We start from the raw sequence: 144,179 nt of genomic DNA on the forward strand, positions 1-144,179 counted from the left end.
AGTTACTATCATACTTTCAGAGTTATTCCAGGTGGCAATAGTTATTGACTCATCCTGTATATACGTGTACTGCGCTCGAGAACTGGGTTAGAACAAGCCACTCAGTAAGCAAAGAACTGCAAGAAAGTGCCTGTAGTTGTGAATAACAGGTAACTAAAATAATTTCTGAGGACGTCCGGCGAGAAAAATTCAGTGATCGTGACTGCATTCTTCACCCGTTTTAGCTACTTTCTCAATACTGCGCGTTATTTTAAATGTTTCATGTATGTGAACTTCGTCTTGTTCTACAGCACAGATGGAAGCCGTGAAACAACAAGACAGACGGAGGGCCCATTATAACCGTATCTCCATCGAAAGATATTGATTCGGATGAGCGCACTTCGTACACATACAAACACGACTCACGGCCCGCCTTCACAGCGTCGCTAACGCAGTAGCTTTCCTCTCAAAAATATGGTTCAAATGGCTCTGAGCACTATGGGACTTAACATCTGTGGTCATCAGTCCCCTAGAACTTAGAACTACTTAAACCTAACGAACCTAAGGACATCACACTCATCCATGCCCGAGGCAGGATACGAATCTGCGACCGTAGCGGTCACGCGGATCCAGACTGAAGTGCCTAGCACCGCACGGCCACACCGGCCGGCAGCTTTCCTGTTACCAAACCGCTGTGTTCCCCCACGTTCCTTGTGGGCGAGCGTTATCCTGTTTGAAAACACCCACTAGAATGCTATTCGTGAATGGCAACGCGACAGATCGAATCACCAAATTGGCGTACAAATTTGCACTCAGGTTGGGCGGTGTAGCCGCGAGACTGTTCATGTTATCATAAAAAATCACACCGGAGACCATAAACCCACGTGTAGGTCCAGTGTGCCTATCACACACAGAGGTTGGCTGCAAGACCTCTACTGGCCTCCTGCTGACCACAGGCACTGATGCAGAACAAACTTTCGTCAGAAAACACAAGAGTCCTCCATCCTGCCCTTCAGCGAGCTTTCGCTTGACAACAGTGCAGTCGCGATGGTTTGGGGTCAGTGAATACATGTTACAGGTATTTTACTATAAAAATACAGCGACCAGCCACTTTTTTTTAATGCGTTTTATTTATGCCAATATGCATTTCGGGTTTGCACCCATCTTCAGTTGGCAAATTACATGTATCTTCAGTTTCTACAGTGGTAAAATATCGGCAGCAGTTTGGATGCTGCAGCTGGCCTGTGCAAAAGCGATTCCAATCATTTACTTCAATTTCGTGAGTTTAGAGTTACGCACTATCAGTTGTTCATTTTACTTACATTCTCCTCTCCTTGCTTTTTCTTGGCCTTTCGTCTGTTTGGTAACAGCACAAACACTTTTGGTCACGTATTTTACACAGGCGCACTGCGTTATCCGCCATGATGTCGACTGACAGTTTTGTTTACATACAAGCAGTTTTTCTATTGACAGAGTTATATTTTACGAAAGTTTTGAGGTTCCAGCTAAGCTATTGTTTACTAAACGTTAACTTGGGTGATGGAAGTATTCTAAGTACGATGTATACAATTTTTTTTTTTTTGGTTACTTGGGCAGTATTGAAGATAATAAACTAACGGAACACATTTATACAAAGCAGTAATTCATACATTTACATACTATCTTTGTTATTTGGCCAAGTTCAGAGTTGATACAATCTTCAGACCCACCAAGAAAATTAGTGAATGCTTAAGATCGGCGAAAGATGCACGACACCCTTTAGCTACTCCTGGTGTCTATAAGATTCCCTGTAGTTGTGGGAAGGTTTACATTGGAACCACGAAAAGAAGTACCAATACTCGCCTAACTGAACACAAAAGGAACTGTCGACTGGGACACACGGACAAATCGGCTGTAGCGGAACATGTTTTTGAAACGGGTGACCATGAAATTAAATTTAGTGAGACGAGCGTGCTAGCTAAGACACCGCATTATTATGCACGTATGTATAGAGAGGCTGTAGAGATTTTTAAACACCACAATAATTTTAACAGGAAAGAAGAAGGCTTGAAGCTAGATAAGATATGGCGATCGACTCTGTACCAAAGATGTGACAATCGATTACCTTCGATCGAGAGTAATGACGCCAGCCAGAGATAGTTTTACTGTTGACAACAAGTGACGAGTGGTGGCGCCCTCTACGCGCTCTATATAAACAGGACCTCCACGGCCTAGCAGCCAGTCGTAGACTCACCTCAGATGATGTTGCCCGCAGCTGGCAACGAAACGTCAGGGAGAAGTAATTCTACAGTACGTATCACACGCTCGCCAGCCGACCTATCTTGGAATGCTGACAATTTGCTTGGTCAGTAGACGTGCATCCGGCTGCAGTGCTGCGCAGGGGAGTAAGCCACTGGCCGCCGTCCGCAGCGCGCCATATAACTAGTGTGGCCTCGGGCGCGAATATCTCTCTTTTCTTAGCTCACCACGGAGTCTTTCGATACGACAGTAATTATGCGGTATTAGGATGTCAGGCACAGTGATGATGGGACGCGTAGCGTGCGTGTTTTATGATCAGTTGTTTGTTTATGAACTGTTTAAACTTACTTCTCGGTGTTCGCGTATTCTGTACATCATGGACCACTGCTTACGAATCCTGGCAAATATTTCGTCTAATTTTCATCAGGGGGTAACAACACAAACAACCTCCTTATAGAAATGGTGTCAGCATTGGAATAATTATAGAAAACCTACAGTCCTGAAGGAATGCAGCACAACGTCAACTTCGAGCAGCAGCAGCATGAACATTTTCTGACTACACGCGGACATTCTACGCTGGAATTAGGGTTGGTCGACTCCAGTTTGACTAGAATACGAAAGGCAGTGATGGATTTTTAAATTACACTTGAGTGACTCATTGTCGATAAATTAGACGAAATGCCGCAATCCAGTCAGATTAACATAGTCGATTTACAAACTGTTATTAATGAACTGCAAGAAGAGATTTGGCAGTTAAAAGCAGAAAGAAGGGAGCGTAAAATTCCGAAAGAATTGTCAAATGATAGTTCATGCAGTACAACTACAATAAAGAATTTTTCATTATTGCCATCAGTACCAGTGTTTAGCGGGTAACCCGAAGATGATGTAAAAGTTTTTTTTTTTTTCGTAAACTTGAAAGTGCCGCCCTGTTAGGATCATGGACAGATTGCGATAAGCTAGTGGTTGCCAAACTAAGAATGCAGGGAGCAGCAGAAGATTTCATGAGCATGGAGCCTACTTGCGTGAAAAGAGAAGATTACAATGAGTTTAGAACGGTTCTTGTTCAGAGATTTAAACGTAAAAACGCGATCAGATTTTACAGAGGGAAGCTTTACAGTTTGCGAATGCGACGAGACGAATCGATCGAGCAGTTTGCTGACAGAATCCGAAACATCAACGCACAAACGTACGAGTTAGTAGAAGATGAAAATGAAAATCGCATTCAGTTGTTCAAAGCCGACCAGAGAGCCTTGGACACATTTATTAATGGGTTGTATAGAGAGTGTCCGCAGGTCGTGGTCTCGCGGTAGCGTTCTCGCTTCCTGAGCACAGGGTCCCGGGTTCGATTCCCGACGGGGTCAAGGAATTTTCCCTGGCTGGAGATGACTGGGTGTTGTTGTGGCGTCTTCATCATCATCATTCATCCCCATTACGGTTGGAGGTAGGCAATGGTAAACCACTTCCACTAGGACCTTGCCTAGTACGGCGGCATGGGCCTCCTGCGTCGCTCCCCTACGCTCTGTGAAGAAGTGTGGGACTCATCATCATCATCATCATGGAGAGGAAGTAAACAAAGCTGTTAGATTTGCACGATATAAAACCTTTCAGGAAGCAACAGAATCAGCTATTCGTTCCGTTGAAACACTAAGACGACCGAATGAGATGCAAAAACAAGAAGACAGAGTTTTCAACAAAACAGTACAATGCTACAGATGCAATACGCTGGGTCACAAGCGTAAGGATTGTAAAGAGAATCGAATCTGCTATCATTACGGCATACAGGGTCATGTTTCGAGAGATTGTCGCAACAAGAAGAAAGGTAATGCTGTTGTTATAGTGGTCCTAAGTCTAGACACTGGTTTGATGCAGCTCTCCATGCTACTCTATCCTGTGCAAGCTGCTTCACCTCCCAGTACTTACTGCAACCTACATCCTTCTGAATCTGTTTAGTGTATTCATCTCTTGGTCTCCCTCTACGATTTTTACCCTCCACGCTGCCCTCCAATACTAAATTCGTGATCCCTTGATGCCTCAGAACATGTCCTACCAACCAATCCCTTCTTCTTGTCAAGTTGTGCCACAAACTCCTCTTCTCCTCAATTCTATTCAATACCTCCTCATTAGTTATGTGATCTACCCATCAGCATTCTTCTGTAGCACCACATTTCGAAAGCTTCTATTCTCTTCTTGTCCAAACTACTTATCGTCCATGTTTCACTTCCATACATGGCTACACTCCACACAAATACTTTCAAAAACGACTTCCTGACACTTAAATCTATACTCGATGTTAACAAATATCTCTTCTTCAGAAACGCTTTCCTTGCCATTGCCAGTCTACATTTTATATCCTCTCTACTTCGACCATCATCAGTTATTTTGCTCCCCAAATAGCAAAACTCCTCTACTACTTTAAGTGTCTCATTTCCTAATCTAATTCCCTCAGCATCACCTGACTTAATTCGACTACATTCCATTATCCTCGTTTTGCTTTTGTTGATGTTCATCTTATATCCTCCTTTCAAGACACTGTACATTCCGTTCAGCTGCTCTTCCAGGTCCTTTGCTGTCTCTGACAGAATTACAATGTCATTGGCGAACCTCAAACTTTTTATTTCTTCTCCATGGATTTTAATTCCTACTCCGAATTTATCTTTAGTTTCCTTTACTGCTTGCTTAGCATACAGATTGAATAACATCAGGGATATGCTACAACCCTGTCTCACTTCCTTCCCAACCACTGCTTCCCTTTCATGCCTCTTGACTCTTATAAGCGCCATCTGGTTTCTGTACAAATTGTAAATAGCTTTTCGCTCCCTGTATTTTACCCCTGCCACCTTCAGAATTTGAAAGAGAGTATTCCAGATTCCAGTCAATGTTGTCAGAAGCTTTCTCTAAGTCTACAAATGCAATAAACATAGGTTTGCCTTTCCATAACCTATCTTCTAAGATAAGTCGGAGGGTCATTATTGCCACGCGTAGTCCAACATTTCTATAGAATCCAAACTGATCTTCCCATAGATCGTCTTCTACCAGTTTTTCCATTCGTCTGTAAACAATTCGTATTAGTATTTTGCTGCCGCGGTTTATTAAACTGATAGTTCGGTAATTTTCACATATGTCAACAACTTCTTGCTCACCAGATGGTAGGGTTTTGTCAGGGCTGGCTCTCCCAAGGCTGTCAGTAGTTGTAATGGAATGTTGTCTACTCCCGGGGCCTTATTTCGGCTTATGACTTTCAGTGCTCTGTCAAACTCTTCACACTGTATCATATCTCCCATTTCATCTTCATCTACATCCTATTCCATTTCCATAATATTGTCCTCAAGTATATCACCCTTGTACAAACCCTCTATATACTCCTTCCACCTTTCTGCTTTCCCTTCTTTGCTTAGAACTGGGTTTCCATCTTAGCTCTTGATATTCATACAAATGGTTCTCTTTTCTACAAAGGTCTCTTTAATTTTCCTGTAGGCAGTATCTATCTTACCCCTAATAAGATATGCCTCTACATTCTTACATTTGCCCTCTAGCCATCCCTGCATAGCCATTTTGCATTTCCTGTCAGTCTCATTTTTGAGACTTTTTACTCCTTTTTGCCTGCTTCATTTACTGCATTTTTATATTTTCTCCTTTCATAAATTAAATTTAATGTATCTTCTGTTACCCAAGGATTTCTACTAGCCCTTGCATAGATAAACAGGACAAACTGAAATTGCCACTATTAAAAGTGCGAGGGTTAAACGGAGGAAAACTATGTAACTATGGAGAAGCTGATGTAGAATTAATTCTTGGCCAAGGCCAAGATGAAGGTGAAAATAAAGATAAAGATAAATACACAGCAAGGGTGTAAGTGGTTTCAAATTATAAAACGCGTAATGACCGTATACTTGGATTTGATCTCCTGTCCGCTAACAGGCAGAGATATTTGTCACAGAAAGAAAGACCAGACTAGGCCGTAGCAACTACAACCTAGGAAATCATTCTTCAGATCATACTCAAAGGAGCAGCAATACTGATATTGTGGGAGTGGACCGCCCAAACCATCAGTTCAAATTGTCTGAGTCGATGTTCAGAATGATCAGCATCAGCAAATTCCCAAGGGAGCAGGAAAGACAATCTATGTTGAAGTTCAGTCACCCCGATGCAAGGAAGGATCTTTTTTATTAATTGAGCGATCCAGGAAAAGTGAGTAACTGGATAAAATGCATTGTTATGTTGCTAGAAGTGTAGGTGTCGCTACAAAGGTGAGACAGAATGTCGCAAAAGTCCTGGTTACAATAACGAATATGAGCAATGAGGATGTTGGTTTGCCATGAGGAACGAAAGTTGCTGAAGTGTCGAGCATAAGTAAAAGTGACGTAGTACAGATTCCAGAAGAAGTAACATACGCTGTAGTTATAAACACAGATTTTGGTAACAGTACCGCAAAATTGCAACGAGGAGGCGAAGTAAATAATGATCTAGAGCGCAAGATTTGGTAGAAGACAGAACAGCTGATGAATCTGTTTTGTTTGAATATGCACATTTATTCCTAGAATGTTCAAATTTACCTGTCACTCATTTAGTTCGGCATCGTATTCATACAGGGATTGCAGCCTCAATCACACAGAAACCTTACCTAATAACATTTAGTCAGAGTTGGTAGAAGACACGGTTAAAGAACAATTAGAAGCCAGAATTATAAAACCAAGAGACCCTTCAGACCGACTGTAGTGCTCGCCTGTTGTAATTGTAAAGAAGAAATCAATTTATGGAGAACCACAGTTCCTTTTTTGTGTTGAATGCTGTGACCACACCCGACATTTACTCCTTACCAAATTTAGTGGAAACCTTGGATTACTTGGGCAGATATCGAATTTTTTCAGTATGTGATTTAACAAGTGGTTATCACCAGTTAACAGTGCATCCAGATGATCAAGCAAAAACCTAATTTGTAACTGCAACAGGAGTATACAATGTAACTGCAACAGCAGTATACAAGTATCTACGTGTGCCATTTGGACTTTGTAATGCTCCAGCTACATTTCAACGCCTCATGGATTCAGTTTTACGAGGGCTCACCCCAACACAAGCATTTGTTTACCTTGATGACATAATAATTTTTGGTGAAAACATGAAGCAGCATACTGAGAGACTACAAGCTGTTTTTGAGCTTATAAGAAATGAAAACCTGTCTTTGTCAATAGATAAATGTCATTCTGCACAAAGTAAGGTTAACTACTATAGTCATGTTATAACCAGTTAAGGTGTCTGACCTGATTCAAAATTAATTGAAGATGTAAAGAATTTTCCTGAATCACAGAAGTTGAAAGAACTACAACCATTCTGGGGATTGTAAAATTTCTACAGATGATTTATAGCTGGTTATGCGAATATAGCACGTCCAATTACACAGCTACTGAAGAAAGGAGCCACATTTAATTGGTCAACAGAATGCAAAGAGACAATGGAAGAACTTAAAACAGCTCTAACCATAGCCCCAGTGTTAGGGTCTCCAGATTTCTGTAAACCTATTATTCTTTCAACAGATGCATCCAGTTTTGCCATACCTGTAATCTTGTCTCAAGAAGTTGATGGTCATGAACATTCAATCTCATTTGCTTCCAGACAATTAAACAAAGCAGAATGTAATTATACTACTACTGAGAAGGAGCTTTGTGCTTTGGTTTTTGGTATAACACATAACAGATGTTGCTTAACTGGAAGAGAATTTACAGTTATCACAGATCATGCAGCACTTAAATGGTTATTGACCTTAAAGGATCAGATTAAGAAGATGGGCATTAAGACTGAGTGAATAGCAGTGTAAGGTTATTCACCGGCCTGGTAAACAACATGGGAATGCTGATGCAGAGAGTTCGAAAAGTCAATGTTTGTGTTACAGTAAGTCGAGAAGAAGAGTTAAATGAAGCTCAAGAAGAAGATCCACAATGCAAATTATGGAAAAATGATCAATGTTTTGTCGAAATAGATGGATTATTGTACAAAATCGCTTGTAAAGGAAACCGCCTAGTAATTCCAGAAGGCATGAATGACCAAATCATGAGAGAATAACACGATTCTTTATTATCAGGACCAAGCGGTAAAAAAGCAACAAACAACAAAATAGCTCAAATGTTTTGGTGGCCGAGCCGCAAAGCTGACGTTTTCGAGTTTATATCACAATGTGATTCCTGTAAGAGACGGAAGAATGTAGGAAAAAGTAGAGCACCACTGGAAGAACTGCCGGGACGAGTGAACCACTTGAAAGAGTACTACTAGATATTGTAGGACCGTTGCCTAAGACTAAAGATGGAAACAGATACATATTGACAATGTTAGATCATTTCTCTAGATACATTCTCATGATACCAATACCTGATCAGAGTTCTGAGACTAAAGCTTTTGCAGAAGAATGGATTAGTAAGTATGGATCACCATTAAGTATAATTAGTGATCAAGGAACGAATTTTATGAGTGGATTACTTAAACAGACTTGTAAGCTTATGCAAATGACTCAGTTAAGGACTATACCACCACACCCTGAAGGAAATGGAAGAGTCGAGCGAGTCCACAGAACAATTATTAAAATGGTTAGCCATTATGTGGGCAGCAAGCACGACAATTGGGATGTCTGTTTACCGTACTTGGTAAGTTCTTACAACGCCAAAATGCACAGTTCAACTGGCCTAAGTCCATATGAGATCGTCCATGGAAGAAGAATGCATTCATCCTTGGACTTTACACGATTTACTGCTAGAATCAGCAATGAACACATAAGGGATCTAGCACACATACTAAAGGAAGCATGGAGGGGAGTGAAACAGAGAAATTCTCAATCCTTTCTTCAGCAAGCAAGACAACACGACCGCCAAGCAGCAATGCCACAGTATCGAGTTGGAGATCTTGTGTATCGAAGCAACGTGGTGTCAAAGAAGAGTCAAGTCAAAAAGTTAAAGAAGTTTTGGAAAGGACCATATCCAATCTTGGAAGTGTTGTCACCAGTCACTCTTAAGCTCCAATGGCCTTTTCGTTCGATTGTCGTTCATGTTAGTCTTGTAAAGCCAATTCTGGGTGGATTTCCTGTAGCATGGCAAGACAATGAGGACCGACCGAGAGGCAGACCTGCTGTTCTCAAACCCAGGAAGCGAGAATGGCGAGTTCACAGTCCAAACTTCGAGGCCGAGGCATCGCCACGTTCCGCGCGATCCTGTTTCAGACACCCCCAAAATCTGTGTAAACATGTGTAGTGTGTGAGAGTACAATGCATGTGTATATTTCAGCCAAGTGCTTATGTGAATGTGTTGTGAAAATTTAGCACTGAAGGTATGACATGAGTGCACAAGTGAAGCTAAACCTTTTATTCCACAGGTTAACACAAGTAATTGATTTATTTTATGTTCCTACTTAGCTCTAGTATTTAGAACTTATTAACCATGTTCATTTTTATTCTAATGTTTGCTATAATAGCATATTCTACTACTTCTGTAGTAATAGTATTACAGAGTACAGGCGTTTTGTTTTGAACCACGATTAGTTTCAGCAGGTAATGCAAAACTTGTAAAGGAAAGAAGCAAATGGATCTAATTCGTTCTGTTAAGGGTAATGATACGATTTTCAAATTGGGTACATCTTGGTGTAATAACTGGATCACGGACAAAATGCAGGCAGAGTCTACACATGCTAATCATGAACAGGAGATTTACTGTTTTTTAAATCTTTTGCCACACAAAACTTCAATTAGGCATAAACGTGCCTTGTTTGATTTTGGAGGGAGTATCTTTTGTACTGTATCTGCTACTTTAACTAGTCAAGATCTACTGGAAGTTAATTCCAAGGATTAAAAGCTGTGAGTGCACATTTAGATTTAAACACTCTGTTTTTAAAGATTACTGATAGTTTATCAAATGCTAAAATTGATGCCCTTAACTTAAAAACAGTCTTAGAAAGTAGTTCAAATGATTGTTTGAGCAGTGTACTACTACATCCAGAACAATTTTTACAGATCCTACTATCAATTGAACGAAAGCTAGATGCAACATACACTATGATTTCCCCTGTTAACTCTTACAATTTATATGCTTACTACTAGTCAACCACCAGAAACTCTTTAATGATTGAAAATGAATTAACTGTTATTGTTTCTATACCAACTGCTAGATCAAAACATAATTTTGAAATGTATAAGATTTATACTTACCCTGTGAAATGGAGACACGCAGGTATTCATGTAAAGTATGCACTAAGTGATTATCTACTCATCAGCAAGGATCGAATATATTTGCATCCCTAACTGAAAACGATTTTCATATGTGTAAACGTAGTCATAAGTTAATTTACACTAAATTGGCAGTATTCTTAGATAGCAGAGTGTACAGCTGTGAGAAAGAATTGTTCATGAATCATCCCTCAAGAGATGATTGCCCTAGAATTTTAATGCATCTTAATCATCTATTTCTTAAACCGTGTTCTGAAGCTACAATTTTCTCATTTAACTCTACCCCTGATGTCACATTTACATGTAGAAATTATGATACACCTGAGCTACCATTTCCACTCAGATTGAATAGTAATGGATTCATCTTGAGTGCCACACATTGTGATTTACCATGTGAACAAATTGATATGACTAGTGCATTGCCAACTACGTTTGATGCAACTGGACATTTGCCATTACAGAGAATGTTATCTGTTTATTATAATGATCCATACATATCAACATAATGAAAGCATTCCTTAGCAAGTTTTTTGAACACAATGATTTAATGAAGAATATTCATGAAAATGTAATTTCTTCCAATAATGAGTTAAACTTCATTGAAGCAGCAAATAGAATTAAGTCCTTCGATTCATCCAGTAATGTTAATCCATATTTGACTGTCAGTGTTGTGTTTTTGTTGCTTTAAATAATTTGTCTTTTGTCAACACCATTTGTCATGTATGAAATTGTCATCTTGTAGGCACGCTTCTCTATACCGAATGTTACTGTGTCTGCAAATGAAATACATGTTGCAATGCCTTCTGATGCCATGAATGGCGAAATAAGTTCATAACGCCCAGGAGGTCGTTTTGAGCCACGTATGGTTGCTCTATTCTCTGAGGAGAGTGAAGTAAGAGTCTACAGGTTTGCACATAGCCGTACAGTACATAACCTGCGCTGTCCAGCTGACTTATCTTGGAATGCTAACAGTTTGCTTGGTCAGGAGATGTACGTCCGGCCGCAGCACGCCACAGGGGAGTAACCCACTGGCTGCCGTCTGCAGCCCACCGTGTAACTAGTGCGGCCTCGGGCGCGAATATGTCTCTTTTCTTAATTCACCATTGAGCCTTTCAATGCGACCGTAACTAGCCAGTGTTAGGATGTCAGACACAGTGATGATGGGTGCGTGTAGCATGGGTGTTTTATAATCAGTCTTTTGTTAATAAACTGTTTAAGCTTACTTCTCGGTGTTTGCGTATTCTGTACCTCAGGGACCAACTGCTTACAAATCCTGACAAATATTTCAAGTAATAATCATCCAGGGCAACAACACAAACAACCTCCTTATATAACATTATTTTCCTTCTTTGTGGTTATAAAATCAAATAGCTTTGCCATATAATTATCAATTAATTTTTTTTTACATTTTCCATCATGAGATGTATAATCAATACCATCAGCTCCAATAATACTGAAGCTTATGTACAACTGAGAACAATGAGGATGAAGCCATCTATTTCTTCTATATATGGTAATATCTGTATCCTTATTCGAAATATTTAGATTATTTTTTGATTTCTCATTCACAGGGAATGAGTAACAGATACCTCTATATTTTGTTCATTATTTGTTAAGGATAAAAATGTATTAATCCATTTCTAAGTTAACTGTTACAGTAACACAAATTATCATTACAGTTATTTCTAATTCCTGTATAATATCAAAAATGGCAATATTAACGGGATATGTGGTTCATGAATTATTGATCCACCAAATTCGGCATTAGGCTTGACTAAAGCAATAATCTTAGTTTCTCAATGAGAATGATCAGTATGCTTCACAAATATTCCATCAGCTAGATTTAGATTTATATTGATTAATGCACATGGAAAAATTAAGTAACATCATTGACTACAGTTTTTTGTCAGCTTCAATAACTTGGTTACTAAATCCAAGCACAATTCCTGTACTATCTTTTATATCCATATCTTATTTAACATCACTCAATAATTATATTGAAAATTCCATCTTCTCAACCCTTTAACTGCTTTGGACGTGTTAACATACATTTGTACCTGCGTGTTCTGAAAGTGTTTAATCATGCCACAAGTCCTTCTACCTGGTTCGTAGCACACAGGGATAGGTACAAAGGCCCGCTTGTTAACACAACCAGAGCAGTTAAAGGGTTAATGAATACCTGCGTTTTTTTGGATGAATAAATTTTTCAAAGTTTTTCAAACTATATTAGCCAACAGGAATTAATATCGTTTCTCCATCACAATATAAATATTATTTTTGTGTATTATTTGGAGTTACAAATGTATGCAAACCAACTAGTGCAGCATTATTAAAACATTCCCTTATAGGTAGAGTCAATCTTCTTTGAGAAGATATTACTTACCACTCAACAGAAACTGGTGACTCAGTTAATATTAACAAGATTTTATTTACTTAAATAAAAGTTATTTGGAAACCAAAAATTAGAATTCCAGGGGAAATATTAACATGATAAGTTTTATGTAACTCTGTTCAATGTGCTATTATACCACTGAGTGGTTGTGGCAAAACAACATTCATGATTAACCATTATATTCTAGCTTCAGGATGGTTAATTAGAATAAGATCAACCGAAATATCAAGAATTTATGCAGATGTGTAAAGAAGATGATGTGAAAAATTATAATTGAAAACAACATTGAAATTATACCATTAGATCAATGCCAAGATAATTCAACTGTAGTGTTCGATGATTTCCTTCCTGAAAATCAAGATGTAGCTACAGGATATTTTACTAGAGGAATACATAAAGGAATAGATGATTTTTATTTAGATCAAACATATTCATAAATACCAAACAATTAGTAAAGGATAGTCTAATGTTTTAAACACTTAACGATTTTTAACAATAGTTATGACTAGGAAACCTAATGGAATACAGATATTGTATAAAAGATTTCCTTATTAAATTAGTTCTTTAAAAGATGATATTGCATATCATTTAGACCATGATGATATTGTTTTATTTGAATATATTACTAAATTTAAAGAAGTTCTTGATTATGTGAAAAAGTATGAAAGTTACTTTAAACCAGATACTTGTGATGGCTATTTTTTGATATGTGCAAAAGCAGAATGCATTGTCTCATTAACTTCTATAAATCCATACAGAAAAAATAAGTTTCAATACTATTTTTTACCCTTATTAAATGCTTTCGATATATGACACACTGATTGCTAAAGAAGCTGAACGAAATAGAAAAGAAAATTGAAGAATTTGAAAAATTTCAAATTCTGGAAAGAACATCCAAGGACTTAATGTGAAAAAATCAACCTGTTATTGATGCAATCCAAAAAGTTAAAGAAAGAATTGAAGGGTTAGGCAATAATGTGCTGAAAGCTATAGAAGGAAGTAGAGAAATTGAAAAACACATTTTCCTTATGCTCATCATCATCATGATCATCATCAAGAAGAATTTTGAAATTTACGCTATATTAAACTATATGATTGCTCTTGATGTGACTATATGCTAAGTGAATAAAAAGTACAGGATTGATTAAAAAAATATGAAGAGGTTAAATCTAGGAAAAAGATAGCTCAAGTTGTGGGTGCTGTCAAAAAATTAAGGAGGGTGATGGTAGGAAAATAAATAACAGCAAAAGAATATTAAAGTACATTAACCACACTGAAGAGACAATTTATGGATTACGACTTGTCGGTAACTTTAAATATATTGGTTAATTAACAGTAAAATTTTATGGAGGTAAATTAGCAGTTAATGATAAGACACCAAAGAGTACAGCAGGACTAATGAATCTGTTAACTAAAAAATACATTTCTATATACAATATTTGTTAGAAAATTGATGGAGTTAATGTATCAAATTATTCAGATATTTTACACCATACTATATTCTGAAAAGAATCCAAAAAGAATAAAATAAAGTAAAGGTACTAAGTGTAATGAATTGGCAAAAGAAATTGTTGATGACCACTTCCCAAAAATAAGATGATCACAATAAAAAAGAGATCATTCAGAAAGAGATGAGAAACTAGGTGAAGGCTTAATAAAGAAAAACCAATCGATAGATTAGCAGTTATTAAAGGAGAAGAATTAACTTGAAATAATAATTATCATAATGCGAAAGTCAGAATAATACAAACTGTATCAAATAAGTTTGGTTATTTTATTATCAATAATCGAAAAGAAATTTCATATTCGATTAGATTTAAGAATTACTTGCCACACACGTTTTGGAAAAGTGAAAAGTATGGGAAAGGACTAGTAAACAGGGCTTTAAATTATTTACCAATGACAGAGATGCATCTACAAGGCTGTGCATAATGTAGAACTTCTGCTAAACTTCAAGAAAGATTACCTTGTAAATGGCATGATATAGCCTACAGGGAACATAAGCATTTAGAATCAAGACATCAAGCCAATAAAGAACTTTAGTAAGCTGCAAAAGAGAGAAAGAATACTTCTGATCCTTCAATTGGAGAAAAATTACCAGCGATGGCTGTTAGAGGGACAATTTATGCAAAGAGAAAATTAGGTATCAGTTTAGATGTTGATGATAATGGTTGACTACTCCTCAGGAAAAGTTTTATCTATGTAGATGAATAACTACAGCATTGATTATTTTTTCCTACCTAGTGCCAAAACTAAACCAAAATCAATTAAAATTAATCTCATTAATGGTCGGTTACATTGTACTGATAATTTTTTAGTCTATGCACAAAAAACAAAGAGAGATAAAAAAGAGCTGTAAATTTATTCATAATATTATTATAGCAGTTGTGAAAAAATTATCAAATGCACAAGAAAAAAGAAAATAGCTCTGGACTAGCAAAACACAAAGGAGGATTCCTTCCATTGCTTTTGGCAGCATTAGCATATTCAACTGCTGCCAGTGCAGCTGTCAGTACAGTAGCAAACACAGTACTAAACTGAAAAAACCAAAAAGACAAGGAATTAGAGACCAAAAAAGCCATAATTTAGCAATGGAGAAGAAAGCCGATGCTGCTATAAGGAATTGCAAAAAATAATTCATATGTATCCTAATGCATTAAGCAATTTTGATATAGAAAAATCTGCTTAACAAGTAAAAATCAAATACTTTTGTGGTGCTTTAGAGATTACTTAATCATCCTAGGAATATCAATCAGGAATAGATAATTTAGATACAGCTGATTGTGTTGGTTAACATTGGATTAGTTATTATAAGGGTAAAGATAAAAATTGTATTTAATTCATTTGGAGGAAACGGTCCTAAAGAAGTGGCTAAGTATCTTGCTTCAAGTGAAGTGTAACACAATAGACAATGAATACAAAATTAAAACATTTTAATTTGCGGCTGTGTAAATTTGTTTTAAATATATTTATAAATTTAATGAAATTATGAATATAGTAAATGGACATTTTTGGAAATAAGATAAAAGAAACAGAGAATTGACAATCTAAACCCAAAATTCGAAACAAAATCTTAAGAATAAGAACATTTTTGAACACAAATGGAAACTGAAAATAATGAATTAGGTAACATTGATCCAAAAATAGACAATTTAACTAAACAATTTCAAAAATATTTGAGTAAGATTTTTAAGGCAACTAAAGGTTACATTGCTTTTAAAGGTAGATTAGTAGACATAGGAGATGCAACTAATGGTTATGATGCAGTTATTAAACAATGCTTTGAAAAGGAGTATAGAAGTATTCTAATACAATTTAATAACTACACCACTACAACACATCTTAATGAAAAATTAATTAGTTTCATTGGCGTAACTATAAGACTGTAACAAATTACTTTACAGAAAAGGAAGTAGAAAAGGCTTTCACAGATAATTTCTGAAAGTCAGATTTAGCACCAAACTTAAACCAGTTAAGTAATCTTCAAGCTAAAATGTGTGACAAACATAAACTGTATTTTGATTTAGTTTCTGGTTATGATCTATTAAAATACATATTTATGTATGATACGAAAATCAAGAGAATCATTTGATTTGGAGCAAAGGTAAAAGATGACCAGGCACCTACTGATCTTAAAATAGGGAAACAAAGATATAATGTTGATGAACTGCAAATTTTACATCGAACAAAATTCAGTGAACCATTTACTGAAACACATAATCCTTACAAAGTCACAACAAAAAATAGAAGACAAAGAATTGAAGGAATTCGTACAGTATATAAAACTAAAAAGAGTAAATTTGTTAAAAAATTTTGTAGGTGATGATCTGAATATTTGTGGAAATTATTAACAAACTACATAAACTGATGAGAAAAATTGTAAAAGAAGGGATGTAACACTTTTTCAAGCTGATCTAGCAGAAATGGATTATTGTAAATTCAAAGGAATTCAGAAATAAATAATGGATGTAAATATTTATTACTGTAGGTGATGTTTTTTCGAAATTTGCTTAGGCTATTCCAACTGCAAATAAAACAGGTAAAAATGCAGCTGATATTTTGTAAAACATATTTAAAGAGAGAACTACAAAATATTTACAACATATAATGGTAAAGTATTCTATAGTAAAGATTTTCACAAGCTTATGAAAAAATATAATATTAATCATTTTTAAATTTTTACTAATTTTAAAGCATCTGCTTGTAACACCGAAAATGCAGATAAAACATCTTCTGCACCATCCGAAATTTTTCGTCACTTAATATCCTCTGATAACTTGTACTGTACTTCTGAGTCTGAATCTTTAATCTTTATTACAGTAAGTACATTTAATACATTATCGATACAATAGTGTATTAATTTCTTACTGTATATATTTTATTGTAATAATAATGAAAATGTTGTAAATTGCTGGGTAATAGCCAAGGGAACTTTATTTAAATGTATCGATAGCAGCAACTAAATGGCAGTAGCTGTGCCATTGTTTATCTTTGTGAATGGAGCGTCTCTATCACATTGTGAGCAAAGAGGAGGCAGAACAGCATGATTGGTGAAGGTGGTGTGGCGAAATAAATAAAAAACATTTAAATTTATTGGTTTTTTTTCTTAAATGAGGAAAAAAGTATGGATATGGAACTGTAACTTTAGAATTTTTGAAAGGCTTTTTTACGGATTGTATTGACCGGCTTGAATGCGGACAAATGCAGTGCTGCGTGAAATATGCCTGTAATATAATTTACCATTAAGATTAATTACATTTTGAATTCTACGTCATTGTTGATTTAATCAGAGTCCTCACCTTACACGTAGAATTAGTCCTTCTGCCACAATATTAATTCATTAGTCGCCATTGATGGTGGAAACCAAGGAATACAATGCTACGTTGCTTTAAATAATTTTCGTAACACTTCGATACTTCTCACTATTTTTTATGCACAAGACAATACGACTTGCTCTGCTCGTTGCACGAACCATAATTACTAACAATATGGCTACCTTTCCGCACACACCAAAAATTACGTCCATCCTCCACGAGGCAACAATCGAAAATGTCTCTTAGCTCCTTCTTGGAGTATGAGACAAAAGAGAATCCAATGTGAACATTACAAAGATTATAATCTACATGCCTCTCAATTTAATCTTTGGCACAGCCTTTAAGGTATTGTATATCTCTGCATCGGAATGTGTCATTACAACTGCCCCCCTAATGTATACTGTCACTAGAAAATTTTATTTGGTTGACAGGATACAGTAGTCGACCTTGCAATTGATAGGTTTGTGTGTCTTTTATTTACAAACTTCATTTTTATTGTCTCATTTTCATGGCACTGTGAATTATTTGGTATTACTGAGTGTGTGTCAGTTTTTTGGTATACTTATGCTAATATTTACAACCCTTAATCCTAATATACAAAGTTTTGGTCGATACTGAGAAAACGACATCATGTAGTAAAGTTTGTACAATAAAATTTACAATGAATACAACGTTATTTACAAATGTTTCCTTCCTCATCGGGGGTGAAAATTAAGAGCTTGTATTGCTTTCTGTATTTATTCTGGGGCGACGAGCTTTGTTCGCTAGCCCCAGTGTTGAATATGGCCGGGTGATACGCGCGCCTAATTGTTTGGTCGTCTGTTAGCGGGCGACGTTGGTTGAATGCGCGCGCCAGTGCACTGAATATACACCGACATGCGGGTACCGTCGAGACTTCCGAACCTCAGTATGCGTGTGCTTTTTGTAGTTCCTTCCAGTACTTAGACTGGATTCGACGAGGTACGTTGGAATATGTGCCCCGAAGAACACACCACACTATGTGCGAGGCGGAGAACGATCCCGTCGATGCAGCTCCAGGTAAGAAGCGTACCATGTCAAATTTGTTTGGCATTGTCCTTTCCTATTGTGACGCCATGGGTCGTTTGACGATGCAAGCTTCAATTTTCGATGTCACATGTTTAGGCTCGCTGGCACTTGCAACGTAGCACTACTTTGCACAATTTTAATTTTTACACACACCACTTTAACCGGGAGTATTGCGATCGAAACTTTCTTTTTCACTACACTTTTTTTTTCGCATTAACCCCTTTTACCTATTGTACCGAGATTCATTTGCCTCAATACTTCTGGTGAATGTACATAAGTATTCACGCATTTGTAAGTCACGGGACTTGGCATGAAATACAACGTACATCGCGTACGATGGAATAACATATAACACATACAATACATTGTTTACATTAACTACAGGAAAAAACTATCGACTAAAATTGAAAAAATTGTTGACCACTCATAGTGGCTTCTTCGTCTTGGATTTTACTGACACACACACCTTTTTCCAAAATCTGTTAGAAGGAACAAGTCTTTTGTTTTCCTTCTTGAACTCGAGTATAAGTTAAGGTTTACCTCCGTTACGTATTCTTCATACGCAACGACATGCATCAGCATGCAGAGAATACACCTGTAGCCGCTCCACTGAAGCTTGGGAAGGGAATTTTCTAACTTCTACTTAGGGTAGTGGCAACGACTACGTGTATGCTACAGTTTTAACGTATAAAATCTGAAAATGCACGAAATAATCATTTATATGCAGCATAATCCTAATATGTACAGTGTTTTGGGCGTAAGCACATTCTGGTGTGCTTGTAAATCATTAACCCTAATAAAACTTCCTACATTAACATGGACATATAAACATAAAATTTTGATGTTCAGGGTGTAACTACTATTACTATGTACAGTGTTTCATAATAGCCCTTGTGTGCGTGTATCATCTTCAATTAAAATGCGCTTATAGGCGTCTTGTGTTATCATGGGAGAAAAAATACAGACATTTTAATACATCGGTTGTCATGAAAATTCATGTACACGAATAATCCGACTTTCATAGCTTCAGTGCAGCATGAAATTCTGTATGACGTTTTTTTTTCATAGTTTATTTTATAGACGATTCCTTTGCTTACAGGTCATCCATCACACTACTTACCTGTTTCTCGTACAGCGGCGATATCATTTTCATTCTTTGTGACTGTAAATCGTTATATGTATGAAAGATATAATTTTGACATGATTTATTATTTCATATTTCAAGCGTGTAAAGTAATTCATACCTTCCTTCTTCATACATGAGTGAAGAATCGCTAATGTTGCACTGGGTATCAGGTTTTTCGTATTTTCTCGTAAACTCGTAGAGTCTTACGGTTTTAATTAAGTTATTCCTTGACGTTAGGTATACATGTTTATACGAGGTTGTCTTAGAGTTTAATTTTCCTTATACACATCTATGTTGTTTAGGTTCTGTACATGTACAGAGCTTCTGTCGCCTTTCACACATTCATACATACGTTTATACACACAAAAAATATCTACCACTATAATATACACTTTGCTGGTGGGGCCCTTTTTCGGTACCCTGCACTATTCCCTCAATATTCCAAAATAATTCAGGGTGTGCTGAGCATCGTCCACTCATACTAATAATACTTACAACTAAATATTTCTTCTTACATACATAACTGCCTTACGGTCCATTAATGCGCAATCATTCCATATTTTCCTCCTTTACACTTTAGCTTTCGTACATGTAACCTCGTGTATAGCTTATATATTCTACAAAGTTGTTCGCTGAGTGCTTTAGGTGTTTCCTAACGTTAATGTGTTTCTCTCTCTATAAATCCTAGGTATTTGTTTTGAGAGCGATTCAGTTCATTACTCACGCTGGATGGATATGTTTATTATTTTCCTATTTTAAGGCTTGTGTCATTCTTTTCCTTAGTCACAAAAATTCACACGTTTACCTTGTTGTTCATTCTGAAAATCGCTAGCTACTGTGTAACGTAAATGTATGCGTTATCTCTTTGCTTTCCTCTTTGCTGCTTTTTCCCTACATGTAATTGTGTGTTGTTCTCGTGTACATAGCCTTTCTTCCAGTTATATATCTGCATTATTTATTTATTTTTTTGTTCTATTTTCTTTCTCCTTCCGTACAAGCTAAGATTTTTACTCAGTATAATATAATATTACAATACCGTCCATGACCAGTATGTACTTGTATGTTCCCTTTTATTACGTTGTACCAGCTTATAATTAAATTTTCTAAACTACTATTTACGAGACTTGCGTACCATTTTCTTTCTTGTTTTTGAATGGCTTTCATCACTGTGTCTCATAGTAAGAGTGGTCTCAAAACGTTTAAACGTTCCACGCATGTGCGCTTATGTACCAGGACTGGACTGTAGGCGCAGGGAAAACTCTGCATTGTTGGTGAACATTATTCGTGATAGCCACCATCGTGTAATGGTCACGTGACTCCTGGACTCGTCCGCGCATGCGCCTTCGCGCCTTGTTCTTTCTGAGCTGATCGGACAGGGAAGGGGGGAAGATTTCTCCCCGGCTCGCTGCCTACAGCGCGGCCAATGACCTCGTCTTGACATGCAGCTATCGCGTGCTCATTGCAACTTCGACGCGTGGTTCGTTGCTCGTCTCAAGCGAACAAACTCTGACCTTCGCGCTAATTTGTCTTTGTTCCTCTCTCTTAAATAACTGAGTTAGACTATAAAAGTACCGTATGGTTTATTTTACAGTGTTAAGACTCACAGTAACACATGTTTCATTAGGTGTGGTTAAATATGCGTTTTTAAGCTGGCATATGCCCCCAGTTGGTTACTAGTTTCGCTGTTAATTGAAATTTCAGTTATGTTTTCTAGTTTAATGTATGTTTTTCACTAACTGACTGTCTTTTTCTATGTAGTTCTTAAACTACGAACACCGGACTTAGATTTTAGTGTTCGCCAGTTTTTTAGGTTACTGACAGCAATTTTACTATGTGATCCAAGGTTGTATAATTTCAATTTTGCTAAAATAACATATAACCTTTAATGAAAAAATTCCTTGATATCCTTGTGGGGGTATAACCCTTTCACCTTGCCCGTTCGTGTGTTACCTAACAGATAACATCCTGGATGAGGTTTTTGTTTAATGCCTTAATTTTAGAGGATTTTGGGTGGGTACGTAATAGTACTTCCTGTCCAATGTTAAACTCTGTAATATTTCTTCTCTTTTTGTTGAACTATTTTCTCCTTATTTCTGCTTGTTCTTCCATCTGTAGTAGTGCTTGATGTACCTTTTCGTCTAGTGTTATTTCCTTTGTGGCTAGTTTAGGTAAAGATTTAGCCCATTTGTCAAGTTCTGTGCCTTGAAACATTACCTCTGTAGGCGTAAATCCTGTTGAAGTATGAATTAAATTATTTACAATATGCTGAAATGGGGCTATGTCTTCTACCCACTTTGTCTGTTTATTTGGTATATAAGTTCTTATAAAGCCATTAAATTCTTTAAAATTTCTCTCAATCGGGCTCGATTTGGGGTGAAATTTGGATACCAATATACGTTTTATGTTTTGATTTTTTGTAGAAATGTTTTCAATTTATTACTAGTGAAGTTTGTTGCATTATCAGTTAATATAATTTTCGGTTTTCCCACTAGTGGTATGTAGTCTTCTATCATGTGTTTGATTATTGATCCCGACAGTACTGCTTTTATAGCATAGATTTTAAGTACCTAGTGAAGACATCATAAAATGCGATCACATATCTAACTCCTCCCCTAGCTCGTGGATATGGTCCTGCTGCGTCCACGGAAACTAGTTCTCTTGGTCTAGTTGGAATGATAGGGTGTAATACGTCCAAACAAGATCTATTAAGATGTTTAACCTTCTGACATATTGTACACTTTTTTATTATTTGCTCAAACCTGCGTCTGAGATTCGGGAAGTAACAATACATTGATATTTTCGCTGTACGTTTTGATACCCCATAGTGTCCCCATACTCTATGTGTGTGTCTTATCAAATTGTCCGTGTATTCTTCCGGGATGCAGACACACCAGGTGTTGGATTGTGGATTACGCCTGTAGAAGAAAACATCGTTTGACATTGTGTAATATTGTTTCAGTCTACTATTGTCATCTGCCTGCAGTTTTTGTATAACTTGCCTCCATCTATTGTCTTCCTTTTGTAGTTTGCTCATGTCTTTACACATCTTTCTGTAATATGGTTGAAATGTGCCATCATGCATCAGAAAAACTCTAAAATTGGAAGTCTGTTTGATCAATTCATTGAACTAGCTCAAGCCTTGTGGCAAACACGATAATGCGTCAGCAATTACATTCTGTTCACCCTTGATATAAACTATCTCGAAATCAAATTCCTGGAGGAATAAACACCAACGTGCAATCCGTTTGTGCAACAATTTACATGTGAGTAAAAACGATAATGCTTGATGGTCACAAAACACTCGTGTATGCCTTCCCCAGAGATAGTATTGGAACTTGCGGAAAGCCCACACTACAGCTAACGCTTCAAGTTCAGTTGCCGAATAGGCTCTTTCACATTCCGTTAACGTTCTACTGGCAAAACTAATTATGTTTACTTTCTGTTCTCCATTATCATTTACTAATTGGAACAGACAAGAGCCTAATCCCTGACATGATGCGTCCGTGCTCAAACAAAAGTTATAGTTCATGTTAGGATGCTTCAAAATGGGTGCATTTATGAGTGCCTGTTTGATTTTTACGAAATCTTCCTCACATTTTTCTGTCCACAACCATGTGTGGTTTTTCCTTAAAAGGTTGAGTAGGGAATCACTATTCAGTAACTGTTTGGGCACGAATTTTCGAAAAAATGACATAAGCCCCAGAAAAGCTTTCAATTGTTTACGGGTTTGTGGTGAGGGGAAATATTTTATGGCATCAAGCTTTTTTGGATCTGGTAAAATTCCACCTGGTGAAATAATGTGGCCTAAAAATTTTATTCGATCCCTTCCGAATTCGGACTTCTTAAAATTTGCTGTGACGTCATATTCTCGGAACTTTTGGAACACTTTGTGTACCAATTCTAAATGCTCTTGCCAGGTCTCCGTGGCTATCAAGAGATCGTCTACATACAACGTCACTTTGCTAATCAGTTCTGGACCCAATACTCTGTCTAAAGCTTCTATAAACACCCCAGCACTCACATTGAGTCCAAATGGCAGTACTTGGAATTGATAGCTTCTGCCAGCATGAATGAATGCAGTATATTTTCTGCTATCACTATGTAGGGCTCTTTGCCAATACGACGCCTTCATGTCAACGGATGTTAAATACTGCACTCCATGAAATTTAAGCAATTGCTCATCTAAGTTCTCCGACCTAGTGCGTATTGGTACGATGATCTTATTAATTTCCCGCGCATCAAGTACTAGTCTGACTGACCCATCAGGTTTGCTGACAGATAGGATGGGACTGCAGTACGGTAAATGCGAAGGTTCTATCACCTTCCACAGAACCATTCTATCTATTTCTTTGCGAACCGCTTCCTTCTTTGCCCATGGTATCGCATATGATTTATTGCAGTAATTTTTATGTGGTTAGACTTCCATTTTGTATTCATACTTTTTGATTATTGTCGGCTGTTTTCAAAAAATGTCTCGGTATTCATAAATAAAATCTGCTAGTTCATTTAGTTGAGTTTTTGAAAGACAAGTGGATTTTTCTACCTTCTCGTGGGCGGCCTGTTCGTTAATTATTTCCGTGTCTAATTGTTCGGGGTAAGGAATATCTATCAATAACATTTGTGGGTAAACTAATTTTACTTCAGCTTGTTTCTCTAATTGGCCATTACGCTCTATTGTTGACTTTAAAAGATTGACCTTCACACAACGACTGCCCACTCGGAAATAGCAAAGTCCACTGCCTATGTCGATGTTTACTTTATACTGCCGGAAAACTTCCATACCTAAAATACAACTGATGATTAACTTGTCAACGATTAAGAATGTACAGTTTATCGTGACATCGCTAATGGTAACAGGTATTTGCGTCTGCCACTTAATACTTTTTGACTTGTTACCTACAGCTGTCAAGATTTTACAATTTTCCGTTGACAACACTGGTACTTTTAATGCTTTCGAAACTTCTTTAAATAAACTGTTAGAAATATTATTCGTAGATGCGCCTGTATCTAAAATTACTTTGGTAATTATAGTTCCTATCTTTGCTGTTATTACAGCTTGCACGAGGTCACTTACCTTGTCCGCTGCTTTCATCTCTTCTTCACATACATCATCTTCTACGGTCGCATCCTGATCATATCTTAAAAATAGTTGTTTAAGATGTAATGTGTGTTTGTTTGTGCCCCCTGTTGTCAAATCGGTCGGCCGGTGGGGGCTCCTTGCGACCGATTGTTGTTTACCGGGGGAGACAACGGCGTTGCTTCAGTACTGTCCGTTACCTCTACAAAGTGTACTGAGTGGTTATTCTGTCGCCAATTAGTTTCCGGACCGCTGCGTGCAACATTTTCTTGCGACCGGCCGTCGCTATTTCTCCTTGGTCGGTCATACCTATTACAGTAACTATTGTAATTTTCATTTGTGTGCGGCCTTTCATAACACGGACCTGACCAATCGTTCACGTGATTTCTATCATTTCCATACTGGCGTGGACCGTAATCTGCATTATATCTTCGGTCTTCACGTCTCTGTGGCGCCGAATTCCTCCGATTTCCGTAATTCCAGTTTCCATTACTTGGCTTTGTCGCATACGGATGCCAGCTGTGTGAGTTTTGTCCACTGCCATTAAAATGATATCCGTTACCGTTGTTTTGATTGGTTCCGGAATGTTCATTCTGATTACTTGTGCTCGGCTCTTCTTCGTATATTAGATCAATTGAGTCAAGCACGGAAAGAAAGTATTCAAGGTCGTTCTCCGGTTGTTGTTGTTCTTGTGGTCTTCAGTTCTGAGACTGGTTTGATGCAGCTCTCCATGCTACTCTATCCTGTGCCAGCTTCTTCATCTCCAAGTACCTACTGCAACCTACATCCTTCTGAATCTGCTTAGTGTATTCATCTCTTGGTCTCCCTCTACGATTTTTACCCTCCACGCTGCCCTCCAATACTAAATTGGTGATCCCTTGATGCCTCAGAACATGTTTCTTGATAAGACATTTTTAAATGCTCTTACGAATACGTCTGGATGAGTTTTTCTGGATTATGTGGAGAAAACTGGAAACTGTCAATGTTTCAACAGGCTCTCATCGACTAGAATCGTCGAGATGCAAGGCGACACGCCTACTGCCTGTTGCAGCACTGCGTTTGGCGAATAGCCATTGTTTGCCTGCGCCGGTGCGTGCACATCGCCGGACTGGGCGCGTGATGTTCTGCGTTATTGACATCGTAATCTGGCACAGGCGAATAAGTGTCGCTCTGCCTGCTGCTTGACATAGGCAAGTCAATTAGTCATTTGAAACATTCAGTCTACCAACAATTTCCTTGCATATTCTGTCCTCGGCTACTTTGATTTCATTACCTAATTTTTCAAAAAGTTTTGTTTCCTGGTCAGTTATTGATTCATTTACATTACCGTGTTCTAAAGTTTCATTTATTTTGATAATGTCCGCATTGATACGTTGAGTCTCCTGTTTCAGAAAACCGACTTCTTCGTTAACTTTATTAACTTGGTCAGGTATTTCTTCACATGCGGACTGTACTCTTGTTAAATTTAATTGAATAGCCTGTACGTTTTCATGTATTTCCTTTTGTACGGTTTGTGTTTGATTGTGTGTTTCTACTATTTCTGACAGTTCCTGATCCTGTTTGTTTGTAAGATCTGACAATTTCTTTTCTAAGTCATTTGCCAATACATTGTATACACTATTGACTGTTTTGATGACTTTGTCTTCGATCTTTTGATCGATTTTATTGGTGAGTTTATTTAAGCGTTGATCGAAATGTCTGTGCATGTTTTCCAATTGCGTGTTTACACTTGAAAACTGCTGTTGGAACCCAAATTCCATGTTTGACAATTTTGTGTTTGTCATGTTGTGGCTGATTTCTAGATTCGACAGTTTTGTGTTGGTTGTGTTGTGGCTGATTTCTAGATTCGCCAGTTTTGTGTTCATTGTGTTGTGGCAGACTGCTAGATTCGCCACTTTTGTGGTCGTTGTGTTGTGACTGATCTTTAAATCAGATAATTGCTCGCTCACATTTGACATCAGACTATATAAAGCCTCAAGCGTAACTGACAAAGCGTGTGTGTTTGTATTTATACCATTATTTGCTGCCATTGTTTCTCTGCCACGATCTGATTGAATCGAAACCGGGCTAGGTTCACTGATTTCACGCGAAATATTTTTATCTGATCTGGTAATCGATGCTTCATCGACTGTGCACAATGTTTCATTTGCAAGTGGTTCGTTATTGTTAATCCCTGTGGAGTGCAATTGAATTGTATTTACTTCTACATTATGTTGTGCTGAAAAACTAATTGCGTCATCATTTACGTCACTATTGTCAGAATCGGTGACGTGTCCATGAACATTTGTCAAATTAAAATTCTCCTATTCCATCGTGGAGATATTATTTTTATCTGTACTTCACTGAATCTAATTCTTTAAATTCTCTCGCAGTTGAGTTAATAAAAAGATCTCGCGACTGTTATGGGTGCGCGTCGGAAATTTACAAGATGGCGCACTACGTCTTCTAATTCTGCGATTGTTGAACATAAAATGTAATTATCAAAGTGTAATTGTGTGTTGCCACAAACACTACCAGGATTTTAATATGGAAAGGAAAAGGTTCTGCTTTAAGTGGAGCTAAGCCAAGGTGATTTGATTGTTGATTTAATCAGAGTTCTCACCTTAGACGTAGAATTAGTCCTTCTGCCACAATATTAATTCATTAGTCGCCATCGATGTTCTTCTCTTTGTTGACCGTGTGTATCTTCCTAAGTCGGCATCGGTTCACTTCATGAAGAGGGTGGAAACCAAGGAATACAATGCTACGTTGCTTTAAATAATTTTCGTAACACTTCAATACTTCTCACTACTTTTTATTCACAAGACAATAAGACTTGCTCTGCTCGTCGCACAAACCATAATTACTAACAATATGGCTACCTTTCCGCACACACCAAAAATTACGTCCATCCTCCACGAGGTAACAATCGAAAGTGTATCTTAGCTCCTTCTTGGAGTATGAAACAAAAGAGAATCCAATGTGAACATTACAAAGATTGTAATCTACATGCCTCTCAATTTAATCTTTGGCACAGCCTTTAAGGTATTGTATGTCTCTGCAGCAGAATGTGCCATTACAGTGGGCCACTGTTTGTCGGGCACTCCCACAGATGCAGTGTGCCGCTATGCTCGCTCCAGTGTAGGCGTGTCTAATTTGTTAACCCATAAATATTGAGAGCATGGTAAGAGTGGCAGATGGAGGCAACTGCAATTCTGACTGTTGCGAGTCCCATAATTCTCCATTCCTCTGGAGATGACTCTGGGTCCTTAACCATCGACAGCAACAGTGGCAGCTCAGCATTATCATCGGCTACATTCTTCATCATCTGCACAGCTACAACATCTTAAGGCCATAAAGTGGAATATATAGTATGGTAGATGCATTAAATTTCTTTTACAAATTATGACTAACTTGATTAGTAACCTCCAAGAGTTAAAACTTGTAGGGCTCCTGCATTTTCATTGTCCTCAGACATTATTACAAAGCAGGATCCCCTTTCTTTCCATGCAATCTTTGAGTGTTGGTAAGAACATGACAACTCATTAACTATTTACTACCAGTTTTGTTCGTTTACTAATGACCAGTTTCAGTCTAAATTTTCTGTCTCATTAATTGCTCATTCTTGTATTGCATAACAGATGCTTAACGAATTTTCAGTTTTAAGTTTTAACTTCATTCACTTAAAGTAATGTAAAATTCCTCTGGCAAAACTAATAACTAAAGATAAAGCACAAATGAAGAGTCCACAATTATACTTATTATATTTTTAGCTTAGCAAGTTAGTTCTACTGGCTGGGAATGTATTTTACTTCTGCTATATTAAAAGTATTTGCTAAAAGGGAATTCAATTCAGTCTTTCAATATTCAAAAGTAAATTGCTTGCCCATTTCTAAATTTATCATTATGTTACACTGTGGATATTAAAAGTACATTTTTTTAGATAACAAAGTTTTAGATACATTTATTTAACTATTAATCCATTTAACTTTAATTTAAAAATTTATTATTTCAGAATAAGTAACTACAAACTCAGTGCTTTCTGTTTCATTTATTTTCTTGTGAACTGTTGTGCTGTGGAAAAGTGTGACAACCTTCTGTCGCAACGACAGTGATTTTTTGCTTAAATTTCTTTTCCACCACTTTTCTTATGATTCTGGATGTTCATTACCCTAGCAGGCGACTTTTTAGCTAATCAGCGTTTTCTTTTTAGTCTCAGTAATTTTTGTAATAAATATTATGTTGTACCTTTTCCCTCCTGTGTTGTACATGAACAATTGCAATATATTCTACCCATTTCAAAATAATCATCAGTACTTATATTAGGTTTAGAGCAGATTCTTCCCGCAGAAGGGTATGTAGTACACTTTCCTCCAACTAACCGATCTTATTTTCCTTCCATAACGATAGCCTTAAACACTGTAAAATTTCATTAGATATATGCGATCATTGTCAGGTATATTCAATCTAGTAGGCCGATTAGGAAGGGGAAGGTTACATAGTATAGAATGATTAATAGAACAATTCAAGAAAAGAAGTGAAAAAATTTAATTTGCAAGGAAGTTATAAATGGATGGAACTAGATGAAAAATTGTTTGATGAATACAATAACACAAAGCATTCAACAACAAAATGAAAGCAACAGAACTTACAAACAAAAATTATATTCAAAGCTAAATCTAAATGTAAAGTTGATGTTGAAGTTATAATTAGAAAACTCAAAGGAATTTTTGGAAGAGGTCAGCTAACAGGTGAACATAAATTTTGAAATTGAAAATCTAATTCACACTAATCCAGTCACATATAAATTACAAGCATTGGATGGAAAAAAATGAAAGGAAATTTTTATGATTCTGAACTATAGAAGACCAAATATCCAGATGTACATGTTGTTGAAAAAGTTTTAAGAGAGAAAGGAGATAAAGTATCTACTAAATGATAGGGATTTGATCATTGACGCAATAGTTGGGTAAGTAAGGACAATATTGTTTTATAAATGATTTATTACATCTTGATCAGTCTATTCCTTAACTAATGTAAAGTCATTCCTTCAAACAGTAGTATTCTGATTCTACACTCCTTTCATTTCATTATACCAACTAACTGAATTATGATTATATTCGATTCTTAATATTGCTGCACAGTTTGGATGTATATCTGGAAGTATATTTAATCGTGTTTAATCTTCTTTGAGATCTAATCAAATAGATATCATACTCAAATTCATTATCAAATAGTTATATAGAATAACAAGCATATAACTCAAACGAGTATTATCAGTTGGTACAAAAATGTGTGGTTGTATTACAATAATTTTTTCTACAACTAATTCTTCTAGTCTTTTTAAGTTTCAAATTTCCTCTTTTCCTCGGCAAACACATAGAAATTTCTTTAACAATTTCTAAGTCTTCAATTTGCTATTGTAAATTTTCAGTTGTTGCTTATAGTTTATATTGGCTATGTTTTCTAATGGATGGTGAAATTTCTTCCTAAACCCAACCATGAAACTGTTCAGCTAATCTCATTTTTGCCTTCATAATTAATGAATATAAGGCTAGTTCATTAATAATTGTAGTGTGTGGCAACATGCTTGAAGTGGTTAGCAAATCGCTACTCCCCATATCTTTAAATTTTTTCTATATTTTTCTCTCACATGATATAAATTTTTTTCCCTTTTGCTCTTGAATTTTAAAATTTCAGTCTTAGCTTTAAACCAAGGTCTATTATCTTTATCAGTTATCACAAGCCCTTCTTTACAGTTATAAACAGTACTGTTAAATATAGTACTTCACTCTGTGACAGCTGAAGAAGATGGACTTGGAATTGCCTCCATTTAATAAAAAACTATTTTTATAATGTTTTTTAATTAGTGTATATTGCCTGTATTCAAATGCATCAAGCAGTAGGAATAAGAAAATTAACAGTTACCTGTTTTCTGTCTGTCTGTCATTCAGACAATGATGTATCTACATTCATAGATCAATTAACTGATTAGAATCTGAATTTTTTATGCAGTCTAAATAGAGAAGTAATACATATTGTTTATGAATATTTAAAAATAGAACTAAAATTTGTTTTCTACTTTATTCTGGAATATTCTTTTAGTATAATTAAATGTCTTTTTATTTCAGTATAGTCAAGATTGTTATTATTTAAAGAATTTTGTAAATGTCTTTATTTTCTACAGTTTTACAATCTCTAGGTCGCTGAAGGTTGAAATAACATACTGGATAAAACAAAAAATATCATTAGTGATAAATACTTTTTTTCACAAATAAGAATTTGTCGGTTTTGTGTTTTTCTAAAAAAATATTTCTTATAAATGAACCGCCTAAAAGTAAGTGAATTAAATCTAGAGAAAAACAGTTGGTGATAAGAGGTTATTCTAAACTTAGAAAACAAAAGTTTATTAATGATATTAACAATGGTCTGGGGACTGCATACAGAATGAAGACTGCTTCTAATATAAATGAACTAAAAGCTAAAGCACAAGAACTAGAAATTAAAGGATATTCTAAATCAGAAAGGAAAAATGTTATTGCATTGAGCACTTATAATTTTGAAAATTTTTGTTTTGAGGAACTATGAAAATTTCACTCAACAACAACTGAGACATCTAGAAATAAAATTGTTAATTGTATTAAAAGGAATAACCTACTCCTGCATTACCCCTACTTGATTTTGTATTTATAACCCTGTATTCACCAGACCAGAATTCTTGTTCCTCCTGCCACCGAATTTCACTAATTCCCACTATATCTAACTTCAACCTATCCATTTCCCTTTTCAAATTTTCTAACCTACCTGCCCGATTAAGGGATCTGTCATTCGACCCTCCGATCCGTAGAACGCCAGTTTTCTTTCTAATGATAACGACGTCCTCTTGAGCAGTCCCCACTCGGAGATCTGAATGGGGGACTATTTTACCTCCGGAATATTTTACCCAGGACGACGCCATCATCATTTAACCATACAGTAAAGCTGCATGACCTCGGGAAAAATTACGGCTGTAGTTTCCCCTTGCTTTCAGCCATTCGCAGTACCAGCACAGCAAGGCCGTTTTGATTAGTGTTGCAAGGCCAAATCAGTCAATCATCCAGACTGTTGCCCCTGCAACTACTGAAAAGGCTGCTGCCCCTCTTCAGGAACCACACGTTTGTCTGGCCTCTCAACAGATACCCCTCTGTTGTGGTTGCAGCTACGGTACGGCCATCTGTATCGCTGAGGCACGCAAGCCTCCCCACCAACGGCATGGTCCATGGTTCATGGGGGCAGGCATATTGAGATACAGAGTCCTAAAGTTAATGAGTGCTGAAAAATCAGAAGTTGAGATACCAGAAATACTCAAGCATATGGCTTCTTGCTAGAGATCAACCTTTCTTTCTGTTTGTTTGGCTCATTAATTTCAGTAGTAATATAGACAGAAATGTGGAGTTAATGGACTTGTACCACTATTGAAATAAGCCCTTCAATTGTTCTTGTGTATTAGAGTTGGGTCAAATGGTTGTTTTGGAGTAACCATTATCACAATCACAGTTCTTTTTTATAACCATTATTTTTAACAGTTATAAATAACTGTCAGCCGGCTGGAGTGGCCGTGCGGTTCTAGGCGCTACAGTCTGGAACCGCGTGACCGCTACGGTCGCAGGTTCGAATCCTGACTCGGGCATGGATGTGTGTGATGTCCTTAGGTTAGTTAGGTATAAGTAGTTCTAAGTTCTAGGGGACTGATGACCACATCAGTTGACTCCCATAGTGCTCAGAGCCATTTCAACCATTTGAACTGTCAGTTTTTTATCACGACAGAATCCTCCAGATAGGGCTACAGTTAAATAACAAAGTATGTGGAATCCATTAGTTTACATACCAATATAATTATAACTGCGGGCAGCCCAAAGTGGCAGCAATGTCATATGAATCGTGCCATAACCTTAGCTAATCAACATTTCAGTTGATGTTTGGGTGGTTATTGATGTTTCATATTATTTGTATGTAGGTTATCGGTTGCTATTAGAAATATTATCCTCACAGCTGAATCAGAAAATACGTGGAACTTCGCCATAGCATTGATTAAGTGATATGTTAAAATTGTGCTTTTTTTGTGTGAACTGAGACGTAAACTGAATGCTGTACGTAACATTCAAAGCTTAATTTCTTGTGCTATTGACTTTAATAGAATAAGTGTAGAGCCTTGTAACACAACACAAAAATCTATGTAACATGATAGATGGGTTTACTTTTGCATGAGAAATTGTGTGTACACCTATGCAAGTTTTATGTGAGATATGGAAAATTGGTTGATTTCTTCAACTACCTTGAGGGTTTTAATTTTTGGTGGGAGAATGACTAAACTGCATTTCTCCAAGCCTTAAGTTTGTTGTGTATCTCTTACAGTCATCATTATTGTATGCAGAATTCCAATGGGTGATTGGTTGTGTTGCCTTGTAAGGGTAACAGATTTAAGCAGATATCATTATGATACCTTTTTTACTATGATGATCTAATTATTCCTTGGGTATCCAGACTGTGAGAGTCTGGATTAATAGTATTGATGCTGGGAGTACAAATTTGCATTAATTTTTCAGAAATTTCCCAATAATGAAATTTCCTCTTCTGAGGAATACTTTATCTGTTGATTGCATGTGTCGCTTTTTTCCCCTTCTGTCATAGATATGAGGCAATAATAAACACTTCATCTGTCAGTGGCACCTGCTTGCTTTCACTTTTTTCCTTTTTACAATTTAACACCATGACGCTTATCTGTCTGAACATGCAAAAACTAATTCAAGAACGAGACACGTGATCAATCAAAATGAAGGGCCAAGTCTTGCATATAACAGAACCTCAACTTAGCAATGAGTGAACCTGAAAAAGCTTTTTAGTGTCGCTTAAAATAATAGAAAACACCCTGACTTGAGCTCTTTGAAAACAAAGAAGCACATATTATTCAAAAACGTTCATGTAGTATGCACAAGTACTAGTAGACCCTAACATAAGTAAATATATACTTTTATTTAGTTACCACTGACATAGTATCTGACGAGATTATTGTTATAAGCATACCTGTACTCATTGCATATATGCCACCATCAAATGGTTAATTTGTCATACATGTATCTGAAGTGCAAATATTCCATTGTTCAATTTTCCAGTATAAACCTCATGTGCCCAATACTACGTAGAAAATGTTTCAAAGTCAATGACCAAAAAAATTTAAGAGGAAAAGCTCATTTGCGATTGATGTGTAAAAATTGAGAAAACTTATTTTTTTTAGTAAAGCCACAAAGCTATGTTTCAACAATCTGCAGAAGTTTTTTTTTTGTATTCAGGTTAATAGATACACTCTAATGAGATTGATCTAATGCAGCACCAGCAGTTTTTCATCATAATGATGCCACTAGGCATTAAGGATGTGGTATACTTTGAGAAGAAGTTCATCTGTTTTCCAGCTTTAGATCCCCACAATGCTCAAATGTTTCAGTAAGTGTAAAACGCCTGAAAAATATTAGCACATTGCATGGTCTTTACGATATTTCAGAGTTTTCCATGTATATGGCTATTGCTAGTATTACTAGCCTTGTGTCAACACCACAGAGAAAAACCAGAACATGAAACGAAAGTCAATACTCTGTAATGCAACCAAAGGTAAGAAATTTTGTCAACTCTCTGAAACCCACGATTGCCAGCGGCTATTTCTGTAGCATTACGAAAATATTTTGTTGACTCCAGTAACTATCCTCTCTGGAATTATCACGATTCAGGAGCACAGTTAACAACTTGCAGGTTACCTGTAGTGGTAGCAGGTTAACTGTCGGAGAATAAAAACTGTGAGTGAATATGATAACTACCAGGGAAAGATACCGGCTTTTGACAGTTATTTCCATAGTCGCTCGAATTCCTTACGATAACTTTTTGTATTACACGCCCAAACTAAATTGACAAACAGAGCAATGATTCAAGGGAACGACCATACATGTGCAATGGCTTTACAGCTGCGTCCATCAACGACCACTCTGACATTAACTTTATTTAATTGTTTGTGCTGAAAGTAGTGAGAAAGTAAGAAATAATGCACAGTTCTATCAACAGATGGTGAGCAGTCTTATGGTTATTTCCAAGCAAAACACCTACCAGATGTCTATCCCTCTCCACTGTAGCCAGATCTCCAATGAATTGTTACGAAAGTGTAGTACAATCTTTGGGAAACATATGGCATGAGGCACTCTTGGCACTTACTGAAATAACTGCTACTCTAAGATGAGCGGTTATCACAGCAGCCACTACTTCTCAATAACCGGTTATTTCTGTCAGTTACGCTTTTTGGCCACCTATATTGCGTACAGTTACCAAAATATTAAAATAATTGTGTCAACAAATAGTACTTAAAGTTTTCCACTCTTGTTATGAATTTAGTGAACTAGGTTTAAAATTAAATCTTAATGTTTCTTTACAATTTGGATGTCTGTCTTCGATTCTATGCAATCGCCTTAGTAAATTCCACCGTTGTGCTCTAATGATATGATAATTATATTTGAATTTTTCATCAAATAATTTTAAAAGGACAAAAGTTGGTCTTAAATTCTTGAGGAACAACATGAGTTAATAAAGTTTCTATTTCTCTGTATATTTCTTCTACTATTTGTAAAGCATTAACAATTATCCCATTTAAAGTTTCTATATGTTCATCCTTAATTTTGTTCACAATTTAGAAAAGAGTTATTTGATCTGTAATTTTATATTCTCCATGTTTACGATTTGATGATTAAACTTCTTCATAAAACCAGTCTTGGAAATTTTCTGTAAAAGTAACTTTGGATCTTATAACTAAAGAACATAGACCTGGCACAATCATGAATTATGTTGGTAAATCCTAATGAGGTTCTTAAGCGCCCTTTATATGCTTGTAAAGTGACAGTATGGTGTAGTGTTTCATCACATGGGATTATCACACCGTATTTTTTCGCAAAGGACCAGGGAAACACAACGTCAATGCTGATCATTACATGGAGATGTTACAAACTTTCGTTATACCTGCATTGAACAAATTTCAAAACGTTCAAGAAGCCTGGTTTCAACAGGACACAGCGACATTAAACACTGCACAGCAAAGAATGGCATATGTGCGGGAATTGTTTGGCAACTGTGGGATCTCAAGATTCGGTAATATTCCCTGGCCTCTTAGATCGCCATATGTATCCGTTTGTGATTTTTTTTCTTGTGGGGCTACTTCAAAAGCAAAGTCTACAAGACTAGACCAAGAACCCTGGATGAGTTAAAACAGAGAATTCAGGATGCAATTCACAGTATTCCATGTGAAATGTTGCAATGGTCAATGAGAAATCTCAACAGCAGATTTCACAAATGTATTCGTACAGGAGGACGTCATCTAAAGGATGTAATTTTTTAAAATGATTAATGCCATTAATGTTTTGTAAATGGCAAAATTATAAGGTTTCAATTACTATGAATGCAATTTCTTTCCTTCACCACTTCTAGTTTTATTGGATTGTGGAAATGTTCCCATTTTTCTGTGTCATCCTATATAAAGAAGTGTACAGAAAATAGAGCACTCAAAGAGCTATGATGATGGCTGGACCATTAGCTTCGATGGAATATAAGCCGCAATATCACTTATGTATTTATGAGACGTATATGGAGCAAAAAACTTTATGTTGAAATGTTATGGTCGACTACATGGGGACCAGCAAATTTTTCGGAACACAATGAGCTGAAATAAGTTCACTGAAATTTAGCGGTTTATGCGATTTGACGAAATGAGCACACATCCACATAGACTAAAGAAAGATCGTTTTGGACCTTCTACCCCTGTGTGGAATCCTTTCATTGCCAATTCCTTACTGTGTTATATTGCAGGTGAAAATATCACTATGTATGAGCAACAGTTTCCATGCAAGGCTAGATGTTCTTTCATTCAATGCACGAGCAATAAACCAGACAATTTGGAATAAAGTTTTGGCTTGCAATTGATACGAATTCTAAACATCTGGTGAATGGGTTTCCTTAGCTAGGCAAAGATGAGCAGCGTCCCACAGGTGTTCCCCTCGCAGGGCATGTTGTAACGTGTCTTATGCAGCCCTTTGTTTCTGCAGGAAAAAAAACATAATCTGTGAAATTTTTTTCACAAAGAAATGCTTCACAAAAAATTTGAAACAAGAGAATACAAGAACTGTAGGCACAGTGAAGAAATCTAGAAGGGAAATACATCAATCAGCCAAAACTGTAGTAGCACCTTAGCACAAAACTATTCTTTATAAGTCAGGTGACATGACTAACATCGTATCAGGGGAGAAAGGACCAAAATGTGCATATTTTGAGTTCAATGCATGACACAGCGACTAACAGTGAAAGATGTCCTAAAAAGCTACCAGAGTCAGTGAACTACTACACAACACCGAGTATGGCACTGTTGTAATTAACACATGGCTCTACACTGTGAAGTATTAATACTGCAGATGGCCCATGCACGATTTTTCCATGTCTTGGACTTAGCAGCTATAAATGCTTGGGTACTCTATAAGGGAGTAATAGAAGAAAAATTAAGCAGATGTCAGTTTAAATACAAATTCGCAGAAGAGTTGGATTCAGCATATAAGGCCACAAGGGTACAAAATACTCTTCCTAATACAGTACCACAACATTGCAACATTCAGAAGACTTGTCAAATTGGAAGATATAGAGGCAAGAATTGAAGCAGCCACTAATGTATACTGTGTGCAAGAATGTTTGTGGACCATGTTTAGGCAATGCTGAATACACCTGTCTGAGGTATCATGGCGCAGCACGTGGTTTTGAATTAGTAAAAGCAGAATTATAAATTTTCAGATATTTGTGTAAAAACACATGGTTTTCTTTTCCACAGAAATTTATCCATTCTACATTTCATTAAAAAATGTTTTATTAATTTTTAGGTATAAAATGTTCATTTTATCATGTAATTCTGCAGAAACAAGTAAAAATGTATCCTGATACACTATGTAACTTGTCTGAAATAAATTGATGTATGTTAATATGTGTTTATGACAAATGAATCTTTACCCATCAAAATGGGTTGGTCCTTCTAGGTAGATCGAAATCCCCAATCCTTCTAGTGCTAATAAGAATTTCACATGTAGCTCAGGTTCGTTAATAAATACAGTCTATTTTTCATTTCCTGTCAATACTTCCAATCTTGAGCGATTTAAATTAATCTCATAATACTTTAAGTCTATATAAATGGAGATACTTCCACTGTTGTTGTTTGTGAAATAGCAGTTGCAGAGTAAAAGTGTAAAGCACTGAAATATTTAGATGATTATGGTTACTTAGATATTCAAGATGAAACAAAACTTACTCAAGTGATTGATGTATTTAATGAAGCTTTAATGATAGTTCAGGACACCCTCAGTCTTGAAATAAACGATGAGTTAAGTGAAGGTACTTCAAAAGTTTATGCATAAGCCTCAATGTAGTTTAGAAGATATAAACACTGATTCCAGAACCACTATGTATAAAAAGAATAAAATATATATAAAATGGTTTTATATACATGCAACTAAAATGTATTACAAGAGTCAAAGGCTTCATTTTATTTGTGGTAAAAATATATTAGCATTCAGTTTCATCAAGATGACAATAATCCTGATAATTTAATTACAAATAAAAGATATATACATAATTGTGAAATATATGGCCACTGTTGTCCAAAGAGTCTAGAGTGAAATGGTAATGTGTTAGGACATGTTTTTCTTACAGCTGTGAATAATTATGCTGTGAAAATACATATGGATGATGAAGAGTTTTAGTTCTTTGAGACTGATGGGAATTCACCAATAGATAAACAAATCTGTTTGAAGTTTCTGTTTGAAGTTCTCCTTCTTAAAACGGGTCGATCATTACGTTTAGAACAGACAGATGTTGATGAAACAATAATGTATCCATACTATAATGGTTCACATTTAGAATTATCTTAAGATGATATATATGCTAGTCAAAGCTTGTGTCTAAGAAAGTATCGACATAAACACAGCTATCCATACCGAAAAGAGTTTATCTCAATCAGTTGAATCTTTATGCCAAATTAAGAAGTTCGATCACTTGTTATATGTGAATTTAATTTTGTATATAATTTTATATATTTTTATCAAATGTGGGTTTAAATCTGTAGTGATGTGAAATCAGAGCTAATAACTAATTGACTAATACTTTTATCACAGGATTTAACAAAAAAATAGACAGCATAAATCAAAGACCAACTGGAGAATTTGTAATATTTGTTAAGAGTTTGATAATATGACAAATTTGAATACATTACAGTTAATGACAGGGTATCCAAAACCACTATCTTATACAAGATTATGTCAAGATTTTAAATTAAATAGTATAATAAACAGATATTCAGGTAAAACATATGTATTCCTTAATGATTGTTTCTAGGCCAAAATGGTTGAATATGGTCTTAGAAATAAAATGTGTGGCACTTTAAAAGACGTTTTGCTGGATTGATTCTGCTTTTAGGTACATTAATGGATTTTTAAATTTTTTCAAAGATAATATTTTCTATGAATACTTGGTATTGATTGCTGTAAACCATCAGGAGTCGTTCAAGAGGTAATAAATTTGGTAAAAGATAACTAGAAAATTTGATTTGTCCTAATGAAATTTTTTCTGTAGAAATGGCTGCCATCCAATCTAAGCTGTGTCAATATTGCAAAACTGAGATATCAGTTGATACTTTTACTTTACTGAAATATACAAAAGGTGGTTGTAGGACAATGTGTAGCCAATGTATACATGAATATCATATAAGAATATACATTACCAAACGAATTCCTGGTATGTGTGGAAAAAAATGGTTCTGCATATTATTTGAAAAACCACTTACAACAAATTCCAACTGAAGGATTTTCGAAGATATTGTTGTCGATGAACAACAGACTGCAACAGATAACACACAAAATAATGTGTTGATCGTCAAGAGATTAAAGAAATAGAATAATTTTTCTCAGATCGATTTGTAAAGGCTAACATTCAAGTAGATGTGAGAAATGTACTCCAGAATATATGAAAAATAAGAAATCTGACTGCACCTTTTTAAAAATCCCTAATTTTTTAAATATTTAATAAGAGATTGAAATTGAGCGATTCACTATTACTCCAACTTGGTGATCTTTGTAGAAGAAACAATATCACTAATTGCAACACATTAGGAAAAGATAAATTAAGTATGTTAATTATATCACATAATTTCGCTATACCCACATGGACTCTCAATAATATGAGAGTATCTGAAGTCAAAATTAGAGCTAAAAATTTTGGCATTAAAGGCTACAGTTAATCAAAGAAATCAAAATTAATTAATTCAATTACTTCAGAAGATTTAATTTCATCAATAATTATTACAAAATACTAAAACAAGGCAAAAATGTGTACCTAATGTCAATTATTTTTACAGATTTGACAATGATGTTTTTGAAAAAACTCAACCACAAAGAAAAGAAAAAATTGTGAGACTACATCAAATTTATACATTCAGTACTAAATTATTTGATCAAGAAAAAGAAAACAAACGCTTGAACAACGATTTATTTGAGATTAAAGAGAGAAAATCTATATTTAATGAAAAATTTATAGCTTGGCCAGTTGACTGTAACATTTTCTAATGATGCTAATATTAGTGAATTCAGTAGCGTTAGTGAGAAAACAGATTATATAAGGAAAGGACTCTATGACAGAAGCAGCTAAAAAGAGAACTAATTTTAGAAAAGGAGATAAATTGAGTATCACAGCAGCAATGCCAAAAATGTTTATCTAATTTCTACACGATAAAAGTCATCAAAAAATACTGAAGAATCTGGTCAAGTTTTCTGCAATAAACTCAGAGGTATATTAACATCTGATGAGTCTGTTGATGTAACAAATACTACATTTGATAACAAATGTTAGCAGTTTCAAGGGGAAGCAAAATTAATCAAATAATAAATTGGGGTGAAGATAAAAAGACTTCAAGATTCATTACTAGAATTAATAACAGTGATAATCTATGTTGTCCTAGAGCAATAATAGTTGCATCAACATAGCACACAGACTTTATCTTAGGCAGAGAAGTAACTACTGGTGGAATTAAGAAAATTAGAGAGGGTAAATTCAGACTACAAAAGGAGTTAACCACGGTATTATGCAACCAATTAGATGTATATTTTGAAGAAGGATATGCTCTAGGCGATATTAAAAAAGTTGAGCGACCACTCGATTTCCAAATAAATGTTGGACGTGCTGAAAAATGTAATTCGGTTGTCTATGGTGGTCCTGAAAAGGCAATAAAAATATATCAGTCTAAAAATCGCAACCAGTTTTGTGTAAATAACAGTATGGCAGCCTTCTTAGGATCATCATATTTATGTGATAAATGTAACAAAATATTTAACAACAGGAACGAATATAAATTCAAGATAGACAAAAATATGTCTTATACAATGGTACAGAACACAATACTGTGGAAAATAAAATATATTGTGAAAAATGTAATTGATAGTTTTATAATGAAGAATGCTTAAACAATCATCAAGAAGTTTGTAATATTATATTTTTTACTATATTCATTACACTGATATGATTCTATTATGTTAATTATATTATATTTCATTATATGTATAAAGATTCTTGAAATGAAGATATTAGTAAGATAAAAAAATCTTCGGTTCTTTTTATCTTACAAAAGCCTTCAAGCTGAAAATTTTAATAAAAATAATGCTGTAAGATGGCGGCCACTGAGTGACGCGCGTTTCTTTGGCTCGCGAGTTTTTCCGCTCATTGAAGGTGTTACAGAGAAGTGCGGCAGTCCACAACGTGTGCATCCGACTAAACAAGTGTTACTTGTCGTGGTGTGTTGTTCTCCGTTGATTACCACAAGTGATAAGTGATAAGTGAGTGAAAAATGGGAAGAGCACGAGTAAGCGGCAGCAGGCGAGGCTACAGGGGCGCAGGCAGCGCGGGCGCCCGGTCTCCGGCGGCAGGTGAGGCCTCGCTTCCCGACATCGGGGAGCTCGTCCGGTCCCAGGTGAGGGAAGATCTGACGCGCGAAAGACTAAAAGTTTTGAACACTGTGATCACACAGTTCGGCCTTCAAAATGTATGGACCCAGGATGGCAGGATCGTAGTCAAGTCGGAAGGAGGGAGGAAAACGGTGATGAACATGTCCGAACTGAAAGACTGAGCGAAATCTCGTGAGACACAAAGTCTCTTATTGTACTCTGTCTAATATAAGTTAATTTTTATTCTTTCTTTTCATTTTTTTACGTAAATATTGCTTCGTTATTTCTATAAATACCGTAAGTACTCTATTTAAAATCAGTCAATTGTTTCACATAAATATTGCTTCTTTATTTGTCTATCATAAGTGCTCAAGTATATTCATATTGTCAGTCAAACGGGAATTAACATTCTCCATTAACAGGAATCTCCTCAAAACCGCCGTTCTATATCTGTTATTTTCATCCTCGTCACTACCACTACCACTACTATTATCTTTTTCGTAACCACTACTGCCACTTTCCATCTTTCTTTTCGCTCCCTTCTCCGATACCTACAGCTTGTCTTTCACCTTTAGCCCACAGACGCTTGAGTCAGTCACGACCTTGGACACACCTGTAAATATGTCTTCCCCCGCGAAATCCAGCTTTTGTCCCTCTTCCGGCCAGCAGGTAGACGGAGCGCGCTCGGTCCTACAGGCGGCCACAATGGGTCGGACTGGTTCCGGCGGCGGGCTCTTTGTGGCCCACGCGAACGCTCAGTCGCTAACGGCTCACTTCGACGAGTTCTGTGACCTGTTCTGCCAATCGCTGTTCCATATTATCCTCGTCTCTGAAACTTGGTTGAAACCAAACATTTCTTCCGACGCTATCCGAATCACTGGTTACTCTCTCCTAAGGGCAGATCGTGAAAACGACGCGGGGGTGGTGTGGGTGCCTATGTTCGCTCTGATCTGAGACCTACTATACTATGCACATCGGATGCAAAGGGCGAAGGAGAAGCAGAGTTCTTGTTTTTCGAAATAAAGACATCAAATCAGAAACTGCTAATTGGAGTAATCTATAAACCTCCAAACGTCGGTGCTATGTCCTCCTTTCAGTCTGCCCTGTCCTCGCTCGTGACACTGTATAAACACATAATCATTATGGGCGACACAAACATCGACTTACAGTTAAAATCTCCCTCTGCAGAAAAACTAAGGAGACTGTTCCACTCCAATGATATGAGTTTAACACCGCTGGACCCAACTCGTCACACGCCACACAGCCATACACTTATAGATATAATAGCAACAAAGCGACCAGATAAAATAATTCGCGCCAATCAGACGTCTGCTCCAGGACTCTCTGCTCATGACGTGATATTCTTAAATTACTCAGTACATACTACCAAAGAAAAATCTCACCTGGTAACCTACAGAAAGCTAAAAAATGTTAACCATGACGCTCTTCAAAAGGATTGCTCAGACATCCCTTGGCATGATATAAGTAATGAACCTACTTTAGCCGGAAAAATTCGGGAATTATGTCGCAAAATTATTGCACTGTATGATAAACATGCTCCTCAACGCACTGTCAAGGTAAAGAGAGCTCCTGCTCCGTGGCTCACCACTGCATTACGCCAGTTAATGAATAAACGTGATGCTGCACATAGGGCCTTCAAGCGTAACCCAACCCCCGAGGCGTACGAAGCTTATAGGAAACTCCGCAATATAACCAAGCAAAGCGTGAGGAATGCCAAAATCAGACATGCCCGCTCTGTCGTATGCGGCATATCAAAACCTGCTGCACTGTGGAAAAAGCTGCACAGTCTCGGTATAGGGAAGCGAAGATCTGGCGCTGTTTATCAAGCGTCTGCAGAAGAATTAAACGATTTCTTCTCAACAGCTGTAAACTGCCATGCAGCGACAAATTACCAGTCCCAAGATATCAATCTCTCGAGAGACAAGTTTTTCCTAAAACATGTCACTACCGGCACAGTACACAAGGCAATTATGAGAATCTCTTCCGAGGCAGTAGGAAATGATGGAGTGAGCATTGGCATGATTAAGAACGTCGTAAACACTATTTCTCCAGTTATCACAGACATCTTCAACCAGTCTCTTGTCAGTAGTACATATCCTACTGAGTGGAAGCAAAGTTTAATTCAACCTATACCCAAGACTGACAACCCTAACTCGCCAGGTGACTACAGGCCGATCAGCATACTACCTGCAATATCTAAAGCCCTAGAATACATCGTCCATAAACAGCTGACGGATTACCTCAAAACTCATAACATCCACGACAACTATTAGTCAGGCTTTCGAAAGCACCATAGTACAGTAACTGCATTAATCAAAGTAACTGATGACATTAAACATGCTATGGACAGACGTGAAGCTACCATCCTAACACTGCTTGACTTTAGCAAGGCTTTTGATACAGTTGACTTTGATATATTACTAATTAAAATGAGCAGCTGAATTTCTCAGACAGCACAATACACTGGTTCGACAGCTACCTCAAAAACAGAAATCAACAAGTCATTTGTGGGTCGGAAAAGTCATCATGGAAAAACGTGCGCTCTGGGGTTCCCCAAGGCTCCGTTCTTGGTCCATTACTCTTCTCACTGTACATTAATGATATTTCTTCAGTGATTCACTCCTGCAACTACCATCTATATGCCGACGACATCCAACTGAACATAAGTGCAAGCCCCAAGAACATTGCTGACGCAGTAGCGAGTATGAACGCAGATCTTTTCTCTGTTTCTCGATGGGCACAGAACCTAGGTCTGAAACTAAACCCCAAGAAATCCCAGGTCATACTTATATCTCATCCAAAGTCAATCAGTAGGTACTTTCGCGAAACAGTCCCTGAAATACTCCTCAATGGTACCCAACTACCATACCAAAAAAACAGTAAAAGACCTTGGAATAATCATGGATGAACATCTGAACTGGGAAGAACAAACAGTCACAGCTTGCCGGAAATCGCTCTCCTCCCTACATGCAATTCAAAAATTTAGAAAAATATTTCCAACCCATGTTAAACAAAAATTAGTCCAAACACTAGTCTTGCCTATTCTTTACTACTGTGATGTAGTTCAACACGGCACAAATAGTGAAAATTCGAGATGTCTCGAGCTAGTGATGAATGCTTGCGTTAGATACGTATGCAATATACGGTTGTATGATCATATCAGTCCTTCATACTCCCAGCTAGGTTGGATACGCCCACATAAGGGACGCGATCTCCACACGATGTGCTTACTTCATCGATTTCTTAGCCACTGGTGCCCCCAATATCTATCTTCTCACATTAAACACCTATCATCATTCCACAACCACAATAGCAGATCGGATACGTCTAGCATCTTGGCTGTACCTTTACATAACACAAAATCTTTCTCCGTGTCATTCTCCATCTCAGCCATACGACTATGGAACGCGCTCCCCTGTGATCTGCGTCTTATCCAGAACCACTCAACATTCAAGAGGGAACTCAAGACTTACATATTAGGGACGGTATAGCCACCATTGTTGTACCCCTCTTATCTTTTTCTTTCTCCTCTCCATCATAGCTTCGAATTTTACCATTCTATTTCTCTTCCTCTAACCTATCTACCTCTTCTATATCTCTTTCACCCCATTCTATCGTCTTATGTCTCTGCTTGATGAGAATAACTCACAAGCTGCAAGAATATAACGAGAAAATTCCCAACTAGCAATAGGACTGACATTCATAAAAGAAAAATATGTTTACTTTCATATGCATAGTCATTATTATTATTATTATTATTCTTGATTGTTATAATTATTTTTTGATTGTTTTAATTATCATTGTACTACTTTTATCATCTCTATTTTTTTCTTTAACATTAATACTGTATAACATGTTATATGTCCTTAATGTTCTGTAGAAACTGAAATTTGTTGAATCTGAGTATGCATGCTTAGGTGTAAGAGAGGGCCTGAAGGCCCTAATCTTGCCAGGTAAAATAAATGCATAAATAAATAAAATATAACAAAAAAATAATGTCATATAAGCAATTTAATTTGTTTGTAAAAATGTTATGTATTACAATCATGTCAAGTGAGCTCAATGTACTCAGTTACTACTGGAATTCTGTAAATTTAAGGGTAAACAACATTAATTAAGAAATAAGTCAAGCCAGAGAATTCTTGAAAAAAATCTTATGAGCGAAAAATGTGTTTCATCGAAGGCAGATATGTACAATTCTGCTAAATAAATTTGCCAATATATTTGAAACAAAATATTTTATTTAATATTACTGACCAAATTCGCCTATTTATTAGTCATCTTCAAAGTGAACATTTACATACTCATACGATCATACATATATAGCATTAAGAGATCTTACTTTGTTTGTGTCTTAAAAGAAACAGGACATCAGAGAATGCTGTAAGGGCATCGAAATTTTGAAAGCCATACATAAGTCAGCTTAAAGTGGACATTCGTATGCCCAGATTTACAATGAAGTATCTGTACCTGGTATTAAGCTTTTCAGTGTGGTTTTCGCTATGTCAATTTTCTTGGGGTACCAGAACTGTAGTACCTCATGTTTGAGTCTTTGTGCCAGAAAATGAAAATGCACATGAGAAATTGAATGAACAGTTGACAGTAGCCAATGGTGTGAAACTAAACACTTTGTTACTAATAAATTAACTGCCTCTGTGGAAAAAATAATTAAAGCCAAATTTCTTTAGCAAAGTGACCAAAATAACTGCTCTACAAAACGATTAATGCTTGGTTTTTAATAATACGGAAACAAAATAAAATCAGAAATCTGAATGAAATAACGTATTTTTGTCTTTTGTGGTTATGTGAATGTATTTTTCCAATAATTCACTTCATAGCTCCCAGCCACAGATATATGTTTTGTTTTCGTATGACATGTGAGCTGTAAAGGCAGAGAAAATTCAGCAAACTAGGGAAACATAAACACAGGACACAGGTCATGTGGGGACAACTACCTCCACAACAATTTCGTAGAGTATGCGCATATGCAAATCTGGGAGTTTGGGCGCGCCAGGAAATTTTTCCGTGCAGTTTCTGGCAGCTTGCTGTTGCTGCTCATACAGCTAACATCCACACTACCTGTATTCAAGAGCACCAGAAGGCGCTGCTCATATGCGACTTGAGGTATTTGCGTGTGCATCAGCCTGCTGGCAACTGTTCAAACGTACATATTCATGACAACTTACAATTACTTATGTTGATAAGCGTCCTACTTTCTTGGACGATGTTGCTTCCCATACCATACCATACGAGCTCCAGCAATTGCTAATTGGTGGTTGTGCTTTGACTCTGCTGTGGTTCGATCGCCAGAACAGATCTAGAATAGTTTGTTTATTATGTGGAAAATTAGCTTCATGCCAGATCAATGGGCTTAGGTTGCAACGAAGTTAATAAATACTGGTACCATCTTAAGTTACAAAATGTTCTTAAACAGTGCGGTTGGAATATCACTCTAGCATTCAGCAACTACTTATAATCACTTATTTGTAACAGAGTAACACGACATTGTTTGATGTGAGGATTCGGATTAACAAGTATTGAATCCTTAAATGTGTACTTGCTGAGATTCACATTACTGTAGAACAGTCAAATCTGTAAAGGTGTGTTTTTATTTCTGTATAAAGATAGTAATTGTTTTCTTTAGTGTTCGAGTGTAAATATTACCATGAAACTGAAACTATTTGTGGCTTTAGATATTTAAAACCAATCTGGACCATTAGCAAATCATAAGCAAACATAAGTATTTGTATTGGCGCTGTCATTGACTAATGATTATTCTACACAGTAGTGCAGTGTTTGATTCAAAATTAAGTACCATACCGGTCAAACAAATGTACACGCACAGAACTTGTGCCCTATCAGAACCCTGACTAATACTGAAAATAGGAGCAATGCTGAACTGCTGAGACAAAAACCTTTGTGAAGGGACAGAAACGAATGCAAAATCAATTTTATTCATTTGAAAATGATTTTCAAATGAAACGGCGTTATCGTCAGGTAACTGCCTTATTAGCATTTCTGATACTTCTAAACGATTCCTATGAGATACCCATTTCCATATCCCACATCTGTGGGACGTTTTTCCTTTGTAAACGTTCTTCGTCTAAAAGCTGCACAAACCCATACAAATAATTTCACTTGCCGCCATCCTGAAACCATTGTAAGTTGCGTTTTCTACTTACTCGTGTGGAAAGAGGTGGGTAGCGATCGTACAGTAATAACCTGTACTTCTGTGCATACCTATTTATATGTCTTTGCTATATTTACTATCTTTTGGTCTGCTTCGCCAGAGAGTGAGGACAGTCTAGTGTTTACTCTTGCACTGTGATGTTAACCTGTGAACGTTATGCGAATAAATCGTTATTGTGCTGTAAGAAGTTGGTTTATGGGACTCAATACCTACCAAAACTCTACATTGGTGACCCCAGACAAGTTAATTCCGCGTAACGCGAGTTATTGCAGCTCAGTTACGGAATTTTCGAACAAACTATGTTACCGACAATGCATCCGAACAACTATACCATGCCAGCCACCAGATTATCGGTTCCGCCTTCTACGGACATTTTAATTGACTTAGAATCAGGTTTTCTTTCCACAGTGCTTCCGCATAATAGTGCTCCGAATGTGTGTTTACCCACATGGAATTCTTCGACACCTCGTGTGACCGTTAACCGTTACAGTGTTAACAGTGCTACAGACAGTGCTTTCGACTCAGGCATGTCACAATTGCCATTTCGCGGTTTTCCTGACTCCACGGGACATCATTTTTCGCCGTTTGTACCGAATTGTGATATATCGCTAAATGTGCTCAACGGACCAATTTGTGTGTACCGCCGATCGTGGACAGTGCACTACCTTCACTGGACTCAACGCCAAACCAGTTCTGTATGGCTCAGAAGGCCATTCAAAACCAAACTTTCCCGCCGCAACCGCCAACCACGGTTTCTGCCGTGCCTGCCGCTTTGCGTGTTTGGGGAACGATTCCACCCGCTAACATGACAACCGCGACTGTTGCAACCGCGCCGCCCTTCGATGGCAACGTTTCAGTGTATTTTGTGCCTGACTCGGGTACTTTTCATGCATCCCCACCGCAGCCCGCAATTCCGGTGCAATCGGTCACCGCTGCCGTGTCGGACTCCAACCTGGCTATGTGGGACAACATCGCCTCAGAGGCTCTTCCTGCACCGCAGCAACGTCTCAAGTGGCTCTACAACCAACCTGCGTCGCACATCTCCACGCCGTTGAGTGCAGGTCAGTCATTGCCCACCGCTAACGCGGTTTCCTCAGTCCAGTTTATGGTACCCCCATCCTGTGGCCCACCCTCGTCTGCTGTCGCACTTTACTATCAACCAGCTCACAAGCCTGACTTACCGCTCTTTAATCAGGCTAACCCACGCATCTGGTTCGCCATTGTGGACAGTATTTTTCATTTTCTCCGAATTCACGAGGATGACACAAAATTTGCTCTCCTCGTCAGTCACCTCCATAATTTCACGGAGTTATTTTCTGATATTATACTTGACCCACCTGCACATGACAAATATGTTGCACTTAAACAAGCTATTACCGAGCCTGCTTCACGCTCCGAAACTGAATTGTTACGCCTAGCAATTTATCACGAACCACCTGGAGACCAGTCTCTGTCCCAGTACTGGCGATACTTACGAGCTATGGTTCCTAAGTAAGCCCTGCCAGACGACTCCCTTTGGACTATTTGGTTGGATAAATTCCCTTTAACCTTGCAGTTAACGCTCTTGCCACAGAGACACCTTCCCCTAGATGCTAAGCTGCGCCTAGCAGACGAAGCTTATACCCTATTGAAACTCACCAAACAGTTGCTGGTTCCAACAGAGTTTCATCGTACAATCATTACACCTTCCTATATCCCCCGGCGACCACGCAGGACGTGACGCACTCTTCGCCAACAGAGGTTGGCGACTCCGCACGCGCAGCCACACAACCGGCTACGCGCGCCAGCATTAAACCACACACCAAACCGACCGCGCCTGGTACCGGGTCATCTGCCCTGCGGACAGATGACTCCACTGCTTCTACCAACAGCAACAGGGCTCTGTCATCAGTCTGTGGTACTATGCAACATTCGGTGATAAAGCCGCGAAGTGCTGCGCGCCCTGCAATGCTTTAAACTCCGCGGAAGGAGCGGTTTAGGCGCGCTACTCTGTCCTAATGAACCTCTGCGCCTACAATCATGCTCTAATTTTGCGAGCCTTCCGACGCCATCTGCACGCCCGTACGTATATGATCATACATTACACTCTTCATTCTTAATCGATACGGGCGCAGCAATGAGTATATTACTTGCCTCTATAACCCCTGCCACTGGCTCTGCTCCACCTGTTGAGCTTCTTGCAGCTAACCGCACACGCATTCCTGTCACCGGCACAGCTCTCGTCCAGCTCGATTTCAATACTGGTACTACATTCCCATGGTCCTTCTGCGTAGCTTCAGTTGATGAACCCGTCATTGGTATAGACTTCCTCCGTCACTACAAGCTATCAGTGGACATCGACGATTCTTCTTTACTCTCAAAATCAGGCATTCGCATTCCATTCACGACATGCACCACCGACACCTCATCCTCTATCATCGTGGAACGTCGCCGTTGTGAGGCACTTTCCGTCGATTTGGCTACAACCACGTCTTCTCTCATCCACCTCCAATGTGAATCCTCAGCCCTCATGGTTGACAACAGCGCTCTTCGGCGCCGTCTTTGTGAATTACAGGCTGAAATCGACTCCTGCGACCGCACATCGCGTCTCTTACTCCACTCCACAACGTTGTTTTGCCACCGGACCACTCCTTTTCTGGTCACCGTGTTCAGCAAGACGCCGGGGCTACCGATGCCACGGATGCAGCTACTGTGGCTGACACCTCGCCGACCCAGCATGACGCCGCGGCGCCAAGGGTTACCGAGTGGCGCCCGGTTGCCACCCAGACCCCACCACACCGCCACAACACCGGGCATGCCTTGCGCGTGCCTTCGTCGCCTGTAGCTGTCACCATGATGCCTCCACCACTGACCTACGAGGCGCCGGTTTCAGTAACGACGCCCGTTCCGAGATCTGCCGCCACACATGCCGCAGCCGCCACCACATCTACACCGACGCCCTCGGGGCGCCACATACAGGTCAGTCCAGGGTCTCCCTGTGTTGCCCCGCTAGGACAGTCAGGTCGACGACTCCACACGTCAGTGTGTGCTGTAACAGTGGGTACTGTACATCATATTCTCACGACACCGGGACCGCCGATCAGACACAAAGCCCGCAGGCTTAATCCGGAAAAACTCCTGAGTGCACGTGCCATCATATCCGAACTCTTAGACGCCAACATCATCAGATGCTCTAGTAGCAGTTGGTCATCTCCTATTCGTTTAGTAGATAAACCCGATGGCACGTACAGACTATGCAGCGACTACCGCGCTTTGAATTCCAGAACAATTCAGGAATTCACACAGTGGTTACATGGCTCTCAGGTTTTCTCAGTGATAGACTGAGCAGACGATATCGAAAAGACGGCAATTATCACACCCATCGGGCTCTTTGAATACTTATATATGCCTTTTGGGTTAAAAAACGCCGCTCAAACCTGGCAGAGATTTATTGACGAGGTGTTACGTCCTTTCCCTTTTGCATATGCATATTTAGATGACATTTTAATCTTCTCACCCTCTAGCGAGGATCATCAAGCCCACCTACGTGCTGTCACAGACGCATTGTCAAGTGCAGGTGTTGAAATCAACCAGGACAAATCGCAACTTGCGCTTTCACAAGTAACTTCCCTCGGACACGTGGTTTCCGCTGCAGGTATCGCTCCACCACCCCCTCGCATGGAGGTAATTACTAACGTCCCACGACCGAATGACTTTCAAGGGTTACAACGGTTCCTTGGCATGGTTAATTTTTATAGAAGACACATTCCTCATGCCGCTGCATTACAACTTCCGCTTACCGATGCGCTTCGCGGGAAGAATATTTCAGGCACGCGCAAAGTTCAATGGACAGATGAAATGACGACGGCTTTCGACAAACTCAAAACGGCCGTTCAGACAGCAGTGACTCTTACACACCCTATGCCAGACGCACAGCTTTCACTTATGACAGATGCAAGTGACTCAGCAGTCGGCGCCGTACTCCACCAACATTTAGGTAGTTCTGTCGAACCTCTACACTTCTTTTCGCAAAAACTGTCACGTGCTCAGACTAAATGGTCATCTTTTGATAGAGAACTTTTCGCGGTTTACGCCGCCATTCGCCTCTTTCAAGATAACCTCGAGGGACGTGTCTTTGTCATTTACACCGACCACAAACCCCTTGCGGAGGCGATCCACAATCCGAGCGCCAACGCACCCCCTCGCAGACTTCGCCATTTGGAATACATTTCACAGTTTCCAACCAACGCATGTCGTGTTCGCGGTTCCGATAATGTGGTCGCTGATTTTTGGTCGCGGATCGCAGTGGTCTCAGCTGACATATCCCTCACCGAACTTGCACGCCGCCAGCGGACTGAACATGAAACTCGTGCTGAGTTTGATAGCTCAACCTCAACTCTTCGATTTGAAGACCGTCCGCTAACGGACTCAGACCTTACACTAAGGTGTGACATTTCAACTGGACGACCTCGACCATGGGTCCCACTGTCCATGCGACAACCTATGTTCCATGCACTCCATGATTTAGCACACCCAGGCGTCCAGGCGACGATCCGCCTTGTGAATGAACGTTTTCTGTGGCCTGGCGTACGTCAGGACTGCAAACGGTGGGCACAAGCGTGTGTGTCGTGCCAACGTAGGAAGGTTTCCCGTCACACCCACCCTCCTCTCGCCCACTTTGACGTACGTACTGGACGTTTACGCCACGTCCACATTGACATCGTGGAACGCCTACCCCCTGCGGGCCCATTTAACTACTTTTTTACAATGATAGACAGAGCGACCCTCTGGGTCGAGGACACGCCCATCACCGACGCTTCCGCCACAACGATAGTTCGCACCTTTATCGAGTCGTGGATTTCACGTTTTGGCTGTCCCTCCTCTATAACAACGGACCGGGTGCGCCAGTTTGAAGCGAATCTCTTCGCACGGCTCTGTCAACTGTGCGGTGAAGACAGATTCCGTACGACAACTTACCACCCTCAGAGCAACGGCCTGGTGGAGAGGTTCCACCGCACCTTAAAAGCAGCAATCATGCCACATGGTGGCCAGTGGACAGACGCCCTCCCGTGGGTTTTACTGGGCTTGCGAACCGCAGTCAAGGAGGATCTAAATGCTTCACTCGCAGACGTGTTGTACGGGGAACCACTCGTCCTCCCCGCCGAATACGTCGACGACTCACCTCCGTTGCCAACTGTTGACTGACCCCATTTATTGGAGCGAGTACTATCTACAGGTGCATGAAAGGGTACTATTGGGGGGATGCATGTGAAAGAAAACCATACCTCTGGAAACCGGGCTGAAGAGCTTTTTACGTACGATCTTTCATTAAGTCGATACTTATGATCGATACCATCAGTACGAATGATCTTTGGTGTGCATATGTATACTCGAGTGTTTTTTTTGCGCGCGGATGTTTTGTTTACTGGTGGTTAAACATGGGGACAGATAGCAGGCGAATTCAGGGTCCAGAAAATTCGACGTCATATTTATTGCACGTCGAAAAACCAGATCTGACTGACGCAGAGTATATAAAAAGGATATGTCCAAGCAATGGAGTCAGAGCCTGTGGGAGGCATATGGACGAACAGCGTAAAGTTTGTATGTAACTTGGTTGACGCTGTGAATTTTGAATGTAGAATTAGCACCGATGTAATTTGTCATCTGATTTTTGTAATTTTTTTTTAAGACATGAAAACTGGTGTGGTGAGTCAGGCTAAAGGTTCAGCCTATTTGGAACAGGAAAGAACGAAAGTTGTCTGTTCAGTCTTCGATCCCCGAGAAATTCCAAGGAAGTCCGAATACAGCATAAACGGCGAATTGTATTGTGAATTCAAATATGCTCCATTTTCGTGCAAAAAAAGAAGAGGCCATCAACAGGATTCAGAAGAGAAACAATACAGCTTGATGTTACGTAGAGCCTTAGAACCAGCAGTTTGTCGTGTAAGAATTATAAGTGTGTATTTTTTCGAAGAACTTTTCTTTGCTGTATTATTGAAGTATGCCCACAATAATGTATAACTTAACAGTTCGAAATCTCATTTTTATTGTGCTGAGATGCCACTATTTTTTGTGGCCCATGTTTCAAACTTACACGCGTTATTCAAAATAGGCTAATTAAACTTCCCGACCGATTTAAATAATATGTGGACCGGCGGTCGAACTTGGACCAACAGTTTTTACGAACCCCCCACCCCCATACAGCTGAGCATACAGAGTGATCCACCAAAGGGTTCATTTTTCCGATACTTAGCTTCTGCTTTCCAGCCTCCTGCAGGTCCTTGAATAGTACCGTCCTGAGAGGGAGGATACAGCAGAAAACCGGTTAGTCATAACAATAAAATGATTATGTTTGTAGGATGAATTGTTCTGCCCTCCCACCTGCAATGAAATTCAGTGCTCTAGTATAGCCTATTGAATTTCCTTATGGTAAAACAGTTTGAGGGCTGGAACTTGAACCTCAACCCATTGTTTGGAAACTAAGGGGGAGGTCTAGAATACTGAACCAGTCTGTGTGCTGTGTGTGAAGAGCTCAGCTGGTTAGTGCCTAGCCCCTAATACTGTAGAAAGAGCCCTGTTTCGAATCTATATCAGACATTTGCCTTTAATCTTTTAGGAAGTGTTAAAATATTTACTTTTAATCTTTGTTCTGTCTGGTTTCTTTATGGAAGCTTATAATTGATGCACTGACCTCAGTAATATGCAAATAACAAATGAAACCAAGCCTTAATATTTTGTGTTACTGATCATTGATTAATGGATGTCATTATAAGAAAATTTCTGGAAGAAAGGTAGGCAGTAACTGTAACTAAAAGTTTGTATTTCATTTCTGGATATGTTAACTTGTTGCATTCCGGCTAATGGAAGTTAATGTGATGAAATTAGCATTAAATGTTAGATAATTATTAGACCACAGTGTGCTGATCGTTCTGCTGTTATCTTGAAAATTATGCTGCTTACTGATTGTCCTTATTGGTTTTCGTTCATTAATCTGTCATGATAGTGTGCCAGGGGGAAACTCATGTTGAGGTGGATCAAGGTGCAAATCTCTTTGGGCCATCTTGATGTAGGGCTTTCATTATTTCACTAAAACTCTTCAGGTGAATGCTACTATATTATCTTTTAAGAACGAATACCAGTTCTTTTCCCCTCATTTGTCTGTCTCCATCTCAAATGATTCCATTCTTGGCTAGATATTAATCACTTGCCTCTCTTAGGTCTTTCAGGGTATAATTGAGGTTGGCCTCAAATGATAACATTCTTAAGAGAGAGAAGTGTAATGAAGTAGTTTCAACTTATTCATCACTGCAATGATTAATTATGCTCATAGGCAAAGTATACGGGAATGAAATAATGTTGTTACAGTTAGGTAACTCAGGCCAAGACTGAGAGGGGTACATTTATTGTGAAGACCAATAATGAGCCAAAGGAACTTTCACAGAGTATTAGAATCTTTGTAAATGTAATGACAAACTTCTATTATCAGACTCATAAAGTGTGTGGGTTACATGTTGGACAAGGGTTCCGTTGTGATGAGACTCCATTAAGATAAAGCCATTGTCATTAAGGTGATGTGAACCTTAATCTTCATTCCTGAAAGTTGTTGTTCTTGAGGGGATTTTCTGAACATAATAAATGAATCAGTCTGTCCTGTGATTAGTTGTCCCCACTCATTAAATTTTTGGTACTCCAAACAGGATTTTACATTATTTTTGTAAGTTACAGTGCCTTTGTGAAAGAGACGAGGGTGGGTTTTGGATGACCAAGTGATGCCTTGTCATACACATTTGCTTACAGCTCTTGAAATTCAATGGCACATATTACTAACTTTAAATGATGACGGGCAACTGGGATACTTAAAAAATCAGACAATGTTTAGTCTAGTGCGTATGCTTCAAATCAAGTATTCCAAACTGTTCTGAGCTGCATAATCTTCTTCTCCTGTGACCTTTGCAACTGAGACATGAGCTTCTAAGAAGCCAAGTCCCCAGCATAACTAATGTTGTGTTCTTTACTCTTCCTGAGTAAGCAGCTGCCTTGTTGAAATATTCTGCAGTTTCGATGGCAGCATTTTTGTTGGTTAGTTAAGTAGTTACATGTTCCATAGATCATTTGAACAGTTTTATTGGAATGTGGAATGAGTTAGTTTATAGGATATGTATGCGTGATTAGTGTTAACATCAATGAACATACTATCATTTTATTGACAATATTATCAAAAGGATAATTGCTACTCTCCATGTAGCGGAGATGCTGAGTCACAGATAGGCATAACAAAAAGACTGCCAAACAATGTTTCTGGCCAAACATGCATCAGAATCACACACACACACACACACACACACACACACACACACACACACACTCAATGCGTACATACACATGACCACAGTCTCTGGCTCTCCACTATATGATTAATAGCAATTAACCTTTTCATAATATTGTATTTTCCATCCAAGATTTTCCATTGTTATCATGTTATTCCTACTCATGCAACAACACTTTATTAAAGGTCTTTTTGTTTTTTTGTATGGGCTACCACTTTTTGAATATAAATTTGTCAGTGGAATAGGAGGAGTTGTCCTGGAGAAATGAGTTTAAAGTAGATTTAAAATGTGCTTCATTATCTGTAAGAAATTTTATGTTATTGGGCAAATGGTCAACAAATTTTATTGCTGCATGTTGAACTCCTCTGCCACTGACAGCTTTAACAATGGGTAATAAGGGTCATTTTTCCTCTGTTGTTGTAGGTATGTACATCACTGTTCTTCCCAAGTTGTAGTGGATTATTATTTATGACAAAATTTGTTAGTGAAAATATGTATTGTGATGGTGCAGTTAAAACGTGTAGCTCCTTAAAGAGGTGCCTACATGATGTCCGTGGGTGAACACACATTATTCTTACAGCATGCTTTTACACAATCAGTACTTTCTTTCTAAGTGGTGAGTTGCCCCTGAAAATTATTCTGTACAACTTTATTGAGTGGAAATATGCTAAATATGTCAGGAGGATGATACGTTTAATACCAGTATTAGCAATTATATGAAGAACAAAAGTAGCCGAACTTAATTTTTTGAGAAGCTCAGTAATGTGCTTCTTACAGTTTAAGTTTTTGTCAAATATGTACGCCCAGAAATTTGGAGCATTCTACCCTACTTACTTACTGACTGCTGTTTGTATGCTACTTCAGTAACTGGTAGGACTCTATTTGCTGTACAGAACTGAATGTAGTATGTTTTTTCAAAATTTAGGGAGAATCCATTTTCAGAGAACCACTTAAGAATTCGTTGGAAACTGTCATGTACTAACTCTTGTGTTGCCTTCTCTCTAATGGGATTTATTATAACATTATTATTGTCTGTAAGAAATGCCAAGTTTGCTTCTTGAATGTTAAGTGGAAGGTCATTCACATATAAAAGGAATAGGAGTGGACCCAAATTTGAACACCTTTGGACTGCCTATGTGATTTTTACCTGTCACTAGTTTCTTTTTTTATCTTTCCTACATTGTCTGAATCATCCAGCATAATTTTTTGCATTCTGTTTGTCAAGTGTGTCAGGCCATCAGTTCCATAAAAATTGAGTTTTTGTAAGACAGTGTCATGATCTACGCAATCAAGGCCTTGGAGAGACCACAAAAAATACCAACAGGTGATGCATTATTATTTAAGCCTTTTTGTAATATTTGATGAGCGAATGTATAAATAGCATTCTCAATCAAGCAACATTTGTGGAACCCAAACTGTGACATTATGCCCAGGAATCTTTTAAGTAAAACTATTAGCTGATGTGAAAGTAATTTTAGATGTTCAGGAAATAAACAGTTTGTACTGTGAACAATGTGAAATGTAGGTTGCCACTATGTAATCCACAGTTGTATACTTTGTTTGAGGTTTTAACTAAAGAGAGAACAGTGCAAGTAACCTAAGGTTTGATACACTGGTATTTTCCAAGAAGATAGCTAATGATAGGCTAATGAAAACTACATCTGTACTCACCAAGGCACTTATCAGTTGTGGCAGGGGCTCCTTCAGGCACCACTATCATTTTCTCTCTTCACTGTTACGTTCACGATTGGTGTGTGAGGTGCAGGCTGTGCATTAGCTCTAACACACTGATTCTTTCTTCTTTGCCATACTGCAAGATACATGTGGAAGGAAGCAATATTTTTTGGAAAAAAATTCTCTCTGAATTTTTATAGTAACCCTTTCTGGTAAGCACAATGTCTACTATGTAGCATCTGCTACTGAAGTTACTGAACATCCCCATGACACTCGAGAGCTACTTAATAAGTCTGTGATGAAATGTGCTGTCCTGTGAATCTATTGTATCTTCTGCAGACTGATGAACAGTAATCAAGAAATGATTGAACATGAGTTTTGTAAGCTTCCTTCCCTAGAATTCTTCCAATGAATCAATCTGCTATCTGTTTCTCTTGTAACTTGTTTCATGTGGTTGTTGTTCTTCAGCTGCCTCCTGATACATACTCCTCAATATTTTTCTGTCCTTAACATTTACGTTGATCAGTGGTCAATAATATAGTTGGACAATAATGGGTCTTACCCTCTATTTAAACTGTTGGTTCCTGCACCAAATGTCAGTCTTATGCTGATCTTCCTTCAATTCACAGCAATTTTCTGGCATTCTGACTTGGCTGTATATAAAAGGATCATCTATGAACAGCCTTATGGAACTTAATAAAGTTATCAGTAGATCATTCATAAATCATGTAAACAGTGATGGTCCTACATCATGTTTGGTTAAACAAAATGCTACTTTTTTATCTCATGATTTTGCATCATTTAGTGTGATGTGTTGAGTTCTGTCTGCTAAGACAATCCTGAGTCCAGTCACAAGTTTGGTTCACTGTTCTGTAAGCTCATATTTTGTTCTCTAGGCAGAACTGTATCAAATTCTGTCTGGAAGTCAAGGAACAATACATAAATCTGGTTGCCATTATATACTGCCTTTCTGGATCTGGTTGGATTAAAAGGAGGAACTGTGTTACAGTCTTGTACGAAGCAACCACTTACATTATTTTGTTTGTTTACTGATTGTATTACCCTATTATATTTCTTTTATCAAAGTTGAGATGTCAGATATTTATGTCAAAGAAATTTGATAGTGTGATAGGGAGCTTGTCAAATTCTGCCTTTCATCAGAGAAATACGATGCCATAGATTTGATAGTGAAAGTCACTTGTCTTCTGTTCACTACAGTGTGAAATGTAACTGTTTGGAGCACTGGCATCGTTACGGCTATTTGACGTCTGTGTAGTGTGTTTGTAAACATGGCTTCAGAGTTTAATTGGTGTGTTCCTTGGACTCTTTTTAATAACCTTGCCTTAATTGGGAGGGGAGTGAGCAAGGGGCACAATGCATGCTATTAATTGTGTACTGATGGGCAGGTGGGATATGCTGCAGGCAACTTCAGAGCCACATCCCCGGCCATTCATCTGTACATCTGAAACATCCAGGCAGCTTTTCAGCAAGCCAGAATGAAGGAGCTGGTCACACTATCAAAGAAAATTTTTTTCTTAGCTTTCCATTCTACATTGTCTCTTTTTGAACTATGGATACCACAAATTAAAAAGTGCTACATCTGTTATTAATTTTATAGTTGTTGGAAGACTAAATCTGTTAAATAAATTATTCAGAAATAAAAGTAGTTTTTACTGCCCATACAGCGTACTAAACATTTATTTACCTTCAGATATTCCTCCTCGAGTGCTTTATAAATCGCTTCACAAATTTCTGAAATAATTTTGGTTAATGTGCATTGTGGTATTCGAGTGCTTTATTGTAAACTACAGTAGCTGTCTCCTGTATCAAGAAATCACTGTGTTATGGTGACTCTGTCTTCTGCATATATGGCATTTCTCAAGTGAATATCCTGTTTTGTAGTATGAGAAGCCACTTTACTGAGCAAATACTGAAATGCACTCTCATCCATTTGTAAGTAATTTATATATGATTTGAGGTCCTCCACTTGCAGCTCTCTTAACAAATTTTGCTGAATGCTTTTATCATCTTGACATAAAACACAAGGCTGCACTCAGTGTGTTTTCTTTTTTCTGCCACTTCTATTCCATATGCACAGACAGTGCAATTACGGTGCAAGCAACTGCAGCGCATAATTATTTTTTTGACTGCACCACGTTGAGCTTTGATGAAAAATATGACGACAGTGTAATATCCTTTTCTAGTGCCATGTCAAAAGAAGTTTGACAAATGTTTGATCATATTTCTTTGTCAAAGAAATATGATATTGTAACAATGGCCTAAGACCAAAATGTACAATACTTCTTAGTGTCCGTTGGTCAATGTTTGATGTGGATTGCTCAGACAATATTTAATTGGTTCCTTATCATAATTACTCAGTAAAATTTTTTCCAAACATTTACTAAATTCTTTTTAGTACTTTAATCATTCATACAGTAACAGCTATATATTCACTGATTCATTGCTCTGCAGGATGGTCCATGCGCGTGGAGCCGCCATTCTAAAACCAAAAAAGATGACTAAACATATTGCCAGTCAAGTAGAATGAGAATGGAGATGGGGGCAAAGTCTGTGACGTTATGTTGCCAACATTGTGGTCAATTTGGGAGCTGCCATCAGCTAGACAGAGAATCATGTGAGAAAAATAATTGTGAGTTTCATTTGAGCAAAGCTTTATTCACTCTTGAGTTTTGTTGCATTTTCCACAGAACATAGCAAGTGTAGGAGATAACACACAGAGGTTATAGGATATGTTCAAAATGTTATCCATCACATTGTAAGTTGGTTGTTATCCACTAGGCTTATTCTTCATAGACTTAAACCAACATTTGTAGTAGAATGTGAGCGCAAGCATCAATTGTCCACTCCCTGAGATGTGCAGGGTTTACTGATGTATGGCTGACACTGGTTTCATGCAAGATGTGGTGAGTGCTGCACTCTTGTCTCTTGCTGAATGATACCATAGTAGTAGTTGGTCTTCTTTCATCTATAGCCATTGTTGGTCATCCAGGTTTCAGTTTGTATAACACATGGCCAGTTTCACAGAATTTTGTGAATGGTTTCACCACCACGCTGTGGGTAATGGGTAGCCTGTCTAGGTGGCATTTGTTGAACTCTTCTGTGACAACACTGGTGTTGTTCTCTTCTGATATCAGCATAATCTCACTTTGACTTATGTAATGCTATCAGGTTTCCTGTCACATGCAAGGAAGTAACATCAGTCATTTCTCGAGAATGAATAAAGTTGTGCTAAAATGAAAAGCACCACTGATTTCTGATGTAATTCTGTATCTGTTTGATATGTCACATGACCCTCTTTCCATTTTCAAGTTGTGTGTTGCATTGAATATAGTGGGCTTCCAAAGTGGTTGCCGTGTTGGTAACATAGCCTCAAAGATTTTGCCTCCTCTCCCATTTTTTTCTACTTGACTTTATGTGTATTGTTTTTGCTTTGGAAAGTTGGCTCCACATCTTTGTACCTCCTTGGCAGTAACTGAATTGAAACATTCAGGTCTCGAATAGATTGAAAAATCAGCCAACCAGTTGCAAATAAAGGTTTATTTGACCATGGTTTCGACATTTGTAAAAATATATTCTTCAGAAGTATTGGCCTTATAACATCACATGATGCAATAGGCGTCACAAGATAAAATATTTGGGTTAAGTTACATATACCTTATGTCTGAGACTAAGGCCAACCGCTATCCTGTGAATGTGTCTTGGTCTTTCTTAAGTTTTGCTTCCATTATTGAGTGCAACATCAAAGCTTCCTCTCCAGTGCCTGTATCTTTCCTAAAGCCAAACTGATTGTCATATAACTGATAGGATCCTTTCTTCCAGGAGTGCTAATTCTGTGAGGTTTCCAGAAAAGCTTCTGTTAGGTTTGGAAGGTAGGAGATGAGGTACTGGCAGAATTAAATATGTGAGGACGGGTCATGAGTTGTGCTTGGGTAGTTCAGTCGGCAGAGCACTTGCCTGTGAAAGGCAAAGGTCCTGAGTTCGAGTCTCGGTCCTGCATACAGTTTTAATCTGCCAATAAGTTTCATATTAGCGCACACTCTGCTGCAGATTGAAAATGTCATTCTTGTCTGCTGAAATCAAGCAATGGAAAATCCAGGATGGCATGTAACAATATTGAGAAGGAAAGTTGCTACTCACCATATAGCGGAGATGTTGAGTCGCAGATAGGCACAACGGAAAGATTTTCACACTCAACATATCCGCTATATGGTGAGTAGCAAATAATATTGTCTGCTGAAAGTTTGACAACACCTGAAACTTCCAGTAATCTTCTTCCAGTTGTTGGAACTTCCTGCAGTACCCTTCCCAGTCATCAGCAGTTACTGACAGAAGGAATTCATTCGCAATCTTAAACAGATTATCTTTTGACATGTCCACTGAAATGTTGCGCTTCCTAAAGAATCTTTTACTTTTGCCTATGGCTGTTCCAAACACTCAAATCACAATTATAGGGTGACAGGCAGACAAGCATGTGGGCTTTCTCATTTGCCATTTCATCAATCATGTATGTTTTTTTAGCAAGCCTATGTTTTTGAATTAAAGCAAACAGAGCCTGCTTCCTCATGCTGACATTGCAGGCAACACTCCTCTTTTGCAGCCATTTCATTAACTTCACTTTTGGTATCATTCCATGTTGGTGTTTTGGCCACTTTTATCTTCCATTTTGGTAGGAGCATTGTCCGTCACAATAGCTGTCTTTGGAGGAAGATTTGGGAGAAATATATTTGGAAACCGCCTTTAAAAGTTTCCAGAATTTAGTTGTGGATTTAGCCTAGAATTTTAGTTTGACCTCATTGATGAACCCCTTCCTCGATCCAACACTTCCAGTAATAAGTATTTTACCACCCCTTAATGCTGACATCATCCTTCTGCCAACATTTACGTGCCGTCATATTACCATCTGTCAAAGTTTCATCCACGTGGAATATTTCAGTCACTGCTACCCTATGATATTTTATTTCTTCAATGAAATCAGACTACCAATTAATAATGCTTCCACACTTTAGCAGTGGAGACCTCTTATTCTGCATTTTTTATATTTGAATGCCATGGACAACAAAATATTCTGCTGAGATTTAATACTCCAAGTCCAACCTATATTTTCTTTGAGTATTGGTCGAGGTTTCCACAGACTGGGAGCGGTCTTCTGCATCAGGTAGAAGTTTTAGATTGGCTGCTTCCAGACACCTCTCAGAATTATGCAACTGGATTTTCCCAGTACATCTTGGCCCAAGTGAAAGAGAAAATAAATGTTAGAAAGTAGGTCTGTATTGTGTGCAGAACATGTTGTTACAAGTAACAAAGTGAATCCCCCAAGGGGAGTATCAACTTGTTGAAACCACTTGTCTAGGTATTACACTGTGCAGCTACAATTAATTGAATAAAAATAATGATGATATAAGAAAAGTCAGTGCTGCAAAATACTAACAGGAATCCTTTACAGATGATTGGAAAAAGTGGTAGAAGCTAATCTGGGGGAAGATTAGTTAGGATTCCGGAGAAATGTAGGAGCACACAAGGCAATTCTGACCCTACAACTTCTCATAGAAGATAGATTAAGGAAAGACAAACCTACATTTATAGCATTTGTAGACTTAAAGGAAGCTTTTGGCAGTATTGACTGGAATTCTCTCAAAGAGGTAAAAAAAAAAATTAAAAAAAAAAGGAGTGAAAGACTTTACAATTTGTACAGGAACCAGATGGCAGTTATAAGAGTCGAGGTGCATGAAAGGGAAGCAATGGTTAAGAAGGGAGTGAGACAGGGTTGTAGCTTATCTCCGACGTTATTCAGTCTGTGCATTGAGCAAGCAGCAAAGGAAATGAAAGAAAAATTTGGAGTAGAAATTAAAGGTCAGGGAGAAGAAATAAAAATTTTGAGATTTGTCGATGACATTGTAATTCTGCCAGAGACAGCAAAGGACTTGGTAGGACAGTTGAATGGAATGGACAGTGGTTTGAAAGGAGGATATAAGATGAATAAGGGTAATAGAATGTAGTTGGAATAAATCAGGTGATGCCGAGGGAATGAGATTAGGAAATGAGACACGTAAAGTAGTAAATGAGTTTTGCTGTTTAGGAAACAAAGTAACTGACAATGGTTGAATTAGGGAGGATGTAAAATGTAGACTGGCAATGTGTGTAGGTACATGGTGAACCCCCCCCCCTCCCCCCCCGATATGGTGAAGTCAAAATTTATGAAAAACAAAAACAAAAAATGAAACAGCGATCGACCATAAGCGTCAGCATAGAAAGACATTAATTATGAATGCACAGTAAGCTGCGGGAAATAAAAAAAAAAGGGTCATCATTCAGTTTTCTTTGTACATGATTTTGTTTCTCACTCTCTTATATGTAGAAGTTCTGTTAAGATGTGCTGCTTGGAGTATGATGGACTATGAGTGTTTTGTATGATATATGTTTTGAAATAAGAGAAGACTTTATATCGGAATTAAGTATTTTTATTGAAGTGAAGTGGAACCACGTAAAGAGGATTTTCTTCATTTATTTGACACGCACTGGTGTCCTTGAAGTCGGCTGCCTGCCTTTACAATTGAAATGTAAGAGAGGAAGTCCGATTAGCCCAAATTCGTACATGCAGAACATTTCTAATAATGCAAATGTAATATACTTTAAATTAAGTCTCTTTCCATTCATGTATCTCTCTTTTTTATTATTATGACCCAAATGACAAAAGCGTTTCTGAAGAAGAGAAATTTGTTAACATTGAGAATAGTTTTAAATGACAAGAAGTTCATCTGAAAGTATTTGTATGGAGTGTAGCCATGTATGGAAGTGAAACATGGACAATAAACAGTTTAGACAAAAAGAGAATAGTAGCTTTTGAAATTCGGTGCTACAGAAGAGTGCTGAAGATTAGATGGGTAGATCACGTAACTAATGAGGAGGTACTGAATAGAAGTGGGGGAAAGAGAAATTCGTGGCACAAGCTAACTGAAAGAAGGGAGACATCAAGGGACCACCAATTTAGCACTGGAGGGAAGCAGTGGGGGTAAAAATCATAGAGGGAGACGCAGAGATGAATACAGTAAGCAGATTCAGAGGGATGTAGGTTGGAGTAGTTACTCAGAGATAAAGAAGCTTGCACAGGATAGAGTAGCATGGAGAGCTGCATCAAACTAGTCTGTGGACTGAAGACAACAACAACAAGAAAGTCAGTATGTCACAAGACCCAAGCCAACTATCTATGGGGTACCCGCTAAGTATCTTTACCACAATGTTTAATGGGAGTTTATAAAAAATTGACTTTTTTATTGGAACTTCAGCCACCTAGTTGATGACAATAAACTCTTCTACACACACAAACAAGATGACATCTTTAAAGTAACTCAGATGAGGGGGAAGGCAGTTTCACTGTCAAACTGAAAAATTTAAACTTAAAATTACCTCTTTTTGCCACCAGTTTCCTATAACTTCACAGGATTTTATTTACAAAATCTGTGAATTCTTCTCACAGATCTGAAGCTTGCCCCCTGTGTATGTCACTGTTCATCTTGTCAGCTGAGAGACAGGAGGTGCAATGGTTTATTTCTGCTCTCTTGATTGCAACATTCAGTGAAATTCTTATTTATTTTTCTTGCTCTAGTCCTTAATGTACTATCCTTTGCTCTTCTCCGAGGAGTGGAAGGAGTATCTGGTGTTGCCCAGGATGGGCCAGCAACTACTTCGTCCCTCAGAGAGAGATGTATTACTTTACTACAAATCATAACAGTTACATAACAATGGCTTCATATGCAAGGTTCTGTATTATATCACTGAGGTCAGCAGCAGCTGGATGCGAACATGAGAGGACTCGATTCAGAACTAGAGCGCCCCCATTCTTCTCTTTGTGAACAAACTGTATTACTTTCAGCACCTGACGTTGGAAAATCATGTGTTGTTGTAGCATTCATAAATGATAAGGGACTATGGTGGAGTGCACTCTGATGACCGTCTTCCATAATGTTTGAAATGGAATTTTGTATCATCGCACAGATCTACCTGGTATGCAGTGTATGGATGCAAAGAGATGGCAGAAACTAGAACACAATATGTCTTTAAATATCATGTGTTTACAGTTTATGTTCCTACACCTGTTCAATTTTCATTAGTTTAGATGTATCCACCACATTAATTTGTACCACTTTGTGTGTGTTAAGTTACAGTGCAATATTTATATGATAGCAGCCAATTAGCTTCTAAAAGAAACAAATGATAGACCTAGATTACATTATGAATCTTACAGTTTCTTTGAAACAAGTGTCGCGGGAAAAGACTTAAGTCCCCTAAAACAAAATTCTTCAGCTCTCCAGGACATTATCGCTGAAGTAATTTCTTCTTCTTCAGAAGTGGAAAAGAAATTTCTGTTTGGAAATGTTGGTGAAGGGATAAAGAACTGTCAACAGTATAATACTTGTATTTGTATGGCTTGACAAAAAAGTCATGGATAACATTTGAAGTCTTGAAAAAGACTCGGTGAAGATAAATTGGAGCCATAAGAAACTTCTAATTTATGTCATTCAAGTTCCCATGTACTTACACGGTTTGCAGTAGTAGTAGTAGTAGCAGCAGCAGCAGCAGCAGCAGCAGCAGTAATAGTGGTACATTTATAGTTTAAATCTGATGAGATAGAAACTGAATGTGGTTTGACATTAAAATTGATTACTGATATTTAAGTAACATGAGTGTCTTATTTCTTTCATAGCATGAGTTTCCAAATTTCCAAGTGGATGTCTATGTTCTCGTGCTTGAAAATGATGGATGTGCTCTAGCAGCTGCTATCAACTCGGCTGCTCTCGCACTAGCTGATGCGAGTGTCCCCATGTATGACTTGGTGTGTGCAGCAACTCTGGTATGTTACTTATAGATGTAGATAAGATGTTCATGTGATCTCATGTCATCTTTCTGAATATTTGCAGATGCTATCTATTTGTGTTAATAATGATTTTTTTTTTCATATCCCTATTGTCATTCCCTCCCACCTCCCCCACCCCCCTATCTTTCCTCATCTGTGCATATATTTGATACTATATTCTATAAATCGTAGAGGGAGACCAAGAGATGACTACATTAAGCAGATTCAGAAGGATGTAGGCTGCAGTAGGTACTGGGAGATGAAGCAGCTTGCACAGGATAGAGTAGCATGGAGAGCTGCATCAAACCAGTCTCAGGACTGAAGACCGCAACAACAACAATTCTTGTTTATTTTCTGGGTTTTCTCAAACATGTATCATGAATAAATTCATTAGTCATCCTTTTAATCTGCCTCTTTTCTAGGTAATTCTAGGTAGCACCATTCTAACATGTGTTTACATAGGGTGCACCAGAAACACCTGATGGTTTTGAAACTAAATCAACATATCAATTGAAAATGTAAATATTTCCTTTTTGATAAAAATAATTCTCTTTTTTATGGAGAATTAGTGTGTGGTGTTATTTCTTGAAAATAACATTTGGTAAGTGTCCACCATGCTGAATAACACATTCATGTAGTCTCTCTGGAAGAGGTAACATAAATCACCACAACATGTTTGGAATCTCACAAATTCAGTCTTTCAGCTTGTTGACAATGATTGGACATTGCTAATAAACTTTCTGTTTAGGATAATCCCACAAAAAAATAATAATGTACTATCAGGTTGCATGAATGAGGAGGCCGGGTTGATGTCCCAAAAGTGAGAAATGACTCTTTCAGGAATCCCATGTGCAATATGGGCTGTCGGTCCATCTTGCTGGAACCATAGGTGGCTATGGGGATCAACTTCATGGTGCAGAGAAGTTTACAACATGGCTGTGTAGTGCTCAGAATTTACTGTTACAAGCCGGCCGAAGTGGCCGTGCGGTTAAAGGCGCTGCAGTCTGGAACCGCAAGACCGCTACGGTCGCAGGTTCGAATCCTGCCTCGGGCATGGATGTTTGTGATGTCCTTAGGTTAGTTAGGTTTAACTAGTTCTAAGTTCTAGGGGACTAATGACCTCAGCACTTGAGTCCCATAGTGCTCAGAGCCATTTGAACCATTTTACTGTTACAGTATGGCCCTCATTGGGGGGGACAAAAACCTATTGAAGGTAAAAAAGCATTAGGCCCATAGTTGTAGGATAAAAGTACCTGTATTATGCTTTGATATTGAGATTTTGAGTTTTCCTTAGGTTCTGTGGTGATAAAGTTTTCCGATAAGATGGCTGTCAAATCTGCTGTGGCTTTTAGTATTTTACATGTTAATACTGTTTCATCTGATAATGTGTAGTGGTTCAGAAAGAGTAGTTGAGTGAGCCATAAATTATGCAGGTAAACAAATATTTTTTTGAAAATTGAAGAATTTATAAACTACCTGCCTCGGTAGCTATAATTGCGGACCACACCAGCTACAACTTTTAGGAATCTGAATTTAAATTTCCTAATTGTGGTACAGTAATAAGCCTAGATTTCAGCTTACGTGTTATAGATTGAGAGATGCAAGGAGTCAGAATAGATTGCAGACACATGGATTTTTGTGCTATTGTGCTAAACACTTTAGAAACAGGATGTGAGAGTAACTTCTTTCACACCCTGGTGATGGAGCTTGACAGGGAGTCTCATTGTTTCACTGCATGCAAGGGCTGCCAAGTTGCTAGCTGCGCGGTCTGAGGCGTCTTGTCACGGTCCATGTGGCTTCCCCTGTCAGAGGTTCGAGTCCTCCCTCGGGCATGGGGGTGTGTGTTGTCCATAGTGTAAGTTAGTTAAGTTAGCTTAAGTAGTGTGTAGGCTTACAGACCAATGACCTAAGTAGTTTGGTCCCATAAGACCTTACCACAAATTTCCAAGTTGTTCATTTCTTGAGATGGAAGCTCCACATCTGGTGTTGGAAGTAAGAGCTAAAAACAGAAAACATCTAAAGCCATGGAAAAACAAGATTCAAAATCAGTTAGCCCCTGTTTTAACCATAGTATGTCATTGATCCCCTGGACAATTAAACTGTGCCCAGTGATTGTATGAGAACACAGGTTGTGCAGAAAGGGTAGCAGATGTGATCCGCAAACTACTGCCAATATCATTGATATTCATCTACTGTAGAATCCTAGAATATAATCTGACCTTCAACATAATCAGGTCCTTCACGACAAGCCTAATGCATTCTGTAAACATCAGTTGCATAAAACCCACCTCATGCTTTCATCATGACATATGAAAGTCCTAGTTAGAGCAAATTGGGTAGATGCAGTACTCATAACTTTCAAGGCCCATTTCACTCATACCCTCATATGAGGTGTCAAACACAATTTGTATCTGGGTAAAAGATTTCTGGTGGGGGACGGCACAGAACCAGTTGGGACTCTTACGGTTCGTATTGTCCATGAATGATCTAGCAATGAACATTAATAGTAACCTAGACTATGTTGCAGATCGCAGCTATCTATAATTAACTACAATATGAAAAAAAAAAAACTGCACATATGTTTAGTCAGATATTTACAAGGTTTGAAAGTCGACCAAAGATTGGCAACTTACGGCCACAGCGTACGGCTTGGTGACGCAAGGATTCCAGACCTGGGGTGTGGTAAGTGCCACCGTGTCCTGTCACTGTAAGCTCTGGACGTGCTTTAGTGACCACCATGTGGTGCAGCGGTGGAACATTGAGTGTCAGAGGGAACGGCAATTGTGGCTTGATGGTCTGGGTTATGAGGATGGTACGAACTTACCACACCTTACCTAGGCATACAGGACTCTGTCTAGGTGGACTTTAATTCTCCTAGCTGTTACCGAGATTGATCCTTTGAAAGAGTGAAAAGAAAAAAGGGTAGTTTTGAGAAGGTTTTGCTCTTCTGTATCCAAAAGGGTTTAGAGGGAACACTGTTAGTGGAAACATCAAATTCCCAGCAAGCAGCTAACCTCCAAAAAGCTAGATGCCTCAGGAGGTATGCAATAGAAACTGAACTGCACAACACCTTGAGCTACAGCAAAGGCGTAACTTGCAGGAATCTGGTTGACATTCCCAAGGAGGAATTGCAAGGTGAGTGGGCTTCAGAAGTTATAGTCGACACGCAAGACATAACGAAAATGGTGGATGAGGATCTTGTCGAGTCCGACTCCTTTATCCTGATATCCATTTGCATGAAACTTCCTGAGCAAGTTAAGGGAAATCTCCTTTGTCTAAGCATGTGCCCTTATGTCCCCAACCCACTATGTGTTTCAAATGCCAGCACTTTGGGCATACTACTCTGGAGTGTAAGGGAGGAATCCCTTCTGGCAAATGTTTATGGTAAGGGCATCCACAAAAGAGTCACTTGTTCATCTCCTCTGAAGTGTGTGAATTAGTCTGGGGCTCACCCTGCCTGGAGTCAGGACTGCAGCGTGTATCTTGAAGAACAAAAGATACAAGAGCTTACGACTAAGAAATGCATCCCATATAACCCGGCAAAAAAGACCTATAAAGCCATGCTGCCCCTAACATTTGCTACCTCCTTTACTTCAGTTCTTACACAGCCAGTGTAGAAAGCCGATGCTGCTACGCAAATGGAGATTGCTTGTGTCATCACTAGTACGTGCATTTGTCAATGCACATTTGCTGCTGAAGTCATTTTGAAGTGAGTTTCACCCAACAATCCCAAACTGGCATGTAGCTCTTGGCGGTTTAAGTACTAGCCAACAGAGGACAACCTCACAGCCTTTCGAGTTGCAAGAGTCGAGGTTCGATACATCAGTAATGAGAGCAAGAGGAGGTCATGGCAAGTGTTCTTGGACTCCATCAACTATTCCACTTCTACAAAAGTATGGGAAGCCATCAGGAGGATTTCCAGTAAACACAGTTGTTTACCAATAGCAGCAATACTGAAACAGAGGTATCTCCAGACAACATCCAGAGACATTGCTCAGATGGTAGCAGACATTTTGCAGCGACTACTGCCAATGCCAGCCAGGATCCAGCATTTCGCCACTACCTTGCAACTGCAGAGAGGGTCAAATTGGACTTGAGCCGATAATTCTGAGTCTTACAACTGCTTTTCTCCATGTGGGAGCTGGAATTGGCGGTCTGAGACTCGTGATACTGCACCAGGCCATGACCTAATCAAGTACTGTATGCTTCGACATTTGCCAACAGCATTAAAGGAAATCTTCCTCATATGTTTTAATTTGATATGGCAGACAGGGCAGTTCCTAACTCGTGGAGAGAGGCAATTCTGAAATCTCTCCTGAAACTAGGAAAGGGCTGCATACATCACAGTAGTTACCAGAGCTTGGCATTAACGAGCTGTGTAGGAATGACCCTGGAGTGTATGGTTAACCATCATCATCTGGTTGTTAGAGACCAGGCATCTCTTTAGCTGCTCTCAGTGTGGATTCTGGAGATTTCAGTCCATTGTCCCTAGGAGGTTTTCCTGCGTAAACATCATTCTCTAGGTATATTCTTTGATGTCAGTAAGATGTACAACACTACTTGGAGATGCAGTATTCTCGTGAAAGTCCATCAATGGTACTTTGGTGACCACCTCATCATCTTCATACGGTTTCTCCTGTCTAAGTGCTTTTTTAGGTCCTGAGTTGGTGACTTGCCCTCGGATTGTTTTGAGCAGGAGAATGGTGTTCTTCCCGCCAGTGTTTTAAGTGTTACCTTCTTTGCCATAGCCATAAACAGTATCATGTGTGTGGTAAGGAGTCGTATACAGTGCTCCTTATTTGTGAACTATTTTGCTATTTTCTGTTCCTCCTCCAGAATTGCATCAAGGACCCATCAGTTGCAAATTACAATGTTGATGTTGGAGGAGCAAGCTGCAAAGACAGGTTTTCAGTTTTGTGAAGATAAGTGTGTGTGTGCATTTTAATCATTTTTGTTGTATTTTTAATTTACCTGCCTGGCATATGAGGGACACCATTCCACATTTTAGAGACTCAGTGAGGTTTCTGGGCCTCACTTTTGATTTGAAACTGTTGTGGGTACCACACCCAAGAGACCAGAAAGCCAGAACCCAACGGCAGTGAATGTCATAAATTGCCTTAACCACAGGTGTTGGGGAGAAGACAGGGCAAGTCGCTCCATTTTTGTAGGGCTTTTGTGCATTCACGGCTAGATGATGGATGCACAGATTGTTGATGCTATCTACCTTGAGGGGATTAGGCTGGCCACAGGTGCTGACAGGACCAGCCCCACACCCAGTCTCTGTGCTGAGGCTGCAGAACTGTCACTCGCCACCCGGCAGCAGCTCCTCATGATGTGTCGGGCATGTAAGTTCCACGTAGCTCCAAATTCACTATCATATCATATCGTTGCTCGACCACATCTGGGAGGCCTTTTCTCCGATTGTTCACGAGCAACAAGGCCATTTGGGATCTGTGTTCGGTATGTGCTGGAGTCACTTTGTGTGGAGCAAGTACAACCCAAATCCAGGGTTTTAACTGTCTGCCATCCTGGTTAATGCAGAGGGACAGAGTAATTTTAGATTTTGTGCAGTACAGGAGAGTTTTCACTCCTGATTTTGTTTTAAATACAATATTTTCTGACATTTTAACTGAGCAGCCATATTCTGCAGTTGTCTTTATGGATGGGTCAAAACGGGGACTCCCTTGGTTGCTATGTTCATTTTCCCTGATCTTGTCCTCAAGGTCAGACTGCCTCGAGACTTCACTGTCTTTGACGTGGAGTTATATGCAATCTTGCAGGCACAGAAGAAGATGAGATATGCTTCAAGTGCTAAATTTCTTGTCTGTTCTGATTCTCTGAGTGCCCTTCACTCTTACAACATTTCTACCCAGCAGATAAAGTAATCTGGAACATCCAGGAGACCCTCCTCCAACTACAATGGTTGGGGAAGGAGGTGTCTTTCTGCTGGGTACCAGGGCACATGAGTATTGCAGGGAACGAAATGGCAGATGTAGCAGCCAAGGAGGTCGTGATCCTCAGTTATGTCAGTGTGCCACCTTTCTGCATGCTATCTCCTCGCGGCTGAGGTACAGAGTCATGTATTGATGGGAAGATGAGTGTCTGAAGTGACAGATTAAAAGATCCATCTAGTAAAGCCCACTACGCGGTCATGGCATACCTCCGTTCAGCTATGAAGGCAGGATGAGGTCGTCCTCACTCAGCTTGACATAGGCCACAGTTCGATGACCTATGGCTTCTTGCTCTGGCGCAACAGTCCTCCATTGTGTGGTGTCTGTAGTGTACAGATCAAATTTTACTAGCTCTTGTTTTATTTTCGGAACAGAGAGCAGAGGCAGAGGCAGATGTGCCAGCAGACCTGCTCTCTATTTTAAGTGACGTTGAAATGAATGTGCTGAGACTTTTATGGTTTTGTGATTTGTCAAAACTTGTTTCCAAAAAAATTTAAGGAGACATTCGTAATGTGTTAACAGGGTGACTTGCTCACCCATGTCAAGTGGTCAGCCAGTCATGTACACTTGTTCGTTGTTTTAGCTCCTCCGTCATTTTACTTCTGTTTTAATCCCTGGTGTAGCCTCTGTCACACTTTCTCCATTGCTTTAAGATATGTGAGGTAGAATGACTGGGTGAGTGAGTGAGTGAAAGATAGAGGTGGGAATGAGTGCCCGAAACTATAACTTGTGAACCTCACAAAATGCAAAAGCATTGTAAGCTAAAACGACAATATCAGTGTCTCACATTTCGAACTAGTCAACTCATACAAATACTTAGTTGTAACAATTTATGTAGATTTCAAATGAAGTGACGACATAGGCTGAATTATAGGGAAAACAAGTGGCAGACTTCAGTTTGTTGGTAGGAAAGTGGGAAAATGCAGTCAGTCATCAAAGGATTTACCTACAAGACACTTGTGTGCCTCCATCTTACATACATCAAAAAAAGTTTTGTATCACCCTGGTTCCCAGAACTCCTGGAGATAGACATTTACTTATGATATTGTATCACAGACACAGTCTCTTTGACTGTTCAGAGATGACACTAAACCTGTCCAAAGATGTAAACAACCATGCATGAGCAGCACCTATTAGACTGATGGGGTCAGACAGCTGGTCAGTTCCAGTCATTCCAACAGGAAGGAGGTACACGGCTCGTGTTGTCTGTAGTTCAACATGCCTAGACAGTCAATACCGCAGTTCAGTCGCGTCTGCATTGTTACTTTGTGCCCGGAAGGGCTCTTGACAAGGGAAGTGTCCAGGCGTCTTGGAGTGAACCAAAGCGATGTTGTTTGGACATGGATGAGATACAGAGAGAGAGAGAGAGAGAGAGAGAGAGAGAGAGAGAGAGGAACTGTCGATGATGCCTCGCTCAGGCCACCCAAGGGCTACTACTCCAGTGAATGACCACTACATATGGATTATGGCTCGGAAGAACCCTGATAGCAATGCCACCGTGTTGAATAATGCTTTTCATGCAGCCACAGGACGTCATATTATGACTCAAACCGTGTGCAATAGGCTGCATGACGTGCAGCTTCACTCCCGACGTCCATTTTTTGCAACCATGTAGCACGATTCATATGGGCCAACAACACGCCAAATGGATCCCTCAGGATTGGCATCACATTCTCTTCACCGACGAGTGTCATATATGCCTTCTACCAGACAATCATCGGAGATGTGTTTGGAGGCTACCCCGTCAGGCTGAACGCCTTAGGCAGACTGTCCAGCGAGTGCAGCAAGGTGGAGGTTCCCTGATGTTTTGGTGTGACATTATGTGGGGCCGACATACACCGCTGGTGGTCATGGAAGGTGCCGTAACAGCTGTATGATACGTGAATACCATCCTCCGACTTATAGTGCAACCATATCGGCAGCATATTGGCGAGGCATTCGTCTTCATGGACGATAATTCGCACCCCCATCGTGCACATCTTGTGGATGACTTCCTTCAGGATAACAACATCGCTCGACTAGAGTGGCCAGCATGTTCTCCAGACATGAACCCTATCGACATACTTGGGATAGACTAAAAAGGGCTGTTTATGGATGACATGACCCACCAACCACTCTGAGGGATCTGGGCCAAATCGCCATTGAGGAATGGGACAGTCCGGGCCTTGATAAACTTGTGGATAATATGCCACGACGAATAAAGGCATGCATCAGTGCTAGAGGATATGCTACTGGGTATTAGAGGTACTGGTGTGTACAGAAATCTGGACCACCACCTCTGAAGTTCTCACTGTATGGTGGTACAACATGCAGTGTGTGGTTTTCATGAACAATAAAAACGGCAGAATTGATGTTTATATTGATCTCTATTCCAATTATCCGTATGGGTTCCGGAACTCTCAGAACCGAGCTGATGCAAAACTTTTTTTGATGTGTGTAGAATGTTGTTAAAAATGTGTGTGACCTGCACCAAATAGGACTGTGAGAGGGATATTGAATGTATACACAGAAGGGCAATACAAATGCTCACAGATTTGTTTGACTTGCAGGAGAGTATGATGGAAATGCTGAATAATCTGAACTGACAGATTCTTCAAGAGAGATGCTGATGTTCTGCAAGAGACTACTTACATACTTTCAAGAACCAGTAGTACATAAAAAATCTGGGTGTATACCCGGCCCATTATTTAATCACTCGGTAATGTCCGTGCTGTTATACTATCATTGCTCATTGTGTGATAGATTACTCCCTTATCTTTTGTACTGAACCAAGATGCAGTACAAATCGTGAAATTGATTTTAATTGTGTGGCACAAGGTTTATGGTTGATAATAACTTTTTATTGTTACTGTTAGTTTTTTCCACTATGACCAAACTACACTGAATACTACATGCTACTGCTGTTAAATGAACCATATGTTTAGCAGTGTAACTAAACCTTGAACAATTTTGTGCAACCAGCTTTCTTATCATCCAAAGGCAAATTACTTCAAAGTCAAATTTTTGCAACCAACCTGTATAATCATCTATTATGACTGCTCACCAGCAACTCTGCCAAATGTCTCTTACTGCCCACAGCGATAAACTAGGGCACATACCAATATTCGGATGAGCTGCGAGAACAGCAACTTCACAGCTTCTGTAGGGACCGTGGAAACTATTACAGCATGCATAGAGACATTTAAGCAGTCATTCTTCATGTGCTACATACACAAATAGAGGCCAAGAGAATCTAATATGTGATACAACAGGAAGTACCCTCTGGCATATGCCTCACAGGAATTTACAGTGGACAGATATAGGTGTACATGCAGTTCTTTTGAACCACACTCTGGCACCTGTAGAAAGCGAACTGCTTACTCTGGTACTATTGAGACCCCCATTCTAAATTACAATACTATTGTCTCTGTAGATGACGGCTGGCGAACTCTCCTCAAGGCACTCCATTGCCTGCATTTACACACACTGGTAGGGACAGGAAAAGATAGTTTTATTTTATGGCCAAGTTTGGTGTTACCTTTTGCCAAATTCATTGCTATTTTTTCAAATTAGTTAGTATTTTTTCTAAATTTGGCATCATTTTCTGCCAAAGCCAGTTTTGTTTTTGCCATTCTTTCCAAATATTCAGAGATTTTTTATCCAGCATGGTGTTATCTTTTTGCAATCTTCAGTGTCGCTTTCTTTCCTTCAGAATTTGACAATGTTTGTTTCACCAAATTCAGCATTTATTTTGCCAAATTTTGTAGTATTTTTGCTAGTTTTGGTGCTATTTTCATTGTCACATCAAAGTTTATTACATGGAAATGAACTGCCACCTGAAGATTCCTCCCAGGGGAAGTGCCACTCTTTGGCGAGTTTTTGCTTGGCTACCACAGGGCTCCAGCCTTTGCAGAATCTTTTCCCTATACTCTTGCTATTCCTTTTCCCCTCCCTTGGGGAACATGTCTGGGATGTTTTTGGAATTTGTTCCCTTTTTTTTCTTCGTTCCCCTTCTCCTATCTTTCCTCCGCTTTGGTACTTGGGTTTTCTCTTTTTTTACTTCCTTCCTATGTGCTCCTGAAGTCTGGCTCGTGTGTCTGTTGCATAACAGGTGACTGGGTAACGCCTAATTCCTAGCCCCAGATCGAGAGGTAGGGTTCGCACCTACCCCCATGGTACAGGCCAGGCCCAGGGAGAGGTGATTGCCTGAGCTGTTACTTTCTCAAATTGTCATTTGGTCCCTCTGCCAGGTGTTCGGGAGGTGTGACCTGAGTCAGATGCACCCCCCATTCTGAAGAAGCCCCCCAGTTGGAAAGAGTGCACTATCGGAGACACTGGCAATCATGTGGGATATTTTTGCCAAGAGCTAATCATCTTCTTCACAGTCTACATCTCCTAAATCTACCCGGAATGAGGCTAACAATTCAAAGACCCTCCCAGCTCTACCCCAGTTCCTTGTGGTTTCACATGCTGAAGATGGTCAGTCCTTCGCTGCAGTAAATCCGTTTATTATTCAGATAGGTATTGATGCATTTGCTGTTCTGTGAAATCCTGCTTTTGTTTACACAATGGCACTTTTCTTTTGGAGGCTACTTCTGATTCTCAAGCACAGCAACTGCTTGCAGCTTCACTCCACCGTTGCTATCATATTTGTGTTGAAGCCCATCGAACACTGAATTCTTTGCGCGGTGTTATTTACACTAGGCTGCTGGATGGTCTGGCCAAGGCAGATATCCAAACATACCTCTCTGATCAGGGCGTCATTGCAGTGCATCGAGTGATAAAAAAGATAGATGCATCCTTAGTGCCCTCATGCACTCTTTTTCTCATGTTTGATAGAGTAGTGCTTCCAACAGAGATCAAAGCAGACTGTGAAATTATCACAGTCTGACAATACATTCTGAACCCGATGCACTGCTGCCAGTGTCATTGTTACGACGACTCTCGAATGTTCTGTAGAGACCGGGCCAAATGTGTAACGTGTAGTAGGGATGCTCATGAGGGTGATTGTCCCCATCCTCCTCCTCCTCCTCCTCCTCTCTGCTGTATCAATTGCAGTGGCGACCGTGCACCCTCCTCCCAAGATTGTCCTATGTATCTCGATGAGCGGGTCATCCAGGAAATCCAAGTCAAGGAAGAACTACCTTACCCTGTCACTTGCAACTTATTGGCTAGTCGGGAAACCTGCATTTTACCATCTGGCACTTATAGTACTGTGCTTGCTACGTCGCGCTCCATGAAGGACATGGCCACACTGACATGCAACCTCAAATTCAGCATCGCAGTTGTAAAATCGCCCAGTGGCCTCGTAGTATCCCTGTCTCCTCCTCCTCCTCCAGCTGTGCAACAAGCCAGCAACTTTCATCTCATGGGGTGAAGTTACTTGCTACACAACCAACCAGCTGGAAAGGACAGAAGGAGTACTCTACTGAAGACTTTTTATGTCCCTTCAGCCAACAAACATCTGAATTGCCATCTGCTACCCACAAAGGCTGCAAGAAATCAAACAAAGGAAAATGGTCTTCTCCTTTGCCAACTCAGAGATCCTCTTCAATCATGTCACCACGTGATACCCTCACCTGGCCGGCCTCTGTGTTGCTGATGTGCACTCCCAACCGTTTGTCTGCCCTGGACTCTGCAGATCGACAGAGGGAGAGTGCGGATGTCTCTTTAGATCTGATGGAGCTGGACCCTCCAGCATCTGCGTCCTGTAGCAGTGAGTCTTCGAAGGCTGGCACTCAGCACCTATCAAAGTGACACCCCCTTCTTTTTTTCCCTCCTCCCCTTTCCTCGTCAGACTCTCCTCCGGTGGAACATTCACAGCCATAGATCCAACAAAGAGAAATTATGGCTGCTCTTGAAATTGTAGCATCCAGTTGTTCTCTGCCTCAAGGAAACAAAATTGCATCCTCGTGACCGCTTTGATCTCTCACGTTTCTTTCTGGTCCACTTTGACATTCCCCTTCCCCTCCTCATGGGAGAGTCACGCTGCTCACCAGGGATGACATTCATAGCCAGACCATCTCTGTGGCACCCTGCTGCAAGCTGTTGCAGTCCGCATTTTCCCTCCTCACTTCACCTTTTCCCTTTGTACCGTTTACATCCCTCTATCCTTCGGTGTCATCAGGGCAGACTTACTGCAGCTTGTTGTTTTGTAGGGTGGGCAACCACAGCCAAACTTAGACATTTTTTCAAAGAAAATTCTGCACTGGCAGTATGAATGATTTGTATTAAATCTGCGACCGGTTTCGCACCACTTATCGGTGCATCCTCAGGAAATCTGTACAAAAAATAATAAGAGCTCATATAAACTATTCGATCCCCCAATTCTGAGGTGTAAATTAAACTTTTAAATAACCAGTTTTTTGAATGAAACAAGAAAGTACTCACATACACTATTTATAACATAGTAACGTTGGACATTGCCCTGTAGCCACTCCCCACCATTCACGTCCAGTATACTGTCATCTGGTGAAAGCGGTAGTTAAAATTTTAAAAAAAATTTTAAATGGTGGGAGTGACAATGACCTAGAAAATAAAAATAAAATACAATGCTTATGAAACTCCCCTAAACACGAGCGGCGAAGAGCGGAACATTAGCATGAACAAACAGCGGAATTAGGGCCATGTAAACATCTCAGAACATACTGTGCAAGTTGAGAGGAGCAGTGCGGCAGTGGGCACAGCCTGACTGACTGGCCGAAACCCGGAAAGCGCTCACGCAGTGGTACAAGAATTGCCAGAGGCCGGATGACGTGTACAAGGTGTGAAGAGTGGGGGGCTGCTGAACATTTGATAAACAATTTCTTATGTCTATTTTTTGAAAGAAAGTGTAACACCATACTAGGTGGCCAATATAAAAAAATGGGCAGTTAGGTAAACCCATAAGAATAATAAATGCGGTGGTTCTGAATGTGTAGGGCCCGGAGTACACACAAAAATATATTGAACAGAACCTACTACAAGTAAGCTATAGGGGTAAGGCTACCTGTCTAAGTAATCAAAATTTTCTAGAAGACCTTTGTGCCTCAGATCAGTCCAGGCATTAAGTGAGGAGCAAGAGGATTTCTTCAGAACTCTGAAGATTTCAACCTCTTCCAAAACATTAAGGGTGTTGCCCTTACTTTCCAAGTGTAACACCAGCATTGGTGATATGGTGACCCGTTTCCCGCAAATACGCACCTAGGGCCGATTTTGAGCCTGGGTCGCTGATGTGCCCCTTAAAGCAGGTCTCAAAACTTCTTCCTGTGTGGCATCACAATCATCACAGGAGATAGATACTACATATCTCAAACAACTTGAAACTATTCCATGTTCCAGCCTCCTTGTGCCTGAACTTCTGTCCATTGTTTTTAGGAATATAAAAAGCCGGATTTATTCCCTTGGAACTTAAGCATTTGCCGATTCTGATTGAAATGTTACCATAGAAAGGTATCCTGTGAAATTTACGCCCAATAGCTAATCTGCTGTTTGCTGGTTGTAGGGAAGTGAATGTTACGGGAGTGAGTGGGTGTGAGCAGTGCTATGTTTCATGTCTATCTACCGTTTCATGTTTATCTACCGTAATACACCCCTGTTAATCTTACCAACGAAATCTGCGTCGTATCCATTCGAAAAGGCAATAAACTGTATTACTTTAAATTCACGATCCCTGGCTTCTTGAGATAATGGGACTGTATGCATCCTGTGTAGTAAAGCCCTGAATGTGGCCTTTTTGAATTGCAAAGGATGATTAGACGATCTGTGTATCGCGACGTCAGAAGTGTTGAGCTTTCTGAAAAAATCAAAATTAACCGAGTTCCCACTGATTTTGACCAATAGATCTAATAAGGGAAGAGTGCCATTAATGCTCTGTTCCATAGTAAATTGGATCCTCTTGTGTATTTTGTTTAGTTCACCTAGGACAGCATTACAATCCTGGAAAGAACTGTTATACAGCAAAATTACGTCATCCACATATCTAGCCCAAAAAATTATCCTTTCAGAGTACCAGCTTAAGTCGACCATCATATTACGCTCAAAAAAGTCATAAAAATGTTGGCAAGGCAATAAGACAGTGGAGATCCCATTGCCAAGCCCTGTTTTTGGATGCATCTACTATCCCCAAGTTTAAAATAGTTATAACCTAATACCAATTTGAGAAGCTGCAATACCTCTTTTGTCTCTTCTAATGGTCTGCCACTATTTTTCTTTAAATTTTCACTAATTATTTCATGGAGCTGATCGGTTGGGATGCTTGCATACATATTTTTTACATCAAATGAAACCAGGGAAGTACCCTTTGGAACTGTTAAGGCTAAAAGTTTGCTAATCAATTCCTCTCCATTTGAGATACTGAAGTTTACCGGATGCTTGAGGTTCCTATACAAATATTCAGCCAAATGTTTCTTAAGTTGAATACCTGGGCCATTCCTGCAGTTAATAGTGGGTCAGATAGGCAAACCTTCCTTATGGAGCTTTATTACACCACGAAGTCTAGGAGCAATAAAATGCTTGACCTTTTCAACGTACTGTTCCTCCGAAATAACTATGACCGATTTAGACTCATCCGCTTGCACTATAATCGAACCATTATCCTGGAGCTTTTCATTAATCGTACGTGCTGTAATATTCTCCTCAGACCCTATAAGAGAACTACCACTAGGATGACTGAGGCTGTTAGAGTAAATCTCTACTATTTTGTTTACCCCCACAGCCACTTCAGTACGCTGAGCCATTGTCATCAGTTTTCCATCCAAAGCAGAAACAGTGTGGGAGACCAACCGATCCAGTTACTGCTGCGATATTTTGTGTGATGTGTTATAGGATAAACCCTTATCCAATAACCGTTTCTCTTTCCAATCGAAGACAATGTCGGTTAAGTTACAAATCTTTAGAAAAAAATTTAAAATCACATTCAGTGACTTGAGGATTAGGACTCCATTGCTTCAAATTTTGAAGCTTCTGCAACTTTTTATCCTGATTTTCAGTGAGATTTTGTGTAAATGAATCCAGGTACGCAGTGTGTGATCAGAAACCCATTGGAATTATTGTCCCTTTAACATGCCAGCTAAACATAGATGAGCCATATATAGCTCCTTATTTACACAGGCTTTTTTAATATACAAGGAACGAATCTCATTGCGCAGGCAAAATAACATAATATTTCCTAAGTATTTTCCAGTGCCATGAGCATTTTTACGAAACAAACACCAGACATAATTTGGAATGACCTTTGCTGCTAAACACTGTCTATTAAATTGGATATTGGCACATATCCTAACTATACACTTCCTTAAATTAAAAAATCTATAAAAGGCTCGCTTAGCTGTGCTAGGCCATCTGTAACCTGTTACAGACTGCCTAGCCCAGCTAAGCGGGCCTTTTATAGATTTTTGGACAACTTTATTCAGGAAAACGGTGTGCTTCAGTGTTTTATCCTGAGTGTCGTCCTCTTTGCTATTGCGATTAACCTTGTTATGACCTGTCTCACAGTGGGCATCTCCAGCTCCCTTTTCATTGATGATTTTTGCCATCTATTGCAGCTCTCCTTGGACTTGTTTCCTTGAGTGGTGTATTCAGCATTGTCTCGATCGTCTTTACTCGTGGAGCATTGACAAAGCTTTTGCTTTACCATTGACAAAACCATTTGTGTGACTTTCTGTTGGTGCAGTGGATTTCTTCCGCCATCTTTACATTGTGGGCCTGTTGATCTTCTGTTCATTGAAACTGCGAAATTTCTGGGGCTCATGCTCAATAGGAAACTTGCTTGGTCCTCCCACATGTCTTACCTGGCCACCCGCTGTACGCAGTACCTCAATGTTACGTGTGCCCAGCAGTACTTCGTGGGGAGCTGATCAGAGCACCCTCTCCCATTTGTGCCAGTCCATTGCCCGTTCGAAACTAGGGTATTAGTGTTTCGTTTACGCATTTGCAATTTCGTCCATCTTATACCGCCTCAATACAGTCCACCATCGTGGCATCATGAGCGGGTGGTGTCACTTTAGCATCACCACTGGTTGTACCTTCATGGGAACAAGCGCCAGAGAATTAAACCTCGCCCAACTGCTTGGCCGACCACCTCTCCTTGCGATGAGATCATTTTAACTAGGTTGCATACTGGGCAATGTCTTTTTAACCAGCACTATTTGTTAAGTGGTAATCCCCCATTACTTTGTGCTCATTGTCCTGAACCTTTGATGGTTCACCATTTTTACAGAAAAATTATATATTTCACGGTATTTGGTAAAATCATCGATTCATATTATTTCATTAAAAAGCTCTAGTTTCATGTCATTTTCACATTAACGTTTTTGCAAAATTTTCCTGTCCTTATGCATTAGTAAAATATTCCTATCACCAGGTGTGCCACAACCTACTCTTCAGGCCATTTCCATAGCCTTGTTGTCAGTCAGCTCTTTTTATCTTTACAAAATGATTTCACCTTCAGCAGCTGCAATTGCTATCCTAATTACATCCTAATCGTAGCTTATCCAGTGGTTCAAATCTCTCTCTGATTTTTCCAGTCTGATAAGTGTAATGCTGAAGACTTTTAACCTTGTCTGACACATCCTCCACCCATGCAACTACTTATTGTCAAATCTACCAATGTAGCTGCCACTACCTTGTGTATTTGGTGCACTCTTGTGCAACTATTTTATAGCGGTTTTCTGGCTGTGTTTTAGATCTGGTGATACGGAGAGCTGAACTATTTATTTTGATTATATTATATGCCATACCAGAAAATAAATATTTAAAGGCATTGAAAGGCACACTTATGAGCAGAACCTTCTAGGTAACTGATCAGGCCATGTTTCAAAAGCAGTTTTCTTGTATTATTAACACATTGACCACTCCCACCAAAACGAGCAAACTGCAGCCAAAACCATACTTGATGGTTCATGCAGTTCGATTCGCTGTTTCATTTGTAGTCTCTCTTGTGTCATCTAAACTACTATTTTTTTTTTTTTTTAAAGTTAGTTAGTGAAAATGCATTCTGCCATCACATTGTGAATCTGGAAGTATCAAAGAACTCTCACATGCCTTGCTCCACATACTCATTCGTTATACAGGACAAGCTGATAACCTTAATAGAGTAAGTGGGATACAGTTTAGCGACAAGGTGAGATATTACTAGTTTTATTCAGCTAAGAAATTCTCCAGCCTTGTAAATTTAAAGAAACTTTAATTAAGCAGTATCTGTTGGTTTGGAACTATTGATGATGATGACGATGATGATCAAGTCCCATGCTTCTTAGTCATGAAATATATTCCCAGTAGTCCTCCCATTACACTTTGCTTCAAGTAAATAGCGGCAAGTACAATTGACATATTTCTTAGCTGCTTAAGTGCTTGGTGTTTGGACCCCAGATCATTACTCTCTGCTGTTTATTGTGCAAACAAAATTTCTCATGTGCTTCAAGAAAAGTATAATGATAATTTGCTGCTGTAAACTAGATTGTTTTAAAAGTTTAAACACTTTACTGTGATGTAAAACTTTTATAGCATAGCTTTTACACATTGATATAGCATCATTTACTCATTATGGATTTCTTTTCAGGGGATTCATGGCGATATGAAGTTCACTGATCCTACGGCTGAAGAGGAAGATTTATGCAACACAACTCCTCAAGATGGGACCAACTTAAACCATGGTACAGTTACAGCTACTCTGTTACCAACACATCAGCAGATATCAGAATACACCCAAAGCGGAATAATGGACATTGATAGTGTGACTGATGCTATTAATATTCTAATGAAACTGTGTGAAGCTGTGTATCCTCTTTCAAAACAATGTTTAGTTAAACATGTTGCAAGGATGTCAAAGAAGAAAATGGATGTTTTGTTAAATACAAGTGCTGACAGAATAGTTTGTTGAATGAAAAAGGGAGATCACTGTTGCTTCTTCTTTAATTCATTTCTGCCTTGATGTCATTAAACATGAACATTGGTAGAAGCAGAGCAGATAATTAGTGATTGTAACTATGTGGAAAGGAAGGCAAAACTATTATTTGTGCAAGAGTGGATAGTTTTTGGTTGCGACTACTGTAATTTTATTCAAATTTTGTAAGTGTACAGTGCACTGCTATATTTTTATTGGGATACATAGGGTGTGATGTATATTTTGAAATAATTTTTTTTATAATTTGTAACTATGATAAGAGTAAAGACTTAACAGTATTGAGTAATAAAACTGCTGCAGTTATGTCCTAATCATAAAATTATACTTAAGTTTCAGTAAATAGTTTTGAAACAGTTATATTTCTCTCTTTATTTTTATATTTTCTCCTGCTCAAGACTTTGTCATCTACATCTATACTCTGCAAACCACCGTGAGATACATGGCGGAGGGTATATCCCATGGTACAAGTTACTAGAGTCTGTTCCTGCTCGAGTCATGTATGGAGCACAGAAAGAACAATTTGTTTGAATGCCTCTATGCATGCAGTAACTATTCTAATCGTATCCTCACTACTCCTATGCGAGCAATACATAAGGGATTGTATTATATTCCCAGTCATTAATTAAAGCCTGTTTTTGAAACTTTAACACACTTCCTTGGGGTAGTTTACATCTATATTCAAGTGCCTTCCAGTTCAGTTCCTTCAGAATCACTGTGACACACTCCCACAGATCAAGCAAACCAGTAACCATTTGCACTGCCCTTCAATATCTCATGTTAGTCCCATCTGGTACGGGTCCCACACACTTGAGCAGTATTCTAGGATGGGTCACACAAGTCATTTTTAAGCAATCTCTTCTTTAGACTGATTGTGTTTTTCCAGTGTTCTTCCAATAAACTGAAGTCTTACTGCCTGCTTTACCCATAACTGGGGTAATGTGATCATTCCACTTCACATCCGTACAAAGTGTTGTACCCACGTATTTGTATGAGTTCACCGATTCCAACAGTGATTCATTGATTTTATAGTTGTAGATATTACATTTTTTTTCATTTTGTGAAGTGCACAATTTTACATTTCTGAACATTTAATGCAAGTTGCCAATCTTTGCACCAGTTTGAAATCTTATCAAGATCTGACTGAATATTTATGCAGCTTCTTTCAGTCTCTAAGGTGAGTTGTTTGTCCTCATGCAGTTTAATCTTTCCACCCAGGAATTTTCACTGTCATCTTCATTAGTGCAATCAGTGAAGGAAAATTAGGGGAAAAAAATCATATAGCTTGCCATTTTTTGCTCAGTGCTAGGAGCAAGTGTCCTGAACAACAAACTAAAATTCTTAACCACCAGGATTAAGAAGGCTGAGTTCACTGACAGAGGGTGCCACCCTCTGCTAATGCAGCTGCCCATCTTTTCCTGATCTTCTGCTATTTCGGTCCTTACCAACCCCCCCCCCCCCCCCCCCCCCAACCTCCTTGCCCTATCACCTCCTGACACTGTGCCTGTTGGCATTCTAGTCCCTGCACACACCACCAGACAGCCTTTCTCTCACCCCAAATCTGTACACTGCTATCTGTCCTCCTTCCCCATCCCCTCCAGATTGCTGCTTCCATCCCATGTTGTAGTTGGAGTCTGGTCGGAGCTGCTGAAGTTGGGGGTCATGTGCCCCGTGCATGAGGTGTGCTTACTTGTGTGTATGAATGGTGTGTTTCTCTCTTGCTGGTAAAGGCTGTGGCTGAAAGCTTTGTGCAAGTGCCTTTTATTTGTGCCTATCTACAACTTAATGTCTCTTCTTTATGGTACATAGCAATTTATCTTTTCCTACATTGTTCATGTTCCTACCTGGGATTTCCATTGCTAGATCATTAAAAATATTGTTTTAATGGTATACAATTAATGTTCATTTATAGATAAAGTGTGCTGAAAACAGATATTAAATATGTGTACCAAGTCTAAGTGCCATATAGCCTTATTAGAGGATGAATTGTGTTCCAGGGGGCAACAGGGTGAAGGGGCCGATGAGTGGGATAGAAGTGTGAGGGATTGTGTTAGTGCTCTTTTTCTCCTTCATAGGTCTGCAAACTGAAGATCGAGCAGATGATTCCTTACTTTATACCAGAAGCAATTACAGGGAGTCTTTAAGTTATGCCTACCCTCCACAGCGCACCTTATGAATCACTGGTGATGCAGTGTGCAGGGACATGCCTAGGGGTGTTTATTTCCCACAAAATATGTTAACACTACATAGAATGCATTCTGTTACATGAATAGACAAAATAACTTCTGTGGGTTCATGTTTATATGGTGGAGTTATTTCAGTTTATTATTAGTACTTATTGTAGCTGTAAAGTAAGCTTTTATGTAAAATACTTGCATGTAAACAATGGCCGACGTGTGTATTAATTTGTAAGTGTGATGTTGTAAGTGACCTATGTAGCATTGTTGGGAGAGGGATTGGACTGGTAAATGTGACACCTTGCTGATGTCTATTGTTGGCAACGTATTGTAATGCCATGTAATGGTGTTATAGTCATTCCTCCCTACTCACCTTTAATTGTGTAGGCTGGATAAATCTTTTCCGTCCAGGAATTTCTGACACTTGTAGAGTGCACTGCAATGAGTGGAGCCACTTGCCACACATAAACAGTGTATCTTCCAAGATAGGTGTGAATATGTCTGATGGAATGGGACTGATCATGTTCAGTTATCTGTTGTAATGTATTGTTTTACTTATGATGAAATGTTTGAAGTCCTGTAACACCTAGCTGATCTGTTGTGGAGAGATGCAGTTTAAGTCTCAGAGTCTCTTTAGATGTTGGGAGAGCTGGGGCCAGGGTGATGCATTGGATACACATCATGCTGTGAACAATATTCCAGACAGTAATAGTAGGGACAATGAAATCGACAGCATCCCACACTATGGACAGGTTTTTCAGTGTTGTACACATTTGACAGCTCCAACTGTTGAGCTGTTTCACACAATAGCTAACTTAACAGCCGTGAATAAATACTCGGACATGTGCGAAAGAACAGATACCATCTTAGTGTGTGTGTGTGTGTGTGTGTGTATATATATATATATATATATATATATATATATATATATATATATATATATATGCACTGTTTGTGCATTCGCACAAAAGAAGATGGTCAAGTTTCCGGTGAGCCTTATGGGAATCAGCAACTCGCCGCGAGTAATGAGTATAATGGGCGGGGCCACTACGAATGTAGTGCGGGACAATACGTTGAGAATGTGGGTTTCGCAGGAGGCGTGCCAGAGATAAATCCCTGCAGTTGCGCTATCCTCTGTGTCCTTGGTGGCTCAGATGGATAGAGCGTCTGCCATGTAAGCAGGAGATCCCGGGTTCGTGTCCCGGTCGGGGCACACATTTTCATCTGTCCCCGTCGAGTATGTCAACGCCTGTAAGCAGGTAAGGGTGTTCATTTCATTGTAAGTTTAATTTTTTACTGGGAAACATTTTCACTAGGAGCCATGGTTTTAGAGTTATTTGAGAAAAACGTGAGAGAGAGAGAGGGGGGGGGGGGGAGATTTAATTTCCGATGTGAAGTGATGGGCCCATGCCTCATTCGCAGCAGCTAGTTGGTAATCAGCTGTCCACAAGGATGAATGGCCACCACCGAACTGATGAAGATCAAAGTGGACACCCTGTGGCACCACATGCAGCTGCATGTAACGTACATGTTTTCAATGGCTGCTTCAGAAGCCTGGCCATCTGGATTCTCCCCTTTATTCTCCACTCCCAAAATCATCCCAACCTCAACCTATGGTAAGAGTGTGTCCCCACACTTTGCACCGTATCTATCCTGTCACCTCCTCACCGTTATTGTGTGCTGCTCTCCGCCAGGACCTCCACCAGCTTTTTCCCCTTTTCTGTACACCTCCTTTCCACTCTCCCTCCCCCCTCTGCAGCCTCCTGACAGCACACCTGTCAGTTCTGTACAGCCACCTTTAGACCCTGTATGCTCTACCATGCAGTGCTGACTCCTCTTCACCCAATCGTACACTACACCCCCCCCCCCCCCCTTTCCCTGCCGCTCTCCAGATTGTTGCTCTTGCTGAATAAGTTTCTGTTGCAGGTTGACCTGAGGTGTGTGTGTGTGTGTGTGTGTGTGTGTGTGTGTGTGTGTGTACGCGCGCCCTTGCTTGTGTGAATGTTTGACTTCAACGTATCATCTTCATGGTAGCATAATATTGTTGATATTCCAACCCGGACCTTCACTGTTTGATAATGAAAACCATTACATTAAAGCCATGTCTGTCTCAACTGAACATTAATTGTGAGTGGTGAAGATTGTTCACATAACTTAACATAATGCCACACAAATTACATCTGGGGCTCTGGTTTGCAAATGGATCCTCAGAAGCTTCAAAGAAGGCCTGCCCCAGACTGCAGCTATGAGTATGCCACACAGTGCTACTCCCAGACCAAGAAATACAAGGATACACAAGAGTAACCATAAGAGGCTTGATACTGACTGCACACAATAGGAATCTCACAAGGCCACACTTTTTAAAAATTTGCCAAAATTTATAACTGTCCAAAAGAATTATATTCACAAAAGTGTTGGTATGGAGCCCTAAATAAGAATATGAAACCTTTATACAGTAAAACAAAGGCCAATTATGTGTGGCAAGTAAGATCTCTCTTAATATACTACCAATCCACAGCTCATGGAATTCCAATTACACACACTATTTTGAACTCTTTGTACTGCACAACCACAACATTATTGCACTTGACCACCCCGTGGCTGTTATCTGAAAATGCATCGCACCGTGAATAATTTCAAGACAGTTGTGGATATACTCTCAAGTGGTTCAGTGTATCCTCATGAAGTATCGTGATAAAAACTCAAGATGGAGGTAAACTGATAACTTGTGTGTTCAATAAGAAAACAAGTGACATTTGTTCCACCAGTATGGGTCAGCCTATATCTATAGGTATATTATTTAGTGAAGGAGCTGCAAAGCTCCAAATAATACTGCTGTGTAGATGCTGAATGCTTCACTTGGCATTTGAACAACTCGGCACAAATAGAATGAAAATAGAGTGCTGAGTATCTGCAAAGGTCTGATTATAGTTGGAGATACGAACAATGGCGGTTGAGTTTAAGCTTGTTTTGCACACCTACGTCACACATTATCTGACAGCCAGTGAGCGTTCAGTGGTGTTCTGAGCATTCTGTTGTGAATGTTGTATGCAATGCAAGCATTATAAGTGATTGTAGTGAGCTATTTCGTGTCAATTTTTATTCCATTTGTTGCGATATGTTGGTGGTGGTATTTAAGTGACAAATTCTACACAAGCAAGTAAGAGACATAATTTGTGGGATAAGTTCTTTCATCAAGTGCAAAGCACATGTATGCTCGTACCACAACTGTCACTTGGAACCAGCAACAATGCAATCCCCATCCTTGTCCACCTGCAGGAACCGCCATCGTTCATGGATCATACTTCAGAATTAAAACAGACTTCAACAACTAATTCATGAAACATTTAACTAAAATACAGATCCTTGTGAGACATATAACACGCTAATGTTATATATATAATTCCTCAACATTAGCATGTTGGATGTCTCACAAGGATGTGTATAATATTATACATAATCAAGATGTAAAATTTTACAGAATGCTAGAAGATGACTCGGCACTGCATTAGTTATTAATTTATGGCAATCACTGTCTTTACATAATACTATATTTTACACTTTATACCAAATTTTTAGTTAAATGTCTCTGTATGCTTCTAGTCTGAACATCTAAAATTGATGCCTAGGCACTTTAGTCAAATTTGAAAAAGGTGCACTATATGTTGAATACAACCTACAAAAGATTTTCACAGAAAATATTGAGACATGCATATAGATGTAACTAAAGTATGAAACAAATTGGAAGAACAAAACCATACTAACTGTTCCAGGCTGAAGTGCACTTGCAGTGACTGTTGTCTCCTGCTGTTGGCTATTCACTCATGGTTCTTGGGTATTAATAATCCACTTTAGCTGTATTCAGTTCCTTGTTTTTAGATCAATAGCTATCGCGTCACCCATCATCTCAGACTTTCGTAAAACTTTGCACATATGCTCAAACAATGGAAAATCCAGGATGGAATATAACATTATTGTGAAAAGGAAAGTTGCTACTCACCATATAGCGGAGATGCAGAGTCGCAGATAGGCACAACACCCGCATGGTGCCAACCTATGCATGGGCCATCTAGAGGAATTCTTCTTAAAAACCCAGAATCCTTAACCCCTCACCTGGTTCAGATTCACTGGTGACATCTTTGCGATCTGGATTGATGGTGAGGACACCCTGTCCACATTCCTCCAGAACCTCAACAACTTCTCCTCCATTTGCTTCACCTGGTCCTCCCTAACCCTACAAGCCGTCTTCCTAGATGTTGACCTCCACCTCAGTGCCTCTGCCCATATGAAACCTACTAACCACCAGCAATACCTCCACTTCAACAGCTGCCAACCATTTCATACCAAGAAGTCTCTTCTGTACAGCCTAGTCACCCGCGGTCATCACATCTGCAGTGTCGAGTGCTCCCTCCCAAAATATACCGAAGGTCTCACTGAAGCCTTCACAGACTGTAATTGTCCTCCCAACCTTTGCAGTCTCCCACCACCTCCCAAAGTCCCACCGTCTAGCCACAGAGGAGCATTCCCCACGTAACTCACTACCACCCAGGACTGGAGCAACTGAATTACATTCTATGCCATGGTTTCGACAACCTCTCGCCACGCCCTGAAATGAGAAATGTCCTGCCCACTATCCTTCCAACCCCTCTGGCGTCCACCAAACCTACACAATATACTCGTTCATCCTTACTTAACCCCTGCTTCCAACCCCTTACCTCATGGCTCATATCCCTGCAATAGACCAAGATGCAAGACCTGTCCCACACATCATTCCACCACCACCTACACCAGTCCGGTCACGAACATCACCTATCACATCAAAGTCAAGGCTACCTGTGAAACCAGTCGTGATCTACAAGCTAAGGTGCAACCATTGTGCTGAATTCTATGTTTCTATGTGGGCATGACAACCAACAAGCTGTCTGTCCACAAGAATGGCCACCAATAAACCGTGGCCAAAAAGAAGTGGACCACCCTGTTGCTGAACATGCTGCCAAACACAACATCCTTCATTGCAATGATTGCTTCACAGCCTTTACCATTTGGATCCTTCCCACCCTGCAACACATCCCACGTTCCCATAACCCTCCTGGCCTCAACCTTCATTGGCCACTGTCCTCACCTATCGAGCCCCTTCCCTGTTCCCATTCCAGCACTACACAGCTGTCATTCCACCATCACACCCAGTCTTTTTACTTCTCTCCTTTTCCGCTACTTCCCCCCGCCCTCCGTCCAACCTGCAGCCCTTCACTGTCCACCAACCCCACCACACTATCCCTCCCCCTCCTTTCCCAAGCTTTGTTCATATCCCCACCCAGTCGCCACTCCCATCATGTACTGGTTCTGCTGCTTGCAGTGTGGTTTCAGTTGCCTGAGACTGCTTGTGTGTGTGTGTGTGTGAGTGTGTGTGAGAGAGAGAGAGAGAGAGAGAGAGAAAGAGAGAGAGAGAGAGAGAGAGAGAGAGAGAGAGAGAGAGAGATCTATTGTTGATGAAGGCCTTAATGGCTGAAAGCTCTCTTTGTGACAGTCTTTTTGTTGTACCTATCTACGACTCAGCATCTCTGTTATATGGTGAATAGCAACTTTGTACATTTGCTTATACTTATAACTTGTGCAAAATCTTTTTGCTCTCAGGCTGAAACTTTTTTTCATATCAACTTTTAAATGTAGAGATCCTCTGGTAACTGGTCTCTGCAAGAATGCCCATGCAAAATGGTACTTATCTACATAAATGCCCATAACTCACGTGTTTATGAAGCTTTTTTGATTTGGAATTTTTTCCACAAGTTAAGAGAAGTGCATACTCAACAGACATGTAATTATTTACAAAGAACAATACAAAAAAAATTAATGTGTGTCACTTTCCCATTTCCGGAAAAAGTACAGACAGATTGAAAAATGCTTATGCCACATTTCTCTAACCTGGTGGGACTTGTAATTAATCTCAAATAACTCCAGAGACAATGCACATTGAAATAAAATAAAATTATTAATGGGGTTTCTGCGAATGGACGCACAAATAAATCTGAAATCACAATACTTTGTGTTGTGGTGAAAAAAAAATGTAAGGAAGATCAGCCAAACCTAACACCCACTGCTTCAGATTTACACAAAGTTTTTTCTACTTGTTAATTTACGCATGGCAATAGTCAATGCAAAATTTCTCCACATATTTCATGTAGTGTGAGGGAGAAAAATGGAAATTTTTTACGAACATAAATGCCGCATTGCATTACTTCAGACAATAATAATAATAATAATAATAATACCACCAACAACATCAACAGAAAGTATCTTATTTTCAACACATCACTGTCAGATTTCCCCACATCACAGACGGGATGTATATTCATTAATAACTATTCTTGACTTATGGGAATATAGAAAATCAGCTTAAGCTGTTGTGGTCCAGACAATGATTTTTAAATAGGTAAAACACTTTCTGACAGCCGATACAAGATTTATGTTTATGGAAACTCTGATTTTTTTTAAGAAAAAAGAAGCAGCCCCCCGAGTTTTGGTAGATATTGGATGTTCATTTTACATATATCACATCATTGTCCAGAAGATTATTCAAACCAGATTATATCAACTGACAACCTATAGCAAGGCTGACATCTTTGGTTGTCAGCTGTTCTGCCGGATATCGGCGTCGTTCTTGCACGATATATCGGTAACATAACTTGTAACCTTTACCAGGTGCGACCTGAGACTGCTCCTCGAGTGGACCTGGTCCAGTATTTGTCTGTGGTCTTCACCCTCCACCAGCGGTTGCAGGCATTCCCTCTGCGTTCCGCACCTGCTCACTGTGACCTGCTGGAGTGCTGCCATTCCGTTTTCCATCTGCTGTCGTTCTGGGTGTTCCCTCTGTGGTCCACACCCGTCGGACCTGCTCCCGGATATTCCATCTTCAGTCTGGAGAGCCTGGCACTGTCTGGGGATCGTTTTCATATCCACACCCTCAGCTCTATTCACGGAATGCTGCAGCTGACCCCATTGCTCCTTTAACAATTCCAGAGCAGGACCCCAGGCTCTACGTAGCTGGTACCCCATATCGCAGTTCATTATATTGTCAGTTTCTTTTATCTCTATCAATTCCCTTATAACACTGTCCCAAAATCTGGGTAGCTGTGCTAGAATCTTGGTTTCACCATAATTCATGGCAGGATCTAGTTCTAGACAGTGTTCAGCAATGGCTGATTTAGTCACTCGTCTTAATTGGGTGTGCCTTTGACATTCCCTGCACCTGATATCCACTGTTCTTGTCGTCTGGCCAATGTAGGGTATGCCACATTGACAAGGTATATTGTAAATGCCTGGTTTCCATAATCCTAGGTCGTCTTTAACATTTCCCACCAGTCCCCCGATCTTGCTGGATGGACAGAAGACACACTTGATGTTGGTGTTTACAGAGGATCCTACTAATTCTGGCAGAAACAGAACCAGCACTGGGCAGATACGCCACCTTCTTTGCTTCATCTTGCTCTGCTTCTGGAACCTATGGTGTAGCGACTGGTTGGATTGCCATCTCAATTTGTTTGGTAGTATATCCATTTTTGCAGAACACTGTTTTAAGATGCTCTATTTCAATTGGTAGACTCTCTTGGTCTGACAGGATACGTGCTCTATGGACCAAGTCTTAAGAGCTCCATTCTTCTGTGCAGGGTGGTGACAGCTGCTGGGCTGCAGATATAAATCAATGTGTGTGGGTTTTCGATACACACTGTGCCCATTTCAGGCTTCATCAGTGCAACAGAGTAAGTTGCAGCCATACTTCCACCTAATTTACTTCATTTACCAAATAAACACACATGGGATGGATTTTACAGCTGCTTCTCGTCCAGTGGTAATTCTGAATTTCATTCTGAATTACAAAATTGTAGTTTTCAGCAAAGTCCATTAATAGAATAGCTTTTTCGGGGGTTAGATTTTCTTTCAATTCAGTCAGACACTTAGATATAAATGAATGTGGTCCAAGTGACAGTAATTTTGTTACGAACACGTCCATGAATTCACCAACAGTTGCAGACTGCTTTACCAATTCTGCCCGATGATCTGTGTTTATCCATCAGCTGAAAACACACACACAGTGCCGACAGCACCAACTAAAATACACCACTTTGGTCTTAGCGAACAAAATTTAGAGAGACCAATGTTAATGTTTGGCTTCTCTCATTTAAAATGAGTGCAGTTCTCCCAAACTGCAAAGAATGAGATTGTTTCGCATATACACATTCTTCTGAATGCTAACTTTGTCTTCACCCCCTGGTAACATTTGAGTATATTCATCATTTTTGTAGAAATCAGTGACAATCTTTACCACTTCATAAGCAATAACTTTCTCCCATTTTGGTTTAGGAACTGATAAAATATCCATTTCTGTTTTCAGTTTCCTTGCTTGTCGAACCACATACTCACTAACATTGAATTCAGACATTATGTTTTCTTTGACCAAGAGGGTGGAGCTAAGGCTAAAATTTGAATTTACAGGTACTCTTACAATGGCAATTTTTTCTTTCATTAACAATATCATAGCATCAAAATCTTTGGCTTTCTTAAGACTTTCATCATTAAATTTTTTTTATCTATTGCCAGAATCTTCAATACTGCAATCTAATGCCTGGCACACTTTTCTTTCCAAAACATGCTTCAATTTTTCTAGCTTCTTTTTGCCATGTGATGCATTGCTGTGATTTGGAATGGAGTGAAGTTCTAAGAGAGAGCATCCCAAACCATGTAAAGTTTTATTTGGATCCTGCATACTTCAACTGATTTGTGAAATGTCACCTCTGAGTCATCTGCATCACTTTCAATTTCTGTCAATGATGTCACTTTTCTGTTCACAAATATTACACGTTATGCATAATTTTTGGCCTGGTTTCACATAGATTAACTGGTAACAGTGTTTTAGACGAAGACAAGCAAACTGACCTCAAAGATTTTTTAACTGTTTGTGTTTTTTGAAAGGATCACAAGTTCTTTGATGACTTTCAAAAACTTTTACATAATAGTAACTGTCATGTACACATATAGCAGCACTTTCTTGATCTTGTCCCCAAAGCTTATATTGGACCGCAGCAAAATCGAATCTCACTGGTCTTCATTCAGCTCTTCTATTTTTTGTATAGTTTTCACTACAGTACAGGTTGTCAAATGACATGGTGTTTTTACTAATTTTCCAGTAGGGCATGAATTCACATTTTCCACTGCAATTAACTGAGCACTAATTCACTTAAAACATACTTTATACAAGTGGGATAATAAGGCCGCACCACACACAGATATGAACTGCAGCAACTGAGGCCAAATAGACGAATCGTTGCATGCCAGTTATTCTCTAACAATGAATTTCAGCAATTTTTGCATTGTTTTTATTCCTATGAAGGTTTCAAACAAGCTACTACCTCTAAGATCACTTTTTTATCACTGTGAGCAGGTGATCGGCTGACCACACAAATCATATATAATAGAAATAAATTTTCACATTTAAAGTTAACTTGCCGCCTAGAACGAATTAGGCCTATACTTAAATATGCTTATTTGATACACTTCCATCTGAGGCAGTGAATGGATGAACTTACTTAAAATGACCCTTTGCCATCACAGCAAAAAGTATTTTCATTTCAGATGTGTGTCAATTAGCAGAAGACTCATTAAAATAGTTATTTTATTAGAAACTTACAATCTAGAGGATTTAAGACCAAAATCAGGTTCCCAGCAGGTTGGAGAAATTTGATATAAGCATTTTACCACATCCTTGCAAATTTTCTGAAATCGAAAATTGACATACATTGATATTTTCCAAAAAGTTTCTTTGTAACTTTACTGCTTCAATAACTGGACATCTGTTAACTATATGTCTTACTTAACTTTGGGGAGAAAAAAAATCAAAAGCTTCATAAACATCTGAGTAATGAGCATTTATATAGTTAAGTACCATTTTGATTGACATTCTTGCAGAGCCCAGTTATCAGAATATCACTTCATTTAAAATTCGATATAAAATAAAGTTGTAGTCTGAGACCAAAAAGATTTTGCATAAGTTCCTATGTTATAAGTATACGCAAATGCGCAAAGTTGTGTGAAAATCTGAGATAGAGGGTTACAAATCCTTGAATTATTGCGTGTTTCGACATTGAATGACCCTCCATGCATCCGGCTGTTTTATTCAATGACATACCACCTTTTAGCGATATTTAATTCTGATAAACAACAAACGTTGGGTGCAAATTCACGAGCTTTTTAACTCTAATGTTTTAGTTACGTGAGTATAAATACTTTGACATTCTTAGGTAAAAGTTTTTTTTTTTTTTTTTTTTTTTTTTTTAAAGATCTCAAATCAATTCTAGTAAATTATATCATTGGATATCTCATGATGGTTATTCCTTCTTGATTTATTGTTATGCTGAGGTTCACTCGAAGAAATGGCTCTTAGTGTTATAAAACTAGAAAGATCTAAAAATAAATGACTACAGCTTAAGTGTTTTATTAACACCCAAGATGATTACTGTTAGCTGTGGTTGCCCATCTACATTCATTAAAAAATTAGATAGCCTACCCGATTTGATTTAAATGGGTTGAAATTAAGCATGGAGAAACTCAGTTAATGCAGTTTAAAACAAAAGAAGCAAAATTAAATTAGGCCTATATTCAAGTCAGTCACAGAAACCAGGATTTGCAGGAAGCAAGCTGTGTGAAATTCCTAGGAATGCAACTGAATAAAAATCTATCATCTATTCAATACCTCACAAATAAATTAAATAGCCTAGTAATTGCAAAGAGGATATTGTACGAAGCTACCAGTACATGCATAAGAAAAGTAGTATATCCCAGCAACTTTGAGTCATTAATAGGGTATGGAATTGTATTTTGGGGTACCTCAAACCATATGTGTCAAATATTAAAACATCAGTAAACCAGCATTAGAAATGTGCACAATGTAGGGTGAAGAAAATCATGTCACCCACTCCTAAAAAAATCTAAGTGTATTAAGTGTTCTCTCACTATACATCTATGAGTTGATAATCTTTGTACACAGTAGCCCTGATTTATTTGTTGCAAATCATTTCCAACATGATTACACTACCAGAAATCAAAATAATTTTATGCTGCCCACCCACCATTTAAAACTTTATGCTCAAACTCCACATTATATGGGTAGGGAAATTTATAACAAAGTGATATATGGGTATGAAAATTTGTAACAAAGTGAAAGGAAGAGAATTGCTCAGCATAAATTTAGGAACACTGAAAAAAACCTAATATGAGAAATTTGTGCAGAGATGTTACTATTCATTAGAAGAATTCAAGAACAACTTGAAACTTTGAGCAGGAGAGAGCAAGTACTTAGGTCTGTTGATTTTTAAAAGTTTGTTATTTTTGAAGAAAAATTGTTAATTGCTTAATTAATTATACAGTACATTATATTATATTACTGATATTAGGCCTATAAGGAAAATTGTAAACCAATTTTTGTGTTTTGACAAGTCTCCTGTACATTAAATCAATGGCTTCAAATTGCATGTGACAAGACAATGAACTTATATTCTATTAAATTCATGAGTCCTTGTGATCACTTCACATCATTCATCACATGAACGGTTACCAATAGCAGCATAGAACACAAAAGCTGTGGGCACTATGTGCACTTTTACCCTGTTGAAATATAGGCCTAGGCTATTATTGCAATGCAAATATCAGACTTGCGCAACATAAAAAATTAGAAGAGTTGCCCTATTTTCTGTTCATAATTTCTTACTGTGTAATATTTTCAGGTACCACCTCAAGCAAAGCTACGGGCTTGAGAGTCCAAAAGCATGCATTACGAAATTGTCATCTAGTAAATTAAAAAATACTCAAGCTTAAGTCTCAGAACTGGGTGCCTTAAAAGCATTCTATTTATTTACAACTGATCTTTTAAAATAATATATCCCTTTTTGTAACTAGCTCAAAAGCCAAATTCAATACTACCAAGAGCAACAATCTGCACAAAGACAAAAGGCATTTACTGAGGTTTACAAAATGTCCATTATTCAGAAATACACAGTCATTAATATACCAACAACTGTAAAAAGTTCAGTTTCTAATAAAATACAGGATAATAAGAGCCTCAATTTATTGGTGGTAAACAAGTACCCACTAGTTTGAGCAAGAATTTAGTATAGCCTTACATTCCTTTATTTAAGTCCTTTCATTGACTGCACATTTTAAATGCCATCACAAGATCAGTAAATGTATCACTGTAATCAGTTTCTTTAGACGGACCTTGGCTACATCAACTGAGGAATATTTTACACTAATCACATGTTATTAGCAATTATATAAATTTGTAAACAAATACTTTCAAACAGACCCATTTTTGTAGTCTGTGAATTGGGCAATAAATCTAAATATATCAGTTTTAGTTTAAAATTCCTGCATTCAAAAGGTTCTCCTCACTATTGTTCTGTGTAATGTACTATGTGTCTAATCATGAAAGACAGATCAATCAAACCATTACTAATAAAGAGTAACGTTATGCTACTTAACTACAAATATTTTAAAAATGTATTAAAGTATTTGGAATGGTTGAAAATGTTTGCATTAGCTTTTAAATAACTAACGAAAGTTTGCATACCATAGTCAACTATAACTGCTGAGTTACATCTTCAGTTATTCGCACTAATCAACGTATGTTACTTATCTTCTTTTTCTTTACATCTTATGGAACTGATTGCAAAAGACAAACACAAATAAACTTAATTTTTTCACTGTGCCCGTGTTTTGGCTATGTCGAAATAAAGCTACAGTTGAAATTAAATTGTTTTATGAATTAGTAGCTATCTACAAAAGCATTTCTGATTAGACATGCGAAACTGTTAAGTGGATCTTTCTTAATTTTTTTTTTAATTACGTCAATACACTGTTCCACCAATGGGCACAATTGGTACAAAACTACAAATTCTAAATGTATAGCTCTCTCGCTTAGAGGATTAAAAACCTCCGAGCCCAAACATTGTCTCAAATTGTGTCGGGAACGAATCAACATATTTCAGTCTTCTGGCTTCTCAGGTGGTGGGCCGCAAGGCTGCAACATCTTCTCCATCAAGTTAAATCTCACTCTAGCTTTCGCTTCATTTTCACTGATAGCAAAAAAGTTAAGAAGATCACAGTGTCCCATATACGAAGCATAAGAATCTCGATGTTGGTTCACCAACCATTCAAATTTGGTCGTATCGGCGTGACCAGTGCCAATATATTTTGACTGCAAATGTTCTAGTTGACTGTGAATATTGTATCGGTCTCCCATAATTACTTCACTTTAGTTTCAAGCTTGAAATTCCACACGATGCACTCACGATTTCTTTACTCTACCGCACCGTAAAAGCGTAAAAAGTAATACTGCTTCAGTGCCTCCACAGAGTTTGTAAATAAGCGCCTCCAACATGCAGAATTGGAAGCCTTTCGCCAGAGAATGGCTGTAACGTGTGAACAAACTGTCGCCAGTCACGTATGCGAAAGTTAGACAGTTTACCGCCTGATAGTACTCCAAGCGGTTAGAAACCGTAACAGTTAGTTACGTCAGGTTACCTTCCATTCGAAAAAGGAGTGCACTCAGCGACTGTTATGTGGCTTATAAATTATAGAGTGCAGGAATCAGTTGTCTTTTTTAGATTTTATTACGGAAATCCAGATTTCGGCTAGTGGCTAGCCATTCTCAATGACGCCCGAACAACAGGGACTTGGATCAATAATAGGAAATGGTGCATTGAGAATGGCTAACCACTAGCCGAAATTTAGATTTACGTAATAAAATTTAAAAAAAGGACGACTGACAGTTGCACTCTATAATTTATAAGTTAGCTACGTTTTAAGGACTATGTTTGTTTCTTTAATTATTTTTCTACTCTTTCAACGAAAAAGTCGTTGTTTCTTTGCGTTTCATACATTAGTCAATAAACAAGGGACATAAATTGTCCTGAAATAAACATAAAAACAGCTTACTCTCACTTATTCAATGATATAAGCTAAAACTAATGAAGAAATACTTTCGAATATCTGTATAATTGCAGCTTACTCCGCTGAAAGCAAGAAAATATAAACACATATTTCATGCGTGAGCGACATATATTTCTGTTATTATCAGTTCTTATCGTGACAGGGACTTTCCTTGACACGTAAAGTTTTTTTATATAATCTAATAATTCGCCAATTCTTGCATTTCACTTAACTTTCTAATACATGAATATTTTAATTCATAAGTGCATATGTTGAAGATTACTAATGTCTGTGGTTCAGATGTAGCAAATATTGTGAAATTGGCACCTGCTGTGTTGGGAAAGTTTTATTTCCTTTGACATGTTATTATCGAGTCTGTGTGTTCTCTCCCTTCAGCTACAGGTGTGGTGGCTTAGTTTGTACATTAAATAATGTAGGTACTGCATTCCATACAGGTTTCCTACGTTTCACATTCATTGATTTGGCTGAAAGCATACCGAACAAAACTTCGCATTGTTGGTAGATGTAAGACATCTTTCTGCAAAAGTTCAGGTCTTCTGGCGTCTACCACCAATTTTTTGTTATTAAAGGCGAACGACATTCTTCGGTTAACTGTCTGTACGTTGCAAGAGAATCGAAAATAAACTATACTGTATGATGTCACTTAATACCTCCTAGGGTCCATACGAAACTAAAGAACATCTAATGTGCTAACATTTTTTTAGTTATTGTCGATCTGTATTGCACTGCTTACGCTCTCTATCATAGTAACTATGTTACAAATCAAAATAAACGATAGTATTCTCACTCATCAGATATTGCATTCAGAAGTGTCGCTTGCTGGCTGTTTGGCATACTGCTGTGGTAGTGGGTGCCACGAAGGAAGAGGAATGTCGCGACTCTTATGATAGATTGTGGCGTGATAAACTGCTGAGAACTGAAATAATGGGAAAAGTGAAAAAAGTCAACAACTATTTGCTATCGAAAGTAGATGCAAACAAACACGTCAAACAATATGTATGAGGAAACACAAAGGGCCTGTCTACCTTACTCGATGTGCTTTTTTTCTAAAATACAAAATAATGTCAAAACAACTGTACTTTTCTCCTTCAACAAAGCTGAGTTTTCCACTCTTGAAAATCATTTACTGAAAATTGCTTAATCGACTTATGTTCTTATTTATACACAGGGAAAGTTTATTCTTTATCCAGGTATTGCAAAATATTTCTCTTGCAGATGTGAGATCATTTTGTAGAAAAAAAACTATTCAAGTCGTCTAGTAATATTTGCAATGTATCAGAAAAACGAAGCAAAATAATTAAATAAATACTATGGAGTTACAAAAGCATAAAATCCACAACAATATCATGTGTCACCGTGGCGAAACTAGGATAAATTCCGAAGTTAGCAGACCACGACATCTGCACCCAGCATGTTTGACATATGGTAACCAACGCCTAACAGTGCCTGTGGGTATTCCTGAACTACACACGACTGATATATAACAGAAATACCGCGTATTCGCATAAACGCATTTTATTAACGATAGATTACAGAACAGCGTAAATAGCGAGCGCATGCAAAGCAAGTCAAGAAAGAACTACCCAAAGGCCGTCAGCCTCGGAGAGATCGCTTGAGTTACTGATGCTGATAGTCATTCCATTTTCAATCGCTACCACAGAGAGCCCCCCCCCCCCAATCAGTGTGAAGCATGTGAGGAAGAATGACCACCAGGGCCGAAGTGTGGCCACATAGGAGGTAGTGGTGGTAGGCCGACGTAGACGAAGTGGTGAGGCAAATTTGCCCGACCAGCGTGCTGCAGTTGGTCCTGAAGGAAGGTGCAGCTGGACTGTTTCTTGTCAGTGCGTTGCGATGTATCAGTGTGCAGGCATGCATGGCCAGGCATGCTTGGGTTGGGACTAGAACTAAGACACGACTGGATCGTTTCTTGGAGACTTGAGGTTATTTGGGCATGAATATCTGACAGAACGAAATCCTGCAATCAAACAGGCGGATGTAAACGTCATCCTGTGTGAGACCATAAGATATCTGTCGAGGTACTTCATGTCTGTGCAGTCACCTGTAATAGGACTATGATGTGAAGGTGGCTGGCTTTAGTGATGAGGGCTGTGGTACTATCTACGTCCTTATCAATAGGAAATTGGTGAGAGGGCAGCAGACAGTTGCGATGGGACAATATATCCCCCAGCACAGTAGGAGAATCAGCGAACACCAAGAGAGTGCCATCATGTAGCTGCAGCAAGATGTCTTTGTGGCGGAAATTCGATACATCAACCATGTAGGTTGTGACATAGGGGAAATGGTCAATAGGCACTCGTGCAGTTACACATTCTTGGCTGGAAGGGGAGTATCACATGTAGGAGGAGATCACTAAGAGAGTATGGAACAACATGCAAGTATGTGCTGTCATTGGCTGGCTCCTCCAGAGAACTGACTGTGTCCAAAGGTTGTTCATCATCCAATGTCCACGTAGCTTTAACTCTACTGAGTCACACGGCTTGATTCCTTCCATTTAGAAGAATGTTTAAAGAGTTGACTGAACACCTGAGAACTTAATAGGGACCTAAATAGGGAGGTTGAAGAGCCAGCTGGACAATGTCATTGTGTAGCATGCTTTATTGCTACATGCTAAGTCACTGTGAACGAACACTAGTGGGAGCGGCAAAACTCCGGAGCTGGCATGCAGATGTTTGAAATGTGAGAGTGAACATGCTCAATTAGCTTGGGAAGGGACTGTAGAGGTGGCAGGTAGGGTTTCTTCAAAGAATTTGGTGGATAAAACAATTGGCTTGCCTTAAAGTATGTTGAAGATAGCTTTTAAATCATCTTTATGGGGTTCGCGAATTCCCAGTAGGACCCAGGGCAAAGCCTCTGACTACGACCCTCTGTGGCACATTATGGCTGCTTTAAATGTATGATGCCATCATCAACAACCATTTGCTTTTTGATAAGCTGTGGTATGGAATCTGTCCGCACCACGTAAGGTGCACAACAACTTGGAGAGCAATAGAGATTCAGATTGATGTCTTGGTCTCTCATAAGGAAAGAGGGCAACTAAATCACACAGTCCACACAGAAAACAAGGTTCTGACAACTGAGTCCGCAATGATGTCTGCTAGAGAAGCTGCTTTGATCCATCTATTAGTAAGACTGATGCTGACAGAATGTACTTAAAGCCATCTGAAAGAGGTAGGGGCCTAATTAAATCTAAGCGCACGTATCTTATCCGGACCTTCAGGATGTCAAAAGTGCCCAGTGGCTGCTATGTGTGTCATCCAACTTCACCACAGTGCCATGGAATGCAAGCCCTAGCCAAAGACGATAGTCTTTCTGTACTCTGGGCCAAATGAAATATTTGGCAATAAGGCATGAAATGGCCTCGATGTCTCAATGCGGGAGGTGGTGTGGGGCTGAGAAAACAGTCTGGCATAGTGGACCTAGGACAAATGGGTAGAGGTTACGCTGATAGAAGAAACATACCAAACAGAGGAAGTTAAGCTGGAAAGCTGGTGAGACATGAAGTGTAAGGCTGAACAGTTATCTTGGTGCAAATTTTGAAGTTCGGCATTGTCAGCTTGTAATTTAGCCAACCCATCCAAATCTCATGGACTAGTGATTGCATTGACCCTGGAGTCAACCACATTGTCTGCTCTATGTACATGTCTAATGTCTGCAGGATATTGGCAGATGAGGTCCATATGGTGAAATCTCCTTGAAAGAAAGTCCTGCATTGGGTTTTGGATTGCAGCAGCAAGTGGCTTATGATCTGTATAAATTGTGAAAACATGTCCCTCAGTGTCGTTATGGAAATATCTCACTGCCTTGTAGCTCTCTGTCAAACAGTGACCACTTATGTTGAGAGGAGTTAAGTTTCTTCGAAAAGAATCTAAGAGGTTGAAAAAGTCACACATGTGTTGTTGAAGTACAGTGCAGATTGAAGTGTTGTTGGTGTCAGCTGTGATAGAATGTGTGCATCTGATATGTGATGGCATTTACTTGTGCTGTTTTTAGATTGTCGAATATATGAACCATTTCCTCTGACCATGGCACCTTATGCTTCCCTGAAGTGCACTTGTCTGCCAATGCCTTGGTGAGAGGTGTCTGAATGGAGGTGGGATGGGGTGATGTTTACTGTAAAAACTGACCATGCCAATAAAATGGCACAACTCAAGACAGGTAACAGGTAGTGGGAGGTTATTTATGAACTTAACATGTTCAGAGGTTGGACTAATCCTGTGGATATTACAGTGTGTTCAAGGAAAGTAACGCTTGTGCTGACAAGCTGAGACTTTATTCTGACACTGTTGGCAGATAGGGCAGCTTGTACCCAATCAACATGTTTATGCTACTCAACTGAGGAAGAAAATATGAGGATGCCATCAAGTTAGACGTACAATGTAGGGGCACCAGCAAGATGGAATCACTGAAGCATTGCAGGTTTGGGCCAGGTTCTTGAGACCATATGGCGTAAAACAGAATTCAAAGAGCCCGAATGGAGTAATGATTGCTGTTTTGAAAATGTCATTGCTGAACATGGGGATTTTTAAGTATGCCTTCTGACAATCAAGTACGCTTGTGCCCCATTAAGGAGTTGCACAAAATCCTGAATATGAGGGATAGGGTAATTGTCAATGACAGTGTGAGTGTTCGACCAGCAGTAGTGCTCATACAAATGGAATGAACCATCTTCCTTAGGCACAAGATCAATAGGTGTACATCAGTTACTTCCCCATGGTCGAACAATCCCAGTGGATAGTAGTTTGTTAATAATAACTTTTGCATGGCGCAACTTGTCGTGAGTAAGCCTTATGACACACAGGAGGACACTCCATTGTGTTTATCCTATTGCAGGTGGTCGCTCCTACCTGTGCACCTGTCACATGCATGGGAGTAATACAAGTGTCTTCACTAGGGGGCACCAATCAATTGGCCAGGGCAGCAGGAGAGGAAATTCACTAACCCTTGCATCCGGTGGCTAATATTTGTATAGGTACATCAGGAAAAGCTATGACAAAAATTTAAAACCAATGATGATAATTGTTAGTGTGGCCACTGTAAACATCGATAAAGATATATTTTGCTACGCCAGAAGGCGGATAACAAATGATAAAAAAACTCCTTTCATTTTTTTTGTCAATTAATAGAGAGACTCTGTCTTTAGTTCTCGAGTGGAGAAGACGTATTTTTTGTAAGATGTATGTTGTAGCCATTTGTGTTGTCTGAATAATATTTATTATTGGAACAAAACCAAGAAGCTATTCAGTTATCTTCTGCACCATACGTAAATGTCATGTCACGAGTGCAGCCTGTATATAAGGAAGAAGTCCAATAAAATGAAAATTACATTACATACATGATCAAGAATAAGTTTTGTAGTGTCTGAAGAAGAAGCACCTAACAGGAGTGTGTAGATTTCCACTACATGGAAGTAAGTTCATGTTAAAATGGACTCAAAGGAGAGAAACTACAAAAATCCAAAATTTGGGCAATAATTGAAATAATTTGACTTCTATTAATCTCTTTATTTATGTACCCTTTACTATTGCTATATATACACTCATGCTCATAAATTAAGGATAATGCTGATACATGGTGAAACAATGCTCTGGTGGGCGGTTTTGAATCATCTCGGGGTATGACCACGCGGTCCATTTGACCTGTGGTTGGCGCACGGCGGCGCTGGCAGCAGTCCACATACGCAGAGGTGTGTTGGTGCATGTCAAGTAGGGTGCAATGAGTAAGTGTGCAGGATTTTTCAGACATGCTAATGGTGACTAGGTGTTGAAAATGGCTCAAAGAACACATTGATGATGTTATGAGGGGTAGAATACTAGGGCGACTGGAGGCTGGTGAAACATAGCACGGCTCTTCCCGGCAGAGGTTCGAGTCCTCCCTCGGGCATGGGTGTGTGTGTTTGTTTGTGCTTAGGATAGTTTAGGTTAAGTAGTGTATAAGCTTCAGGACTGATGATCTTAGCAGTTAAGTCCCATAAGATTTCACACACATTTGAACATTTTTCAAACATGGCAGATAGTAGCACGGGCCCTTCGTGTCCCACAAAGTGTGATCTCAAGATTATGGCAATGATTCCAGCAGACAGGAAACGTGTCCAGGCACTACATTATAGGACGTCTACAGTGTACAACACCACAAGAAGACCGATATCTCACCATCAGTGCCCGCAGATGGCCCCGGAGTACTGCAGGTAGCCTTGTTCAGGGCCTTACTGCTGCCGCTGAAACAGTTGTCTCCACAGTCTAAAGACGACTGAACAGACATGGTTTATTCACCTGGAGACCTGCAAGGTCTATTCCACTGACCCCTGGTCACAGGAGAGCCCGTAAAGCCTGGTGTCAAGAACTCAGTACATGGTCATTGGAACAGTGGTCCCAGGTTATGTTCACAGACGAGTCCACGTATAGCCTGAACACTGATTCTCGCCGAGTTTTCATCTGGCATGAACCAGGAACCAGATACCAACCCCTTAATGTCCTTGAAAGGGACCTGTATGGAGGTCGTGGTTTGATGGTGTGGGGTGGGATTATGATTGATGCACATACACCCCTGCATGTCTTTGACAGAGGAACTGTAACAGATCAGGTGTATTGGGACGTCATTTTGCACCAGTATGTCCACCTTTTCAGGGGTGCTGTGGGTCCTACCTTCCTCCTGATGGATGATAACTCACCGCTCCACCGAGCTGCCATCGTGGAGGAGTACCTTAAAACAGAAGATGTCAGGTGAATGGAGTGGTTTGCCTGTTCTCCAGACCTAAGCCCCATTGAGCACGTCTGGGATGCTCTCGGTCAACGTATCGCTGCACGTCTTCAAACTCCTATGACACTTCAGGAGCTCTGACAGGCACTGGTGCAAGAATGGGAGGCTATATCCCAGCAGCTGTTCAACCACCTGCTCCAGAGTATTCCAACCCATTGTGTGACCTGTGTACGTGTGCATGGTGATCATATCTCATATTGATGTTGGGGTACATGCGCAGGAAAAAGTAGCGTTTTGTAGCACATTTGTTTCGGGATGGTTTTCTCAACTTATCATCAATACCGTGGACTCACAGATCTGTGTCGTGTGTGTTCCCTATGTGCCTATGCTTTTAGTGCCAGTTTTGTGTAGTGCCACGTTGTGTGGCACAACATTCTACAATTATCCTCAATTTATGAGCATGAGTGTGTGTGTGTGTGTGTGTGTGTGTGTGTGTACATATTCCATCAGTTGCAAGTTTGCATATTCATATCATGTCGGGGCCACCAATGTAGGTATTCTTGAACTACAAACACTGATGTATAACAGAAAGACCACAGTTTTGGTTAAATATGTTGTAATAACAATAGAGTACAGAAAAGACCAAACAGTGTTCACATACAAAGCAAGTCAAGAAAGAACTTCCGAAAGACCATCAGCCTCAGAGAGATTGCTGGAGTTGACGAGGTCGATAGTCAATCTATAGTCGATCACTGCCACAGTGTGACACCTAGGTTACATGTATACCATTTTCTGTTAATGCTGTTATATTTACTTCAATGGAAATGACACGAGCCTCTCTTGGCCCCTTCAACCAATCATATCATTTCTTTGTCAAAACCCCCCCTGGTTTCACTGACTTCAGTGCACAAAGCATTTGCCACATGAATCACTTCTTTCCTTTTGCTCCTGATTTCTTCCTCTATTTTTGAGCAGCTTTTCTTAATAACACTTACAGTTTTTCAGAGGCATTCCCCAAATTGTTTTACCATTTCTCCACTGTCCCCATTAATGTCAGACAACTGTTCTATAATTTTTTTATAATCCTCCTTAACTTCAACCAACATAGCAAGCAACCTTTTCATAAAACTGAGACTAAGGAACACTGGAGTACCGAGCGAGGTGGTACAGTGGCTAGTTCACTGGACTAGCATTCGGGAGGACGACGGTTCAATCCCGTGTCCAGCCATCCTGATTTAGGTTTTCCGTGATTTCCCTGAATCGCTCCAGGCAAATGTCAGGATGGTTCCTTTGAAAGGGAATGACCGACTTCCTTCCACATCCTTCTCTAATCTGACGAGACGGATGACCTCACTGTCTCATCACTTCCCCAAACAACTCAACTCACCCAACACTGGAGTATTCCAGTCTATGTGTCCACAGGGCTACCCTGTGGGTTAAGTAGTGTGTAAGCTTAGGGACTGATGACCTTAGCAATTAAGTCCCATAAGATTTCACACACATTTGAACATTTTTGAACATACTGCCCTGACATCATTTTTTCATTTCATTATAGCATAAATTCCAAATTTCATAATTAATAAATTGTTGAAGCATTTCTTGTTTTAAGCTGTTGTCTTGATTCAGCAGTTGATTCTCTTGCCTCTTTTAGTTTTCTCCTCTTCTCATTGGGTTTCTCTGCATAATCACAGTATTGTACAACAATGCAATGCATTGTCAATAACACTACAATGTTATGTTCAATACTTATGCATAAGATTAGTTTGATATTAAAAATTGATAGTCTCACAAATATATGGATCGCGACCCTCATGACACTAGAAACAAAATGAATGTACTAAGTATAATATAAATTATAATACATATGAAAATGGTGTTAAATGTGTTGTAATAAAAGTACACAATCATCTCCCAGCAGCCATCAGGTCAGCCAAATGTCCATGTAAAATAAGACTAAAACTGAAACAACTGCTATTAGGTAAATGTTTCTATTCCCTAGAGGAATTTCTGGGAAAAAAATGGTAGTTTTCCAAAAAATGAAAATCTTTTTCAATATGTATTGTAAGTTCTTTCCTAATCATACAGCTGTGACCTTTTATACAGTATACTTATTAGTAAAGCTGATAGTAACCTAGGAAGGACATGTAAGAAGACAATATTGGACTGGAATTAATTATGCAGTGTCTGCATGAGTTGAGGACAGCCACAAGTTATTGGCTCGTACCATGGCAAGAAGACACATAGGCCAGTGGACATCTTGTATGGAACCACACAGCTCTGGCAATTTGTTTTGGATGTGGGGCAGTGGTCCCATCAGGAAGACATTCTCACTGGAAAGTCTTTACATGTGGCTTTGCACAAGTGGGAGATTCATCATGACAGTAGGCTTCACAGTTTGCAGTTGTGTTTTTCAGAGACCAGAAACAGCTCTTGGAAATACCATTGTGCTGCTGAGAAGCTGCAAGAGATTAATGGGAAGCATCAGTGAATAGACAACAGAAACAGAGGAAGGAAGCAGCCACCAATTCCTTGGGATGTCACAGTGGACCACCAAATGTAGAGACACAATGTGGCCACACAAAATGCTGCATTCTCAGATTGAAAGAGGAAAACTGGTACATCGTCCTACTGGGCAGAAAGTGACGACAGAAGAAGTAATAACATGGCATAGTGAGCCAGGATTTCTGTGTTCTTTTGTGGGATTTGGAAGTGAGAGATTGACATTCTTTTGTGGAATGTGTGATCTTTTAAATTACCAACAGCAGACAAAATGAAATGTTCGAATAACGTGGATCTGGGATATTGAGAGACAGAGAGAGAGAGAGAGAGAGAGAGAGAGAGAGAGAGAAACATGCTGGCAAACACAAAGGATGTGATGAGCATGCACAGCTACAGCGAGTCACTTCATTTCTTTGTAAATCATCATAAGTTGTAGTGTTTTGAGTGTCCAGTAGTTAGTACTGTCAGAGGGAAGGTGGCACATGTTGTTAAGACCAGGAACAATCATATGCGTGTAGGGATATCAATATATGAGACTCAAATGTGTCTGTCCTGCGTGGTGTGGACAATCTTTGGACAGAGTTAGTGTTCGATGCAGATGCATGTGAACCTTGCTTTCTCAGATGTGTTCATCACATCAACTGTATCACATATTATTGGAAGTCGTTCCTGTTATGCTGAGGTCTGCTCTTCCTACACTGGTGATCCCACGTCTATCATGAAAAACTCAACAAATTCAATATGCCCCGTTAATTGGCCTGGTGCATTACATTGCAACAATGTGGCTGTTACACAATGTATTGGCTATCACACCGAACCTGGACTGCAATGCCAACAGGACTGCAGCACAGAGCAGTGTTGTCATTGCACAAATACAGTAGTGAAAACTGAGAGCATTGACAATTCGTGCCTTGTGCCTGCAGATGATACCAACCTAACTATGCCTCAACAGTGGCAGCAGACAACAAATCTACTCTTGGACTGTGAGGTCAATGTTACCACAGACAGTGCTTTCAACCAACAAAGTTTGCAACATTCGATACCACTATTGTGTCTATCAAGCCTTCCGTGCTGCAAATTGGATACTATCAACAGCTTACCAAGTTATTCCAACCACATGTGTACCATGAACAATCAGCAGCCATGCTGCATCAAACAATACTACCATTACATCTTCAGCCTCACCTTTGAGATTCAGCTCACACCCCAAACTGTCGCAGTTGAACCCCATGCATCTGGCTTTGTCATTTGCAATAGTGAACAGCATTTTTGAAGCAACTATAATTTTCAGCAATCATTCAAAATATGTTAGCCTGCTCTGCCATCTTGTGAGACAGGCTGAACTAACCAGCAATATTCTCCTGTTGGCACCTGATGCAAAAAAAGTATAGCACAGCAAAGAGACTTTCCTGAGTCCTGGAACAACAGCTGCAAAAGGCTATTTGTGCAGCATCTCCATGACAACACACCCTCACAATTGCAACGTCGCCTCTGATCAACTATTGATCACACTCAAGCTGGATACTACCTTATGGACCCTATGGAACATCAAGTTTAGCACGAGTCTGAACCTGTAGAAAAATGTTGTGCACTGGCAGATAGGATGCCCTTGGTGATACGCTACTCATGACTATTGAACAGATGGACAGATGCCACCCTGCATGGTGCTGCACCGATATCTCTCACACACCACGTGTTACCAGCCGAGCCAGCACAATAAAACATGGGGGTGACGTCACCCCTTCTCAGCAGCCGATGGCATGCCATAACTTGACCACCATGCGTGCAACACAGGTAGTCCACAGCCATTGATGTGCTGGTTCCGCAGTCAATTTGGACACACTGCTCGTAAATGTCATGCTCCCTGTGAGTTCCTGAATGACGTCAGTGGACTGGAACAGACACTTCAGCCTGCCCGAATGAGCGAAGTTGTCTACACCATCCACGTGTAGCGCAAACTGATGTCATCATCATGACGATCATGCAAGGATGCTTCTTCATGCGAGATCTCACTATTCAACAATACTTTTTAGTGGATATGGGCTCTGACACCAGCTCCTTACCACACAGCAGTACATCAACCTTTGAATCAACATCAGCACTCCTCCTCCACTCAATGAACAACTCAGAGATACCAGTCTGTGGTACTATAACTCACACTGTTCACCTGTCAATGACCCTTCACTACACCTGGACTTTGTGCATGTCAGAAATCAGTGAACCAGTCATTGGAATGGACTTTTGGCAGTTCTACCAGCTCTTGCCTGATGTAGTACAAACAACACTGACACACCATACTACCAAAAGAATCACATCGAGGGACTTTTCACTACAACTGTGACTACTGGGTCCTTCCGCCATTACATCTCACCACCAATGACTCCTCTTCCTAAACACTCAATGAGTATATCCAATTGACCAATGTTGTTTTCACTACTTGCCAACAACATGTCAACTGGAAGACACAAGCACAGGTGCTACAACTCAGATCTCCAGCATTGCATTAGAGAGAAAGAGGCAGCACTCACATTAGTGCATGAACATTTACATGTCCTATGCTCTCAACAGCTGTAACACAGTACATGGGGTTCCACTTCCACGTCACCATGTTGCAAAAACACAGTTCAGTCTGGCTTTGTGGAGACTATAGAGTAATCAACTACAGAACTGTACAAAATAGTTAACCTGCACCTAACATCCAAGACTTTATACACGCACTCGCCAGGGCAGTGATATTCATTGTTATTGATAGTAAAAGGGAGTATTTACAAATACCAGTGCACCCCACAGAAATCCCAAAAATCTTGATCGTCACCTCTTTCTGACTGTATTAGTATGTACAGCTTATAAAATGCTGCATAAACGTTGCAACATTTTATTGACGGACTACTTCGATTTCCACACTGCTAAACCTATCTTGATGACATACTCATCTCATCAAGCAATCATGATGAACATTTGCACCACCTAGAAAAAGCCCTGGCTGCACTACAACAAAATGGTGTTGTCGTTAATGAAACAGAGTTGAAACTTCTACAAACAGAGGTGACAGTCTAAGGCAGGCTCGTCCAAACTGTGCCCCTGGGGCGCTAGCACCCGCGATCGCCCGAGGCCAGTGCCCCGGGTGAATTGGTATGTTGCAGTGGCCGAGCCGTGTCGCTTAGATGACCGCGCGGTTCGTCCGCGCGCCTCACCATACAGCTGTACGCGCGCTTCGTACGGAAGACATACTGCTGCGCCAGCAGCGGTCAAAAGCACTGATACGACACAAAGCCGTTAGTCAACAGACACGAGGCTACAGTGGATCGGAATGGATGGTCAACAGCAACAGACAAAAAAAGGAGCGGCGCATCCGCACTATTTAAACCCGAGTGGGAAATTAATTTCTTTTGTACTGCTGTCGAAAATCATGCCAAATGTCTCGTATACCTTTGAGGACTAGGAGCATTTCTGGAAGACTTCTTTTGGAAGTGCATTCAGCTGCTCTAAAAACTTGCAAATTAAAATCAAGTTGTGGCATGGTGAGTTGTTGTGATAGAGAGAGTAGCCATTGCCCCATTTTTCTGGACTCTTCCACTTGGAACTAACTCTGATGACATTAAGCCAACAATACTGAAAAAACAGTGAGCATGACTTTGATATATGATTTTGACTAATATGACTTTTTAAGGCAAGGAGATTCTCTGATTTTCCATTGGGAACTCTCAGTTTTCACCTATAGACCAAGGTTTCATCTCCAGTTACAGTTTTGGGCATGAAGTCCAGCTCTGAATGAAGATGATCCTTTAATTCCATGCAAACTGACACACAATTTTCCTTTTGTCCCTCATTCAAAAGTCTAGGAACAAATTTTGCACTCACTCATCTCATTTGCAAATCATTGATTAAAACACTTCACACAGACCCGTACAGGATGCCAATTTCTTCAGTAAGCTCTCAAATGGTTATTTGCCTTTTTGAATGGACAGTTTTTGCCACTTTTGCACGTTTTCTTCTTTTTTTGAGGTTAGTATACATCCCAAATGTTACTCGTCTTTTACCATTTCATTTCTGCTTTTCAGTCACTCATATCATTTGTAAAGTCTTCAGAGTTACAGCAGACACCCACCCACCCACCACCTCCTAGCGCAGTTGACTCACAGGCATTTCCTACCCAAGAAAAGCCATGGCCACTTGTGGAAGGAGCCATGTCTCGTACACTGCTTGAAGAGTGCACTTGCATCCAGCATTCTCAGCCATGGCAATACTTCAACAAGTTTTGGCACAATGGGCTTTTGGTGTCTCCCATGTTCAGTTCCCAAATCTCCAGTTAATTCAAACTTCCTCAGTGCAGAAAGAGGACCTCTCCACATTCCTTTAATGCATTGATACTCGTGAAAAGCTGCAGCAGTATTGTTGTTGTTTTGACAAAACAGCTTAACGAGTAAACCCCGTTCACCTTGCCCAAACTCACGTTGACTGTCTGCAACTGTAATGCACACTGACACTTGTGTTTCAACCCTCCGTCACTATACCAGTACTGGCACCTAATGGTAAATCATGACTAGTTGTACTAACAATACAAATCCTGAAGCACACCACCTGAACAGATCCCTATAAAGTAAGGTACCAATATGGTAAATAGTTTGCTGCCAACACTTGCTCAAGTAGGAAAAGTTTAATTGCAACCACCCTGTATTTCAGCTATGCTCCAATTATTGTACAGCTTTCTATGTGGGCATGACACACAACCAACTGTCTACTCTCACATGAATGCCCACCACCAACTGTGGCAAACCACAAACTTGATCATCCAGTCACATGCTGCACATTACAGCTAAAATGAATTAAACAGCTGCTTCACTACACAGGTCATTTGGATACTCCCTGCCAGCAAAAGTGTCTCTGAGCTATGCCGTGGGAATGGTCTCTCCACCATATCCTATGCTCTCAGAATTCTGTTGGCCTATATCTCTACTAATTTGTTCCCACTGCCTCATCTTTCTTTTTCCCTTCTCTCCTCTGTCCACACCACTTCTTCTCCATCCAGATTTTCAGCTCTTCTCCTCTCTCCCCTCCCTTTCTCCTTCTTCATCTTCACCTATCTCTCTTTTTTCCACCCCCTCCCTCCCTCTTCTTAGATCCCATTTTGTGTACTCTTTTTGGCTTTTTACATGGCCTCTTTCCCACAACCCTCACTTTGCATGTGTCCCTATGTCCTCCCCTACCTCCATCAGCTCAGGCAACTGCTTTCAATAACTGAGTATCAAAAATCAGTCTTGCCATGGCCAAGGGAGTGTACGTTTTATGATGTATGTGTGACTGTGCATGTGAATGTGAATACTATTGCTAAAAAAAAGAATGAGTCACTTCTTGAGAGCTGGTGTGAATGTTGTTTTCTGTCACATATTTCAGTTCTCCACACATTGATCCACTAAAGGTGAGTGGGCTGGCTTTCCCTTACTTTACATATGCAGATTCCTTTATTCGAGATATGCTGATAATGCATCAGACAACAAATTGAATAAAGACCTGCTCAGCTTAACTAATCTGTCTTTGCAAGACTGTCAGCCATTAATTTTGTAATATGAATAGATGCTAGTATGCTGATGGGATAAACTGCAGTGATGCTGACATTTTCACAACACATCAACAGTAGGCACAGCCCAGCACTCAGCAAAGACTAGAACAGGAAGAACATTCTGTAAGCAGATTCTCTAATGCTAAATTAAAATCTTGTGCATGCTGTGTAGTTATCAACAGGTAAGAAAATCTTTTCTTTCAAAACACACATTGCTGTCACTGTAAAAAGTACAGGACATAGACTAGAAGTGTGTAATAGTAAACTAATCAAGCAATGAAATAAGACACTCGGGCATCCAAAAGAAATTCAGGATAAAAATTCAAGTAATGTTCACAATGAACATGAACAGACTTATCAATTTTCATGATCAAAACATAATGTTAACAATTTTTCTGTGAAAGACAAGGCTTTATCTGTAACTCTCCTCCAAGTTAACAAAGTGCCAGTTGATTTGACTGACACAAGTTTGTCAATTTCTGTAACTAATCTGCAGTTGTACAAGAAATTAGGATCATTGAAATTAAATTAATCTCTTAGTTTGCTGTTTAGTTACAGCAACCAACAGATACTAGTCGAAGGTCAATTTATTACAGATGTTGCATATAAGCAATTTACCAAGGTGGTCAGATTCATAGTTTTCAATTCTCAGAAAGCAACGAATTCGCTGGGCCTTCTTCTCTGCAGTTACTCTTTGTTTCACCTTTTGTTAAGGAGTGAACCACACTCATACTGACACTCCAATGGAAAAGTTACATACAATTTTGCAAAAATATGATAATTTTTTTTTCCTGAAGCAACAAGTAACATTAATGATTATAAGGCACACATCATGCTGAAGCCGAGTGCTGTGCCAAAATTTTGCAAAGCATACAACATTCCCTTTGCATTAAGAGATAAAGTCAGATAGGAACTTGACTGCCTTGAACAGAATGGTATCATACGATCTATAACCAGCAGTCAATGGCCAATGCTGGACATCATAGTACAGAAACCGAATGCCATGTTACAGATTTGTGGGCATTTCAAAGTGAAAGTAAAGCTACAGTTCATCACTGGTTATTATCCAATTCTGAAACCAGAAGAACTAATCTGGAACTTAGCTGGTGGTATGCACTTTATAGAACTTGACCTCAAGGAAGCCCATTTATAAATACCAATGGAAAAAGCCTGAAATAAGTCATGCTGCCACAGTTTACAAAGGTGTCATTCTGATACAGCCAGAATCAAGAAAGACCCAAGGTTCTTAAATTGAATGTATTACAAATGTTACATCTATGCTTCTGGGGCATAGTACATATGAAATGCACTCTCTCTTTAATAAATCATCCAATTTTTCTGGAACCACAATCACATGTTTTTCTGTCGACATAAATCACACCTACTTATTTCCATTCCTTTAAGGCATTTCCTTCATGGTACATCATTATTTTTTTCTTAGAATGTATATACAATTTGACCTCAAGCTCAAAGTTTTATATATTTTTAAACCTAACAAAGAAATACAGGAGGAATTCATGTTCACTGAAATAAGTTTACAGAGCAGAAGTGCTTAACTGGTGTCATATACACCCCTGGAAATGGAAAAAAGAACACATTGACACCGTTGTGTCAGACCCACCATACTTGCTCCGGACACTGCGAGAGGGCTGTACAAGCAATGATCACCCGCACGGCACAGCGGACACACCAGGAACCGCGGTGTTGCCCGTCGAATGGCGCTATCTGCGCAGCATTTGTGCACCGCCGCCGTCAGTGTCAGCCAGTTTTCCGTGGCATACGGAGCTCCATCGCAGTCTTTAACACTGGTAGCATGCCGCGACAGCGTGGACGTGAACCGTATGTGCAGTTGACGGACTTTGAGCGAGGGCGTATAGTGGGCATGCGGGAGGCCGGGAGGACGTACCGCCGAATTGCTCAACACGTGGGGCGTGAGGTCTCCACAGTACATCGATGTTGTCGCCAGTGGTCGGCGGAAGGTGCACGTGCCCGTCGACCTGGGACCGGACCGCAGCGACGCACGGATGCACGCCAAGACCGTAGGATCCTACGCAGTGCCGTAGGGGACCGCACCGCCACTTCCCAGCAAATTAGGGACACTGTTGCTCCTGGGGTATCGGCGAGGACCATTCGCAACCGTCTCCATGAAGCTGGGCTACGGTCCCGCACACCGTTAGGCCGTCTTCCGCTCACGCCCCAACATCGTGCAGCCCGCCTCCAGTGGTGTCGCGACAGGCGTGAATGGAGGGACGAATGGAGACGTGTCGTCTTCAGCGATGAGAGTCGCTTCTGCCTTGGTGCCAATGATGGTCGTATGCGTGTTTGGCACCGTGCAGGTGAGCGCCACAATCAGGACTGCATACGACCGAGGCACACAGGGCCAACACCCGGCATCATGGTGTGGGGAGCGATCTCATACACTGGCCGTACACCACTGGTGATCGTCGAGGGGACACTGAATAGTGCACGGTACATCCAAACCGTCATCGAACCCATCGTTCTACCATTCCTAGACCGGCAAGGGAACTTGCTGTTCCAACAGGACAATGCACGTCCGCATGTATCCCGTGCCACCCAACGTGCTCTAGAAGGTGTAAGTCAACTACCCTGGCCAGCAAGATCTCCGGATCTGTCCCCCATTGAGTATGTTTGGGACTGGATGAAGCGTCGTCTCACGCGGTCTGCACATCCAGCACGAACGCTGGTCCAACTGAGGCGCCAGGTGGAAATGGCATGGCAAGCCATTCCACAGGACTACATCCAGCATCTCTACGATCGTCTCCATGGGAGAATAGCAGCCTGCATTGCTGCGAAAGGTGGATATAGACTGTACTAGTGCCGACATTGTGCATGCTCTGTTGCCGGTGTCTATGTGCCTGTGGTTCTGTCAGTGTGATCATGTGATGTATCTGACCCCAGGAATGTGTCAATAAAGTTTCCCCTTCCTGGGACAATGAATTCACGGTGTTCTTATTTCAATTTCCAGGAGTGTATAAGCTGCCAAAACCCATCACACTAACTCCCTTCCAATCAGAATTACATTCACTTCAGTGTCGATACAAGCATATCTTTGTAATGGGAGACATTAACATAGATTAGTTTTGAGATACTCACTTCACAATACAGTCAAAAAGTGTTTAAATGCAACAACATGAGCATTTATCCATTGCAACTCACATTTACAGGCCATACGGTCATGTTCTTATAGATGTAATCACAATGACAAGACTGACAAAGTGAGAGATATCAGGGTAACTTTGGTTCCAAGGCTTCTCAGCATGCGACATAATATTCATGGTTTACACCACAGAGCCTCCAAACATCAAACTGTGCCACATAACTTACAGGAACAATAAACACGTATAAATGGGAACACATTCACTAAACTTGTAAGTTTGAATAAAATCCCTTTGGCCATTAAAGCTTGTCATTATTAGATTAGAACCATTTTTAAAACCAATGTTTTGACCAACTTTGCAGCAGTTCTCTTCAGGTTGATTAAATTGCTGGTTCCTGTGGTTGGTATACCCTGTATATTGTCCTGTCTTGGTTGTCACATGACAATCTACATCATTTTTCTGACCACCATTGGGCAGTTTGATTGCAAGATGCCTGTGGAGGGACAGTTGTACAGAATGCTGTTCTCTGAGCTACTCTAGCAAATGACTGGCAGGCAACAAAGAGCAAAGAATTGACAGCTGGTACCTAGGGCCCAGATGTGCGTGTGTGTGTGTGTGTGTGTGTGTGTGTGTGTGTGTGTGTGTGTGTCAGAAACTTTTTACTAGACTGACATATCATTCAAAATGTGTGTGTAACAGGAAGAAATGGCAACATCAGAAGGAAGAAGTACTTTAACATAACACAACAAAGTCCACCTCCATAACTGAGCAGTCAGTGCAGCTGACTGCCATATGGGAACCTGGGTTCAGCTGCCAGTACTGCAGGGGATTTTTCCTTGGTGGAAGGACTGGTGCGGCGTGCACTCGGCCTCGTGAGGCCATCTGAGGACCTACTCTGTCTGATCAAAAGTATCCTGACACCTATCAGTGGACATTAATATGGGTGTGTTCGTCCTTTGCCTTTATGACAGTTTGAACTCTTCTGCTGACACTTTCAATGAGTGTTTAAATGTATATGGAGGAGAGGAAACCCACTATTCGCAATAGCTGAAACAAGAGATGGTGATATTGGATGCTAGGGTCTTGAGTGAATGGGTCATTCTAACTCATCCCAAAGGAGTTCCATGGGTTCAGGTTGGCACTGATTGATCGACAAGTTGTATGTCTTTTGTGGCAAATTCTGTCCAATTGGCAAATCACATTGTCAAAACCCTGAGTTGGTTGGAGAGCCCCGTCCCTAATGCTCCAACTGTTCACAACTGGGGAGAGATCTGATGGCCTTTCTGGCCAAGGTAGGGTCTGGCAAGCATGAAGACAAGCAAGCACGCATCATCTTCCTAGAATGTAAGCGCAGGATGGGTTGCCATAAAGAGCAACGAAACGGGGCATCAAATATTGATGACATATCACTGTGTTGTAAGGGTACCACAAATGGCAATGAAAGAGATCCTGCTATGAAAATAAATGACACCTCAGACAAGCACTCCTGGGTGTCGCGCTGCAGGTGCGTGACAGTCAGGTTGGTATTCCATTGGTGTCCTGAGCATCTACAGACACACTTTCTGGTCAGCAGGGCTCATTTTGAAGCAGCGTTCATCACTGAAAACAATTCAACTCCAGTCAATGAGATTCCAGGATGATAAGAGCTGGATTCATTAGCTTCTTGCTCACTCACTTGCCGACATGTGAATACAGTGGTTGCACACATGTTGCTCCGCCTGCCATTAGACTGTGGCTCTGGGAAAACATGCTGTTAAAAAGCTAATGTGAAATGACATAAATGAAATCACTGCAGTAAAAGTAAACAGCACAACCAAAATTCACATATATAACAGAAACATCACTTGAACAAGTCCATTTATTAATTAAATGTCATTGCTTTACACTTTAGATATTAATTAAAATGATTAGTACCCATAAAAGACATAAGCTGGCGTTTTTGACCAGTGCTAATGTTTAGGCCAGCAAAAATAGATTTAATTTTACTATGTGCATTATTGCTTACAGACGCCCCACGAGATTTTTTTAAAAAAATTTTTGTTTTCCTTAATAGTGTACTCTTTTTCCTTGTTGTATGAAATACATCCTACTTCTTTGTATGTCCAAACTTTTTCAAATGGTTTCCTTTTTCTTGCACATAATATTTTGATTCTTTGGTAATCAAGGGCTTTTTTGATGTCTTATTAGCATCATATTTTGTTTTCTTGGGAAAGCAGCTGTTAAAAGGTTAACAGAAACCCATCTATAACTACTTTAAATATGTAGTTGATATCTGTCACATTATACACATCCAGTCAGTCAATTTCTTGTAAGGTCACCTTGAAACTTCATTGTCTGTTAATTGATTACTCTGTTTTCCACGATACCACTTCACTGAAATCATCACTAGCTTAATAGAGCTAGCAGTGCATCATGCTCAGAGAAGCCATTCACTACTGGATAAATGTTTATATTAGTAAGTATTCACCTACTAAAATGATTTCTGTTAACATGCTGCTTTGCTGCGTAATTCTGAATGGAAAATTAACAACAGAAGACACGTTTTAAGTGTTAAGTAATATCTTCTATCTGAATCTTTCAGAAAATTAATATTAAAATTCCCACAGATTATTATTTGCTTTCGTTTGTCTACTAGGTGGCATAATAATGACTCAATTTTGTGTGTGAATATGGGGAAGTTTCGAAGTGATGGCCCGTATACTGTAACAATCATAAATGACTTTTCTGGCAGCAGCAATTCACAACCACAAGCTCACAATTTTTGTTCTAGGCAGAAACTACTGGTATCAATCTATCTGAACTGTTTTGTCTTTTACATGCATATCAACTTTACCTTTTTCCATATTTTCCCTACAGAAATGGGTTATTAATTTCTAGTCCTCTATGTTTAAGATATTGATTCCTGTATTCAGATTGTGCCCAGAAAGACTTAACACAGCAACTTCCATTTGACTCTGTAGATCATGTAAAGACATAAGAAATTTGCTAATTTTTTTTGGTAGTTCTGTAATATTCTGATGCATAGTAATAAGATTATACAAACAAGTTTTTTGTGCATGATACTTCATTTATCTGGAGCTCTAATACAACAATCTGTCTGAAGGACCAAAAAAAAGCTTACCTCTCACAACTGCAATCTCAGAAATTCTACCATTGGTGTCAGCACCCTCCATCCCCCTTTATATTTTCATCTATTAGTTCAGAGATACTCTTTCTTTCTCATTCCTGTTAAAGTGTAGGCCATGTCTTGTTTATCCTCATCTCCCAACAGTAGCAGCTATAGCAGCAACACTGTGAGCTCTACCTGAAGTCAGCAGCAACTCCGTCAGTTTCTTGTTAACTCACCTAATGGCTTTGTTCATCCAGAGTTGATTATACTGCCGCAGAAGCTCAGCAAATCCCACAGGCGTTTGATGTTGCAGCACCTATCTTCTCCATTCTCTATTCTTGGCCAGGCTGTTGTCTTCACTTAGATTCCTAGTCAATGCCTCAAAATCTTATATTACCTGACCACCAAGACTAGCACTGTGTTTTACAATACTTGGTGGTTGATTGGCTGATTGGAAGGGTTAACGGACCCTACAACAAGGTCATCAGTCCCTCAGTCCAAGAGCAGTGGATACAGAAGTAGAGACATCCAAACAATGTTTTCTGATCTAGTTGGGAGAGTCACAACATTAAAAGTGAAAAGGCTAAAAAAAGTAATGGACATCTATTGTACGATCAATAATAAAAGCAAGATGAAGGACATAGGGAAATCAGCAGGTTTGTATACCACAGGCTCTGCATGGGACAGGAAATGTCCCATCAATGGTCAAGAGTGCCCACTGTCCAACAAAGTGCGACACTCAAAATAGAAAATTGGATGCAGCAGAAAGAAGGCAAACCGAATCTGAAAGAGGGATGAAATAGTACCCTAGTCAAGGAGGTAAGGTCAGCAATCATCCAGACCTAGAGTATAGTTGGAGATGCCCTTCTCCAGAAGTAGATTAAAACCTTATAACTGAGAATAGAAACAGCTTGCAACCAATGTCTGCAATTCCTTTGTGTATTAAAAACCACTTTTACAGAGAAGACTGACAATCAGTTCCACCATCCATGAATTTTCTACCAAAGGGAGGGGGCATTCCACCAAGACATGAACTACTGTCTGTTAGGCTCCACAACCACAACATGAGGGTGGCTCGTTCCACAAAAAAAACTATGGGTTAAACTGGTATGACCCATGTGGAGACAAAAAAGGACTGTGGATTCCTTCTGGGAGAAACAGAAGGATGAGCACTGTGCTGAGTAGTACGCTTGAATGTTCAGAGTTTATTAGATGGGGCAGTAGCCCACCAGATATTCTTCCACTTCCAAACAAACAGAGATCTTGTGTGGACCCGGAAATCTACACCAGGAGTCAGCAGAGCAAATGGGGAGCAAGTAAGTGCTCCTCATTCCCTGGGATACCCACATGACCTAGGACCCAGGGTAACACAACTGAGCAGGCAGCACGACAGTAGTCGGCAAAAAGATCACAAGTTGCGGAGACCAAACCTTGGCATGAACAGCGTTGGTCAATAGCCTGGAGGCTGCTCACTGAGTCAGTGCATAATAAAATGTGGTCAAGGGAGGGTCATTAAATAAAATTGAAGGCTCTGATAATGGCTGTCAGCTCTGCCTTAAATATATTACATGTTCCTCGAGCAAATTGCATTCCACACCAGCAGGAAAAGCAAAAGCACATACAAACTGATCCACAGTTTTAGAGCCAGCAGTGTAAAATACGGTAGCACCTTGCAACTCTTGAAGAACTGGGCATAACAGACACCACAAGGTCACAGGGGCGACCAAGACTTTAGGACTTTGGAAGAGATTGTTCTAATCTGTGGCCTAGACCCATCTAGGGTGAAGCACGTGAGAAAACATGAGGAACACAATTCAGGGAGAGAAAATGGAAATCTCAGCAAAGGGAAGTGCAGCACATCCCAACTGACAGTCCCACCTGAGAGCAGGTGTCAGGACGACAACACCCCCTTGCGTGTAAAGAGAATGGGACGAGTGGAATGATCAGGGAGTTGTCAAATGGTGATTACATAGGAGATCAAGAGCAGCGACATATGCAGCAGAACAAGAGAGTGTGTCACATGCCTTATGTACATCAAAAAATTCTAGGATAAGGTGTTGGTGTTTAGAAAACCACACAGATAGGGGGACAAAGGCTCAGAGATTCGAGAACCTAGAATAATTTGTAGGCGACTATCCTTTCAAGCAGCTTACTGAGTACTTTGATCAGGTGATAACTATTGAGAGATGTTAGGGTTTAACGACTGGGACAACTATGCTATCTCACCATTGAGAGGGGAAGGCACCTTGGACCCAAAGATTGTTGAAGACCCTAGGGAGATGCTGCGTTTGGGGAACATTCAGTTGTTGGATCATCTGATTGTGAACTGAACCAGGCCGTCTCATAGGCTGAAGCAAGAGTCTGAAGTAGATCCCATTCAGTGAATTGTTTGTTAGATGATTCACCTTGGTGGGGAGTGAAACATAAGGAGATGTTTTCAGTTTTATGTTTCTGCAATATAAAAGTAGCTGGATAGTAAGAAACTTCACAAGTTTTGCAAGAGAAACTATAGGGATAATTTTTATAGGAAAGAAGACAACACGAAACTTAGCAACATAGGGACAGTAGCTCTGCAGAACGCTAACCAGTTTTTTTTTTTTTTTTTTTTAATTTTTATTTTTGACAAGGTTCATCTCTGCTTATTGCATGTAACTTCGTCCACGCCCTTTCCCTACAGTACACATGGCACTCTCAGACGTCCAACACATCAGTTGGCAAGAATCAACAGAGGAGCAATGCCTCCTAAGATGTCCAGTGCAGTGTTGGACAAAATAATAGGAACAGAAGAGTTTAGTGGACCATGACCTTATACCCTGAAATGTTTACCAGCAGCAATGTCATCTGGTCGTGAAAGCCTTCATTCTGTCAACAAATAAACATTCACATAAATTATGTCACACGAGACCCAAGTGTGGGGGATGGATAGAAAACCTAACATTCACTGTCCAAATAATAGCAATACACCAAATGCGTGTACTCTCAAATCGTAAATAGGCTAAATGGTGCCATCAAAATGCCCAGATAATTGAGCTAGAACCTACAATATAATGAAACTAAATTTAAAAAACAGTACCCTCAAAAACAACATCCTCCCATGTTGATGACACTTGCCAAAATTCAGAGTCTAGCTCTCATCATAACATATTAGCTCCAGCAACAACATTTATTAACATCATGTTACACTTGCTAAATTGATCCAGACATTTATTCAGTTACACCATGTTGTAAGTCAATGTGTCAGGCTGCATCATGTACTAACTATGTAATATTGGATTGTCATTGTTTACTGTTACAAAGAATTTGAGTTTGTAAAGAAATTACCCAACTTGCCCTGTCAGGACTAGAGCATGCGGGGTGAGGCTATGCATGGTTCCTATCCTGTTCCACTAAGGCACAGCATGTGGCTGGCCAGCATACACAATAGCTTGCTGTAGGTTCCTGCAGGCTCAGTACTAACATGTTTCCATTGGAGCTCATATGGTGTGATGAGAGCTTGTTCCTGAATTTTGGCAACTTCCATCAACAGAGAACAATCCACAGTTTTTAAATTCGATCTCATTATGTTGTAGGTTTTAGCTCAATTTTCGACAGATGTTGATGGCACAATACAGCCTATTTACAAACTGACATTACACTCACTTGGCTTATTACTAATGTTAGGTCTTCCATCCATTCCCAGATTTGGGTGATATAAGTTATGTGCGTATTCATACCTTATAGTTATTATTTCGGATTTGTGTAACATGTAGTTTTTTTATAGATACACCTTTTTTTATTCAGATAGCCACTTTAAGATGTGGCTTTAAGCTATGAAACCAGTTGTGATTCCAAATAGAGGTTCTTACATACAGCTGTTTGCAGTTTTTCATTCCACTAGACAGGGCAAATAATACTTGAGTGATGAACTATCAGTATAAGACAAGAAGATATGAAGTATAATAGTTCTTTGACAATAAGAGAAACCAAGATGAGGAATATATTAGACTCAGAGAGTGACCTGCACTCTATCTCAAGCGACATGTGACCTGAACAAGAAAGACTGGGAATTTCCAACACCTCCAGTATCAGACGTAAGCCATACTGATGTAGCAGAGATAAGTTGAAGCAGTAGTAGGTTGGAGGGAGATAAACTAATGTCTATATTGAATGGTAATGAGGTCACGGAATCCCTAGAAGAGAGAACTGCATGTACTGTGAGTGAAACAAGCTGATTAAAGAACAAACGAAGGTCAGAAATATTAACTGCTTTACGAAAGTCCCAAATCTGATGCAGGTGTCCTGAGGCGAACAGATGAAAAATTCAACTCTTACAAGGAACACAAATGTAATCAGCATACATACTAACTAATCAGAATACTTTTCTTATAGTCTCTACATTATCTCACATTCCAAATAGAAACTGAAGATCAAAAGTGAGTGGTCTGTCATGGTCTTCTGGTGATATTCATTAATGGTGTACATTTGGGTGTTCAACCGAGTTCGGACTCCATTTTTCTGCACAATATTTTGACAGCCAAATCGTCATCTTCAGGTGCTGCAAGCCATGTTATACATACACACTGCCTGGACTCCATCCAGACTGAAGAATTATTACTGTTGCACCACTATTTGTAGCAGAGTTCTACTTTCAGAACTCACTACTCTTTTTTTTTTTTTTTTTTTTTTTTTTTTTTTTGAGCCCACACTGTTATTCCACGATGTGCACTCCTCTGTTTTCCAGCTCCGATGGATGAGATGACATCTTAATAAATTGAGTGCCATATCCCAAGCCACTACAGCTCCTACATATCTATAAATACAGCTCCTACATATCTATAAAAGCACCCGATTACTATATCTGAACCTCTTTTGAAGCTTAACTTCTCAAATTATTTCTCAATAAGAATGTATAATAGCCTCAGTAGATACTGCCAAGTTCTTCATGACAATAGATACATCATATTTAGTGTCTACTAATCCATCCTTTCAATATATGTTCTCATATGAATTTAGTATTCTGCTGCTGTTTGCTTCTGATCTTAGCAAATTTTCTGTCCTTAATACTATGTGAAAATTATTAGCTTCAATAATTAATACTGCTTCTGGCAGCTTAGCATGGATGCACCTGCAGTTTACTAACAATACATTTAAATTTCCTCTTCTGACCTGCAAAGACAAACGTTCTCCTTTAAGGGTAATGTGGCTGATCTGTCTGTTTTATGCAGGCATTTTATCAGCAATCCTAAGGATGATTTCCTCTAACCTAAACCCTTCCCTGCCCAGGAGCACATCCCAAGTAGCCACTTCCTTTGAACAGTGGATGTCTGATTGTTGAGAGGGAACGCTACAATTTTCCACACAATAGCGAAGATCAAGAAATTCATATTCCAGACGATCACAGAACTGTCCGCACCTCTGGTTTAGAGTTTCCGCTTTGCTCCAGATCAGAGGGCTGCTGTCAATTCTGGGTACAAAGCTGCAATTATTGAACTATGCTGGAATCCCGAATGTTATACTTTCCGTCTTCACAACTCTATTTTTGTGTCTAACGTAACCAAGGATGGCTTCAAAACCCAGCAGCAAAGTGTCCAAGATACAAGCTGTATCCTATTATCCAACTGCAACCTGTACCTTGAACAGCTGCCGGTTAAACTGCCTCCACATTCTGGAAAGCCTTTCCGTCAAACACACTGAATGCACACTGGCCTTTTCCAGCCTGCCTGCTATTTTCTCGTGGGGCTTCATAATCAGTCTTAGACTGGAGAATATTGAATTAAGTAAGCAAAGTTTGATAATTCCACCTGCAGGTCAACAACACTACAGAAGAAATTCCTAACCGCAAGTTTTTTTAGTTAAAATATCCATGTGTTACTAGCATGTCAGTATTTTATCCATCCTATCTGAGTTATAGTTGATTGCACATGTAAAGGTATGTGTACTCTAGTTAAAGGATCTGTTTGAAAGGTAGCCATCTTTCTTTCTTTTTGTGTGCCTGTCAACCATTCAACTCTTCTATTTGTTGGTGGGTTGTCTCAATTTATGGTTTTCTAAAAGTTAATTATCCTTTTTATACAATCAATATATTGCCTTACAATTAGTCTGCAATAGCAGGGAGGAGCCAAACTGTCTATAAAAGATAACATGATTAAGCTCTCTTTCACAACACTACTGCAGTAACCCACACCTTTGTTACCGTGAAATACTGTGTTCTTGTGGAACAATTTCAGTGATACTTTGAAGCCAAAGCTGTTGAACATATTCTTTTCTGCAAAATTATATGCTGAATTCATGATAGTTGAATTGAGTAAAAAGGTGAAACCTGTAAACCAAGTATTAATGGAGAAACTATGGTGTTATAACATTAATGACTTTGAATTCTCCCTCCCTAATATCTGTCTGTCACAACACATGAATTTCAACAACTGAAAGTGGGACTGTGTGTGTTCCCAATGATTGATGCTTGGATCACTGCTATTTATAATATTTGTACATAGTGTCCCACGAAAAACCTGTACAACTCACTAATTAATCACCTCTAGTACGATTGCTTGTGAAGTGGCAACAGTCTTGAAAATTGGCTACTCTACATTTTATAGAAAAGTTGAGTGCAACCTTGTGTTCGTGCATCACTAGTTGTTTTGAAAACCTCTTATTGCTGTTACAGAAATGGGGCAGTTTGGGTTTGAACAGCGAATTGATATTGTGGAGCACTACATAAAGACAGGTTCCATCAAGAAATGTAAAAGGCTTCAAGTGAAGTATCCTGGTAGGAGACACCCCATGATGTAAAGGGTCAACCACCCCGTACGTATGGAGAACAGTATATCTTTGCCTCACGCACGTTGCAGTAGGTACTATTGATAGTCAAGTGCCCGGTGAGTTATAGTAGTAGTCAGTGTTGAGACTGAGCAAGTAAGTTGTTGGCTGTGCTAAGCGAGCAGGGCAGATTTTGACAGGACAGCCAAGCATGCTTACAATTGTTTAACAGCTGTGTGTCATCCAATGCTGTGGGCCTGACCTCCAGCAAATACGGAAATGGCATTAATGGAGTGATTTGTCCGATGTGTTGTGTTCATTTGTGCACCGTGATGACGCGACAACTGCACCTGACACCCACAGTTTGGATTGCAGTGAGGATTATTCAGTGCAAAATGAAGCATATTGGTGTGTGATGACATTAATAAACAACCTGTGATAAGTTAACCATTATTACTTTGTCAAACGAAGGGAGTAACTGTCTCATTCGTACTGTTTAAACAAAAGATAAAGAACATTAAAAACGAGTTTGTACTGATTATTGCTACTTGGCATTCTAATTAGCTTTGTTGGATTTGACGTGAAACAACTCCCCTGCAAATTTTGACCAACCAGCCTTTATCAGTTGCACATTGTCAAACTATTCTAAGCTGTTAGGCTACAATCCACTAGTCAATAACAGTGGGTTTAATAGGGAGTGTTTCAATGACCAGCACTATTCAAGATCTGTATAAAGAAATGGAGGAGTGTAGGATGCACTCAATGTGTAGAGGAATAGGTGTTCGACAGTGAGGATCCCTGAAACCACAGATGGAATTCACATGGACGTTATGAGAAGTACCCACAAGTCAATAAGGACATTATCACAGCAGGTTGGTGTATCTCATACATTGTGTCATTGTGTACTGAAATATATGAAATTAAAAGCCTATTGTCAGAGTCTGGTGCAGGAGTTGTAATATGAGGATCAGGAAAAAAAGTGTGTTCATTATTGTAACTCGCTATTAACATCGACTGTTAACGGTTACTTGGATCCCTTGTTTTACTACCTGTCAGGTGAGGCCTGGTTTCATTCGTCAGGTTATGTAAACTCCCAGAACTGCTGGTACTGGTCACAGGACAACCACATATTCTGAATGAACTTCTCCACTCAGAGAAGATAGGTGTTTGGTGTACACAGTCGGCATGTGCACTACTTGACCCAATTTTTCAATTACACTCAATTACACCTTAATCAGTGCCAGATATCCAGAAAGCTTTAACTCTTTCTATGCACAATTAAAAGATGCAGAGAAGCTGTATGGGGTATTCCAACAAGATGGAGCAACCACTCAAACATTCAACCAAAGTAAGATCGACATCACATTCCCTCAAGACATACTTTTCAGTAAAGGCCTCTGGCCCCTAGGTCCTCTAATTTGACATCAGGTGACTTATTTATGGGCACACTAGAAAGTTTGTGTAAGCAGATAATACGCGCACAATAGTAGATCTTAAATAGCACATTACTAGAGAAATTAACATCACACTAGAGAAATTAACATCACACTAGCAGAATTACAATGTGTTGCTGGTAACATCCTTACATGGAGTCAGCAATGCTTGGATGCCCATGGCCACCACTTATAAACAGGCAACTATTTTTTTTTTAACATTACTATTATCTGTTCCTTTTTATTTAGTTCACTGTTACTCGAGTCTTGGGTGTGAGGTGGGGCACCCTGTATATGACCTGCCTAGTAACATGCAAGAAACCAGTACTTTAAGCGGATGAAAACCTCCATAAATTTTAAAAAAAGTGTGAACAAATGAAGTACAAAATGACAAGTACCTACACTTGTCCAGTACCTGGTTTCAACTGGTGAATTATCTAAAAATTTGTCAAACCAAAATATCCCACAGGTCTTATTTTAAACAGTTAAAAATACTACAATGGTGTACGCAGAAGAAGCCATGTGGTTGGGAGATGAGTAGGGCAAAGAGCACTGTACTCTGTAGTGCTCCATTCAGTAGCATCATTCTGCCACATCTGCATGTAGTACATGCTTCAGGTTGCAAGTATACCATTTCCTGTTGATTTCTGTGTTAGTTTAGTCACTATGGCATACATTATGGATGACAAAGGGAACAAAAGTACTTTTTTAATAACAGACAGTGATCGTTCCCTGCACATACACATTCTACTATGAAGAGTCAGATGCAGAAATAGTTGGCTGCTGTAGCGACCACACCTGTGTTGCCAGTCCCCAGAGTAGGCAACAGCTGGAGGGTGACGTAGGACAGACAGAGAGAGCACACTGGTGACACTGCAAAGTTCACCTCTCTACAAAGAGACTTCATCTTTTGTACATAAAAGAAAACTAGTAGATATAGCCTAAGGCAGTCTGTTTATCAACATAACACTCACCAAGCATTAAAAATGGATAAACCATCAATGAGACAATCATTGTACTAACAAATATCTAGGTATAAAGCCTTAGCAGGGACATCATGTCTCATTAAACATCTTAAAAAATAACCAAAAATGGTTTTTACATATTAAAAACTTCAGATCTATTGAAAAAAATCTGTTACTAAATGGCTCATTAATACAAGTCACCCCACTCAATAAACGATGAATTTGTTCTTTCATAGTAAGCATTTCTTATTAACAATTGGCAGTTCCATATTTACCACATTGTGAACAATTTTGATATCATCAGTGGACTGTTGTAAATGCTTATAAATGGTATGTAACCATGTTTTTTTAATGTGTCAATCACCAGTGTGAAAGTTTTTTTGTCACTCACGGCAATGATTGCATACAAACACAAAGATGGATGAATAAATAAATAAGTGGACTTCTGAAGTGAATATCCTTGGTTGTCAAGATACACATAACTAAATAACAAGAGCTGATGTCCTGTGGTACTGGAACACTCAAGTAACAGTGGAACTTCCCAATGGAGATAACAGCAGAGACATCTCCAGATTGGCTGTAACTATCTATTCGTGTGCCAATGATATCTGTGTTTCCAGAGTGTTTACTTTTGTACTATGCACTCAGAGCAAACAATGAAAACCCTACACAACACTATTCTGTAACATATTTTCATGTAATAAATTTTGGAGATTTAGATTTCAACAGCAAAATCATGACTTGAGCAAATCAATCAAAATGGTTCTTTCCCCACAATGTCTACTGCATATATCACAAGCACGGTGTGTTTTGTTTTAATACAGTCAGAATTAAAGTTCAAGTAATCAATTTAGAATTTTTTCCATATTAAATCAACATTGTGTATAAAAAAATCCCTACAGCAAAATCTGAAGAGAAACCATAAAAAACTAAAGAAGTGACTTCACACTTTTTATTTGTATTATTTACATAATAATCTATACAGCATCCTTCTGAAATGAAAGGCAACTTTATTCAATAATACACCTAGTGATGCACCACTTCAAAACATCCAAGGAAAATAAGTAAACTATGTCCAACACTTCCTACTATCATTATTTACAATGGTGGTTTCTCTACAAGCTGAAACCAATGGCCACAAGCGCACCGTGTTGGAATTCCTTTGTACACCCACATCCATTTAATGTGGGTAGCATCTTCTTCACATATGCAGCCAACAATACGTGAATCAAACGCAGATGGAACAGGGTTAGGGTTCGCTTTTGATGATGTTGACATTCTCTTTATTGCCTTCGAATGGTAAGGATCCTGGAAAAAAATTACAACTTTAATTAGATTGATGGATTGTGTATCTCCACTCAGATTGGATAACAGCTAAAATGGAAAAGCTAGACCATTCACTTACTGAAGCACATTAGGTTAGTATTTGTGTGTGTGAAATATGATTACAAATTTAGACAATTTTAATTTACAAAAGCTTTAGTCTGCTCATTTCATATGACTTGAGTTAAAGAACAACAACAATATGAAAAGGATGGATTTCTATTCACCATAAGATGACAGGTTGAGTTGCAGACAGGCAGAAAAAAAAAAAAAAAGACTGTTACACTTTTAGCTTTCAACCACAGGCTTCTTCAGAACAGAATACATTACAGAAGCAAGCACACATCACACACACACGACTGCTATTCCCGGCCCCTCTGGCTGGAGAAACACCCCCCCCCCCTCGCGCACACGCACACGCACACACACACACACACACACACACACACACAAAGCGAACACACTTCTGGCCAGTGTGTCTAGAGATAGGTATGTCACGCACGTGGTCGTGTAGTGCACTTGCTTGCTTAAGTGAATATGTTTTCTGTTCTGAAGAGGACCAAGTCTCATCTTTACAGTGAGCAGTAACCTATCCATTTCATAATATTGTTGATATTCCTACTTGGACTTTCCACAGTTTAAATTGGAGAATGATCTTTTAATCTCCCTATCATGATATTTCTCAGAATAAAAGAATGATTAAACTATTACAGTTAGCATTGTAGCCTTATTTAAATTAACTGAAGATAATGATAAAAGTGTCTGCAGGAAGCTACAAAACTGGCTTCATGACACCACCGAACAATTTTGCTCATTGCATGTCAGGCAGAACTTCTAAAATTCGTGTATAATATTACATGTCAACACTGCCTCCAAGCATGTAAAAAAATCTGTTCAATTTTAATTAGAGCCAGTGTTAATTTTTTTTGAAACTGATGAAATTTTTCTACCTAGGAAACAGTTTCAAATTTACCATGTCACATCTTGAAAATTAGCTGCTGAAAACTTTTGTTACTGAAACACCTCGCTTGGTAATGGATCTTCTCAAAGTTTCATATTGCATTGCATTTGCTACCTTTAAGCTTTAGAAAACTGGATTACTTTGCAATTTTGTCAATATTGAGATTTAAAGACTAGCTCCAATAAAAACCACGTAAAAATTCAGAAATTTACATACACTATAAATCCCTGGAATGCTTCCACGAATGTCAAAAATCTATTCTAAGTGTAATTAGTGACAGTTTTATTTTTTTGTGACAGATGTTAAATTTTTGTGGACATGAAAGTTTGGTGCTTGAGAACTGACACACAAAACTTCCCATTTGCATAAAGCTAGCAGTAGCAGTCCAGCCCACTCAATGTCAAAAGCCAACTTCAGAAGATCTATAGTTCTAAAACATTCTGTATAGACTATTTGTAGAGTCCTGGGAGCTCAAGATTGTATTTTATTTTTTTCTCTCTCTACTTGTACACCAGGTAGTCTTGCTCTGTCTTTCAATGAGGTATTCACTTTGATAGTTCCAATCTGTTTTTTCTCAATTTGTCTTTTTAATTCTGTGGAGCATTTTTTAATATAAATATGAAAACGGAAATACGGAAGCGTCCGATCCCACCCGTCCGCTTTGACCCATGACGTCACAAATATGGCGGAAACGACCATAAACGACAAATCCAATATGGCGGAAAGGACCATAAACGACAATTCCAATATGGCAGATATAAAATCATTGCATATGTATCATAAAGACGAAAATACATCGAAAAACACACACACGTTTCACAAAAAGCCTAATGACTAACGCGACAAATGTGGGAAATTGGGGTTTTTTGGGTGGGGAGAAACTAAATATAAACAAATTTAGCCACCCACCCCCATACAAAACCACACAAAATGACGAAAAAAATCGACATCACAAAACTCACCAAATACCACAAAACACAATATTATCTGCAATCGGACAATTCCCTTGACCTATATAGATCTACAGCAGCTCCCGATCACATAAATTGGGATCGAACACTTCCCTTGACCTATATAGCTCAACAGCAGCTCCCGATCCCATCTCCCATTACAAAAACCAACATACTCCACCAAACATTGAGATTGAACACTTCCCTCCAACTATATAGCTCAACAGCAGCTCCCAATCCCATAAATTAGGATCGACCACTACCCTTGAGCTATGTAACTCAAAAACATCTCCCAATACCAATACCAACCTTCACATTCACAAATTTCAATGAAACACTTCCTTATACCCCAATACACTGGCCACCACAATCACACACAAAGGCGCGCGCGTGCGCCCACACACACACACACACACACACACACACACACACACACACACACACACACACACAAACCAACAAAAAAATACTAAACCAAAAGAAAAACGCAACCCCCCCCCCCCCCCCCGACCCCAAAATAAAAAACCCACGAACAAAAACCAAATGCGACATAAAAAATTCTCAATCACACGCTACAACTCAACAAAAACTTCAACAAAATAGATCCTCCACAACTAAAACAAAAAACAAACACACTCCCCCTCTCTCCCCCCCCCCACCTTAATAAATACTATACAACAAAATAAACCACCCACCCCACCCTGAGCCACAGCCACCCACCTACCCAGACCACTAACTAACCACTTTCGGCCTATACATTTTACCCACAGCCCTTAAGAAAACCCGAACAATACAATAGCCCTCTGGGACACTCTTCCGCCAACAGTACTCATCTAAATGAGACTGAAGGTTGGAAGAGTGCCTCTTCCCCCTCCCAAGAACTGACTTAACCACCCCCCACATCCCCTCTATTGTATTAGTACAAGCCCCTGTCTCATAATTCTTAAAGTCGAAACTATGGTTCACTACTAAATGATTAAATCCCCTCTCATCCAACCCCCTATAAGAAGAAAAAGCATCAGAAACTATTGTGGACCCCGGCTCTATATATTCCTCAATTAACCCCACTAATTCAGCCTTGGACCTCCCTTCCACAACCCTAAAAACACATTCGGAACCCCCACCCCCCGGAACAACAGCCCCACACACCCAAAGACCAGCCACAGACTTCCCCCTCCCATACTTCCTTTTCCCAAATTGTGACTTGTCCACCTCCACAACAACCCCATGCCCCCCCCCCCCCCCCCCGCAACTTACCCCTGTACTTAATAAATTCCGAACACACTTCACGACAAAAGGAATACCAATCTAAAATGCTCCTCTCACTCACACCAGTCTCATACACGCAAAAACTGTGGGGATCTATAACAAAAATAATATGTAACAAGCACAATCTCGCGCATGCCCAACCTAGACTTCTCAAACCAGGTACCGCGCCGTATGGAACGCCATATGTCGTCTTTGCGACAGTGCCACATATAACCATCCCTGGTCCAAGAGGCTGGAACTTTAACCAATTTCATTGGTTCACGGCACACACTGCACTTCACCACCTCGACAATTAAGCCAAAAAGCTGTAGGAACTTAATCAGCTCTAAAGCTGTGTCCCCCACCATAGCCCTCAACTGAGAACTATTGATCTTGTCTTTCATATCCATTCCTGAACAAAAAACCACAACCGATTAAACTTAATAACAAAACCACCCGACATACGGCAATCATCACTACATTAACCTTCACACAAAACCACGAAACCGTTAACTCACTGATACAAATTCCGCTTCAAAAATACGCAAGCAGCACTCGCCACTGAGCAACAGCAAACTGAGCCCAATACACCAAACAAACGAAAACCATGAACATACCACCAGAGGGCACAATAAACCACAACACGATGACATCTACAAACACGCCACACTCGCAAACCAAACTCCGCGCCGTAATGACGTCACACACCACTACACCCTTATGTCACGGGTCAAAGCCGACGCGTGAGATCGAACGCTTCTGTCGACCCATGAAAACTTACTGAAAAAACATTTTATTAATTGATCAGTATCTGCATGACAACAACTACACACCCCAGAATGCACAATAACCGAGTAATTACAACACAACGGGGTTAAGGAAAATATTGATATCAATTTACCTCTCTTAACATCTAAATACCACATATCCTTTCTGTGTGCCTGTTTAACATCAGCAGCAAGAAAAAGCTTTCTTTTGTTGTGTCTGCTTCCTAAATACATGTTTGTTGCCACCATTATTGTTTGACAAGCTTTCTTCTTTTTTGTCCTTCCTAGAACAATATTTAGCAATATGATTCAGCCTATGGCACTTTTAGATTTTAATAATAAGTTTTATGGGCCTTTTCTGATTTGTACGTACACCAGATTCTTCACTTCTATTTGCATCTTCGGGTTTGACATCATGTAGTAGTTTCACTTTAATAGAATCTCCCATGATACATACACCACTGTTTTCAAGTGCTGTGACCATATGCTGACAATGATCAGGTAATCCAGCCAGTAGCAAAGTACCTATCCACTCTTCACTAATGGCAAACTTCATTTTATTTGACTTAAACGCAGTCATTATTCGATCGCAATAGTCACTTACCAACTTGCATTTATCTAATTTGGTTGTGATTAATGAGGTAAGCAAGTCCACTACGTTTGAGTCCTAAGTCTTCAAATGCTTTTTCGAAGGCCGTCTAGGCTTCTGTTGCCATATTTGTGTCCCTTATAAGGGAATAATTCATCTTGTCCATGGAAAGTATAATCCGGGAATGTGCCTTTTTGTCTCTTCTTCCAAAAATTGTCCAATTTCAACAGTTTCGAAGGAGGGTTTTCAACAATACCCTACGGTTTATCATGGACCAAATACACATTCATGGCAAATTTCCATGACAAGTAATTTTCACGCCTGATCAACTTTTCAACCACAAGTCCAGCTGAGGCTGTAGCACTCATTTTTAGCTTTCAGTGAAAGAAAAAGTATTGGCAGTCAGCATGCAAGAATGATCAGTCAGCAAAATATGAATGATCGGCACACGAGTAGCTTCCAAACCACCTCTGGATTTCTGTGCACAACTTCCATTTTAACATTTACAAAACCTTACTTTCACACCTGTGCCTTTTGTTGAGCATTTTTTAATATAAACACAAAAGCTTTTGGAAATAATGTTTTATTAATTAATCAGTACGTACATAACAAAAAGGCACAATAACCATTGAGTAATTACAATGCAATGGAGGAAACAAAAAAATTGTCAATATCAATTTACATATCTTAAATTCGAACAGTTTAAACTTTCAAGATTTGCCTTTCTAAAGAATTTCATCAGAGAAATCCTATGTGCAGTCATTATAAGCTGCCTGCTGAGAACCCTCAGCAAATACTGTTCCCAAATCACAACAGCTTTTAAAGTATATACCATGACTTCATTTAAATTATATATGTCTGTTGGTGGTGAGACCATACTGCAGATATAAATATGAGATAGATGTAATACAGTATCGTAAGCAATACATTGTAAAATGTTGTGTATGCAATGAACAGCAGCCAGGCTCTTCAATTACAGATAATACTCGACTATCACATACAGAAGACATGTCAACAAAAGACATTTCTGTAAGACTGTTTGTCCTGAAGCCGATGGTATTAGTCACCAACTCAACATAAACATGTCATTCATCCAAGAAAGTACATACATGAGGCAGAAACCCTATTAGTGGAGCTGATCCAGATTCTGTTTGCTGAAGTATTTCACACTTTTCATACACTGAATACATGTGTGTCAGCTCCTGCATGAATGAGGGCACTCCGTGAGTCTGACGATTGGAAGGCTGTGTCACCGTATGTACTACGTGGCCTGATACAAGGCGAAAAGCTCAGCAGTAAATACTGAGGAGTGGGCCAGAAGCCGATATCGAAAGACATGGGTGCCAATGACAAAGGCACACTCGACCTTATGATCAGCCCGAGAGCCATCAGTGTACACAAAGGTACTAGTGCTAAGTTCCATGTGAAAGTCGTGAAACTGAAGGCAATAGGCTGAGGCTGGAGTAGAGTCCGTAAGAAGCGAATGAAGCCCACGGTTAACATGGGCAGCTTCACGAAGCCATGGTGGTGAAGGGTTCACACCCACTGGGAAAGTTGCAGGTAGCATGAAGTTAAGCCGCCATAGCAAGTGGTGAAAGTGGACACCAGGAGGTAACAGAGAAGAGGGACGAGCCCCATACTGACAATCTAAGGAATCATCAGAAAAGGAGGCATAGGAAGGGTGGCCACGCATGGCACACAAACGACATGCATGGCTGCTGAGGAGAAAGCCCTGGCAGTAGGACAGTGGCAGTTCAGCACACTACAGACTCTCAACTTGGCACCCGTGGCCAAACGGATGCCATGATGGATAGCGCTGAGACGGCGTAAAAGGGATGTGCATACAGATGCATAAACAAAGCACCCATAGGCGAGTTTCGAATGGACAAGGGACCAGTACAAACAGCAGAGGATGGTTCGATCAGCACACCAAGAAGTACCAATGAGGACATTGAGGGATGGTGTACAGTGGGCTGCCAAGTAAGAGACATGGGAGAACGACGAGAGTTTCCTATCGAGCACGAGCCCCAGGAATTACGTAGTGTCAACGAACGGAAGGGCAACAGGCCCAAGATGTAGAGATGGTGGGAGAAATGACAGCCCCTTGTGCTTTGCTTTCACAGGCATTAAAAACTGAATCATTTGGCATGGTTGGCTGGCAGTGCCCAAATGGCAGATTCAGCTGCCAAACTGCAAACTTTCCCTTCATTCACAATGGCACCTTTCCTTCACAAAGTGGTGTAGGGCCACCACCCTCCTCTTTTCTGTAAAAGCAAAGGGAGAACAGCCAACAGCACTTGGCATACCTGACAGTTACCCATGCTAGCACTGGCCATGCCTGATGTTACACTTCAGTGATATGATGAGAACTAGCACTTAGACAGCACAGGCAATCAGACAGCTATTTAGCAATCATACTTTTCCTCCAAAATCAACCCGAAAGTGAAGCAAAGGATGCTTTTATCAACAAGAAAAATAATTTTCTGCTCTGCTGAAAGATATTTAAGTCATTAACATTAATAGACTCTAAAGAAACAAAACCAAAGATTCCTGTACATACTGCACGTTAATCTGCCTCTTTACTCTCTATGATGAAATGCATATTTAAATATGGTGAAAATGTACACATTAGGCTACGCTAGAGGTCAATCAGTTACTGTAACCCATATTTGGCATTCACATTCATTGGCTTTACTAACTCACTACCAAATTATCACCTTTCACCCTAATCTACCTTGGGTTATGGCATACATCACTGACACCGTAATACAGATGTCAATGGGGAGGGAGGGGTCTAACATCACACTTGAACCATACCACTATCGAAATAGAATTAATGTATCAGCAAAACTTTACATTTTCCAGTAACCCAAGATAAGACATCAAATTTGATTTACACTCTCAATTTGCACCAATCCATCCATAACTTTTCCTTCAGTATTTCTTATAATGTCTGAAAATATGTGGCTGGTGGTGTCCCTCTTCCTTCCTGGTAATTCCCATTCCATAATCTGTTGCAGCAGTCTCTCCTGGAACATCCTTTTCATATATCGATACCATAAAAGTTTTTGTTCCTCCAGAAAATCAATAACTGAACTTGTGACATCCATGTTCTTCCTGATTACTTCATTTATGACTTTCTCACCTGAATATCCCTGCAGATTGTATCCAAAAACCTAGATCAGTTGCCATCAATCTTTTCATTAATTTGGATTTAACAGTCCATATTTCTGATCCATATGTCAATGCCAGTATCTGTTTTGAAGAGACGTCTTTTTGTTTTCTTCTTATCATCTTTACCCCATAAATGTTGTGATAGAGAACTTACTTAGAATTTATTCTTGTATCAATTTTAAAAAATCAAGAACTTTCACTGATTCTGAATGTGATAGCTAAGGTAAACAAAATATTTATAAATGACATGTTCATGCCTCCCTGAGGCCATGAGAAAAACAACACACACATTTTATGTTACTGCTTCAACAGAGATAAACAGAAATACCTTTATTATTAAATTGGATCTCATCACATTGGTACAATCTGGCGATTTTCTAGGCCAATGCATAGCCCCAACACATCATTAACTGTACTGACTGGTGAGCCTTGAGTGCTCTTGGGATGAGAATTTTGTCAAAGAAATGTAGCCTACCACTATTTTCCACTAACACTGCCAGAATTTAAAAGGTGTGTTATCACAGTCAGTGAGGAACCCCATGACAGTCTTACTTGGCACGGCTTTTTACAGGTACTACTGCCAGATCACGACCACAGGTTAACATCAAGTGCATCCATTGTCAGCCCAGGCATATTTTCATTCCCTTGTATACAATTTGTAGGTGAAATAACACTATGAAATCAATAAAGAATGTATATTTCACAGTTCGTTCTTTCTCCATAGACAGCTGCAGTTTAGGAACAATTGTTGCTTACACATGTTCTTATTAACCCAATTTTTATATCTGTAGTACCTTAAAGAGATGCATATGGGGCGAAAATGTTTGTAAGCAGGTGTTCAAAGATAACAGCCATTTTTCTTCAAGAATCTCCCAGTTAAGAATTTTTAGGCTTCTAATGTCTTTAATCAAACCATACCATGACCATTCTTGATGCCCATCTTCATATATGTGTGCTCTTAACACTGTCATGCAAACAGTGTCTTTCTTAATTTTAATCAGCTATTTCTTTTACAGACATTAGGAGAACAGCTCAATTCAACCCACAAGGCAGGGAATTTGTTTAATGAACAACATCTACTCATATCCCATGTGCAGCACTAAGTATTCAGACAAACTTATTCTGTAAGCTTGATGTGTTCCACATCTTGCTATTTTCCAAATTGAATCCCTGGAAGACAGAGATTTGAGATAAGGTTCAAGACGCACTAACAAAAATGAAGTAGCAACAGGAGCCCACTTACAAAGTTATGAAAAAATATGTCATTTGCTAGGCTCTAGAACAGACAGTTTAACAACAAACTTTCACGACATTCCAAATGCGCAAAGGGATTTTTTTCCCGTTATATAAAAAACTATAGTACTATTTATGTTTACAAAATTAATATTGTGAACTGATTACAACAAATCCCCTAAAATTAAGTGCAACGTTTAGTGAGTAGTCGTCAAGAACTGGAAATTAGGTCTCTTGTGAGTACTACCACATACTCTCATCCTCAATGTCATTTTCGAGTGTATCTATCTTTGCGGGGTGTGTCGCACTGACGAAGTGTTCCTTAACTGCGCTTTAACATTGTCTCAATCTACGAAATGTTAAATGCCCTCTTCTGCCTTATACTGCGACTAAGGAAGAGTTACGTTTTAATCTAACACGTACGTCATTTCCTGCTAGCTGGGCCAGGAGCTCCCGCTTCTCTTTCCCTGTAGCATGTTCAATCGGGTCTGCCATCACTGTAAACGAAAGAAGACGACATTAAAATTACTGTAATCAGTGGTAACTTAAACTACGCCTCTTCTTTTATTACACCAGTTACAAGGTGTTTCGGCTTTACTTTAATTATATTGACATAAGTAGCCGAAACTGAATTACTTTTGTCTGCTAATCTTGCAGCAGAAACAGACAGAGGCCGGTGAGAATTAAAGAAAATCCTGCTGCTTAGAAGAGCCATTTTCGCAACCGACGACCGCTGGCAAAGGTACAGAACTTCCTCTCGACCTCTACAATCGAAGTTTGTAGGTAAAGAATATTCACACCACAGATGACCTGACAACCAAACATACACTTTGGTGGAGCCTCCACCAAAGAGTATAGACACTATGGAGATTCCCAGCAGAAGCACACATGTCTTAAGGCCCGTCCACACGCAACGACCTGTCTGCGCAAATGTCTGCGCACATCACATCTGCGCAGACAGATCGTTGCGTGTGAACAGAAGATTTGCACCAACCTGAGGTGTGTGCAAACATGGAAGTTGGAGTTGGAGTTTTGAGCGAAACCTTTCAAATCTGTCGGTTCAAACCACATCTGCGCAGACAAGTTGGAGCGTGTGGACAGGAGATCGTCGCAAATCTGGCGCGAAACAGCTGTTTGCTCAGTCTAGTGTTTGTATTTGTGTGCACAGGGCATTAAAATGGCTGATACTCGTCGGTGTTCTCGAGAGTTTGTAAGTGAATTCATTGAAATATACAGAAACCACCCATGTTTGTGGAAGATTAAAAGTAAAGGATATAGTGACCGAGACAAAAAGACAGCAGCATACAATGCTCTAATTGAAAAATTGCGGGCAGTTGGCGCCTCGGCAAACAGAGAAACGGTAATAAAAAAATAATTTCGTTGCGAACTGGCGAAATTATTTGCGGATGGATGTCGAAACTTATAATTATCTCTTAAAGCATGTAACCCCTCATATTATGAGAAAAATGCTTGTATGAGAAGGGAAATTTCTCCTCATGAACGCCTGGCAGTAACATTAAGATTCTTAGCAACAGGAAGGAGCTACAATGATTTGGAATTTTCATCTGCAATATCGAAATAAGCATTGAGTGAAATAATACCCAACACATGTGAAGCTATTTCCGCTTTCCTGAAAGATGAGTTCATGAAGGCAAGTCAAGTAAATTAGTCCGTCAGCGAACTGTTTACCGAAAAGAGTTATCCAAAGTTCAGAAATCTAGAAGATCTGGTGTAGGAGTAGATCAAGTATACCAGCCAACGTTATGGTATTTTGATCTACTTGGCTTTCTTAGTGTTCAAGAAACGCCAAGACCAAGCAGGAGTACAATTTAAGATGAAATTGGAGTGCCAATGTGCGAGGAAATGGAACACGAGGTTATGTAAAACAAAACAGGTTCGCCCTGCAACTCTCGCAGTAAATTTACGTGACAAAACTGCTTTCGCTTTAGCAGCCACTGTCTGCACCATTTTGACCGCTTTCTCTGTTTCCTGCGGTTGGTCTGAATGTTTTTTGCAACACAAGTTGCGAACACAGACCACAACAGAACTTCCTCCATTTCTATTTTTCTAAATAACTGAATTAAATTTTGACGTTTTCGGGGAGCGTAGTCGCTTGCCACTGATATTTCTTTTCTACACCGACAGATGGCGGGCGAGTAGTAGATTGGGGTTTGTGTCGTGTGAACACACCACATTTGCAGCGATCTTTTGCATGTACAGACATCTGCGCCGATGTCTGCGCAGACAGATCGTTGCGTGTGGACCGGGCTTCAAAAACGACGAAATGTGAAGCAGGCGATTTGCGCGCCACACCATACGTTCGCGACCAACACATTGTGGGTAGCGTGTGTGTACTGTTGTGTTATTCATCAAAATACAAACTTAAAACTGTGTAAAAATTGTTACTCATGTTACCTGTGGACGCATAAACAAAAACAGAAAGTTTGGCGATACTTTGTGTAGGTTAATCCTTTAGCTGAAATTATACTTTGAGTTTAAAATGGGGTATTCGTTTCGATGTTTTCACTTACTGACTTTTATGTTTACAACATGTAAGTTAACAAAGGAGAGAGCAAGGAAATTTTGGGGTTCAAGGCTTCCCGACGAAATATAACACAGTACAATATGTTCTGAACATTTCCATGGACTCAGTTTGGTCGAATTTCAATGTCATATGTTTGCAGCAGAACACTGCATTTTTATCATCGTTTCTCTCATTCAATGTAAGTTGTATCAAATTTTCCATAAGTGACTGTATTATACCTATTTATTTGACGAAATCTTTTGTTAAACTTGTTCCTTTTTCTGTTGGCAACTGATATCGCACTAACTGTCTGTGAACTGTATATTATACTTAAAATATTCA

At 39.5% G+C, this 144,179-nt stretch overlaps 2 protein-coding genes across 2 annotated transcripts in view; one reads left to right on the forward strand and one right to left on the reverse strand.

Moving 5' to 3' along the window:
• Positions 1-53,467: 53,467 nt before the first annotated feature.
• On the forward strand, positions 53,468-85,114 carry LOC126416424 (exosome complex component MTR3-like). The gene is made up of 4 exons (XM_050084144.1): positions 53,468-53,673; positions 53,762-54,015; positions 66,796-66,942; positions 84,415-85,114. The coding sequence occupies exons 1-4, from the start codon at positions 53,511-53,513 to the stop codon at positions 84,733-84,735; spliced, it is 885 nt and encodes a 294-aa protein (XP_049940101.1). The 5' UTR covers positions 53,468-53,510; the 3' UTR covers positions 84,736-85,114.
• A 46,892-nt stretch (positions 85,115-132,006) lies between these two features.
• The window catches only part of LOC126417078 (uncharacterized), a 15,900-nt gene continuing 3,727 nt past the window's right edge, over positions 132,007-144,179 (reverse strand). The window contains exons 4-6 of the mRNA XM_050084973.1: positions 141,950-142,235; positions 141,737-141,810; positions 132,007-132,376 (exon numbers count right to left, since the gene is read on the reverse strand). Of these exons, the coding sequence (XP_049940930.1) occupies positions 132,167-132,376; positions 141,737-141,810; positions 141,950-142,235 (570 nt within the window). The 3' untranslated portion in view covers positions 132,007-132,166. The remainder of the gene's footprint in view (positions 132,377-141,736; positions 141,811-141,949; positions 142,236-144,179) is intronic.

This window comes from Schistocerca serialis, chromosome 8 (genome assembly GCF_023864345.2).
Source record: "Schistocerca serialis cubense isolate TAMUIC-IGC-003099 chromosome 8, iqSchSeri2.2, whole genome shotgun sequence".
Lineage (NCBI taxonomy): Eukaryota > Metazoa > Arthropoda > Insecta > Orthoptera > Acrididae > Schistocerca > Schistocerca serialis.

Coding starts and splice junctions, on each gene's coding strand:
- LOC126416424 (XM_050084144.1), top strand. CDS start 53,511: ATGGGGACAGATAGCAGGCGAATTCAGGGTCCAGAAAATTCGACGTCA. Junction 53,674..53,761: donor GGACGAACAGCGTAAAGTTT/GTATGTAACTTG, acceptor TTTTTTTTTAAG/ACATGAAAACTGGTGTGGTG. Junction 54,016..66,795: donor TAGAACCAGCAGTTTGTCGT/GTAAGAATTATA, acceptor TTTCTTTCATAG/CATGAGTTTCCAAATTTCCA.